At 41.9% G+C, this 144179-nt stretch overlaps 1 protein-coding gene and 1 non-coding gene across 3 annotated transcripts; one reads left to right on the top strand and one right to left on the bottom strand.

The window, feature by feature from the left end:
- Positions 1-77538: 77538 nt before the first annotated feature.
- On the top strand, positions 77539-139555 carry LOC115151094 (matrilin-4). Of its 2 annotated transcripts, none has more exons than XM_029695075.1 (13): positions 77539-77793; positions 82248-82389; positions 82636-82811; positions 83135-83525; positions 83952-84074; positions 84458-84580; positions 101063-101185; positions 106615-106737; positions 132790-132912; positions 134029-134433; positions 134719-134871; positions 135247-135351; positions 138403-139555. In XM_029695075.1, exons 2-13 carry the CDS (start codon positions 82317-82319, stop codon positions 138459-138461), a joined length of 1977 nt encoding a protein of 658 aa, XP_029550935.1. In that variant the 5' UTR covers positions 77539-77793; positions 82248-82316; the 3' UTR covers positions 138462-139555. The 2 variants fall into 2 exon arrangements, with proteins under 2 accessions (XP_029550935.1, XP_029550934.1); XM_029695074.1 differs by having other exon boundaries at positions 82609-82811.
- Positions 79335-79389, bottom strand: LOC115151219 (U7 small nuclear RNA). The gene has a single exon (XR_003867236.1). It is a non-coding gene; the product is annotated as a U7 small nuclear RNA (small nuclear RNA).
- Positions 139556-144179: the final 4624 nt, after the last annotated feature.

Genomic DNA, 144179 nt, shown 5'->3' with positions numbered 1-144179 from the left:
ACCTAAACAAGCCTAAATCCTGGGGAAAGTGTTCTGTGGACCATGGAAACAGAATTAGAGCTAAAATCGGTGCTGTGTTTACAGACGACCAAATTAAGCATTCAATAAAAATAACACCCTCCCTACAATCAAAGATGGGGAAGGTTTGATAATGCTGTGGGGTTACTTTTCTGCCTCTGGTACTGGGAGCCTTGAATGTGTGAAAGGCATCATGAAATCAGCTTGTAGTCAGGTGTTTTGGAGTCCAATCTTCAACCCAGTGTCCAAAAACTTCTAGGCTCCATTGACAGATTTGGGACAACAACCCCAAAAACACATCAAAAATCACCCAGGAATGGTTCAAGAAGAGATGCTGTACTGTTCTGACCATCGAAGTCCAAATCTGAATCACACCCAAAACCTATGGCGAGATATGAAAACAGCAGTTAGTGGAGGGCACCCTTCAAGTATTAGAGCATTTTGTTGCTAAAAAGTGGGCCAAATTGCCAATAGAAGGCACAGAATAATTGTCTTATTCTGTCTTCTTTTTAGCGCCACACATATAAAATGCCTTCAAATGGAAGCAGTTGAGTGTGTGTGTGTGTCTGTGTGGTGACAATCAAGTGTTCAGTTGTGGGCCTCAACCTGATTTTGATATGACCGGACAACCCTATAGCGGGCAGAACCAAGTGAATCAGCATTTTAAATACATAGTAGGTGAAGACTCCGAATCTAACTACTCAGACGAGCTTCAGCTAGCTGTTTTTACAACTTTCAAACATTACTGTGCATTGTTGGGATTCACATTGGCTGTGGCAATGTTTGTTTGGACATGATTCTGTAATAATGTAACTGATGTTGAACGCTATTGTGTTGAATGTGCTCTGAGGAAGGCATAGTGATGCCGAAACGTCGGTCTTTCACCCAATAAATTACTGGGAATTTATATATATATATATATATATATATATATATATATATATATATATGAGTGTGTGACTATTTTTATATCTTGAATGAGCTCTGGGATCCATTATGTGTGTCTGCTTGCATCCAGTCAACGAGCTAATTGAGCACACGTGTGCCCCTCACTATTAATGAGGAGCACATGGTGTGCTTTGCATGCAGGTTGAACAAGTGGTTGGAAGATGGTGGAAACTGAGGTTTTGGTTGAAACTGCTAGTGAGTCGGGTGAAGCTAATAGTACAGAAAGTGAGAATGACTGGGTTACAGTGACGGAGAAAAAGGGAAACAAAAGAAGTAAAGCAGTGGCGGAAAATAGGAAACCACTAAACTTGTTTTTAGTCGGAGTGAGGGATTTGGATCAATACTACTTGGGAAATCCGTTTAACATCTCAAGTTAAATCTGGAATGTGTTGGAATCGGAATGTGTGGAATGTGTTGGAGTGTTTTAAGATGCAAAAAGATATCGGAGTAGAATGTTTCCTGTATGGATTTTTGTTCCAGGGCGCTGTCATGACTGTCCTGATCAGGTCAGGGTACAGGAGACCACCACCCTACAGATTATCTCCCAAACCCCCAACAGAGGAGGAGAGATCTAGGGGTCTGAAGATGTGGGGGTTTTATGACACCTCACGCCCATAATAAACCTTAGGCCACAGAGAAATTCCTTTGTCCTAACAATGGAGAACTGGCCTCAGAACATTAAACATGCAATAAAGGGACTTTGGAATAATGGTTTCCGTCAGCCACAATGGTGGTCATGACGAGAGGTGGAATATTAAAATGTATGTAACTTTTGTATTGTTTTTAAAGGTTAAGAGATGACGTTATTATGAAAACATTGTACCTTTAAGAGTTTTCCCAGTATATGCCTGATGTTTATACATTGTACGTTGTGGGGAAAATATCCAAATCAAACAGAATGTTTTGGTAAAGATGAAATGTGAAGTTAGTGTCTAAAAATGGATTTTAGTCAAAATCTAGGCCTTGCCCCTTTACTTGGTCCGCCCAGAGAATTGCCCTAAAGGCGGTTACACCCACTTCTGACCCGAGGGTATAAGACAGGAGAGTGAAGAATTAACATAGGAGACTAATTGACCCCAAGCTGCAGCGAAGGTCTAACAAAGTCGACGAACCCCAAAACGAAACACAAGGTTGAAGACAAAGAAATCTTTTTCTACACGAGCTACGGACGAGTAGCTGTGTCTAAGCGGGTGAATTCAAGCCGAACCACCCAGTCTCCACTCTCCATCAAATCGTGGTATCATCACCGTTCGAGTCCGACGCTGTGAGCTCTGAGCTACAGAGCTGTCTGTCCTCAGAAGACCCCTTTCAGATCAAGGGCGAGGGATCCGACCACTAAGCCAAGAAGGACACGGACATCGTGAGGACAACCAGAGAGTTGCGCCGGAGAAGTGCGTCATTGAGAAGCCTAAGCGACCCACGCGGAGCTTCCCACCTGAGACCTCCAACACGTAATTACATCATTATATTCTGACCCATAAGAGCGGCAGTTCGGGGCAAGGCTAAGTTTTAAATAAGCATAACTGACAAATGAACCCAAATGTATATTTCTCTGGTGTACTCCCTTTGTTTCTCTCTCTTTTAAATCCCCATTTTGGGTAACACGCGCCATAGTGTGTTGGCCCGTTATACTAAGTCCTAATCAATAGCTAGACTGTGTTTTGTGTATGTGTATTTTTATCATCATTTTAGCTTGCTAGTAAATAAATAATCAACTAAGATTGGTGTGGTAAATTCATTAGTAAAGCCCGGGTCCGTGCAGATTCCCGGATTATGCGACGTTCAGATTATGAGACTGTAGAGGAAATTGATTAATTTAGCGACTGTTGTAAAATCGATATTCTGATATCCTTTGAGTTAATTTGGGAAATAGAAACTCAATCAAAACAATGTTCCCATGGTGCCCCAGGTTAATGAGTTAATAATTGCTTGATTCATAGCTTAATTCATTTAATCACGCAATTATAAACCGTTAATCATTCGATGAGCAACAGTCGTCACATTAACTAATACAACGTCACGACAGCGCCTATCAAAGGGGTGTGGTGGAATACTCTATTCAAGTGAGAGACTGTCATTTCTTCAAACAATCATCTTTATTCAATATTGATTCATTATTGCAATAATGAAACCGTTGACTCAACAGTCTTGTCTGTTGGGCTGAGAGCCTACCCTTTACAGACAATGCACAGTTTTATATATACTCAGAATGCTTGGATCCAACCCTCCCATATAGACTGGGGGGCACCATAAGCCACTTTGGGTACATCCTCTGGTCATCTGCCTCTGGTGCTGTTTCTCAAATGCCAGGATAATTAGGAATACTGAGGCCTTTGTTCTGGTCCTCCAGGCTCTCTCTATCTCGGTGACACCCACCACATCTGATCTATGGAATGCCAGCTGTAGGTTTTTCATCACCAAGCCATCACTTAATCAGTTGCCAGCCCAAGCTCCATAAAGACTCCTCTCAGTTAACTCAAAGGAGAGAGACGGTCCTAAGAACCTTACTCTATTATATAAAACAACCATTTGGTGCCTAAATAACAATCTTGTAATCCTGCTACCACAGGGGTTATTTCTGGGTGGTGCAAGAAATAAAGGCAGAGGATTTTACTGAAGACATTGATGGAGTGATTGTTCCATGTCGGCTGACTTGTATGGTGGATGGAGAAAATGAATTCACTTCATCCTTGCTACTGTTCTTTGATGAAGTCTCTCCCTTCTCATATAAAGCCTCTTCAGTGTCATAAATGTAAAAGATTTGGTCATGTGTCAAGTGTGTGCAGAAGGGAAGAGTATCATATGCCAAATGATGTGAAATGCTGCAACTGTGGAGGTGAACATGCACCTGAATTCCTGGAGTGTCCTGTTAGGGTGACGGTGAATGAGGTGGCAAGGGTAAAGCGTGTCCTGCATCTCTCCTATCTGGAAGCGGTGAGAAGATTGGTAGGACCGAGTGGAGGGGAAGAAACAATAGTAGTAGAGCCACCACGACCAGTGATGGTTTCTCATCAACTGAAGGATAGTGAAATGCTACATGTTAAAGGTGGGCATTGTATTATTTATTGCAATGGTCATAACTGTACAGCACAAGCGGAGAAGTCTAAGAAAATTGGAATTATTGTGAATGCTGCTGAATGTTTTTTGGGGTCTCGTGATTTCACAGATTTCATGTTCTGCCATCACAGGCTCCTGAGCCTATGTAGGGATGTAATTTTGGGTGGACTGTCATTGAAGAAGTGGGATGTGTTTTCTTAGTTGACATGTTTCATTTTGTATGATGTCGTTTTCCCCTTTTCCAGCAATGTTTTTTTGTTTCCTATTCAATATCCCGTCCAGCTGGTGGACGGGATATTGAATGCACCATTAACATTGGTTGCCAACCGCCGTTAAACCCCATCGAAGAAAAAGATGCTCTGGGTGCAAGCCAAATCAGGGAGAGGTAGCGGACCCCATGATGCCCATGTTGCGCCTTGTGTAAGTGATTTTTATACTTGAACTTGTGAATTTGTTGGTGAACTATTAAAGTAAAAATGGTTTGTTCCTTTGTGTGAAACCTTGGAGCCCAGCCAGGTATTGCACAACTTTTCATTGTATGTATTTTAAATGTTTATTTAAGAGGAGGGCTCCAATGTAATAGTTAACTTGAGCCTGTAATTTGGTACCCCTACTTATTGCATTTAAAAGATAGTTGTCAAAACGTTGCACTAAGCCTTTGTTCAACCTAACCAGAGTCCGATGAACTCTTGGATATCATTTTGTATATCTCTGTTTGCAGTTTGAAGGTAGTTTCTGGAGCCATTGCTAACTAGTGTTGGCACAATGACGAAGTCTATAGGAGCAGCTATCATGCTTGTTCATCTTTATACTTACAACTCGTGTTAATAAGATATTATATCAACCAGACTCAGAGAAACTTAATGTCCGTACTCCATCACTATCCGTGTAATCCGTCACATTTCTTTACTGACGTGGGGACGTCCTATCTCAGTACGTCACATCAATACACGACATCCCCTTTACTTGGATATGAACTTCAATGTCAACCTGACATACACAACAGCACTTATTCTTTATCTGAATAGCAACCTTTATGTTATCAATAATCTGTTCAATGTCTTATTTCTGTTTTCCTAATGGACTTTATTTTTTTTTACAAAACATTCTGCACTTTTTTTCACAACATACCTCAAACATTCAGCCTTCGCATGAGTCCTTTTATATTTCTCATTTTTTCAGTTTATACTGGTTTTCTTTAGCCCTTTCAGTACAGGATAATTATTTAAATGAGTCTGTTAACGTCTGTGCCAGTTTAATTTGTCTGAGTCCTGACTGGCTCCGGTGTCTGGTCCTTGATGGTCTCTGGTTTGGATTCTATGGACTGTCTCAAATTAGGACTTTTTTCCAGTCTCTTTCAGTTGTGTGTGTGGTCCTTTGATTGTGGATCCGGCTCCTCAATTATATACCTCTTCACAAATGTTGTATTCCTTAATACCTGGCTCCATTTGGAGATTGAACAACCACATTGTTTCTCTCTTTATTAATCAGTGTGGGGTATCTTGTTGAAAGTTGTTGTGAACTTCTCTGTTTTGTCCTGTTTTAGGAGAACCTGATCTCCGACGTCCCTGTCAGTGTTTGGCTCTGCAACGATTGTCTGCATAGATCTTGGATTTCCTTTTCTGCTCGGCATCATAGTCCTGTGTCTCCAGGTCACTCTGTGGTGTAGCTATATCTGGAAGCTTTCCCTTTAGGACTAATTGTCAGATTACACAGTTAATTTTCTATGGGTGCATATGCCTGGCATGTCTCATAACACCCATTCTGAATAGTATTTCTCACTTCTCTTAGCTCTTCATCTGTAGCTGATGCTTCCTCCACTACCCTTGTGGTCATTGCATTTCGAGTTGCATTCACAGCTGCAAATCTTACATACTCCTCTGCTGTGTGTGTGTTTCACTGCAGTCTTTCCAATGAGATGAAACAGAGGGTCTGCAATGTTTATCCCTGGTATGTGGACAACTCAAGTCATATGGTTGAAGTCTCAGCACCCACCATTCGATGGGAGCGCATGGCTTTGAGCGAAGACTGTAAATGTCCTCTAACGCCTTATGGTCAGTCACTAGATCAAATTCCCTGCCATATACATACAGGTAAAGCCTTTCACAAGCCCAAACCAATGTAAGGGCCTTACGCTCAGTTTGTGAATATCTAAAGTTGAAGTTGAAAGTTTACATACACCTTAGCCAAATACATTTCAACTCAGTTTTTCACAATTGCTGACATTTTAATCCGAGTAAAAAATGTCCCTGTCTTAGGTCATTTAGGATCACCACTGTATTTTAAGAATGTGAAATGTGAAAATAATAGTAGAGATTTATTTAAGCTTTTATTTCTTTCATCACATTCCCAGTGGGTCAGAAGTTTACATACACTCAATTAGTATTTGGTTGCATTGCCTTTAAATTGTTTAACTTGAGTCAAATGTTTTGGGTAGCCTTCCACAAGCTTACCACAATAAGTTGGGTGACTTTTGGCCCATTCCTCCTGACAGCGCTGGTGTAAAGGAGTCAGGTTTCGAGGCATCCTTGTTGCACACGCTTTTTCAGTTCTGCCCACAAATTTTCTATAGGATTGAGGTCAGGGCTTTGTGATGGCCACTCCAATACCTTGACTTTTGTCCTTAAGCCATTTTGCCACAACTTTGGAAGTATGCTTGGGGTCATTGTCCATTTGGAAGACCCATTTGCGACCAAGCTTTATCTTCCTGACTGATGTCTTGAGATGTTGCTTCAATATATTCACATAATTTTCCTACCTCATGATGCCATCTATTTTGTGAAGTGCACCAGTCCCTCCTGCAACAAACGACCCCCACAACATGATGCTGCCCAGTGCTTCACAGTTGGGATGGTGTTCTTCGGCTTGCAGGCCTCCCCCTTTTTCCTCCAAACATAACGATGGTCATTATGGCCAAACAGTTCTATTTTTGTTTCATTTCTCCTAAAAGTATGATCTTTGTCCCCATGTGCAGTTGCAAACCGTAGTCTGGCTTTTTATGGCAGTTTTGGAGCCGTGGCTTCCTCCTTGCTGAGCGGCCTTTGAGGTTATGTCGATTTATAGGACTCGTTTTACTGTGGATATAGATACTTTTGTACCTGTTTCCTCCAGCATCTTCACAGGGTGCTTTGCTGTTGTTCTGGGATTGATTTGCACTTTTCGGCCACCAAAGTACGTGCATCTCTAGGAGACAGAACGCGTCTCCTTCCTGAGCGGTATGATGGCTGCGTGGTCCCATGGTGTTTATACTTGCCTACTATTGTTTGTACAGATGAACGTGGTACCTTCAGACGTTTGGAAATTGCTCCCAAGGATGAACCAGACTTGTGGAGGTCTTGGCGGATTTCTTTTGGTTTTCCCATGATGTCAAGCAAAGAGTCACTGAGTTTGAAGGTAGGCCTTGAAATACATCCACAGGTACAACTCCAATTAACTCAAATTATGTCAATTATCCTATCAGAAGCTTCTAAAGCCATGACATAATTTTCTGGAACTTTTCAAGCGGTTTAAAGGCAGTCAACTTAGTGTATTTAAACTTCTGACCCACTGGAATTGTGGTACAGTGAATAAGTGAAATAATCTCTGTAAACAATTGTTGGGAAAATGACTTGTCATGCACAAAGTAGATGTCCTAACCGACTTACCAAAACAAACTATAGTTAACAATAAATTTGTGGAGCGGTTGAAAAACGAGTTTTAATGACTCCAACCTAAGTGTATTTAAACTTCTGACTTTAGCTGTATGTTTACACTCTGACAGACTCCTGCTCACATAACAGACTGGAACCATTTATCCTTGTTCTTGCACAAGCACAGCTCCTAGGCCCACTGGTCCTGCATCTGCTATTACTTTTGTGGTTGCGTCTTTGTCAAAGTACCTAAGTGTCGCGGCTTCAGCCAGTTTCTCTTTTAATGTCTGAAATGCCTTCTGTTCCGGTCCGAAGTGGAATGTTTCCTTGGTCAACTTCCGCAGAGGCTCTGAGAGTGTAGAAAACTGGGGAATGAACCTACTGCTATAGCCCACTAAACCTAGAAAGCTACGAACCTCTGATGCCGTCTCGGGCTCCCTGGCCTCGACCACAGCTCTCACTTTCAGCTGTGAGCCCTATGTCTTTCTGTGAGTACCATGCCCATAAACACACATTTGTGCATGTTGAACTAACATTTCTCTGAGTTGAGTCAGCCCACAGTTCTCCAGCCTATTGAAGTCAGCATGTAACCGCTGGTCATGGGTCTCCTTGTCTGGGGCATGGACGATGATGAAATCTGATATGTTTTCCACCCTCTCGATGCCTGCCAGTGCTGTTGCGATTTCATGTTGATACTGCTCGCTCACTGATGAAACTCCAAATATTAGTATTTTCTGTATATCCCAATATGCACTGCAAACGTCGTAATGCCTCTCGACTCTGGTGTTAGTTACAATTGATGATAGCCCCATTTCAGATCCAGTTTACTGAACATGACAGGCCCATTCATTCCTTGCAAAAGTTAATCTACTGTGGGGATTGGGTATGGGTACCTGCCACATGATTACTGTGTTCACTTGTCTCATGTCTAGACAGTCTTATGTCGCCATCCGGTTTTGGCACTACCACTACAGGATTCACCCATGGTGTGGCACCATCCACTCTCTAAGTCCATGTTTTGTAGTTACTCTATCTTTTTCCCCACAGCTTCTCTCAGGTGGAATGGTACACGCTTAAGGGCCTGTGCTACTGGTGTCACGTTTAGCTTACCCACCCCTTAAAACAGCAATACCCCAGGTTGTTTGATCTGAGTTTTTACATCTGTCACTGCTGCTATGTCAACACCCACTTTTAGCACACCCAATTTAATGGCAGTCTCTTTACCTAGCAACGGTACTCCATGTCCACATATCACAGTGAACTCAGCCTGTGTGCTGCACTTGCCTATCTTTATTTGGCATGTGAAAACCCCCTTATACTGGTAATGGCTCGCTTGATGAGTACGCATATAGCTTTTAATCAGTCAGTGATGAACGGCACCTTACTTCTTGGCTTTCAACATTTCCCATGTGCCCTCATCTACTATATTACTCGTGGCCCCAGAGTCAATTAACTAACCCCACCCACTGAGAACGTGATCCTGTCTGAGTTACAGTTCTCATTTACCACAAATGTATAGTCTCTGTTTTTGTTCCTCTAAATTTACATATTTCAGTCTGTTTCGAGTAACCTTTGCTCTTGCACATTTTTGCAAAATGGTCCTTCCCATTGCAGGTCTGCCTACATGCTGGACAAGCAGCGTGGACCTAGTGTAGCAGGCTCACTGTAGCAGTCAAACTTTGACACAGGGTTTTCCATCTCGACGACACTAACTCACTTTTCAGATTTGACTATAGTTTTGAAACGTTATCCTCGTCGCCATTGTTCAATTTTATACTTAGCACGAGTTAAAAGTTAAGACATTATATCGAATGAAATCAACCAGACTCAAACTTCATGTCTTTACGCCATCACTATCCGTGTAATCCCTCACATTCCTTTAATGATGTGGTGACATCCTATCTCAGTAAGTCACATCAATACACGACAATGCTGACTCTGGGTAGGTAAAAAAATAAACGTAATTACTGAAATCTCGCACTCTGTAGCTTGTGTGGCTTCTCACGGTTTGTGCTTTTGCTGTGCCTTCACTAGTAATCTCACTTCTTGCTGTGCCTTTTTACTTGACCTGAACTGAGTACTGTGATATTTGTAAACTAACAACCTACAAAATACAGTAAGTACTTTAAGTGGTCTACTGTTCACTCAAGTGTTTTATATAACCTTTCATGCTTGAATTATTGCAATGTGTAATAACCTTGTATAAATAATCGATTTTTGTTCTGTTTCCTTACCATGTACCCAGTTGCAGTCTTTATTGACTCTGCCTTATCACAAAGATTCTGTGCGTGTTACACTAAAATAGCTAGCTTTTTATTGTTTGGGGTGCCGAGTTATTTTCCAGTTTCTGTATCGAAATTCCCCTTTTGACTAAGGATTGTCTCAAAGGCATGTAATGTCTGGAATATACATGCACATTACAGGTCATTCAACCGATTGTTTGATCTGTGCCATATTTGAAAGCACTTATACAATGCTAATTTGAGAAACCCATAGCCAGGATTCATTCCGTTTGCACATTGTAGTGCGATTAAGCCAACCTATGCAGCATTTACCGTGAAAGCGGTTCAACTTGTTTCCAACCTTCCCACATGTAATTCTGACTTAGCGGATTGTTCAAATTGTTGGAATCACGTTTTTCTGACAGCAGCCAAAGGAATCAGTATTTTCGTTTTTTGTCATGTTATTTGTACGTCATATGTACTGCAGCAGTAGGAAAAACAGTTCTCGTTCTTATATTGAGAATAGTGGGGAACTTTATTACCAGTGCTGGGAATAACATGACATCAAAGCGCTTACTTCCTTGGCCCACTGACTCTCTGACCCCTAAAAGCTCTCAAGATCATGAGTCCTTTGTCCTGTGGTGGCGGATTCCTTATGTCAGTCACCAGAGCAATGAGCTGAGACGAGCTCCTCAATTAGCCCAATTAGCCCTATGTTTAGTGGTCCTCACAGCACTATCATTTGATTGAGGGTGAAAGCGTAAGGTGTTGTCTACGAAATCAGACAAAGACAATGTTTTGTTCTTTATGGAACACCAGAGAATAATAGCATGCTGAGATTTTTTGGGAGTGTGGCTAAAACTGAAAGGCTAACATTGTAGCATCTGGGCTTGCTGATTACAACGTGACAGGTGAGCATTTCTTCTTGTTGAATACCCTGGGGTTTTCACACTTGCTTTACCTGAATCATTTGCCCCTTCAGATCAGGACCCATCAAAGTGGTAATGTGATTGAAGTCAACTCCTGGCGCTATAGTTTTGGCCAAACAGCACAAGCTAGGGTTAGCATTAGCCTCACACCACCAGGCTTTAATTTCAAAGGATGGGATTGGCTCGTCTCGCAGTAGCACACGTCAAGGCTAATCACACATTACGCATTCTGAGTACAGGCAACAGGACCTCAGTGCTCGGACCCAGTCATTTGTCTAATGAGATTAAAAAGGTTGTCTAAAGGTAAGGGAGCACATTAAGTGCTCAAAACGTGCCTGAAACATCCTGACCCCAGCCACTTGTACAGGATTAGATCCAAAGAGGTGGTCTGACTTTAGTAAGTGCACAACAGCCTTTATTAACCTTTTTGTTAGCTCAAATTATTAAACAAAGACATTTTGTAGTTTTGTGTGTCAGTGAATTTTTACATTTCTGCACTTCTACCCTCCTTTCTTGGAAGCAATGCTACTGTATAATATTTAACATGATTTATCTCATACCACAGGCACAGGTATTACCAATGAGTCACCAGCGAAAGATAGTTACAAAGACAACTTTGCTGCAGAATGATAAATTATACATTTACACTATGTAATATACACTACTGGTCAAAGTTTTAAAACACCTACTCATTCAATGCTAATTTTAATTTCATGATGTTCTACATTGTAGAATAATAGTGAAGATATTCAAACTATGACATAACACATATGGAATCATGTAGTAACCAAAAAAAGTGTTAAACAAATCAGAATATATTTGAGATTCTTCAAATTGCCACCCTTTGCCTTGATGACAGCTTTGCACACTCTTAGCATTCTCTTAACCAGTTTCAACTGGAATGCTTTTCCAACAGTCTTGAAGGAGTTCCCACATATGCTGAGCACTTGTTGGCTGCATTTCCTTCACTCTGTGGTCCGACTCATCCCAAACCATCTCAATTTGGTTGAGGTCGAGGGATTGTGGAGGCCAGGTCATCTAATGCAGCACTCCATCATTCTCCTGCTTGGTCAAATATCCCTTACACAGCCTGGAGGTGTGTTGGGTCATTGTCCTGTTGAAAAACAAATGATAGTCCCACTAAACCCAAACCAGATTGGATGGAGTATCGCTGCAGAATGCTGTGGTAGACATGCTGGTTAAGTGTGCCTTGAATTCTAAATAAATCACAGACCGTGTCACCAGCAAAGCACCATCACACCGCCTCCATGCTTTACGGTGGGAAATACACATGCGGAGATCATCCGTTCACCTACACCGCGTCTCACAAAGACATGGCGGTTGGAACCAAAAATCTCCAATTTGGAGACCAAAGGACATTGCTTGTGTTTCTTGCTTGTGTTTCTTGGCCCAAGCAACTCTCCTTCATGTTGGTGTCCTTTAGTGGTGGTTTCTTTGCAGCAATTCGACCATGGCCTGATTCACAGTCTCCTCTGAACAGTTGATGTGTCTGTTACTTGAACTCCATAAAGAATTTATTTGGGCTGCAATTTCTGAGGCTGGTAACTCTAATGAACTTATCCTCTGCAGCAGAAGTAACTCTGGGTCTGCCTTTCCTGTGGTGGTCCTCATGAGACCCAGTTTCATCATAGCGCTTGATGGTTTTTGTGAGTGCACTTGAAGAAACTTCAAAGTTCCGCATTGACTGACCTTCATGTCTTAAAGGGCTAGGGGCCCCGCTAGTGGGACAACTTCTGGTGAAGCTGGAGGGCGCGAAGTTCAAATAAATAATCATAATATGGATTACATTTATGTACATACAAGTGTCTATCGGCTGAAGGCTTAAATTCTTGTTAATCCAACTGCACTTTCTGATTTACAGTAGCTATTACAGAAAACATGCCATGCGATTGTTTGAGGACGGCGCCCCACATCAAAATATTTTTCCACCGGCACAGGTTTCATACATTCACAAATAACGATTAAATATTCACTTACTTTTTGAAAATCTTCCCCTGATTTGTCATCCAAATGGTCCCAGCTATAACATGTATTGTCGTTTTGTTAAATAAAATCCTATTATATATCCCAAAAAGTATGTTTAGTTGGCGCCATCGATTTGCATAATCCACTCGTTCAAAGTGCAGAGAAAGGAATCCGAAATCTACCCCTAAACTTTTTTTTCAACAAGTCAAATACGTTTCTATTTTGTATTTACTCCTCAGATATATTATATTTCTTACGGAAAGAAGTATGTTCAACAGGAAACAGATTTTTAGCAGGTGCGTAATGTCTTCATAACGCGCGCATACCAAATTCCGGTTGGTTTTTATTTGGATTTTCTCCTACCATATCTATTGTTATATTCTCCTACATGATTTTTACATTTTTACAAACTTCAGTGTTTTCTTTCCAATGGTACCAATTATATGCATATCCTGGCTTCAGGGCCTGAGCTACAGGCAGTTTACTTTGGGCACGTCATTTAGACAAGAAGTGGAGAAAAAAGAGGCCTAGCCCTAAGAAGTTAAAGTAATGATGGCCTGTTGCTCTTTTGAGCTGTTCTTGCCATAAAATGGACTTGGTATTTTACCTAATAGGGCTATCTACCTTGTCACAACACAACTGATTGGCTCAAACACATGAAGAAAGAAATTCAACAAATTCATTTAACAAGGCACACCTTTTAATTGAAATGCATTCCAGGTGACTACCTCATGAAGCTGGTTGAGAGTGTGCAAAGCTGTCATCAAGGCAAAGGGTGGCTATTTGAAGAATCTCAAATACATTCTGATTTGTTAAACACTTTTGGTTAATACACGATTCCATGTGTGTTAGTTTTGATGTCTTCACAAGTATTCTATTATGTAGAAAATAGTAAAAACAAAAAAAACCCTCTAATGAGTAGGTATTCTAATAGTTTTGACCAGTAGTGTATACTGAACAAAAAAATAGACTACATTTCTTCATTTTTACCGAGTTACAGTTCATATAAGGAAATCTGTCAATTGAAATTCATTAGGCCGTAATCTATGGATTTTCCATCTCGGGAATACAGATATGCATCTGTTGTTCACAGTAACCTTTTAAAGGTAGGGGTGTCGACAAGAAAACCAGCCATTATCTGGTGTGATCACAATTTGCCTCATGCAGCGTGACACATCTCCTTCAGATAGAGTTGGTCAGGCTGTTAAAGTGTGGCCTATGGAATGTTGTCCCACTCTTCTTCAATGACTGTGCGAAGTTGCTGGATATTGGCGGGAACTGGAACATGCTGTCGTACACATCGACCCAGAGCATCCCAAACATGCTCAATGGGTGACGTCTGCGTATTCAGGCCATGGAAGAACTGGGACATTTTCAGCTTCCAGGAATTGTGTACAGATCCTTGCGACATGGTGCCATACTACATCATGCTGAAAAATTAGGCGATGACGGCGGATGAATGGCATGACAATGAGCCTTAGGATCTTGTCATGGTATCTCTGTGCATTCAAATTGCCATTGTATTTGTTGTCTGTAGCTTATGCCTCCCATATCAATATCCCCACCATGTGTGAGGACAGACTCTGGGAGATGAAGCAAGTACAGGGAGTGAAGATTTTAATGGATAAACGGACATTTAACAAAACAAGAGCAGAACAGCGTCTGGACAGGGGGAACAAAACTATATTAAAACCTCTTTGGGCTAGGCCAACATCCTGTGAAATTGCAGAGCGTGAAATACAAAATTCGTAATATTAAACATTCATGAAAATACAAGTGTCTTAAATAATTTAAAATATTAACTTCTTGTTAATCCAGCCGCTTTGTCAGATTTCAAAAAGGATTTACGGTGACAGCATACCATGCGATTATCTGAGGACAGCGCCCCGCATACAAAAGCATTAAACATTTTCCAAACAAGCAGAGGCGTCACGAAAGTCAGAAATAGCGATAAAATAAATCACTTACCTTTGAAGATCTTCCTCTGTTTGCATTCACAAGGGTCCCAACTACATAACAAATGGTATTTCTGTTCAATAAAGTCCGTCTTTATATCCCAACAAAGTCAATTTAGTTGGCGCGCTTGACTCAGCAATCCACCGGTTTCCCTCGTTCAAAATGCACTCAAATGAATCCCAAAGGTTACCAATAAACTTCGTCCAAACAAGTCAAACAACGTTTTTAGTCAATCCTCAGGTACCCTAATATGTAAATAAACGATACATTTAAGTATATAGTATGTTCATATATAGTATGTTCATTACCGGAGATAAATAACGAAGTGCGCGCCCTCATCCACGAACGCCACAATACTACAGCCAAAATGGGAGCCAACTAGAAACTACAAATTCTAGCTAATTTTTCAAAAAACAAGCCTGAAACTCTTTCTAAAGACTGACATCTACTGGAAGCCCTAGGAACTGCAATCTGGGAGGTATTCCATTGATTTTCCCATAGACAGGCATTTTAAATGTTGTCACCTCCCAAAAAAATCTGGATGGATTCTCCTCGGGTTTTTGCCTGCTATATCAGTTCTGTTATACTCACAGACATTATCTTAACAGTTTTGGAACCTTCAGAGTGTTTTCTATCCAATACTGCCAATTATATGCATATCCTAGCTTCTGGGCCTGAGTAACAGGCAGTTTACTTTGGGCACCTCATTCATCCCAACTTCCGAATACTGCCCCCTATCCCTAAGAAGTTTTTAATGCAGACACGGGGAACAAACTGAGGAACAGACAGAGTGGGCAATCAACAAAGTGAAGGAGTCCAGGTGTGTCCAATGAAGCGCTGATGTGCGTAATGATGGGCCGCCTGGCGCCCTCGAGGCCAGAGAGGGGGCGCAGGCATGACACCATGGGGCACTCTGTTCACAATGTTGACATCAGCAAACCGCTTGCCCACACAACGCCATACACTTGGTCTGTGGTTGTGAAGCCAGTTGGAGGCGGCTTATGACAGAGAAATTAACATTGAAATATCTGGCAACAGCTCTGGTGCACATTCCTGCAGTCACTGTGCCAATTGCACTCTCCCTCAACTTGAGACATCTGTGGAATTGTTGTGTGACAACTGCACATTTTACAGTGGCCTCTTATAGTCCCCAGCAGAAGGTGCACCTGTGTAATGATCATGCCCTTTAATCAGCTTCTTGATATGCCAAAACTGTCAGGTGGATGGATTATCTTGGCAAAGGAGAAATGCTCACTAACAGTGATGTAAACAAATGTTTGCACAACATTTTAGAGAAGATTTTTGTGCATCTGGAAAAAGATCCCAGAAATGTATTTCAGCTCATGGAACATGGGACGAAGATTTTACATGGTGAGTTTTACATTTTTGTTCAGTGTGTAAAATGGCAGTTTGGATACAAAAATGTTTCCTAAAGTAATGAGATTGGCAGCTGTCACGCCTACTCTTGCTCCTTCCCTCCGGCACTTGACGACGCCGGTCCACTGTCCACCAGTCCTGGAACCCACATTGAGCACACCTGGCAACCATCATTGCACACATCGCTCCCCATTGTTACACACACCTGGACATGACAAGCTGGCTCATCTGGGTACGGGAATGGATGAGGTCGTCCACGTTTTCCACCACCTCGACAACACCTGAGAGGATTCATCTCCAACTAGCGGAGGACCCTCTACCACGATTCGTCCCAGTCCCTCAGCCCATCCAGCAGTCCACCCAGGTCAGCAATACCCTATTTTCCCTCTCATACAAATGTGACGGGACTCCATTGAAATGCCGTGGCTTCGTACTCCAGTGCTCTTTATTTTGCCCATCAGACAGACACCCCCACCCCCGAGAGGTCCAATGTTGTCACGGTCACTTCCCTGATGACCGGGCGAGCTTTGGAGTGGGCTACGGCTGTCTGGGAGAGGAGGAGCTGGGTTCCTAATAGAGGTTCAGGGCGGTCTTCAATCATCCACCTGAGGGCAGAGCAGGAGGTGAGTGACTACTCCAACTCCCGCATGGGGCCCAGACCACTGCAGAGTACACCCTCACCTTCAGGACTGTGGCAGCCTCCAGAGGATGGAATGAGCCGGCGCTCCGCATCTTATTCCAAAGAGGACTACGAGAAGAGGTCCAGATGAAGTTGGCGTGTTGGGATAATAACCTTTCCTTGGACACTCTCATAGTGATGGCCATTCGTCTGGATAACCTTCTTCGAGAGCGCTGTCATTGTAAATAAGAATTTGTTCTTAACCGACTTGCCTTGTTAAATAGAATAAATACTGGCTGGCTGTCCCTCCTGTATTATCTCCACAGCTCTAGTGGACTCCGGTGCCGTGGGGAATTTCATCGACCAGGCCCTTGCCTCCTTCCTGAACATCACCTTGTACCTGCTCTTCTTTTCCGGCCCAAACATTGTTTAATGGACCATTGGGATCTGGCACTATCACGCACATCACAGCACCACTCACCATCACCGTGGGACCCCTGCACCAAGCCTTCCATTCCTCATCACCGAGGCACCCGTACATAGTCATCCTCAGCCTCTCATGGCTCCAATGTTATGACCCAATCTCCTTGTCGAGGATGGAGATCACTGCCTGGGCACCAGGATGTCAGAAGATCTGCTTCCCCTTAAACCTATGGTTTCACGTTTGAGAGTCCTGTGGTTGCTCTCCAGCCCAATATCCAGGAGAACCTTAATGGAGAAGCTGGGGGTCATGGTCAGCCTCACTTCCTGGTAACCGCCTCAGTCCAGTGGGCAGGTGGAGAGAATGAACCAAGAGCTGGGGAGGTTCCTTAGGACTCACTGCCAGGACCAGCAGGAGGAATGGGCCTGGTTCCACCCCTGGGAGGAGTACGCCCAGAATTGACTCCGTCACTCCTCCAACAGGCTGACACCCTTCCAGTGTGTTCTGGGATTTCAGCCACCCCTGGCTTCGCAGCCCCCGAGCCAGACCGAAGCTCAGAGGTGGTTTGGAATGATGCCCACGTGAGGCCGCAGGACAACCCCGGCCTGGAGGACAGCCCTGAGGTCGAGGAGCAGGCTGGTCCAGTTGGTGGAGATGCTGTCATGCATACTCCTGGTTCCTCCCTTGAGCGCTCGCCGTTGCCAGTCTACTAACCACCAGTCCTGGCAACCGATATTGCCCACACCTGCTCCCCATCGTTACGCACACCTGGACTTCACCGTCCTGATTACTCTCCCTTCATATAGCCTTCAGTAGCTTGTCATCAAGCAGTATTGACTTTGGTTACAATCAAATTGTATTTGTCACGTGCTGAATACAACAGGTGTAGACCTCACTGTGAAATGCGTACTTACAAGCCCTTAACCAACAATGCAGTTCAAGAATGAGTTAAAAAAATATTTACTAAATAAACTTAATTAAAAAAATAACACCATTAAATAACAATAACGAGGCTATATACAGGGGGTTACAGTCAATGTGCGGCTTAGTCGAGAATTTGTACACTATGGTTATGGGTAAAGTGACTATGCATAGATAATAGCGCGTAGCAGCAGGGTAAAACCCATGGGGGGGTGTTAATGTAAATAGCATGGGTGCCCATTTGATTAATTGGTCAACAGTCTTATGGCTTGGGGATAGAAGCTGTTAAGGAGACTTAGCCCTCCATAACTGGCTACGAGATTATTGCAGCTCTGTGGGAGTAACAGTTGACTATTTTATTTACCTTCTGGAAACAAATCTATTTTTAAAAGGAGGATGGGATCCAGCCAAATCATTTTGGTACCTGGAACCGTTCACAGCATTTTAAGGCTGCATTGAGACAATGACTTATTAATGACCCAAGCCCAGCTCAGTTAATCCCTACCATTGTGTCGCTGAGTTGTTACCATGCTTCAGCAAATATACATTATCCCAGCGTTGGAAGACAATGTAAGTAACCTAATTTATGTCCCTCTTACTGCCCTAAATTCCTCTGCTGATCCCACAGTTATTGTATGCAGTAATCATGTGCCTATGAACCAGAGTTGTACTGTTAGCACTGAGGCGTTGTGCCCTAGTAGGAAGTACACCGTGTGCAGCTCACCCTGCACTAACATAAATAACATGCTAAGCTTCGCAGTAAAGCAATGAAAACAATCAAGCATCTCAGAAAAGTACAAAAAATAGCCCAAGTTAACATATGTAGCTTATTAAGAAACAAGGTTATTTAAATAGAATTTGCTAGTAACAGATGAAATTCATATTCTGACAATCTCTGAAACTCACTTAGTTAATACCTTTGATACAGTGGTAGCAATACATGGTTATAACATCTACAGAAAAGACAAATGCCGAAGGTAGTGTTGCCATTGTATTTTCAGAACCACATTCCTGTAAAGCTTAGAGGATCTCATGTTAAATACTGTTGAAGTAATATGGCTACAGGTTCATCTGCCTCACCTAAAGCCCATTCTGGTGGGAAGCTGCTATAGACCACCAAGTGCTAACAGTCAACATCTGGATAATGCATGTGACATTAACAGAGGTATATTTTCTGGGTGATTTTAAATATTGACTGGCTTTCATCAGGCTGCCCACTCAAGAGCACTTCAAACTAACTAGTGCCTTCAACCTGGTTCAGGTCATCAGTTAAACTACCAGGGTAGTTATATGCACAGGGAGGAAATCATCAACATGTATTGATCACATCTGTATCCAAATCTATTGCATGTAGTTATCACAATCTAGTAGCCATATCTAGGAAAACCAACGTTCCAAAGGCTGGGCCTAATATGTGACCCATTTCAGGAAACTAGGCGTATGTCGCGGGTCACTACTTCACAGGAGAGCCATTTGAACAAACCATTTGTTATTCATCAAAATACGTTTTTTGGGCAGAAATGCCTTCTCGAACATGTGAACTTTCATGTGCCTTTCATGTACAAATAAAATGGTTAAATTACAAGCCTAGTTGGTTTAGCCACAGAAAGACATCAACCTTCCCGCTAGCCATGATTGGCTGAGATAATGAGTGGGCAGGACATGCCGAGAGATGCGTTTTGGATTGGTTTGCCATATAGCACGCTCCTGTCTATTTGAGCTGGTCAGTACTCTATGTGTAGGTAATCCTGTCTAACGCAGCTTTAAAAAAAAAAATGTATTGCGTAGTAAAACTGTAAGTGTTGCTCTCCACTTTCTGGAGGACCGAGATTTGAAATCAGTGGAATTCAAGTACGATAAGTAAGGAGATGGAGAAAACAACACCTGCCTCTGGATTACATATTCAATCTAAGGGCAACCATGGGTAGCCCTTAAGGTAGCTAGCTACGTTTTCCGATATTACATGTTTCTCATTTTGATAAAGTGGTTTCATTTCAAGTTAGTGTACTGTTAGCTACCTAACATTAGCTGGCTGGCTAGCTCGTTACGTGTATGACCTTTTATTATTTGTATCTCAGAGCCATTTGCTTGGCTAGTTATACCCTAATGTTAGCTAGCTAACATTGAACCTGGTTGGTTAGCTACCTGCAGATTCATGCAGGGTAGTAATGTCATGATTTGGGATTATGGTTTATTGTTTAGCTAGCTAGCTACATGTCTTAACAAAAGACTCCACTATGCAAGTAACCATTTTGGGTGCGTTTTGTAAATTCAGTGTCACGCGGAATGACGCTGGAGGGAAGAAGCAGGTACGGGGAGTAAACATTTAATAAACAACTGACATAGACGAGACAGGAACCGTGTCAGAAACAAATTCAAAAGACAAATACAATACAATACAGCAGCGGGGAACAGAGCTGGGGAACTGACAAATATAGGGGAGGAAATAAACAAGAAATAAGTGAGTCCAATAACGCTGATGCGAGTGACGAGGGAAGTCAGGTGTGCATGATGGATGGCAGGAGTGCGTGATGCAGGGTAATCTGGCGCCCTCAAGCACCAGGGGAAGGGAAGAGCGGGAGCAGACGTGACATTCAGTCTGTCCATCTACTCCAATTTCAGAGCACTCTCGTCTGAGCGTGCCAGAGAGCAGAATAACTGATGAATTTACGAACGCTCAACACCAGTTGAATATGGCCATGGTCAGGAAAAAAACAAAATTAAATTGTTGCTAGAAGCACAGTCACCAATGCTCTGGATATCTTGAAAACAGCCTAACCAGCTCTGCTAGGGCGAGTAAAACGGTCAGTGTTTGCGTGAGGGCTAAGGCTTAAGAGGGTGTGAATGATGCTGAATGGGTGTAGACAAAGAAGAGCTCTCCAGTAGGTACCAAAACATTCAAAGGCCATTTTCTAAAAAGTGAGGTTACAATTTTATCAACTTTCCAAGCAGAATTACTTTCCCATTGTTCCTCAAATGCATGTGTATGATATACCATTTTGTGTCTCTGTTTTTATCCAATGTAAAAAACACAATTTCAAATGTAGCTACATAAGACAAAATCTAGGCGGTCGGCCACAGTGTATAAGAAATCATACAAGAAGTCTTGTAGTGATTCCTATGTTGTTGACGTAAATAATATTTGTTGTTGTGTACTGAGGAGCAACCAGACACTGCACTTTACCTATTTATGAAATTGCTTATCCCAGTTACTAATAAGCATGCACCCATTAAGAAAATGACTGTAAAAACTGTTAAATCCCCTTTGGAGTGATGAGGATTGAAACAATTTACGGTTGAGAGGGATGAGGCAAAAGGAACGGCAAATAAGTCTGGCCGCACAACCGACAGTGGTGGAAAAAGTACCCAACCGTCATACTTGAGTAAACGTATAGATACACTAATATTAAGCAAAGCAGACGCCGGCATTTTCTTGTATGGATGGATAGCCAGGGGCACACGCCAACATTACTTACAAAATATGCATTTGTGTTTCGTGAGTCCACCAGACCATAGGCGGTAGGGATGACCACGTGTTCTCTTGATAAGTGCGTGAACTTCACAATTTTCCTGTCCTGCTAAGCATTCAAAATGTAATAAGTACTTTGGGTTGTCATGGAAAATGTATGGAGTAAAAAGTACAATATTTTCTTTAGAAAATGAAGTTGGAAAAAAAGAATTCCAAAAAACTAAGCAAAAATACTTTAAAGTACTACTTAAATACTTTACACCACTGACAACCGATTGGCAAACATTTAGAAATCAAGTGAATAAAATGAATAAAAAGAAACTACACTATGAAACAAGATGAATGACAAAGAATAATAGTAAAAGATCTGGAGCACCTTTAAATTACATTTTGGGCAAAAAGGCAAACTCAGGTCCATCATTCATTGACTCAGATGGGTCATTCATCACAGAACGCAATGATATTGCCAACCACTTTAATGATTTCTTTCATTGTGTCACAACGTCCACAGAAGGTGGCGCCACTCCCCGGTCGGGCGGCGCTCGGCGGTCGTCGTCACCGGCCTACTAGCTGCCACCGATCCATGTTTCATGTGTTTGTTAGTTATGTCTGTTTTGTGCGCACCTGTTTTGTGTTTGTAATTAGTGGGTGGGTATTTAGTTTGTCAGTTTCTTGTTTGGGGTTGTGCTGGATTGTTTCGTGTCTGCTGTTGTAGGTTGGGGAATTTATTTTCCTGTCATTTTTATATCTTAACGTTTAGGCGTTAGGGTTGCTGGGCTGCGTCCCATATATTTTAGAAGACTGTGTTAGTCTTCTGTTATTGGAATTTTCTCTGCCTTTTCGGCTTTATATTTTGGACTGGATTTTCCCTTTATTAAAATACTACGTGTTTCACGTACCTGGGTCTCCTGCGCCTGACTTCACCCCTTCCTGCAGAACTATCTCATGACACATTGGCAAGTTTAGAAAACTTAGGCATGACATGCCAGCAACAAACGCTGACACTACACATCCAAGTATAACTGATCAAATTATGAAAGAAAAGCATTGTCATTTTAAATTCCGTAAAGTGAGTGTGGAAAACGTATTGTTGTCTATCAACAACGACAGGCCACCGGGGTCTGACAACTTGGATGGAAAATTACTGAGAATAATAGCAGACGAAATTGCCACTTCTATTCGCAATCTCTTCAATCTAAGCCTACTAGACAGTGTGTGTCCTCAGGCCTGAAGGGAAGCAAAAATCATTCCGCTTCCTAAGAATAGTAAAGCCCCCCTTTACTGGCTCAAACTGCCGACCAATCAGCCCGTTACCAACCCTTAGTGAACTTTTGGAAAAAAATTGTATATGACCAGATACAATGCTATTTTACTTTAAACAATTTGACAATACCTTCAGCATGATTATAGGGAAGGACATTCAGTAAGCACAGCACTTACACAAATTACTGATTATTCGCTGAGAGAAATTGATAAAAAGATTCGGAGCTGTTTTGTTGGACATCAGTGCGTCTTTTGACATTATCAATCATAGTCCGCTGATTGAAAAATGTATGTGTTATGGCTTTACACCCCCTGCTATATTGTAGATAAAGAGTTACCTGTCTAACATAGCAGAGTGTGTTCTTTAATGGAAGCCTCCAACAGAATCCCGGTAGAATCAGGAATTACCCAGGGAAGCTGTCTAGGCCCTTTTTCAATATGCCACTGGCCTTGAGTAAAGCCTGTGTGGCTATATTTGCAGATGACAAAACTATATAATATGTCAGCTAGTACAGCGAGGGAAATCACTGCAAGACCTAACAAAGAGCTGCAGTTAGTTTCAGAATGGGTGGCAAGGAATAAGTTAGTCCTAAATATTTCATAAACGAAAAGCATCGTATTTGGGACAAATCATTCATTAAACCATAAACCTCAACTTAATATTTTAATAAATAATGCGGAAGTTGAGGTGACTAAACTGCTTGGAGTAACCCTGGATTGTAAACTGTCATGGTCAAAACATGTTGACACAACAGTAGCTGCTTTGCCTTTTTAACAACAATATCAAAAAGGCAGGTTCTACATGCTCGTTTAGTTGCACATGGACTACTGTTCAGTCGTGTGGCCAGGTGCCACAGGGACTTTGGGAAATTACATTGGCTCAGAACAGGGCAGCACGGCTGGCCCTTAAATGTACACGGAGAGCTAACATTAATAATATGCAAGTACATCTCTTATGGCTCAAAGTGGAGGAGAGATTAACGTCATCATTACTTGTTTTTGTAAGAAGTGTTGACATGCTGGTGTCTGTTTTAAACTACTAGCACACAGCTCTGACACCCATGCATATACCCCACAAGACATGCCACCAAAGGTCTTTTCACAATCCCCAAATAATACACGTACACAGATTTTGTATTGTAGATATGTGGTAGTGGCCTGAGGGAACATACTGAATGTGTTGGGTAAGGTGTTTATGAAATGTAATGTCATGTATTTTAAACTGTAGGTAACTGTCTTATGTTGCAGGAGCCCAGGAAGATTGAGATCCATAATAAATACAAATACTGAGGTCTAATTGTGCCAGATTTAACTAACACAGCTGAATATTCCCTGAATGAAAATGACTTAGTTGTTTAAATGTTACCTTTGAACTGATAACTTACAGAGCGAGGAAATACTTGTGAAAAACAGTTCTGTGACGAAAAGCAATATCAGACCGTCTGTTTTTCCAGTAAAAAGTGCCCCCTCTTCCTTCCATAAAAGCCCACCATGAGGCCATCCACATCCAAACAGAGCACAAAGGTACCCTTTCAATTCGTCACATCAAACGCATAGAAACACACTACGGTAAACTAAATCAATGAGCTCACTTAATAAAGGAAAATAGGACATTTGCATGCATTTGATCTCCAGATTCTGGTAATTGACAACTACTACTAAAGTAACTGATCTTTTTGTTTTATTACCATTGTCAATATTGCGCTGAGACCATAAAGTAAAAAAAATTAAAGTTACATTAGAACATCATGGTCATCATAAACAAGTTAATCCATCAAAACAATTGCATACCTTGAAGTTATTTATCATCAGGGTTTTAAAATGTCGTAGTGGCACCAGGCAATCCAGATGTAATTAATTTTGTAAGTGATTCCAAAAATGTGGAGAGGGTTTAGCTAATTCCGTGGAGACCCGAGGAATATGAAGGGTTAACCAACCCTGGTTTTTGTATCTCATTCTTTTATACGCTAGCAACAAAGTTAGGTAAGTTATAAGCTTGTGTGGTAGGGCTTGTGACTATTAGTCAAACGTCAGTAATTAGTATCATTTACTCAATGCATATTATTTCTTCTCTCAATTGTCAAACATGTCTTTATGACTCCAAAATATCTTCAGGGTGAGTGCACTTTTTATATATTCAGTGCTCTTAAAATACTCACATCCGAGACTGAGCAAATACAATTATAATGACATTGCAGTGGTTCTGCGAGAATCTCCATTTCACTGTTGACCTAATCTCCGCTAGAACAGGAAGGACTTTGTTGCGATGAGTCACTCTGTCTATTCAGCCTTGTGTCTGCGGGGAGAGATAATGCCTTCTCTACAACCGCTCCTCTCACCAAAAACTCTCACTGTGTAGCTTTACCACATGGTAAAGGACTGGCTAGCAGCATTCACTCATGGATCTTGCCAGATGAATGGCTCCTTTTATACAGTTGCATCAACTTTTTAAAGCTAAAAGTAATCAAATACATTTTAACAATTTGTACTCTTGCGATAAGTGTATTTTAGTTACTTCCATCTCATTTTGTACATTCAGAGAATATTTGTGTTAAGCCATGCTATTTGATTAACAAATATTTTTAAAGTAATGAGCAAATTGATGAATTAATACAGATCGTCTTAGTTAATACCACAAAGCTGTGGTATGTCCAATGACATACAAAGGGTCTACGAGAGACTCCCCTACCCTTCATACAAGTGCCTCCTAAGAGCCCCCTGCCTTTACTTCTCCGCCACAGATCAGACTAGCATGTGGGAGCATATGTGGAGTGTGTGTTTAGCCTATGTATGAGTAAATGTTAATCTCTTTATTTTATTGTTTGTATGTAGGACCGTGTAAAGTTGTAATGAATGTCGAGGCATATTGACACTGAAAAGGGACCTAGTTTCTGTCAGGAAAACGTTACCTGCAGGAATACCGCCAAGTGTAAGTGGGATTACTGTGGAGCTCCTGTGAGGACAGACTTTGGTGCTATTATGTGGTACATTTTCTCTAAGCACAAAACATCAAAAACGTTGTTTCAAAACTCTAAGGAATTTTTGCTTTGACTGAGTACAACAAACAAATTAACTGTAACTTCACTGCACCAAATCACTCTATTTGTATACAAATTCAGTCCAAGTATTTGTTATTCACATTGCAATATACACATTACGTTTTATATGATTGTCTTGTCATTTGGTAACAATATATGTAACTATCACCAGTGTTGTAGTACTTTTGTCAGTGTCAGATACATTTGTACTATCTTTACTCAGTCTCAGACAGTGAGGACTGGTCATTTCTTCCCGAGACCAGCGCATAATTGGCAGCTTCCATTCAATAAACCCATAAAATCGCTTCGCCAGGCCAAATATATACATATACACATACATACACACATGTGTGTGTGTGTATATGTATATATATATAAATATAAATATATATATATATATATATATATATATATATATATATATATATATATTGTATATACACATACACTCCTTTCTTGAAACATTAATACCTTTAGTCTTTATATCTATTATAGACATGTTTGTGCAGTGGTGAACCTATTGGACTTTGGCCTTCAGTGTGTGTGTGACAGGTTTGTGACGCTGAAAGGACAGCACTCCTGTAGGAGAGTGCACTTTTTGTAAAACACAAAGGGCCAGTGGTGTAGTGGAGGCTATATGCAGTAATATGCAATATACCCACTTTTTTTCAGTGGGCATTGCTTATACTCACTTCTTAATCCCCACTGATGCGTATCAAAGTAGTGAAGTGGAGGAATACGACTTATCGATTATGTAGTACAACAGTGAAATCCTGCACAAAAGTAGCCTACACAATCGCAAAGCAAGTGAAATATATTCACATGCACGCCACACACAGCCTAGTTTCAGTGGAATATCATCTGCAGGCAGCAAGAGTGCAGCGCTTTGGCATGGAGCAGCTCACAGAAGAATGGCATCGGTAGTCGTAGGTAGGAAAGACGTTTCAACTTTTGATATCTACCAGTACAGGCCCACCCACTGGGGAGCTAGGCCCTGCCAGGCCTACCAAATCAGATTGAGCAAAAAAACAAATAATTTTATTATTACTACTACTACAAAAAGCACAGTTCCACTCACATGATGATAATTTGAAACAACCCTTTCCTGCAGTCAATGACAGAAAGTGCCCTCTTTGGCTTCATGGGTGGAATGTAATTAATATTTGTCATAATTTCATAATTAATATAGATAGATTTTTTTTAATCGACAGAAAACTTGTTCTCAACTGGCCAACCTGGATAGATAAAGGTGAAATAAATAAAAATAAATAAAATCATTAGGGCCTAATCTATGGATTTCACATGACTGGGAATACAGATGCGCCTCTGTTGGTCACAGATACCTTTAAAGGTAGGGGCGTGGATCAGAACTAGTCAGTATCTGGTGTGACCACCATTGCCTCATGCGGTGTGACATCTCCTTCGCATAGAGTTGATCAGGCTTTTGATTGTGGCCTGTGGAACATTGTCCCACTCTTTAATGACTGTGCGAAGTTGCTGGAACGCAGTCGTAGACATTGATCCAGTTGGTAGAGCATGGTGTTTGCAACGCCAGGGTTGTGGGTTCGATTCCCACGGGGGGCCAGTACAAAAAAAATGCATGAATTTAAATGTATGAAATGTATGCATTCAATACTGTAAGTTGCTCTGGATAACAGCATCTGCTAAATGACTAAAATGTAAAATGTACATGTGTGTATATGCATATGCCCGAGTGTATCTCCTCACAGTCCCCGCTGTTCCATACGGTGTATTTATCTTTTTTATTTGTTGGTGGTTGGAGATATCCCTCCAGTGGTGTGGAGGCTGTGCTTTGGCAAAGTGGGTGGGGTTATATCCTACCTGTTTGGCCCTGTCCAGGGGTTTCATCGGATGGGGCCACAGTGTCTCCTGACCCCTCCTGTCTTAGCCTCCAGTATTTATGCTGCAGTAGTTTATGTGTCGGGGGGCTAGGGTCAGTCTGTCACATCTGGAGTATTTCTCTTGTCTTTTCCGGTGTCCTGTGTGAATTTAAATATGCTCTCTCTAATTCTCTCTTTCTTTCTCTTTCTTTCTCTCTCTCTCGGAGGACCTGAGCCCTAGGACCATGCCTCAGAACTACCTGGCTTGATGACTCCTTGCTGTCCCCAGTTCACCTGGCCGTGCTGCTGCTCCAGTTCCAACTGTTCTGCCCGCAGCTATGGAACCCTGACCTGTTCACCGGACGTGCTACCTGTCCCAGACCTGTGGTCCCAGACTTGCTGGAACCCTGACCTGTTCACCGGACGTGCTACCTGTCCCAGACCTGCTGTTTTCAACTCTCTAGAGACAGCAGGAGCAGTAGAGATACTCTCAAAGATCGGCTATGAAAAAGCCAACTGACACTTACTCGTGTTACTGACTTGTTGCACCCTCGACAACTACTATGATTATTATTATTTGACAATGCTGGTCTTTTATGAACATTTGAACATCTAGCCCATGTGCTGTTATAATCTCCACCCGGCACAGCCAGAAGAGGACTGGCCACCCCTCATAGCCTGGTTCCTCTCTAGGTTTCTTCCTAGGTTTTGGCCTTTCTAGGGAGTTTTTCCTAGCCACCGTGCTTCTACACCTGCATTGTTTGCTGTTTGGGGTTTTAGGCTGGGTTTCTGTACAGCACTTTGTGATATCAGCTGATGTAAGAAGGGCTATATAAATAAATTTGATTTGATTTGACCTAATTTTACTGCTTGCATGAGTTACTTTGTGCAATAGAGTTATGTGTAGTAATGGCTCTATGTAGTAATGTTTATTTAATTTCACCTTTATTTAACCAGGTAGACTTGTTGAGAACAAGTTCTCATTTGCAACTGTGACCTGGCCAAGATAAAGCAAAGCAGTTCGACACATACAACAACACAGAGTTACACATGGAATAAACAAACATAAAATCAATAATACAGTAGAAAAATCTATATACAGCATGTGCAAATGAGGTAGGATAAGAGAGGTAAAGGCAATAAATAGGCCATGGTGGCAAAGTGATTACAATATAGCAATTAAACACTGGAATGGTAGGATGTGCAGAAGATGAATGTGCAAGTTGAGATACTGGGGTGCAAAGGAGCAAGACAAATAAATAGAGTATGGGGATGCGGTAGTTTGGATGGGCAATTTTATTTTACCTTTATTTAACTAGGCAAGTCAGTTAAGAACAAATTCTTATTTTCAATGACGGCCTAGGGTTAACTGCCTTGTTCAGGGGCAGAACGACAGATTTCGTACCTTGTCAGCTCAGGGATTCAATCTTGCAACCTTTCAGTTACTAGTCCAAAGCTCTATCCACTAGGCTACGCTGCCACCCCATTTACAGATGAGCTATGTACAGGTGCAGTGATCTGTGAGCTGCTCTGACAGCTGGTGCTTAAAGCTATTGAGGGAGGTAAGAGTCTCCAGCTTCAGAGATTTTTGCAGTTCGTTCCAGTCATTGGCAGCAGAGAACTGGAAGGAGAGGCGGCCAAAGGAAGAATTGGCTTTGGGGGTGACCAGTGAGATATACCTGCTGGAGCGCGTGCTACGGGTGGGTGCTGCTATGGTGACCAGTGAGCTGAGATAAGGCGGGGCTTTACCTAGCAGAGACTTGTAGATGACCTGGAGCCAGTGGGTTTGGCGACGAGTATGAAGCGAGGGCCAGCCAACGAGATCATACAGGTCACAGCAGTGTGTAGTATATGGGGCTTTGGTGACAAAACGGATGGCACTGATAGACTGCATCCAATTTGTTGAGTAGAGTGTTGGAGGCTATTTTGTAAATGACATCGCCGAAGTCGAGGATCGGTAGGATAGTCCGTTTTACGAGGGTACGTTTGGCAGCATGAGTGAAGGATGCTTTGTTGCGAAACAGGAAGGCGCTTCTAGATTTAATTTTGGATTGGAGATGTTTAATGTGAGTCTGGAAGAAGAGTTTACAGTCTAACCAGACACCGAGGTATTTGTAGTTGTCCACATATTCTAAGTCAGAACCGTCCAGAGGAGTGATGCTGGATGGGCGTGCAGGTGTGGTCAGCGATCGGTTGAAGAGCATGCATTTAGTTTTACTTGCATTTAAGAGCAGTTGGAGGCCACGTGTGCCTCCCATAGTCTATTCTGAACTTTGGGATTGTGAAGAGTCCTCTGGTGGCATGCATTGTAGGTATGCATGGGTGTCTGAGCTGTGTGCTAGTAGTTTAACCCTTGTGTAGTCTTAACATTTTGTATACTCCCCTTGTCCTAAGGGTAAAAAATTACACACATTCACTAAACCCCTAAAATAAAGCAGCTTAATTGAATTTTAAAACCCAAATCTATTTTGCATGAAGAAACAACCTGTCATTCATCAAACTTTGTGAATATCTGGGTTTTCCCTCTTCACAATGTAGAAAGACTGCATCACTTGTTTTTATTACAACACACCTGTAATAATTGTTTTATTTACTAAAGTAGAGGTTTATTATTTATTATTATTGCTAAAGGTACTGAATAGGTGTAAAAAAATGTTTAGCAAGAGAGCACTTATATAGCCTAAGAAAGTAGCAGAAATGTGCAGAAAGTAGTTTTGAATGGATTTTATTGAAGGGAAGCAATAGTCTTGAACTTTTTTGCAACATAGTGAGATACTCTTAAACTGTACAAATGAGGAATTCAACTACGAAATACTAGTCTTCTCCCATTTTTTTAACCATTGCCCCCACCCACAAGGTGTATAAATAACAACAATAAATATGAATAAAATAAGATAGATTTAAAACAAAAATGTGAAGAACATAAATCAATCAACTCTAATCAGCACATGTAGGACAATATGCAAGTGTGTGTGCATAGACTTTGCAGATGTATATTTCACATGTGCAGCACATGGTATTTGTTTTACAGTCCTTCTTTGGAGGGCAGAATTGGCATCTCCTCCTCTTGCCTGCCCCAGCTGCAGCCTCAGGTGGATCAGGACAAGATTCAGCCTCCTGAACAGCTTTCACAAGCGCTGCAGAGGCTGCTGTGTGGGGGAAGTGCTCCCTTCTTTGGAAGTGTGGGGTTACAAGTGCCTTTCCCAGCTGCTCCAGGAACACCCTCCTCTTGTTCCGCTTATCAGGCATCCAGGTGGGGTTGATCTTATTCCATATCACCAAGGCATTGTATGAGGACACATGGAAGATGACCAGCGGCCAGTCATCCTCCTGCACCTGTAAGTTCCAATCACCTTGTCCAGGTTGTCCACGCCTCCTTTGTTGTAGTCCAGGATGATGGCTGGCTTCCTGTCCTCGCGATCACTTATCTCAGCCGGGTTGTGCTGTGTGCCCAGGACCACATTCTTGTTCCTCTTTGGGAGGTAAGAAACTAGAGTGGTGGTGGGGGTGAAGGCAAACTTGGATGAGAAGACCTCTTTCCCCCTTGTTGTGACGAGTGCAGGGGGGGAGCTCAGGCTTGTTCTTTCTAATTGTGCCAACCATAGTAATCTTCCTCTTCAAGAGCTGCTGGCTGAGTTCAATCAGTAGCACACAATCTCAATTTCTTGTGTGTGTGTGGTGTGTAAATTAATTTATAACTGCCGGGTCAATCTTTGTACCCTGGTGGTGTACAGCTTTCATGGAAATATGAACAAAGGCGATGTTTCACTTTTTCTAATGTTGGAGTCACTCTAGGAAAAGTCCAATTTCAAATATCATTTAGGGGGTTTTCTCTGCTGTTAAACATAGTGGCGGGACATTTTTGACCCGTAAGACAACACAAGAGTAAAACAGCTTTGTGCATTCGTGTCAATACCTCTCACAAATACTAATGGTGATGAAGTCAATCTCTCCTCCATTTAAACCAAGAGAGATTGACTGTTGACTGAGATTGACTATTGTTAGCGCTCAGTGTACATTTAAGGGCCAGCTGTGCTGCCCTGTTCTGGTCCAATTGTAATTTTCCTAAGTCCCTCTTGTGGCACCTGACCACACGACTGGGTAGTAGCCCAGGTGCAATAAAACGAGGGCATGTAGACCTGGGTTGTTGATAGCTTTAAGGTAGAGCAGTGCTTTACTATGGACAGACCTCTCCCTTAGCTACTGTTGCATCAATATGTTTTGACAATGACCGTTTAAAATCCACGGTTACTCCAAACAGTTCAGTCTCCTCAACTTGCGAAATTTCCACAGTATTCATTACAAGATTTCGTTGAGGATAAATGAATGATTTGTCCCAAATACAATGCTTTTGGCTATTGAAATATTTAGGACTAACTTGTTTCTTGCCACACATTCTGAAACGAACTGCACCTCTTTGTTAAGTGATTTCACTTGCTGTGGTAGCTCACATGTATAGTGTTGAGTCATCACCATACATAGACACACAGGCTTTACTCAGAGCCAGTGGCATGTCATTAGTAAAGATTGAACAAGGTAAGGGGCCTATACAGCTGCCCTAGGTAATGAATTAATCTACCTAGATTATGTTGGAGAGGCTTCCATTAAAGAACACCCTCTGTGTTCTGTGAGACGGGTAACTTTCGATCCACAATATAACAGGGGATGTAAATCCATAACACAAGCTTTTCCAGCAGCAGATTATGATCGATAATATCAAAAGCTGCACAGAAGTGTAACAAAACAGCTCCCACATTATTTTTATACATTTCTCTCAACCAATCAACAGTCATTTGTGTAAGTGCCGTGCATGTTGAAATCCCTTCCCTATAAGCGTGCAAAAAATCTGTTAATTTGTTTACTGTAAAATAGCATTGTATCTGGTCATACACAATTTTTTTCCAAAAGTTTACTAAGGTTTGGTAACAGGCTGATTGGTCGGCTGTTTGAGCCAGTAAAGGGTGCTTTGCTATTCTTGGCTAACGGAATTACATTTGCTTCCCTCCAGGCCTGAGGGCACACTTTTCTGTAGGCTTAGGTTGAAGAGATGGCAAATAGGAGTGGCAATATTGTCTGCTATTATCCTCAGTAATTTCCATCCAAGTTGTCAGACCCAGCTTGCTTGTCATTGTTGATAGACAACAATAATTTTCACCTCTTCCAAACTCACTGTACGGAATTCAAAATGATGATGCTTGTCTTTCATAATTTGGTCAGTTATCCGTGGTTGTTGACATTCAGAATTTGTTGTTGGCATGTCGTGCCTAAATTTGCTATTCTTGCCAATGAAAAAAATAATTAAAGTAGTTTTGTGATGAATGAGCCATCTGATTCAATTAATGATGGAGCCTAGTTTGCTATTTTGCTCAACAGCTTTTTACTATCATTCTGTCATGCCTAACCACCGGTCCTGGCAACCCATCATCATGCACACCTGGACTTCATCACCACCTTGATTACTTCCTTTATCTAGCACTCTGCAACCTCATTCATCAGGCAGGAGTGGTTCTGTTTTCATGTCCAGACACTTATCTTGTTTTGTATCGCGCCATGTTCGTTATTATTAAACTCACCAACTGCACCTGCTTCCTGACTGACTATTCCTGACAGTTTATAGCTTTTTCTTGAGTGGGCAGCTTGATGAAAGCCAGTCAATAATTAGGTCACCCAGAAAATATACCTCTGTTTATCACATACATTATCAAGCATTTCACACATTATCCAGATACTGACTATTAGCACTTGGTCTAGTGCATCTTCCCACAAGAATGGGCTTTTAAGTGAGGCATGTGAAAATGTAGCCATATTACTTGAAGATCATTAGAGAAATATGAGAAATATGACTCTGAACATGCACAACAGCACAATTGGCATTCCTGTCTCTTTTGAAGATGTTGAAACCATGTATTGCTATCATTGAATTATCTGAGTTTCAGAGATGGTCAGTATGTGAATGTTATCTGTTACTAGCAAGTTATCAATTTGATGAACCTTGTTTCTTAGACTACAAATGTTAATGGAGGCTATTTTTAGCACTAGTCTAGAATTCTTGATTGTTTTTATTGCTTATCAAAGATAGACAAGACCGTGATATTTATGTTTTAGCTGATGGTGCAGAGTGAGCTACCTCAGTGCTAACAGTATAACTTATGGGAGCATGATAACTGTATACAATTATTGGATTGACATAGACATTCAGGGGAGTTAGAGGGACATAAATTAGGTTACTTCATTTGCAGCAGCACTATGACAACTCAGTGACAGAATGGTAGGGATTATCTGAGCAGCGCTTGGGTCAGATATCTCAGTCTCAACGCAGCCTTGAAATGTGAGGACAATGTGTGCCTCTGTCCAAGTCTTTCTGATCTCCACGGAAGTGAGGGATTCTCGGCAGGCTGGCGGAAGGATGTGAAGGTCAGTGCCTCATCTCAGGTCAGCTATCATTAAAGACACCCTAACAGAGCCAGGGAGTTCCCTCTGCCCAAAACGCCTTCTACCCAGTGGTGTAAAGTACAGTACTTAAGAATAAATAGTCCAAAGAACTACTTAAGTAGTATTTTGGGGTATCTGTACTTTACTATTTATATTTTTGACTACTTTTACTTCACTACATTCCTAAAGAAAATATTGTACTTTTTACTCCATCCCTGACAACCCAAAGTAATCAATACATTGTGAATGCTTAGCAGAACAGGAAAATTGGGATATTCATGCACTTATCAAGAGAAAATGTGGTCATTCCTACTGCTTAAGGTCTGGCAGACTCACTAAACGCATGCATATTTAGTAAATGTTGGAGTGTGCCCCTGGCTATCCGTACATTTTTTAAACAAGGGTGCCGTCTGCTTTGCTTAATATAAGGAATTAGAAATTATTCATACATTTACATTTTAGTATATTTTAGCAATTACATGTACTTTTGATACTTAAGTTTGATCCTTTTAGACTTTTACTAAGGTAGTATTTTACTGGGTGATTTTCACTTTTACGTGAGTAACTTTCTATTAAGGTATCTATACTTTTACTCAAGCAAGACAATTGGGTACTTTTTCCACCACTGTAACTCCAAACTGCACGTGTGCTCCAAGCACCACAGAATACATCTACATTGCATTCGGAAAGTACTCAGATCCCTTGACCTTTTCCATATTTTGTTATGTATTCTAAAATGGATTAAATTGTTTTTTCCCCCCTCATCAATATATACACACAATACCCCATAATGACAAAGCAATAACAGGTTTCTAGAAATTTTTACAAATGTATAAAAAAAAATTATATTAAATTTAGATAAGTATTCAGACCCTCTACTCAGTACTTTGTTGAAGCACCTTTGGCAGCAATTACAGCCTCAAGTCTTCTTGGGTATGATGCAACAAGCTTGGCACACCTGTATTTGGAGAGTTTCTCCTATTCTTCTCTGCAGATCCTCTCAAGCTCTGTCAGGTTGGATTGGGAGTGTCGGTGTAACAGCTATTTTCAGGTCTCTCTAGAGATGTTCGATTGGGTTCAAGTCCGGGCTCTGGCTGGGCCACTCAAGGACATTCAGAGACTTGTCCCGAAGCCACTCCTGTGTTGGCTTGGCTGTGTGCTTATTGTAATTGTCCTGTTGGAAGTTGAAACTTCGCCCCAGTCTGAGGTCCTGAGAGCTCTAGAGCACGTTTTCATCAAGGATTTCTGTACTTTGCTCCATTCATCTTTCCCTCATCCTGACTAGTCTCCCAGTCCCTGCTGCTGAAAATCATCCCCACAGTATGATGCTGCCACCACCATGCTTCACTGAAGGGTGCCAGGTTTCTTCCAGACGTGACGCTTGGCGTTCAGGCCAAAGAGTTAAATCTTGGTTTCGTCAGACCAGAGGATCTTATTTCTCATGGTCTGAGAGTCCTATAGGTGTTTTTTTGGCAAACTCCAAGCAGGCTGTCATGTACATTTTACTGAGAGGCTTCCATCTGGACACTCTACCATAAAGTTCTTACTGGTAGAGTGCTGCAGAGATGATTGTCCTTCTGGAAGGTTATCCCATCTCCACAGAGGAGCTCTGGAGCTCTGTCAGAGTGACAATCGTGTTCTTGGTCACCTCCCTAACCAAGGCCTTTCTCCCCCGATTGCGGCCAGCTCTAGGAAGAGTCTTGGCAGTTCCGAAATTCTTCCACTTAAAACCTGTGGTGGATAGGGGGCAGTATTTTCACGGCCGGATGAAAAACGTACCCAAATTAAACGGCCTACTACTCGGGCCCAGGAACTAGGATATGCATATTATTAGTAGATTTGGATAGAAAACACTCTGAAGTTTCTAAAACTGTTATGGAAGATTTATGATAAAAACATCCTAAAGATTGATTCTATACATCGTTTGACATGTTTCTACGAACTGTAATATAACTGTAATATAACTAATTAATTATGTTTTTGTGCTGGTCAAGGGCAGTCAAGTCTGGAGTGAACCAAAGGCTATATCTGTTCTTAGTTCAATTTTTTTTTTTGAATGGGACATGCTTATTTAAGATGGTGAGGAAAGCACTTTTAAAGGATAACCAGGCATCCTCTGACGGGATGAGGTCAATATCCTTCCAGGATGCCAGGTCGATTAGAAAGGCCTGCTCGCTGAAGTGTTTTAGGGAGCGTTTGACAGTAATGAGGGGTGGTCGTTTGACTGCGGACCCATTATGGACGCAGGCAATGAGGCAGCGATCGCTGAGATCCTGGTTGAAGACAGCAGACGTGTTTTTAGAGAGCAGGTTGGTCAGGATGATATCTATGAGGGAGCCCATGTTTACGGATTTGGGTTTGTACCTGGTAGGTTCATTGATATTTTGTGTGAGATTGAAGGCATCTAGCTTAGATTGTAGGATGGCCGGGGTGTTAAGCATATCCAAGTTTAGGTCGCCTAACAGTACGAACTCTGAAGATAAATGGGGGGCAATCAATTCTCAAATGGAGTCCAGGGCACAACTGGGGGCTGAGGGGTGTCTATAGCAAGCGGCAACAGTGAGAAATGTATTTCTGGAAAGGTGGATTTTTAGAAGTAGAACCTCGAACTGTTTGGGCACAGACCTGGATAGCATGACAGAACTCTGCAGTACATTGCGACCCCGCCCCCTTTGGCAGTTCTATCTTAGCGGAAAATGTTGTAGTTTGGGATGGAAATTTCAGAATTTCTGGTGACCTTTCTAAACCAGGATTCAGACACGGCTAGGGCATCAGGAGTGTCCTAGTCATCAGGTGGAGTTTGCTAAAGCAGTGAATAAAACAAACTTAGGGAGGAGGCTTCTGATGTTAACATGCATTAAACCAAGGCTTTTACAGTTACAGAAGTCAACAAATGATAGCGCCTGGGGAATAGGTGTGGTACTGGGGTCTACAGGGCCTGGGTTAACCTCTACATTACCAGAGGAGGAGTAGGATAAGGGTACGGCTAAAGCCTATAAGAACTGGTCGCCTAGTGCGTTGGGAACAGAGAATAAAAGGAGCAGATTTCTGGGCGTAGTAGAAGAGATTCAGGGCATAATGTACAGACAAGGGTATGGTAGGATGTGAGTACAGTGGAGGTGAACCTAGGCGTTGAGTGACGAGAGGTTTCGTCTCTGGTGGGACCAGTTAAGCCAGGTGAGGTCTCTGCATGTGTGGGGCGTGGGACAAAAGAGCTCTCTCAGGCAAGGTGAGGGGGACGGAGGGCTCTACAGTAAAATAAAACAATAAGGACTAGCCAAGACAGCAGTAGACAAGGCATATTGATATTAGAGAGGCATATTGACATTCGAGAGAGTCATAAAGCAGTCACAGGTGTTGATCAGGAGAGCTAAGACAACAACAGGTAAATGGCGATGAATGGGCAGAGCGGGTCAGTTACATATAGTCCTGCAGAATTTTTTTGGTACCCTTCCCCAGATCTGTGCCTCGACACAATCCTGTTTTGAAGCTCTACGGACAATTCCTTAAACCTCATGGCATGGTTTTTGCTCTGACATGCACTGTCAACAGTGTGATCTTATATAGACAGGTGTGTGCCTTTCCAAACCATGTCCAATCAATTAAATGTACCACCAGTGGACTCCAATAAAATTGTAGAAACATCTCAAGGATGATCAATGGAAACAGCATGCACCTGAGCTCAATTTCGAGTCTCTTAGCAAAGGGTCTGAATACTTACGTAAATAAGGTATTTCTGTTTTTTTATGCCGAATGTCTGAAAACCAGTTTTCGCTTTGTCATTATGGGGTATTGTGTGTAGATTGAGGTTTTATTTAATCCATTTTAGAATAAGGCTGTAACTTACAATGTAGAAAAAGTCAAGGGGTCTGAATACTTTCTTAATGCACTGTATATATAATAGGACTAGGGCTGTTACGGAGACCATATTACCGCCGCACCTGCGGTCATGAGTAATGACCACAATCAAATTCCATGTGACGGTAATTAGGCTTCTCTAAACTCTGATGCTGCTGATGGTCATTAGTAGCCTACCAAACGTGCTAACTGCCTGATACTCAGCACTCTATTGTCCCTCTAATCACTCTGACATCAATGAAAATGTTAAAAACAAAATCAAATCAAACACTTCATGAGAGCCCATGAGCTCATGTTGCCCAACATTTCTACAGGCTATGCAATAGCGTGAGAACAGAGTTTTGATGGCCTCTATTAAAAATAGTTGTATCTCATCAGCTTTAGGCTAAGCTTACTAAATTTATTTATGAACTTTCGTAGTATTAAGCACATTGTTTCGCTTTACAACAGGAGTATAGCCTACCTGGCTGGCATGAAAATTAACATGGGAAGCGTCCTCTGTTTAAGTGCATAGATTACTTTTTTTCCCCATGCCTCTGTTCTGAGATTGGACCATATCATGAACCTTTGTAAATCAAATCTAATTTGCTGTCACATTCGCGCTCATAGTCTACTGCCATGAGCGCATTGCTGCACTTATGTGAATAAATAGCCTAATAGTTTATCAACATTTTAAGCTAAACGTTCTGATCTGTTGCATGAGCCTCATTGCTTTTAAACATTTTTTGGATGTGTGTGGTTGTATTAATTTGGGATCTATTGCATCCCACAACTGTCCCAGAATATCTTTGGAATATGTCTTTTTTGCACAGAAGGACAAGTTGACCAATAGAATAGGTTTACTGTTGTACTATGGGGGATAGTAGATTGGCATAGGCTTTTGCTGTTCGTTAGGTCTACTTATCTTGTTGGCTGATGAAAAGTAGGCTAATTGTGGACAGTTCTAACATCTTCAATATGAGCCTCGGAAATCGGATAAGAGGGATGTGTATGTCTTCATTCACTTGTAGCCTACTTCTTAGCTGAAATGCATGTGAGAAGGGCCTGATCACATGATGGGCATTGCCATGTGAGTGAGAGGTGCTTCGGTGCACAGCAGCTGGGAGAAGGGAATTATAATTATACACTTTGGCCGCAAAAGGCATGGATTTTTTTGGTGGGCATTACGGCCACACAAGGGGGATAGTGCTGGGAAATTCGAGGCCTCGTGAGAAAATTATCAAGTGCTTGTCAAATTGTGAATGAGAGACTGATGACATGAGTGCAGCTTGAACAAGAAACTAATCAGAGCTCATGGCTTTTCATGGAACTTTTTTCAAATCATTAGAGTCCTATCATGCAGCCTTAGAATGTATTAAAAATCAAAAACGCATAGCCCAATGTTTGTTTCACAACTAAAGTTGCATAAATAACTCTAAATGAAGCATATAGGAGAACCAGTTTCTTTGTTAACCGCTCAACACAGATTAGCCACATGTGTGCACTTCCTTTGAAATCTTATGTAGAAAATATCCTTTCTATTCTATTAAGCTATGTTCAATTGTATTCTTCATACTATAAAATAATGCCACGGAATTCTAAGCAAATCTGCTCTGCTAAATGAACTAGTATAGCCCACAGCCATATGGCATAGGGGGGTCTAACATATCAGGGTCTAACATAAGGACAACTTAGAGTATGATATTCTGTTCTTCTGAAATAGACTAAATGTTCTTCCTATGTTTCTTTAGACCTGTCTAAAATAATGGATTTATTGTGATGGTGTAGACTATATTAAATGGATTTATTAGACTTTTTAGAATGTAGATGTTCCAAAGGTCTGCATCAGTGGCTTGTAGGCTGTGTGTGGAAGCCAGAAGATGCTAAATGTGTCTATGTTAATTCATGGTCAATTCTAGTATTGAAATGAATTTTATAATATCTGTACATTACAATTCTGCCTGTGATTACAAAAGTACAATGATGAATGTTTTGCTTCAGTTTGAGATTAAGAATCTGTGGTAGACTTTGTAAGTGCATGAAGAGGTCAACTGTACAAAAGTCATATGCCTGTTTGTTGAAACTATACTTTCAGTTACTGTTGATACTATGTTCCAGTCTTACTTCTGCTAGCACATGTTAGCAATAGGAGGAAGAAGGATTGGGAAACTAACTCCAAATAGCAATAAGCTGAACTCCGCCTAGCAGAGACATCTTTGTATTAGCAACTTAATTATGAGCTTATATGGTATTAAAGTTAAGGGACGTCACCCTGGGCGAGGTGATCCTCAGTACTTGCAAATTACTGTAAGTGTATACTCCGGGTTGCAATCCATCTTGCAATCCTTATTAAACAAACTAACCTCTGATCAAAGAGGTATCCTGTGGTCTCTTGTATAAAGATAGGGCAGAATTCCCTTACAATTCTTGGCGATGAGGATTGGATAGATAGCGGCAGTCTTCAACTGATTCCAGAGTGACAACAGGTCAACCATACACGGGGGTCACCAGTGACCCAGGGAATTCTCACTTCACATAGAGGTTGGAGCAGACGAAACCCGCCTGAAATCACTGGAGCAGGGGAGACGGTCTACTCTATCCCGAACAAATTTAGATAAGACCCGGATTCTTTGATCATGGGTTGGCGAGTTTAGTTAAGAAAATAGCGTTTAGTTTTAAGAAAATAGAATTAGTCGAGATCGAGCCAGAGTCCTCTTGAAGTCTAATTCTGGTCCTTTCTCAAAAAGGGGGTTGAGTCCTCTTAGAGAAGGCCAAAAATATTTAGAAGTTTGAATGGTTTATAGGGGTGAGAGTCCCCTTGAGAAGAAGGGTCCTTTTTCTATTAAAGGGGTTGGAAGGGTCCTTTCTCAAAAAGGGGTTTGAGTGCACTGAGAGAAGGCTGAATGAGAGAGGGGCAGTCCTCTTGAAAGAAGGGTATTTTCTCTATTATAGGGGTTGGCTGAATAGGAGATGGTGGTTTGAAAGTAATGGTTTGGAAGATTGTGACAGCATCATGATGTAAAAGGGGCTGTTATAGTACTCATCAGACACATACTGGGAAAGTGAGAGAAGTGCATTTGGGAGAAGATATACTTGTGTTCTTTCCCATTTGGGGGAAAAAGAGCTTGGGAATATTATTATAAAGATCAGGCTTAAGATTTTATTTTTTTCTCCATTTGTGAGCATATGTAAAAAGATAGCTTGTTTGTACTGTAACTTGTTATATTGTAAAGAATTATCTGTTAAACTGATCAATATTGTTGTCTGTTTTTTACAGAGGAAAATGGAAAAGAAAGGAAAACCGGTCGTTCCTGAGGACACTGGACCGAACCGATCAATGACGAGACTATGGGGAGAGTGGGCAACAAGTGAGATCCCACTGTGGCACAAGGAAGTGGTTTTCCACAAGGAGGGACATTGAGGATGAAGAAATTGGAAGAAATATGACGGAGACTTGAGGACAATGAAAGACTAAAGAAAAGGGGAAAGCCAGGAGGAAACTGGGGGTTATTTAGAAAATGGGAAGTGCATGGAGCTGTGTGTATGAACTGTGCGGGATGGGAGTACAAAGAGCTAGATGAGGTCTGGGAACACATAAAACATGCCAAAAGACAATTCTCAGATATAGAAGAAAAAGGAGAAGATGCCAAACTACAGATGGCTCAGCTGGTTTTCTACTAAGGGAAATCCCCACATCCACAACCATATGCTCCGCAAACAGAGGGCTGCCAAGAGAAAAATGAGCAGGTCACCCACGGAGTGGTGGTGGAGAACAAGCCCAGGGAAGAGGCCATGCAAGAGGAAACTCAAAGACTTTCATCTGCTGTACCTGCAATCAACCTGGCCACACTTCCCGCTTCTGTCCCCAGAAAGGATGCTTTGTATGCAGCCAACCTGGTCATTTTCAGAGAGATTGCCCAAACGCTCAAGGCAACCCAGAACCAACAGATCGTGGACCCTGGCTGAGTGCCCCTCCACACACAGCGGCGCACAACCCAGGGTTCTGACGAGACGAAGGAGAAGAGGAAGTTGAGACAAAGACAAGATGATTGTGCTAATCTTGTGCCACAGTTGGTGAAACTGTTCTCCTCATCAGTCACCCATGGTGCAAGTTTAGATAGAAATTCAATCCACTTACCTTCTATGCAATACGGGGGCAACCATAACGGTTATTAATGCGAAATCATACCCAGACCCACCTCTGTCTGAAGCTACTGTCATTTTGGTTGGGGTGTCGGAGTGCCCATGACTGACCACTTAACTAAACCACTCATGGTGAAGTTGTGAGACATGACTTTAGCGCACACTTTACTGGCCTCTCCACATTGTCCTAAAAATGTGTTGGCCAGAGAACTACTATGCACATTTGGGATTGAGGTTCACTGTGATACTAATGGAGTAGACATTTCTACTCCTCCGAGTTGTGAACAATTGGTACATGTCCATTTTGATTCTTTAGACAGATTATACTCTGACAACTTAGTTGATGGGGAGATGACCAAAGATATTGCGAATTTAGCTAAACATTGGTGGGTAACTGGCAGGGAAGTGAAAGAACCCGATTTGCATTGTACCGCATACTATTCAAAACACTGCCGAGATGAGGGGTTTGAAATAGACTGGGGTGTTGATAAGCCTGGTGTTTTACAACCCTTAATATGTACGTACATAAAGATTTGGTGGGGATTACTGTGACAGTGCGATTCAGAAAGGGTTTTTCAGAGGAAATGGGGCTGTTCCGCATTTATCTGTAGCTAAAATTGACACTTTGGAATGGAAGGACATAGGACTTGCTTTTGTCGCTTTGAGCAGGATGATGATTGGGGATTGGATCATGATGGGAACAGAGTGTAGCCATCATTGAAAATTGTTGAAATAAAGTGTTTATTTGATGTAACCCTTGTAGTGAGAACCGCAACTCCAATAGAGCCACTATTGGAAATAGAGGACGTTTTTCTCTTGGATACTGATGAGCACTTACTATCACAAGTGCCAGATTGTCTGTGAGCAGTTGATAAGTATGACATTGGTAAAAATGAAGGGGGCGGTTCCTCTTGTGGTTGCACCAAAAACTACATTTAGACCATCGCGGGCACAGTATCCCTTGAGCAAACAAGCCCAAGAGGGTATTGCTCCAGTCCATGCGGCTTTGGTTAGGAGGGGAGCAATTGTTCCATGTCCTGATACACCCTGTAACATACCCATTCTTCTTGTAAGAAAAGAGAATGGAGATTAGAGATTTGTACAAGACCTACGGGTTGGTAATCCCTCAAGGTTTTGTTTCACCACCCGCCACATTTTCGGCAGCTTTATCTGAAAATGTAGAGGGTAGCACTCTGATTCGGATGTTCTGTTGCTCTGCATCAAAGGCTGCATGTGAGGTCAATATTGTCACGTTATTGAACTTCCTGGCTGAAAATGGTCACAAGGTGTCTAAATCAAAATTGCAGTGTGTTAGACAATCCGTAAAGTATTTGGGTCACAATGTCACTCCTGAAGGGAGAAAATTGGGTACTGAGAGAGTGGAGGCTATATTGGCAGTGCCTAAATCTCTTACCAAACAACACATGATGTTATTACTGGGGATGGCTGGCTACTGCAGAGCCTGGCTGTCTGACTATGCTGAAATAGTCGCTCCCCTTCGAGCTTGTATTTATAGTCCCCAAATGACCGCACAGGATCCTGTTATTTGGAATGAGGATGCAGAAACAGCCATGGTTGCTCTGATTAACCATGTCTGGGTTTGCCAGACCATTCCAAACTTTTTAATTTGATTGTGGGTGAGAAAGGGGTTGTATGTCTGCTGTTCTTACACAAGAACATGGAGCTCAACAAAGACCAGTAGGATACTATTCTAAGCATTTGGATCCAGTAGATGGGGATGGTTTGTTGTCTTAGAGCGGTTGCTACGGCAACTGAGGTTGTGTTGGCTTGTGCTGATATTGTTGCAATGAGGGAAACTTGTAGATAAAATTTGCAGAGCTCGCCCTGAGTTGTCTGATGTCCCTTTGTCTAATTGGGACTTGATATTCTTTGTTGATGGCTCTGCTTAATGACACTCAAAAATGGGAACCATTAGTGGCGTACTCAGTGGTTACTTCCTCTGTTGTTGAATCTGCTAGACTACCATCACATCTATCTGCCCAGGCGGTTGTATTGTTTGCATTAACTAGAGCATGCATGCTGGCTAAGGATAAATCAGTTCATATCTATACTGATAATTGTTCTGCATTCTGTGTCATGCATGATGTTGGCACGTTTTTTTTACAGCAACTGGGAAACACATTATTCACCAACACATGGGATGCAATCTTTTGCTGGCTATTTGTCTGCCCTCTGAACTGTATGTGATGAAATGTCCAGTTAACACTCATGACACTGATGATATTTCTTTAGGAAATGCTGGAGCTGATTCTGCAGCAAAAGCCGCTGCTGTGTCACCTTTTTCTCGATGCAGAAGGAGCTTAACCCTTTCTGTCAAACTGATATTTCTCTTTACAGGACTCATATTTTTGCAATTCGTTCCAGTCATTGGCAGCAGAGAACTGGAAGGAAAGGCGGCCAAAAGAGGAATTGTCTTTGGGGGTGACCAGTGAAATATACCTGCTGGAGCGCGTGCTATGGTTGGGTGCTGCTATGGTGACCAGTGAGCTGAGATAAGGCGGGGCTTTACCTATCAAAGACTTGTAGATGACCTGGAGCCAGTGGGTTTGGAGACGAATATGATGCGAGGGCCAGCCAACGAGAGCAAACAGGTCACAGTGGTGGGTAGTATATGGGGCTTTGGTGACAAAACGGATGGCACTGTGATAGACTACATCCAATTTGCTGAGTATAGTGTTGGAGGCTATTTTGTGAATGACATTGCCGAAGTCAAGGATCGGCAGGGTAGTCAGTTTTACGAGGGTATGTTTGGCAGCATGAGTGAAGGATGCTTTGTTGCGAAATAGGAAGCCGATTCTGGATTTCATTTTGGATTGGAGATGCTTAATGTGAGTCTGGAAGGAGAGTTTACAGTCTAACCAGACACCTAGGTATTTGTAGTTGTCCACATACCCCAAGTCGTAACCGTCCAGAGTAGTGATGCTAGACGGGCGTGCAGGTGCGGTCAGCGATCGGTTGAAGAGCATGCATTTAGTTTTACTTGCATTTAAGAGCAGTTGGAAGCCACGGAAGGAGAGTTGTATGGCATTGAAGCTCGTCTGGAGGTTAGTTAATAACACAGTGTCCAAAGAAGGGCCAGAAGTATACAGAATAGTGTTGTCTATGTGGAGGTGGATCAGAGAATCACCAGCAGCAAGAGCATTTGATGAATACAGAGAAAAAGAGTCTGCCTGAGAATTGAACCCTGTGGCACCCCCATAGAGACTGCCAGAGGTCCAAACCATGGGGATTGGGATTGGCATCCAAATTATTCTAAGACCATGGCTCCCACTTTGTGAATTTGGTAATATAAAGTTAGACAGAAGCATTGAGGGTGCATCAATCAATTAAGGGGAAGCTAAACGAATTAATGAAGGAAATGAACCTGTTATGGGTGCAATGCTTGCCTCTGATGTACATGAGACAAAGGACCTCTGACAGCATTGCCCACATGAGGTACTTATAGGTCAACGTATGAGAATGACACTCCTTTTCCGCAGAACAGAATAACAATGATGGGCTATGAGGAGAAATGTTAAGGTATTGTCAAGTTTTTAAGTCTATATTCCCTCAGGCACCCTACCTGTCCCGATGGAGAGACCTCTGCATGACGTGCAACCAGGTGACTGGGTGGTGAAAAAGGACCTGAAAAGGAAAAACATTGCACCAACCACGTTGGAACGGACCATTCCAGGTGTTGCTGGTGATATCCACCTCTCTCAAAGTAGCAGAAAGAGGAACCTTGACACACGCATCTCACTGCAGGAAGATCAACGACCCAACATAAACATGAAGTGGGTTACACTGACCTTGCTGCTATTATTAACTATCACCACAGCTAAGAATCAGAATCAAGGTTTCATAGACTCTGTTAAAGTACCTATCTTTAAAAGGCGAAGGGGGGAGACTGTTGGGGAATGGTCAACCTATTCCAGATAGAAATATCCCTACAGAACATCCTGGGGAATGTCATCAGATCTGCAAAAGCACAACGAACTCTGACTTTAGTGTTGTCTGACACACAGGCGACACGAATGAAAATGCCATCAACATTGTTGGAAGGATATACAGTGGAAGTCCGAAATTTACATACAACTTAGCCAAATACATTTAAACTCAGTTTTTCACAATTCCTGACATTTAATCATAGTAAAAATTCCCTGTCTTAGGTCAGTTAGGATCACCACTTTATTTTAAGACTGTGAAATGTCAGAATAATAGTAGAGAATTATTTATTTCAGGTTTTATTTCTTTCATATTCCCAGTGGGTCACAAGTTTACATACACTCAATTAGTATTTGGTAGCATTGCCTTTAAATTGTTTAATTTGGGTCAAACGTGTCGGGTAGCCTTCCACAAGCTTGCCAAAATAATTTGGGTGAATTTTGGCCCATTCCTCCTGACAGAGCTGGTGTGACTGAGACAGGTCTGTATGCCTCCTTACTCGCACACGCTTTTTCAGTTCTGCCCACACATTTTCTATAGGATTGAGGTCAGGGCTTTGTGATGGCCACTCCAATACCTTTTCTTTGTTGTCCTTAAGCCATTTTGCCACAACTTTGGAAGTATGCTTGGGGTCACTCTCCATTTGGAAGACTCATTTGCGACCAAGCTTTTACTTCCTGACTGAAGTCTTGAGATGTTGCTTCAATATATCTACATACATTTCCTACCTCATGATGCCATCTATTTTGTGAAGTGCACCAGTCACTCCTGCAGCAAAGGACCCCCACAACATGATGCTGCCACCCCCTTGCTTCACGGTTGGGATGGTGTTCTTCAGCTCGCAAACCTCCCCCTTTTTCCTCCAAATATAATGATGGTCATTATGGCCAAAACGCTCTATTTTTGTTTCATCAGACCAGAGGACATTTCACCAAAAAGTATGATCTTTGTCCCCATGTGCAATTGAAAATTGTAGCCTGGCTTTTTTATGGCGGTTTTGGAGCAGTGGCTTCTTCCTTGCTGAGCGGCCTTTCAGGTTATGTCGATATAGGACTCGTTTTACTGTGGATATAGATACTTTTGTACCCGTTTCCTCCAGCATCTTCACAAGGTCCTTTGCTGTTCTTGATTTGCACTTTTCGCACCAAAGTACGTTCATCTCTAGGAGACAGAACGCATCTCCTTCCTGAGCGATATGACGGCTGCGTGGTCCCATGGTGTTTATACTTGTGTACTATTGTTTGTATAGATGAATGTGGTACCGTCAGGCGTTTGGAAATTGCTCCCAAGGATGAACCAGACTTCTGAAGTTCAACCAATTTTTTTCTGAGATCTTAGCTGATTTATTTTGAGCAAAGAGGCACTGAGTTTGAAGGTAGGCCTTGAAATACATCCACAGGTACACCTCCAATTGACTCAAATGATGTCAATTAGCCTATCAGAAGCTTCAAAAGCCATGACATAATTTTCTGGAATTTTCCAAGCTGTTCAAAGGCACAGTCAACTTAGTCTATGTAAACTTCTGACCCACTGGAATTGTGATACAGTGAATTATAAGTGAAATAATCTGTCTGTAAACAATTGTTGGAAAAATTGTGTCATGCACAAAGTAGATGTCCTAACCGACTTGCCAAAACTATAGTTTGTTAACGAGACATTTGTGGAGTTGTTGAAAAATGAGTTTTAGTGACTCCAACCTAAGTCTATGTAAACTTCCAACTTCAACTGTATGACTATGGTTGAGTGCCATGCTGTTCAGCAACAATGGACTCCTAATGAACTCTATACAGATATGAGAGAAATATTGCTTTAATAATGCTGTGTGTTATGATTAAACTAATGTGTAAAATGTGTTTTTCTACCATTAAAACACCACCATGTTTCGACTACAGGATATTGATTGCCATTTGGGAAAAGTTTTGGATCAGGAAGTTACCCTTGAGAATAATGAGGAACGGATTCAGCTTAAGGTACAGGACAAGAAGAGGAGATGGTTACATATAGTTTATTACATAAGTTGCCATTATCAGGAGCATTAGACAATGGTCCACAGTTCGGCATGTACCAACACACCATGTTTCATTATCCATGTTCATTTATGGGATGTTGCAAGTGGTGCGATGCCCTTTGGATTTCACATGCTGATCCTACCATACCCAGACATGATCATCATATTGAACCATTTAATTGTGCTATGTGCCAAAGAGATGATTGTTGTATTTGTGCTACATTCCGTTGTGAACCAAAATAATTGTAATGTTTGGGTTGGAGGTTTACCTCCAAAGGGGGGAGTGAAAGGAATTTAATAATATCAGGAATTTAATAATACAGCAATAGGAGGAAGAAGGATTGGGAAACTATCTGCAAATAGCAATAAGCTTCACTCCGCCTAGCAGAGACATCTTTGTATTAGCAACTATTAATTATGAGCTTATATGGTATTAAAGTTAAGGGACGTCACCCAGGGCGTGGTGATCCTCAGTAAGGGATAAAAAGGGAAAACACCATCTTTTGTACTGAGTGTACTACTTGCAAATTACTGTAAGTGTATACTCCGGGTTGCAATCCTTAACCAAACTATCCTCTGATCAAAGAAGTTTCCTGTGGTCTCTTGTATAAACATTGGGCAGAATTCCCTTACAGTATTTGCTATTCTATTAGGTTCCCCATTAGCTGTTGCAAAAGCATCTCCTCTTTCTGGGTTCCACACAAAACATGAAATGATTCAGAACATCAATAGACAAGAACAGCTCAAGGACAGAACTACATACATTTTTTTTAAAGGCACACGTAGCCTATATATCAATACATACACACAAACTATCTAGGTCAAATAGGGGAGAGGCGTTGTGCCGTGAGGTGTTGCTTCATCTGTTTTTTGAAACCAGGTTTGCTGTTTATTTGAGCAATATGAGATGGAAGGAAGTTCCATGCAATGAGGGTTCTATATAATACTGTATGCTTTCTTGAATTTGTTCTGGATTTGGGGACTGTGAAAAGACCCCTGGTGGCATGTCTGGTGGGGTAAGTGTGTGTGTAAGTTGACTATGCAAACAATTTGGGATTTTTAACACAATGTTTCTTATAAAAAGAAGTGATGCAGTCAGTCTCTCCTCAACTCTTAGCCAAGAGAGACTTGCATGCATAGTATTTATATCAGCTCCCTGACTACAATGAAGAGTAAGACATGCCGCTTTATTCAGGGCCAACTGCGGTTTAACTAGGTCTTTCCTTGCAGCATTGGACCACAAGACTGGAAAATAATCAAGATTAGACAAAACTAGAGCCTGCAAAACTTGCTTTTTTGGAGTGTGGTCAAAAAAGCAGAGCACCCATATTTTCAACCATTGAATCTATATGTTTTGACCATGACAGTTTACAGTCTAAGGTAACGCCAAGTAACTTAGTCTCAACTTTTTCAACAGCCAAACCATTCATTACCAGATTCAGCTGAGGTCTACAACTTAGGAAATTATTTTTACCAAATACTAGGCTCTTAGTTTTAGAGATGTTCAGGACCAGTTTATTACTGGCCACCCATTCCAAAACAGACTGCAACTCTTTGTTAAGGGTTTCAGTGACTTCATTAGCTGTGGTTGCTGATGCATATGGTTGAATCATCAGCATAGATGGACACACATGCTTTGTTTAGTGCCAGTGGCAGGTCATTGGTAAAAAATAGAAAAGAGGGCTAGGCGAACTGCCCTGCGCTACACCACACTTTACATGTTTGACATTAGAGAAGCTTTCATTAAAGAAACCCCTTTGAGTTCTATTCGATAGCTAGCTCTGAATCCATGATATGGCAGAATTTGAAATGGAACCCTGACCTGTTCACCGGACGTGCTACCTGTCCCAGACCTGCTGTTTTCAACTCTCTAGAGACAGCAGGAGCAGTAGAGATACTCTGAATGATCGGCTATGAAAAGCCAACTGACATTTACTCCTGAGGTTCTGACCTGTTGCACCCTCGACAACCACTGTGATTATTATTATTTGACACTGCTGGTCATCTATGAACGTTTGAACATCTTGGCCATGTTCTTTTATAATCTCCACCCGGCACAGCCAGAAGAGGACTGGCTACCCCTCATAGCCTGGTTCCTCTCTAGGTTTCTTCCTAGGTTCTGGCCTTTCTAGGGAGTTTTTCCTAGCCACCGTGCTTCTACACCTGCATTGCTTGCCGTTTGGTGTTTTAGGCTGGGTTTCTGTACAGCACTTTGTGACATCAGCTGATGTAAGAAGGGCTTTATAAATACATTTGATAACATTTGTGAGACTGGCAGTTATTAGCTTGACAATCACCTGCTGACGAAATTTCATGACCACCACAGCCCTAAACAGGACCCAATATTAGATTTATGAATTACTGCTCACAAGTTAGGAGTGCGCTATTTGAACCATATGTTAGCACACCAATCTCCAGGCCACGTGGGGCAGCAGTGTAGCCTAGTGGTTAGAGCGTTGGACTAGTAACTGAAAGGTTGCAAGATCAAATCCCCGAGTTGTTAAGGTACAAATCTGTCGTTCTGAGCAAGGCAGTTAACCCGCTGTTCCTAAAGCTGTCATTGAAAATAAGAATTGTTCTTAACTGACTTGCCTAGTTAAATAAAAAATGTAGGTACAGTATTTAACTATGGCTCAGTCTTTTCTATCGTGTAGTTTTGCCTGAAGTGTTTGTGAATGAGTTCAAATCGCTGTAAAGCCATTAAAACAAGTATTTCATATGCTCATAAATTATTTCCGCTCTGAGCTTGCTCTACCATATAAACATTGTGCTCTCTTTGCCTCGAATTCTTCATGTACAATACATCAGTCTCTCACTCCTACTGTATGGCAGGAAGATCACAAGGAGCAATCACCATTAACATTGTTCTCATATTTCTACCTTTGGGATTCCTTTTAGACAGACAGTGTCTTTCAACATCACCCAGCTGTGAGCAGCTTCTCAATTGATCTGTTATTCCTCAGCCTCCAGACCAGAGGTACAGTTTGCTGTTTGATACGAAGGTGATGAGTTATTGGAAAATGCCTCTGCTGTGACAGCAGACTGGCTGGGCAGTAGCCCCTTTTATCCAGCTAGTGGAACACAGAGATCCAGGGGCCTCTGGACTAAACTGTAGGTAGCAGGCCTGTTGACACTGCCAGAAGAATGCTCCTGGGGGCACTACCACTGGCTCAACACTGCAGGACAGTACCCATACGCACAAACGCGTGCACACGCACTCAGTCTTACGCACGCAAGCACACGCAAGCACACACTCACTGGGATTGAGGACTTGTTCATGAGGATGAAATGGACTCCTCGGTTCCTTGGAGACCCCTTATATAAAACAGGAGGGGAAAAGATATGAATGGAAGTGCAAGAATGGGCCCTTTCATGTTGCGGGTTACTTTTCAGCATGTGAATCAGTTTGAGAGTTTCTTTATTCCTCAACACATGATACAGATTAGTGGGACTACAGAGATCTCCTGTGCCAGTCGGCCTCCTCTCACGCATGTTTGTCTTGTTAATGACGAAGGGAAGAGGGCCACATGCCTCTCCATTCCCTCCAGACGATCACATACGTGTAATCACATACATTCCTATAGAGCCTACACATTATTCTATCAGGCTTTTCGTCTTTGTCTGTGAATATCTATTTTGGTTTTAAATCAGACTGGGCTCTACTGGGTCCAGAAGCATGATTTCAGAAGGTCTGTGCCATTTTATGCTATGGCCATTTGAGTAAAGTAAATTACTAGCCAACAACTTAAAATGTTCTACTACCGAAAACATTTCTGGTAATATCAATATTAGTGAACACATTACGTCATAGATGATTTGCCCTGAAAGACACACCCTGCCTAGCTGGTGTATGACACAAGGCTGCGTTGTTCTTGTTCTCAGGCCTGCTGGTATTCCCAAGTAAAGTGACAACTATCTGTCTTTAGCTTTCAGGACAGCTCAGGACATCTGCTCCACAGCAGCAGAGGACAGCCAACCAATGAGGATCTAGTCTGAAATCTGGGATGGAGTTTTAGCCTGCCTGGTGACGTCAGGTGATACATTAGTTAATAGACCAACAAAGAGTTCAAAACCTCTCTGCCAATAACAGCTAGTTTTCAGTTTTCCGCTCCCCTCTCAGAACATTCTCAGACAGTCCAAGCCAAATTTGTGCTTGAGAAATTGCTCCAGCCAAGAAGATATTTGTTTCATTTTGACCATTTTAATTGAAAACGATCACATTAAGGTACTTAATTGTTACCCTGAAATTATTTGATATTATGATAAAAAAAACTACTTCATTGGGCCTTTAAAAACATGCTTTATAATATATGCCATTTAGAGGCTTTTATCCAAAATGACTTAGTCATGCGTGCATATATTTTTATATATGGGTGGCTCTGGGAATCAAACCCACAATTCTATAGTTACAAGTGCCAAGCTCTACTAACTGAGCCATACAGGACCGCTTATTATCTGAAGAGGTTTTAAATTAAGAAAAATTGCTATTAAAGTGACAGGGTTGACCGTAACAGGGTTTTTGATTTCATCTCTCCCCTTGTAACAAGGGGAATGGGAGCTTGTTGTGTGCAACAGGGAGAGGCAACAATGCAAGCGTAGCATTTTTTTGTTATCTATGGGTAATAGCATTGGCATGTTATGCTCAATGCCCTCAGTTTTGGCCAAAAAGACTAGAACCAGCTCATCTGAGGGAGACATGTAAACATCACATTTAAATAACTAAAAATCTTCAGAAATGACTTTCCCAAAGCAACAAAATAACTAGGCATTTACAATGATAGTAAAAACTCTGGTTAGGTGAAAATCTTGGTTAGGTGGTTTTAAAATTGTCCTAGAAATTGGATGTAAATAGTGGGATATGCCAAAATAGGGATTACAGAGAAGACTACTTATTTGAATGAAAACTCACTGCTCTTGAACTTTTTGACATGGTTTAGGTTATAGATTTATATTAACTGTTAAATTGAGTATTTTATCAAAATGTACACAGAATTCCTGAGGAATAAAAAAGCACTATTCATAAAATGACCTTACTGTGGGAGAAAAAAAATACTACTTAGAACAGTTTAATTTCGATCATATTTTTTGTGTCTACTTAATAAGTTATGACTGCACTAGATTGCTCCATTGCTAAATTAAAATAAATTGATAGATTTAAAAGTAAACGTGCTTTGTCTACTGGATTAGCAGAAAATAAAAGAGAAAATAAATAAAGTTAATTATTACAATGCCAGTGCTGTTCAGTTAAAGGGTAACACAACCTCAGTCCAATGCAGTCACAAATCAAGATTAAATTACATGCATCCCTCCATCTTTCCACATATATTTGCTTGAAAGGAGTTTCTTGGTGTAATGATATATGGAGCTGACAGTATTTTACTCTGCTTTCTCTCATAACATTCATGTTCCAGCGATGGCTGTCATTTCTCCTGAAATAACATCCCCAGTTCTGTCGCCACATGCGCTTTCCTTCTCTACTTACATTTTTCTTCGAATGCATTCAATTAATTTTCCACTCATGTTTTTTTCTTCACCAGTGCTATTGAACAGGCAGTATAATGGGTCTCTTTACTGGAAGAGCTGTGTCTGGGTCAAAAGCGCGTGACTCACTGTGTTTCTCTTCAGGTTAGCTTAGAGTCTGAAGCCTTCTGTCATAAAGCGTTAAGATTAGCCAGGGTGCCTAACTGTTTCTGCACTTAACAATGCTATGTCGTTGTCTTAGTAAGACAATGAACAAGTGGGAAACAGAACGACACCACCCAGGTTATGTCATTACTGTATATGTATTATGCCATCAGCACAACATAACAAGTGTGCTAGTTTTCTGCTAATGCTAGCAAAAATGCTGTACGATGGATCAGATGCTCTGGGATAGCACTAGCTATACTTAGCGCTAGCTGTATGGGCACCAGGGCTACATTCCAATTCTCTGCCATTCTCTCAAAGTGTGCACTTGTACACTCCCCCTAATAGATTTAAAAGGGATATGGTGAGGGATATGGTGGAAACTTACTCAAGCTATGTTTGCTCCAAACCAATGCTTTTAAATGCATGAGAGGGACTGAATGAGTGCACACTTCGGGAGAGGGGTAGAGAATCGGAATGCTAGCTAGCTCTGCATGAACAAGTGGAAGTTGTCTGAAGGTGTCAGAGTCTGGGGCATTTTTCAGCACCCCTCTTGCCTGTGGGGGTGTAGGTGAAGCTGACGGTACATCTAGCTAGTAGTGCCTAGCTCCACTCCTATTCCACAGACGCCTTGGTTTCATGCATGTTAACATTAGACGCCTCCTCCCAAAGTTAGTTTTTTTTCACTGCTTTAGCACACTCTGCCAACCCGGATGTGCTAGCCGTGTCTGAATCCTGGCTTAGGAAGTCCACCAAAAACTATGAAATCTTCATCCCTAACTACAACATTTTCAGACAAGATAGAACGGCCAAAGGGGGCGGTGTTGCAATCTACTGCAGAGATAGCCTGCAGAGTTCTGTCCTACTATCCAGGTCTGTACCCAAACAATTTGAACTTCTACTTTTAAAAATCCATCTCTAAAAACAAGTCTCTCACCGTTGCTGCCTGCTATAGACCACCCTCTGCCCCCAGCTGTGCTCTGGACACCATATGTGAACTGAACCCCATCTATCTTCAGAGCTCGTGCTGCTAGGTGACCTAAACTGGGACATGCTTAACACCCCAGCCATCCTACAATCTAAGCTTGATGCCCTCAATCTCACACAAATTATCAATGAACCTACCAGGTACAGCCCCAAAGCCGTAAACACGGGCACCCTCATAGATATCATCCTAACCAACTTGCCCTCTAAATACACCTCTGCTGTTTTCAACCAAGATCTCAGCGATCACTGCCTCATTGCCTGCATCCGTAATGGGTCCGCAGTCAAACGACCACCCCTCATTACTGTCAAACGCTCCCTGAAACATTTCAGCGAGCAAGCCTTTCTAATCGACCTGGCCCGGGTATCCTGGAAGGATATTGACCTCATCCCGTCAGTAGAGGATGCCTGGTTATTTTTAAATGCCTTCCTCACAATCTTAAATAAGCATGCCCCATTCAAGAAATGTAGAACCAGGAACAGATATAGCCCTTGGTTCTCTCCAGACCTGACTGCCCTTAACCAACACAAAAACATTCTGTGGCGTTCTGCATTAGCATCGAACAGCCCCCGTGATATGCAACTTGTCAGGGAAGTTAGAAACCAATATACACAGGCAGTTAGAAAAGCCAAGGCTAGCTTTTTCAAGCTGAAATTTGCTTCCTGCAACACAAACTCAAAAAAGTTCTGGGACACTAAAGTCCATGGAGAATAAGTACACCTCCTACCAGCTGCCCACTGCACTGAGGATAGGAAACTCTGTCACCTCCGATAAATCCACTATAATTGAGAATTTTAATAAGCATTTTTTTACGGCTGGCCATGTTTTCCAGCTGGCTACCCCTACCGCAGTCAACAGCACTGCACCGCCCATAGCTACTCGCCCAAGCCTTCCCCATTTCTCCTTCTCCCAAATCCAGTCAGCTGATGTTCTGAAAGAGCTGCAAAATCTAGACCCCTACAAATCAGCCAGGCTAGACAATCTGGACCCTTTCTTTCTAAAATTATCTGCCGAAATTGTTGCAACCCCTATTACTAGCCTGTTCAACCTCTTTCATGTCTTCTGATATTTCAAAAGATTTGAAAGCAGCTGCTGTCACCCCCCTCTTCAAAGGAGGGGGCAATCTTGACACAAACTGCTACAGACCTATATCTATCCTACCCTGCCTTTCTAAGGTCTTCGAAAGCCAAGTCAACAAACAGATTACCGACCATTTCGAATCACACCGCACCTTCTCCACTATGCAATCTGGTTTCAGAGCTGGTCATGGGTGCACCTCAGCCACGCTCAAGGTCCTAAACGATATCGTAACCGCCATCGATAAAAAACAATACTGTGCTGCCGTATTCATTGACCTGGCCAAGGCTTTCGACTCTGTCAATCACCACATCCTCACGGGCAGACTCAATAGCCTTGGTTTCTCAAATGATTGCCTCGCCTGGTTCACCAACTGATAGAGTTAAATGTGTCAAATCGGATGGCCTATTGTCCGGGCCTCTGGTAGTCTCTATGGGCGTGCCACAGGGTTCAATTCTTGGACCAACTCTTTTCTCTGAATACATCAATGATGTCGCTCTTGCTGCTGGTGAGTCTCTGATCCACCTCTACGCAGACGACACCATTCTGTATACTTCTGGCCCTTCTTTGGACACTGTGTTAACCTCTTATGACTAGGGGGCAGTATTTTCACGGCTGGATAAAAAACGTACCCGATTTAATCTGATTATTAGTCCTGCCCAGAAACTACAATATGCATATAATTATTAGCTTTGGAAGAAAACACTCCAAAGTTTCTAAAACTGTTTGAATGGTGTCTGTGAGTATAACAGAACTCCTATGGCAGGCAAAAACCTGAGAAGGTTCTGTTCAGGAAGTACCCTGTCTGAACATTTCCTGCCCTTGTTGATTCTCTCTATCTATTACAAAGGATCTCTGCTCTTACGTGACACTTCCCACGTCTCTAATGGGCTCTCAGAGCCCGGGAAAAACAGGAATGACGTAATTCAAAGCCCTGGCTGAAGCACACGAGAGCAAAAGCTAAGTGGTCAATCAGTGGAGAAATGCTTACGCTCGCGACCTGCCCCGCCCCCGTCTTTCCCCTCAGTTTACAGACATGCAGATTCCCGGTCGGAATATTATCGCTTTTCTACGAGATAAATTGCATAAAAAATGGTTTTAAACAGCGGTTGACATGCTTAGAAGTACGGTAATGGAATATTTAGACATTTTTTGTCACATTCTGCGCCATGCGCACGACCGTGATTTACCATTGGGATAGTGTCTAGAACTCACGAACAAAACGTCGCTGATGGAACATAACGATGGATTATTTGGGACCAAACCAACATTTGTTATTGAAGTAGAAGTCCTGGGAGTGCATTCTGACAAAGAACAGGAAAGGTAAGACCATTTTTCTTATAGGAAATGTGATTTTGGTGAAGGCTAAACTGTTTGAGTGTCTAAATAGCTAGCCCTGTGATGCCGGGCTATGTACTTAGAATATTGCAAAATGTGCTTCATCCAAAAAGCTATTTTAAAATCGGACATATCGAGTGCATAGAGGAGTTCTGTATCTATAATTCTTAAAATAATTGTTATGCTTTTTGTGAACGTTTATTGTGAGTAATTTAGTAAATTCACCGGAAGTGTTCGGTGGGAATGCTAGTTCTGAACGTCACATGCTAATGTAAAAAGCTGGTTTTTGATATAAATATGAACTTGATTGAACAGGCATGCATGTATTGTATAACATAATGTCCTAGGTGTGTCATCTGATGAAGATAATCAAAGGTTAGTGCTGCATTTAGCTGTGGTTTTGTTTTTTGTGACATTATATGCTAGCTTGAAAAATGGGTGTCTGATTATTTCTGGCTGGGTACTCTGCTGACATAATCTAATGTTTTGCTTTCGCTGTAAAGCCTTTTTGAAATCGGACAGTGTGGTTAGATTAACGAGAGTCTTGTCTTTAAATAGCTGTAAAATAGTCATATGTTTGAAAAATGGAAGTTTTCGGATTTTAGAGGAGTTTGTATTTCGCGCCCCGCCCATCATTGGATATTGGAGCAGACGTTCCGCTAGCGGAACATCTAGATGTAAGAGGTTAACAACCCTCCAGACGAGCTTCAATGCCATACAACTATCCTTCCGTGGCCTCCAACTGCTCTTAAATACAAATAAAACTAAATGCATGCTCTTCAACCGATCGCTGCCTGCACCTGCCCGCCCGTCCAGCATCACTACTCTGGACGGTTCTGACTTAGGTATTTGTAGTTGTCCACATATTCTAGGTGTCTGGTTAGACTGTAAGCTCTCCTTCCAGACTCACATCAAACATCTCCAATCCAAAGTTAAATCTACAATTGGCTTCCTATTTCACAACAAAGCATCCTTCGCTCATGCTGCCAAACATACCCTCGTAAAACTGACCATCCTACCTATCCTCGACTTCGGCGATGTAATTTACAAAATAGCCTCCAATACCCTACTTAATAAACTGGATGCAGTCTATCACAGTGCCATACGTTTTGTCACCAAAGCCCCATATACTACCCACCACTGCAACCTGTACAACGTACTTTGGTGCGAAAGGGGCAAATCAATCCCAGAACAACAGCAAAGGACTTTGTGAAGATGCTGGAGGAAACAGGTACAAAAGTAACTATTGCCAGAGTAAAACGAGTCCTATATCGACATAACCTGAAAGGCCGCTCAGCAAGGAAGAAACCACTGCTCCAAAACCGTCATAAAAAAAGCCAGACTACGATTTACAACTGAACATGGGGACAAATATCGTACATTTGCAGAAATGTCCTCTGGTCTGATGAAACAAAAATAGAACAGTTTGGCCATAATGACCATCGATATGCTCGGAGGAAAAAAAGGGGGAGGCTTGCAAGCTGAAGAACACGGTCCCAACCCTGAAGCACGGGGGTGGCAGCATCATGTTGTGGGGGTGCTTTGCTGCAGGAGGGACTGGTGCACTTCACCAAATACATGGCATCATGAGGAAGTAAAATTATGTGGATATGTTGAAGCAACATCTCAGGACAACAGTCAGGAAGTTAAAGCTTGGTCACAAATGGGTCTTCCAAATGGACAATCCCAAGCATACTTCCAAAGTTGTGGCAAAATGGCTTAAGGAAAACAAAGTCAAGGTATTGGAGTGGCCATCACAAAGGCCTGACCTTAATCCTATAGAAAATTTGTGGGCAGAACTGAAAGAGCGTGTGCGAGCAAGGAGGCCTAAAAACCTGACTCAGTTACACCAGCTCTGTCAGGAGGAATGGGCCAAAATTCAACCAACTTATTTTGGCAAGCTTGTGGAAGGCTACCCGAAACGTTTGACCCAAGTTAAACAATTTAAAGGCAATGCAACCAAATACTAATTGAGTGTATGTAAATGTCTGACCCACTAGGAATGTGATGAAAGAAATAAAAGCTGAAATAAATCTCTACTATTATTCTGACATTTCACTTTCTTAAAATAAAGCGGTGATCCTAACTGAGCTAAGACAGGGAATTTTTACTTGGATTAAATGTCAGGAATTGTGAAAAACTGAGTTTAAATGTATTTGGCTAAGGTGTATGTAAACCTCCGACTTCAACTGTACATATTACCTCAATTACCTCAACTAACCCATATCCCTGCACATTGACTCGGTACCGGTCCCCCTTTTATATAGCCTCGTTATTGTTCTTTTATGGTAAAAAATAAATAATATTTTGCTTTTTTTTACTTTTTAAAAACTCTTCATTGTTGGTTAAGGCCTCATAAGTAAGCATTTTATGGTTTTATTCGGTACATGTGACAAATAACATTTGATTTGAGTAAATATACTCTACTTCTGAGGTAGAGTATATCTCCTAGTTTGAGACACGATTCCAATCAGTGAAAGGTTGAAAATCTGACTTGGAATACTTTAATGGATTAGCAAATCTTTGAAACATTTTTGATGGAAAACAAATATTGTCCCAGCATTACAACCAGCTAGAAGATCTACTTCCTCCTTTCATGAGGGCTCTGCCAAGTCATTCTGCCCACAGCAGTAAAAAGAGAGTGTCTGTGGATGGAGGACAGAGACAACAGTTCAGACAGCGATTCATACCTAGAGTGAATAAACACAGTCCACTGTCTGGCACTGGCTAGAGGTAACGTGTGCTGACCATTTAGGACTGCAAGTGGTTGAACAGGGCCACCCTCGACCCCGCGGAAATACACACCGCAAATGGAAACACAATCAAAACATACAGACAGATGTAGTACAGATGACTGATGCAGCATGACAAATACATTTCACTGTCACACATTGTGCAAAACACATTTCCCCACCTCAAGTAAACTTAAAATACACCACATATATGCCCACAAATAAGCATAAACCCTTCTTACTAATGATTGACGAAGCACGACAAACAAAGGTTTGTTTTACTTTCACACACAGTGCGCCGTGGTGCATTCTCCCACGGCAACATGACAAATTCTAAATGACCCCACTTGTGATCTCAGCTGTCAAGCCTCTTTGGCGCCTCTCCTTTTTAACTTGCAAGGAACAGGAGCCTATGTCATTACAACCGGACTCATATTGTGTGCTCCTGGATCATAAGGTCAAATATCTGGACTAACTAGGAGTGGCAACTTGTAGCAGAGTGGTCATTTATTAACTGGCACAGCCACAAAGTCATAAAATCAGATTTTAAACCTAACCCTAACCTTAAACTAAGACCAAAAAGCCCCCCCCCCCCCCACCACCACACACATTTGACTCCCTCCACTGACTCCCTCCTCTGGGACGGCTGGAGATCACTTTCATCAGCTTACTGTGGAAGGAGCCGATCTCCTGCTCATGCAGAGAAGAGCTTCAGGACCAGGTGAAAGTGCTTCATTTTGTCCACGTCGGAGATGTAGAGGGACTTGGCACATGCAAAAATCTAAAAACATTTATTAAAATGGTCAGGAATGCCTCGGACGCTGTGTTCGCACCGTCAACAGTCTTCTGTAATAAAATATTTTGAGACGTTGTCTGGGTCAATAGAGCAGTCAGTGTTGTCGGGTTGGAAACCCAAAAGGCCATGTTGTCGTCATAAAATGGGAGACACTTTTCACCTTGATCTCTTTTTACTTAGATTCCAACTCTCACCTAGGCATCAGGTTGGTCCTTGAAGGCTAGTTTGACAATGTCTGTCTTAGCGTCTCTGGAGCTGTCCAGGCCCATATAACCAGAGTCTGTAGCAGTCCACCGCACCAGCGGCTGGGTAAGATTACAGAGCTTGTGTCAGATCATGTAGGACAGGACTTTAATTGAATACTAAAGAAAGAAATGGCAAATATGTGGGGGAACATGCATTCTAAGGCTCACCCTTCAAAAGGTCTTGTTTCAGTTTGCATCCTGAGCTACTGATGTAAACACGAGGGTCAAACAACCTATTGTATACACAACGTTCCTTCATACCATACTAAAAGCAACTGCAATTTGGCTAAGGTTAGTTTGCCGACAACATAACCCACTAAACTCCCCGTGTGTCATGATGACAGGACCGTGTGAAATCCTTTATCATACATTGATATGACTTATTACCCCATTTGTCATGTTTATTGGTTGAGTACACAGATTTGCAGACTCTATTGCAGGTGCTCCAACAGTGCAGTAATACCTAGCAATAGAAATAAAAATACACAAGCACTAAAAAAACAATTTTATAGGATGAGCCATGACTAGGATACAGTATATACACAAAGCATTCGGAAAGTATTCAACCCCTTGACTTTTTCCACATTTTGTTATGTTACAGCTTTATTCTAAAATTGATTAAAATATGTTTTTTCCCCTCATCGATCTACAAACAATACACCATAATGACAAAGCAAACCGTTTTTTTAGAATTTAAAAAATGAAATATCACATTTACATAAGTATTCAGACCCATTACTCAGTACTTTGTTGAAGCATCTTTGGCAGTGGTTATGACACTACACGCTTAGCACACCTGTATTTGGGGAGTTTCTCCCATTTTTTTCTGTAGATTCTTTGATGCTCATACAGATTGTGTCAAGGCTCAGGAGAAGACCCAGATGCAGACAGTTTCAAAGTAACAACATTTTTACAAAAACAGGGGGCAGGCAGAGGTCAGTAATCCTGGGTGGTGTGACAAGGTACAGAACGGCAGGCAGAATGGCCAAAACTGTGAAAACAGGAACTGAGAGAAAATCAAGAGCGCAGAAAGAACGCTGGTAGGCTTGATGAAACAAAACTAACTGGCAACAGACCGAGAACACAGGTATAAATATATTGGATATAATGGGGAAGATGGGTGACACCTGGAAGGGGGTGGAGTCAAGCACAAAGACGGATGAAACAGATCCAGGTATGACAGATTGGATGGGGTGTGTCACTGCACAGCTATTTTCAGGTCTCTCCAGAGATGTTCGATCGGGTTCGAGTCTCTGGCTGGGCCAATCAAGGACATTCAGCAATTTGTCCCGAAGCCACTCCTGCGTTGTCTTGGCTGTGTGCTGAGGGTCGTTGTCCTGTTTGAACGGGAACCTTTGCCCCAGTCTGAGGTCCTTATCGCTCTAGAGCAGGTTTTCATCAAGGATCTCTGTACTTTAATCCATTCATCTTTCCCTTAATCCTGACTAATCTCCCAGTCCCTGACACTGAAAAACATCCCCACAGCATGATGCTACCACCACCATGCTTCACTGTAGGGATACTGCCAGAGGAACTCTGGAGCTCTGTCAGAGTGACCATCGAGTTCTTGGTCACCTCCCTGACCAAGGCCCTTCTCCCCCGATTGCTTAGTTTGGCTGTGCGGCCAACTCCATGAAGAGTCTTGGTGGTTCCAAACGTCTTCCATTTGAGAATGATGGAGGCCACAGTGTTCTTGGGGACCTTCAATACTGCGGAAATTGTTTTGTACCCTTCCACAGATCTGTCCTCGACACAATTGTGTCTCGGAGCTCTACGGATAATTCCTTCAATCTCCTGGCTTGGTTTTTGCTCTGACATGCAATGTCAACTGTGGGACCTTATATAGACAGGTGTGTGCCTTTCCAAATCATGTCCAATCAATTGAATTTACCACAGGTGGACTCCAATCAAATGGATGCACCGGAGCTCACTTTCGAGTCTCATCGCAAAGGGACTGAATACTTATAATTATAAGTATATATAAGTATGAATACTTATATTATAAGGTATTTCTGTGTTTAAATGTTAATACATTTGCAAAATGTTCTAAAAACCTGTTTTCCCTTTTCATTATGGGGTATTTTGTGTAGATTGATGAGGGAATAGTTTTATTTTTTTTTACCCATTTTTGAATAAGGCTGTAAAGTAACAATGTGAAAAAAGTCAGGGGGTCTGAATGCTTTCATTCACATGTAAAGTGAATGAAAAAAGTATGTAAACATTATTAAGGTGAACAGTGTTCCATGACTCTGGTGCAGAACAGTGACTAAGGTTCAGTATAATGTAGACTATATGATGGAGGTTGGGTAAAGTTTTTCAACCAGGCAATGGGTCACAGACAGAGCTGGATGAGAAATGAGACATTTGGAGGATGTTTAACCGGTGGGGGCCTTGTAGACTGGATTTTTGGGCGACCTTTGCATGGAGTATTTGTACAGCCTGTTCAGGGTGAAACTGCAGATACTGTCTCACTGACTCCCTGCTGACTCTTGGCAGTGGAGAGAAACTTTGGTACGGTCTGCTGAATGAATGGAACTCAATTCAAAAAATAGACAAACTCTCCATTGTTGTTTTTAGAAGAGTGAAGTTATGAAAAATGGTTGACACTTCCAATGTAGGCTACTCCTCAGAATTCAAGATTCTAAGAATTTAAACAGCTTTACAATTCCATGATTGATTTAGGTGAACTTGTTTTTTTTCCATATCAAAATAAATCAACAAATTAGCCCACCATTAGGAAACCTTTTTCTTTCTTGTTCGACATTGAAGTGTGACTTTGGCATGCCTTCACTCTGAATAATTCTGAATCCACTATGATATAAGCATATTCCCAAAGGATGAGTGATCCATTAATACAGGTACTTTGCAAAGCAAGTAGGTTATAATACATACAACAAAAGATGCCTAAGATGGTTTACACTATGATTTTAGGTGTACAGACGGGTAGGAGAGTGTTTGTGTTTTAATTGTGTGTTTTAATTCCTGACTAATGCTGTGGCAGGAAACCACTTCTCCACTACGACAGCGTTTCCTAACTCCAGTCCTCGAGTGTCCCCAGACAAATAAACCTGATTCAACTTGACCTGGGCTTGATGATTAGTTGACAAGTAGAATCAGCTGTGCTTGCCCTGGGCCACAAAAAATATGTACTGTTAGGGGTACTCGAGGACTGGAGTTGGGAAACAGTCAAATCTTTCGCGCACACACTTTATCCTCTTCCTAGTAGACATAATTGCATTCTATTCGCTAAACAGTCCATAGAGTGAAGGTGCATTTTATAAACACTAACCCTCTGTCATTTCTTCCCTTCCTTTTCTGAGCAAATTACTGTATGCTGTCAGAATTGGATTTCCATTTGAGTTACTATAGTCTAATCTCATGGTCATTTATAAAATGGAAGTCTGGAATTGTATCAGGAAAGACATTCTAGATACATTTCCCGACAATACATCTGCAATATGGTGTTATGGTGGACAAGACACTGAATGAAATACACATTATGCTTGACTAATCTTGACCCATTACAATGGGTGCAATTGTTTTACAAATTGTAAAAAAAAAAAATTGCTTAAAAAAAATTATGAACAACATGTGGCCATTAGAACAAAGACCATAACCAGAGAGGAAGAGGTGAAGCGAGAGAGCTGACTACGCCTCCAAATCTGTGGTCAATGAGAGTGTCGACATTATTCAACATAAGCTTAAATTGCTAATTTGCTATGTTAGGCTTATTTGATTGAATAGAAGTTCCGTAATGGTTAGGTTGTTATGAATGTACTGATATAAATGGATATTGTGGCTGTTCACATGGTAGAATGTTTGCGCCTCCTCCCGCCTACATTCGCTGACATGCATTTCCATTGTTAGAGCGGTCAGTCGAGTATCTTGTCAGTATATAGATCATCTTTGCCGTAACTAAACGGCACCACTCAGCTCTCTGAACAAAGACAACCACATTCAAGGTAGAGCGAGAGAGAGAGCGAGAAATACTATTTTCTTATTACTCACAGGGCCATGGAATGTGCCTCAATTTGGTGTGTTGAAAAGGTTCTCCGATATGAGTGGAGAGGTGGACATAGAGACAGAGGAAAGAAGGAAAATAAACCAAACAGCAGGTTACTGTTCTGAAGATGGAGGACCCATAATTGGCACTGGCACACTCTTGCTGGGGCTGTTGTGCTTAGGGCCTGAGTAAAATAATTCCTGTAAAGGGCCTTGTAATTTTCAGAAGTCAAACTACACACAACCAAAGACATTGTGAGAAAATTCCAAGACAAGTGCTTGGATAGCAGATCAGTGCTTGGTTTCCCAAAAGCATCTTAAGGCTAAATTAATCGTTGGAACCTTCGTAAGAGCATCGTTAAATCTCCGAGCCGTTTCCCAAAACCATCATTTCTAAAGTTGCACTTGAAAATGCTTGTTTCCCCAACTGCCTCAGAACACTCGTAGAACACCTAGGTGCGTCGTTAAATGCGTTTTTTCCCCTACCACTTGATACACAGAAGATCTCGGGTAAATATGGTATCAAGATGTTTATCTGTCTCTCTGAGACCACTTATAACTTCACAACGAAGTCGACTACAAATACAAAGTTGCCATGTCTTTAAAATTGATGAGTTTCATTCCAAAACGGAAAACATCCTTTTTCAGAAATGTTGGTAAATTAACTTTTATTGTTTAAACAAATTATGAAAGACGTGTTTTTTCGCTATCTAATCATGGCATGTGGTTGTTCATAACAAATCTATTACTTTATGGTTTCATTTCAGAGATATAAAAAATTTTGCAAAAACATGATTATTTGTATCTGCCTCACTCTCATATAAATAAATAGTACTGCTAGGTTTTACAGCGTCAAATTTAACAACTTAATTTTTAATAAATAACTGGACAAATTATACATTTGTGACAAAACACACACACACACACACACACACACACACACACACACAACAGTTCAAAAGTTGAGTCAATTAGAAATGTCCTTGTTTTTGAAAGAAAGGCTATAAAATAACAATTGATCAGAAATAGTGTAGACATTGTTAATGTTGTAAATGACTATTGTAGCTGGAAACGGCAAAATATTTAATGGAATATCTACATAAGCGTACAGAGGCCCTTTATCAGCAACCATCACTCCTGTGTTCCAATGGCACGTTGTGTTAGCTAATCCAAATGTATCATTTTAAAAGGCTAATTGATCATTAGAAAACCCTTTTGCAATTATGTTAGCACAGCTGAAAACTGTTGTTCTAATTAAAGAAGCAATAAAACTAGCCTTCTTTAGACTAGTTGAGTATCTAGAGCACCAGCATTTGTTGGTTCGATTACAGGCTCAAAATGGTCAGAAACAAAGGACTTTCTTCTGAAACTCATCTATTGTTGTTCTGAGAAATGACGGCTATTCCATGCGAGAAATTGCCAAGAAACTGAAGATCTGGTACAACGCTGTGTACTACTCCCTTCACAGAACAGCGCAAACTGGCTTGAACCAGAATAGAAAGAGGAGTGGGAGGCCCTGGTGCACAACGGAGCAAGAGGACAAGTACATTAGAGTGTCTAGTTTGAGAAACAAACGCCTCACTAGTCCTCAACTGGCAGCTTCATGAAATAGTACCTGCACAACACCAGTCTCAACGTCAACAGTGAAGAGGCGACTCCGGAATGCTGGCCTTCTAGGCAGAGTTGCAAAGAAAAAAAAAAACAGACTTCTCGGCAGAAGAACTCTGCCTAGAAGGCCAGCATCCCAGAGTCACCTCTTCACTCATGTTCTATTTTGCAAATTGTAGGCTACTATCTGTCATTTTTCCCTCTCCCATATATATAATGTGTAACAACGTGTGCAAAGACATAAAACATTTGCAGCCATATGTGAAATGTTTCTAGAAGCTGATCTGTCGTCAGTAATGTGGAATAATTCTAACGCTAAGTTAAGAGAAAGCTGATCAGAGAGCAGTGCTGCCTTTCAGTCTTACAGATGTCAGATCTTAATATTACCCATTTTGTCACAGGAGGAAAATAATCCTACAGCAGGAGGATTTCAATAAATATTTAAATGTATAAAAATCGCTGCCAGGGGGCAGCTGGAAGCGGTGTTTGGAGGCTATACAATTCAATACCATACCTAGAGGGCTATAGTTTGGGGAAGACCGCAAACCAACCATACTAATATCATCAAGTATTACCAAGTATTCTCACGGCTTCCTACAGCATTGCTCTAGCGCAGTGGTCTGAGCAGCAAGCTTAAACTCTGAGCATCACAAGTTCACGCCCAGTGCTCTGCAATATTTTGACACTTTGTATGAACGGAAACAAAATGTTGGAGTAGTATACTGTTATTATATAACCAATCCAAAAACTGATGCCTTCCTGCCTCCAAAGACACCTACCTTTAGTATGTAGCACTTTTCCAGTAGGTTACTGCCATTTGGAACGGGATTCGAAGGCAGCATCATGTCACAGTGCATTCACATTCCACCAAGCGCAAGACGTTTGTAGCGACATTGTAGCCACTGTAGCAGCATGAGCAACTAGTGCTAGCAATTCAGGGAACAACTACCCCAAAATGGAAATATCTGACATCAATAACACGTAACAGAATCAATCTCCTCAGTACCGACCATAAAACAAATAGGCTCACATCAATAGCTTCATCCCAGATACCCTAGACCAGGTATTCCCAAACTGGGCAATGCCATCGGGGGTACGCCAAATAAAAATGTGATTCACATTTTATTTTTCTCGTCACATTTTCAAACAGTCCATTTATATTTTCCAATGGGGCTATACATTTGGGTGAGATTTGTTTCTCACCTGAGTAGCCAAAAATACAATCAAAACATCTAGTGTTCAGCGAAATAACAATACAATGTCAAATACAGGTAGCCTAGTCAAATAATTAACATCCAATCACATTAACTGTTACGGACCATTAGTGGAATTCCCACGAGAGAGTTTGTAGCTAAACGTAGCTGCTGCTCATGTTGGTATCTGTACTGATGGCGCAAAAGCCATAACAGGGAGACATAGTGGAGTGGTAACGCACGTACGCCACTTGGGTACACTGCAGCATCCACCGAGAAGCTCTTGCTGCCAAGGGAATGCCTGACAGCTTGAAATACGTTTTGGACACTACAGTGAAAATGGTTAACTTTGTTAAAGCAAGGCCCCTGAACTCGTGTATTTTCTGCACTATGCAATGATATCGGCAGCAACCATGTAACGCTTTTACAACATACAGAAGTGTGCTGGTTATCAAGGGGAAAATTATTGACAATTTTCACTTGTCTGACCGCTTGCATGATACTGAGTTTCTCACTCTTTCTGGGTGAGGTTTTTTCTCATCTTAATGATCTGAATCTAGGATTACAGGGACACTCCTCAACTATATTCAATGTGCGGGACAAAATTGATGCTGTGATTAAGAAGTTGGAGCTCTTCTCTCTCTGCATTAACATTGACAACACACAGGTCTTTCCATCATTGTATGATTTTTTTGTGTGCAAATGAATAAGCTTACGGACAATGTCAAATGTGATATAGCGAAGCACCCGAGTGAGTTGGGTGTGCAATTACGCAGGTACTTTCCCGAAACGGATGACAAACTGTCACGTCCTGACCATGGTAAGCTGTTATTTTCTATGGTAGACTGGTCAGGGCATGACAGGGGGTGTTTTTCTATGTTCAGATTCTAGTTTTCTATTTCTATGTTGAGTTTGTTTGGGATGATCTCCAATTAGAGGCAGCTGGTCCTCGTTGTCTCTAATTGGAGATCATCCTTAAGTTTTTTCCACCTGGGTTTGTTGGATCTTGTTTTTGCACAGCTCTGTAAAGCCTGCAGAACATGACGGTCGTTTTTTTGCTTTAGTGTTCTGAGTTAAAATAAATATTTATCATGAGCACTCAACACGCTGCACCTTGGTCTACTCCTTACGACGTTCATCACACAAACAACTTGATCCGTTATCCCTTTCATGCCCTGCCTCCAGTACACTTACCGATATCTGAAAGAGAGAGCCTCATCGAAATTGCAACAAGCGGTTCTGTGAAAATTGAATTTATATCAGAAGCCACTGCCAGATTTCTGGATTGGGCTGCGCTCAGTGTATCCTGTCCTGGCAAATCGCGCTGTTAAGACACGTATGCCCTTTGCAACCACATACCTATGTGAGAGTGGATTCTAAGCCCTCAATAGCACGAGAATAAATACAGGCATAGACTGTGTGGAAAATGATATAAGACTGAGACTCTCTCCAATACAACCCAACATTGCAGATTTATGTGCATCCTTTCAAGCACACCCTTCTCATTAACCTGTGGTGAGATATTCACAGTAGTCGATTAACAAATATTTTATATGTAAGATGGTTAAGTAAAAATTATTATTATTATTATTATTATTATTATTATTATTATTATTATTATTATTATTATTATTATTATTATTATTAGTGCCCCGAGCCGGGTTGTGATAACTCATACTCATTCTTATGTTTAATAAATGTATCGTATAGTGTGTGTGTGGCAGGCTTACAATGATGGCAAAAAAAACATTTGAGGGTGCGCTGACCTTGGTGCTAGTGCAGGTACACAGCTGGAGGTTGAATGTTTGAAGGGGTACGAGAGTATAAAAAGTTTGGGAACCACTGCCCTGGACCCACTACAATTCGCATACCGCCCCAACAGACGACGCAATCTTAAATCGCACTCCACACTGCCCTTTCCCAACTGGACAAAAGGAATACCTATGTGAGAATGCTGTTCATTGACTCCAGCTCAATGTTCAACACAATACTGCACACAAAGCTCGTCACTAAGCTAAGGACCCTGGGACTAAACACCTCCCTCTGTAATTGGATCCTGGACTTCCTGACGGGCTGTCCCCAGGTGGTAAGAGTAGGCAACAACATGTCTGCCACAGTGATCCTCAACACTGGGGCCCCTCATGGGTGCGTGCTTAGTTCCCTCCTGTACTCCCTGTTCACCCACAACTGCGTGGCCAAACACGACTCCAACACCATCATTAAGTTTGCTAACGACACAACAGTGGTAGGCCCGATTACCAACAACTATGAGACAGCCTATAGGGAGGAGATCAGAGACCTGGCAGTGTGGCGCCAGGACAACAACCCCTCCCTCAATGTGAGTAAGATAAAGGAGTTGATTGTAGAAAACAGGAAAAGGCAGGCCGAACAAGCCCCCATTAACATTGATGGGGCTGCAGTGCAGCAGGTCGAGAGTTAAGTTACTTGGTGACAACCTCAACAACAAACTATCATGGTCCAAACACACCAAGACAGTTGTGAAGAGGGTACGACAACACCTTTTCCCCCTCAGGAGACCAAAAAGATTTGGCATGGGTCCCCAGATCTTCAAAAAGTTCTACAGCTGTACCGTCGAGAGCATCCTGACCGGTTGCATCACCGCCTGGTATGGCAACTGCTCGGCATTTGACCGTAAGGCGCTAGAGGGTAGAGCGTATGGCCCAGTACATCACTAGCGCCAAGCTTCCTGCCATCCAGGACCTATATACTAAGCGTGTCAGAGGAAAGCCCAAAAAATTGTCAAAGACTCCAGTCACCCAAGTCATAGATTGTTCTCTCTGCTACTGTATGTCAAGCAGTACCAGAGTGCCAAGTCTAGGACCAAAAAGCTCCTTAACAGCTTTCACCCCCAAGCCATAAGGCTTCTGAACAATTAATCAAATGACCATCCTGTAATTTAAATAGATTTTTATTTGGATTTCATTTAATTGACATACACAAAATAGTCCAAATTGGTGAAGTGAAAAAAATGTATTGTTTAAAAAAAACAAAAAAAAACTGAAAAGTAGTGCAACCAATTACCATCAGAAGTCACATAATTAGTTCAATAAAGTCCTTGCACCTGTGTGCAATCTAAGTGTCACATGATCTTAGTATACATACACCTGTTCTGAAAGGCCCCAGAGTCTGCAACACCATTAAGCAAGGGGCACCGCTAAGCAAGCGGCCCTATGAAGACCAAGGAGCTCTCCAAACAGGTCAGGGACAAAGCTGTGGAGAAGTACAGATCAGCGTTGGGCTATAAAAAAGTCTGAAACTTTGAACATCCCACAGAGCACCATTAAATCCCTTATTAAAAAAATTTAAATAATATGGCACCACAACAAACCTGCCAAGAGAGGGCCACCCACCAGAAGTCAGGGAAGTCAGGCAAGGAGGGCATTAATCAGAAAGGCAACAAAGAGACCAAAGATAGCCCTGAAGGAGCTGCAAAGCTCCACAGCAGAGATTGGAGTATCTGTCCATAGGACCACATTAAGCCATACACTCCACAGAGATAGGCTTTACGGAAGAATGTCCAGAAAAAAAGCCATTGCTTAAAAAAAAAATACAAAAAAAATAAAGTGTTTGCCAAAAGGCATGTGGGAGACACCCCAAACATATGGAAGAAGGTACTCTGGTCAGATGAGACTAAAATTGAAGGAATGATGGATGGCACTAAATACAGGGAAATTCTTGAGGGAAACCTGTTTCAGTCTTCCAGAGATTTGAGACTGGGACGGACATTTACCTTCCAGCAGGACAATGACCCTAAGCATACTGCTAAAGTAACACTCAAATGGTTTAAGGGGAAACATTTAAATATCTTGGAATGGCCTAGTCAAAGACCAGACCTCAATCCAATTGAGAATCTGTGGTATGACTTAAAGATTGGGTTCCGCTAGTGTACAGCATTCAACTTGAAGGACCTGGAGCTGTTTTTTCTTGAAGAATGGGAAAAACATCCCAGTGGCTATATGTGCCAAGCTTAAAAAGACATACCCCAAGAGACTCGCAGCTGTAATTGCTGCTGCAAAAGGTGGCTCTACAAGGCAGTTGGCCTAAGAACAGTGGGTTGTCATTGAAAATAAGAATGTGTTCTTAACCGACTTACCTACTTAAATGAAGGTAAAATAAAAACAAGTAAAATAAAAGTTATGCACGCTAATGTTTTTTTTTTTGTCTATTTCTTGATTGTTTCACAATTAAAAATATGTTGCATCTTCAAAGTGGTAGGCATGTGGTGTAAATCAAATAATACAAACCCCCCCAAAAATCTAGTTTATTTCCAGGTTGTAAGGCAACAAAATAGGAAAAATGCCAAGGGGGTGAATACTTTCGCAAGCCACTGTACATGTACAAATTACCTTGACTAAACTGTACCCCAGTATATAGCCTCGTTATTGTTATTTTATTGTTTTACATGTTCCTTTTTTTACATTTATTTGGTACATATTTTCTTAACCAACAATGCAGTTCAAGAAGGAGTTAGGGATTTGTAAGTAAGCATTTCATGGTAAGGTAATACACCTACTGTATTCAGCACATGTGACAAATAATGTTTGATTTGATGTAAGCTTGAATGCATGATATCATACAGGCTACGATTTATTGAGATAGTAAAATATACTGCTCAAAAAAATAAAGGGAACACTAAAATAACACATCCTAGATCTGAATTAAATAATCTTATTAAATACTTTTTTATTCACATAGTTGAATGTGCTGACAACAAAATCACACAAAAATAATCAATGGAAATCCAATTTATCAATCCATGGAGGTCTGGATTTGGAGACACTCAAAATTAAAGTGGAAAACCACACTACAGGCTGATCCAACTTAGATGTAATGTCCTTAAAACAAGTCAAAATGAGGCTCAGTAGTGTGTGTGATCGGCTATGAAAAAGCCAACTGACACTTACTCATGTTACTGACTTGTTGCACCCTCGACAACTACTATGATTATTATTATTTGACAATGCTGGTCATTTATGAACATTTGAACATCTAGCCCATGTGCTGTTATAATCTCCACCCGGCACAGCCAGAAGAGGACTGGCCACCCCTCATAGCCTGGTTCCTCTCTAGGTTTCTTCCTAAGTTTTGGCCTTTCTAGGGAGTTTTTCCTAGCCACCGTGCTTCTACACCTGCATTGCTTGCTGTTTGGGGTTTTAGGCTGGGTTTCTGTACAGCACTTTGTGATATCAGCTGATGTAAGAAGGGCTATATAAATACATTTGATTTGATTTGATTTGTGTGGCCTCCATGTGCCTGTATGACCTCCCTACAACGCCTGGGCATGCTCCTGATGAGGTGGCGGATGGTCTCCTGAGGGATCTCCTCCCAGACCTGGACTAAAGCATCCGCCAACTCCTGGACAGTCTGTGGTGCAACATGGCGTTGGTGGATGGAGTGAGACATGATGTCCCAGATGTGCTCAATTGGATTCAGGTCTGGGGAACGGGCAGGCCAGTCCATAGCATCAATGCCTTCCTCTTGCAGGAACTGCTGACACACTCCAGCCACATGAGGTCTAGCATTGTCTTGCATTAGGAGGAACCCAGGGCCAACCGCACCAGCATATGGTCTCACAAGGGGTCTGAGGATCTCATCTCGGTACCTAATGGCAGTCAGGCTACCTCTGGCGAGCACATGGAGGGCTGTGTGGCCCCCCAAAGAAATGCCACCCCACACCATGACTGACCCACCACCAAACCGGTCATGCTGGAGGATGTTGCAGGCAGCAGAACGTTCTCCACGGCGTCTCCAGACTCTGTCACGTCTGTCACGTGCTCAGTGTGAACCTGCTTTCATCTGTGAAGAGCACAGGGCGCCAGTGGCGAATTTGCCAATCTTGGTGTTCTCTGGCAAATGCCAAACGTCCTGCACAGTGTTGGGCTGTAAGCACAACCCCCACCTGTGGACGTCGGGCCCTCATACCACCCTCATGGAGTCTGTTTCTGACCGTTTGAGCAGACATGCACATTTGTGGCCTGCTGGAGGTCATTTTGCAGGGCTCTGGCAGTGCTCCTCCTGCTCCTACTTGCACAAAGGCGGAGGTAGCGGTCCTGCTGCTGTGTTGTTGCCCTCCTACGGCCTCCTCCACGTCTCCTGATGTACTGGCCTGTCAACTGGTAGAGCCTCCATGCTCCGGACCTTACGCTGACAGACACAGCAAACCTTCTTGCCACAGCTCGCATTGATGTGCCATCCTGGATGAGCTGCACTACCTGAGCCACTTGTGTGGGTTGTAGACTCCGTCTCATGCTACCACTAGAGTGAAAGCACCGCCAGCATTCAAAAGTGACCAAAACATCAGCCAGGAAGCATAGGAACTGAACTTTTTTGAGCAGTGTAGCTTATTTTACTGACTTTTAAGGATGATTAATAGCCAGAATAGTGGCATTGCACTGTGAAGCGTATTGTTCCATTGGAGCTGCAGTTTGTCTAATGAGTAGGCTTGGATTGTGATTAACTCATACTATAATTCATAAACTATCACACCCGTGTATACAGTGCATTTGGAAAGTATTCAGACCCTTTGACTTTTTCCACATTTTGTTACGTACAGCATTATTCTGAAACGGATTAAATAAATAAAAAATCCTCATCAATCTACAGACAATACCCCATAATGACAAAGTGAAAACAGATTTTTAGAAATGTTTGCTAATGTATAAAAAAATTAAAATACCTTAAGTAAATAAGTATTCCCTTTGCTATGTGACTCGAATTTGAGCTCACGTGCATCCTGTTTCCATTGGTCATCATTAAGAGGTTTCTACAACTTGATTGGAGTCCACCTGTGGTAAATTCAATTGATTGGACATGATTTGGAATGTCACAGCAAAAACCAAGCTATGAGGTCGAAGGAATTGTCCGTATAGGTCTGAGACAGGATTGTGTCAAGGCACAGATCTGGGGAAGGCTACCAAAACATTTCTGCAGTGTTGAAGGGGCCCAAGAACACAGTGGCGTCCATCATTCTTAAATGGAAGAAGTTTGGAACCACCAAAGACACATCCTAGAGCTGGCTGCCCAGCCAAACTGAGCAATCGGGGGAGAAGGGCCTTGGTCAGGGAGGTGACCAACAACCTCTAGAGTTCTTCTGTGGAGATGGGAGAACCTTCCAGAAGGACAGCCATCATTGCAGCACTCCACCAATCAGGCCTTTATGGTAGAGTGGCCAGACGAAAGCCACTCAACAATAAAAGGCACATGACAGCCCGCTTGAAATTTACCAAAATGCACCAAAAGGACAAGATTCTATGGTCTGATGAAACCAAGATTGAAGTGTCTGGTCTGAATGCCAAGCGTCACGTCTCGAGGTAACCTGGCATCATCCGTACGTTGAAGCATGGTGGTGGCAGTATCATGTTGTGGGATGTTTTTCAGCGTCAGGGACTGCGAGACCAGTCAGAATTGAGGGAAAGATGAAAAGAGCAAAGTAAAGAGAGATTCTTGATGAAAACCTGCTCCAGAGCACTCAGGACCTCAGCCTGAGGTGTGGGTTCACCTTCCAACAGGACAACGACCCTAAGCACACAGCCAAGACAGCACAGGAGTGGCTTCGGGACAAGTCTCTGAGTCCAGTTCCCGCCTCTCGTGCTGACCCGGAAGTGCGAACCTCTAGTCTGGCACGTCCAGTACCAACACCACGTATCAAGCTTCCAGTGAGTCAGCCTAGTCCTACTCAGCCTGTTCCCGCTCCTCGCACTAGCCTTGAGGTGCATGTCCCCAGGCTGGTACCTCCACTACCAGCCCCTTGCATCAGGCTTACAGTGCTTCGTCCAGAGTGTCCGGCAACAGTGTCTCGTCTAGTGTCCGGCAACAGTGCCTCGTCCAGAGTGTCCGGCACCAGGGGAGACGGCCCACTGTCCGGAACCAGGGGAGACGGCCCACTGTCCGGAACTGGGTGAGTCTGCTACCAGTCCGGAGCTGCCAGAGCAGCCCGCCAGTCCAGAGCCGCCCGCCAGTCCAGAGCCGCCCGTCAGTCCAGAGCCACCTAAGTGGGTGAAGCCTAGGGTGGAGCGGAGTCCACATCCCGAACCTAAGCCACCTCCAGTATAGGTGGGTTGGGGGGGGGGTGTAGCACTAGTGCCGTCGTTGATGGCAGCCACCCTCCCTTCCCTCCCTTTTTGTTTAGGGGGTATTTGGGTTTTGTTTTGTTGTTGTTTTGGGGGGGATTTTGTTTTTTCTTTTTAGGTGCATTCCGGGGTCTGCACGTCCTGTACTGTACTGTCACGTCCTGACCAGCAGAGGGAGTAATTGTATTATATTTGGTCAGGACGTGGCAGAGGGGTATTTGTTTCATATGGTTCGGGTTGTGTGTGTTATTTAAGGGGTGTTTGATTTATGTAGTCTGGGGTTTAAGTTTTGTTCTAGTGTTGGTTTTCTATGGTTTATCTAGTTGTTCTGTTTCTTTGTTAGTCTGTGTGGCTCCCGATCAGGAACAGCTGTATGTCGTTGTTCCTGATTGGGAGTCATATTAGGAGTGTGTTTTTCACCTGGGGTTTGTGGGTTGTTGATTTCGCACTGCTGTATGTAAGTACATAGCCTGTAAAACTGTCGGTTTGTCGTTTTCTTGTTTTCCGTGTTCATTTTATTCTAATTAAATAGAAAGAGCAGCATTCATATCCCATCTGCGTTTTGGTCATCCATTCACCACGACAGCCGTTACAGGAAGATAACGGCTCTATAAACATTCTTCCGTTGTGCCCCGACCTTCTAGTTAATTACATTTACATGATTAGCTTAATCAGGTAATATTAATTGCAGAGAAAGGATTTTATAGAATAGCATATCACTTAATCCGGCATAGCCAAAGACACGACAACAGTTAAGAAAAAAATTATTTACAATGACGGCCTGCACCCGCCAAACCCGGACGACACTGGACCAATTGTGATACAGCCTTGATACATCAGGAAAATTCTCGTTAGCTAAATAGTGATCGAGTTAAGATCCAACATCTGTATCAGTATCGACACATGCCTCAACAACCCTCTTAGCAATCATTCTCTCTGCGTGGTGTTTTGGGAAACACCGTTGTGTTGGAAAGATGCATCGCTAAAACACTCAGAAGCCCAAGTTCCATTGCTAACATGAAACTGGGCACAGTATAATAAAATTAAACGCACAGGACAACAACTGTCCATCACTGGTAAATCCATAGTCCAAACACATTATTGCAAAACAATGAAAACATCCAAGCTTATGCACAGTAGTTTTCCCACTAACTTTCTGTACCAGTTCAGTTTTATATGCTTGTCTTGTTTCTGTAGACATAGCGATGTATGTTGAATTGTCTCACAATAACCTCACTCTTACAACTATGTTCCCCTTATATAGACTTTAAGAGGTGAGTGGGGCTCTATGTTCAGAGAATGTCTTGTCCAGATCACTGAGCTCTTATTTGACCCTGGGTTCAGAGTTGACTTGAGCTGTCTGCCTAAACACCAGGGTGCCAGGAGTTTAAATTAGACTTTCTCCTAGAGGTCACGGCGTCAGGAGCACAGACCTACTGGTTTTTCACACCATGCATGGCTACATAAGGCATGAAGTAAACAAAATGTACTCCAACAGTTACAAAACTAGGCCAAAATTACTGTTATTGTTGTCGTTGTTACAGTATTAGCATTGGTCATTTGGAAAAGCACCAACTGTGCCTAGAGTTAAATAGTTTTTTATCAAACTTTATTTAGTAATCTCAATAAGTTTGAATTTATTGTATTCAACACAAAAGGCACAAGATCATCCCAGTCCTGGCATGTGTCCCTCCTGTGCCTTCCCAGCGGTTCCTATTTCAAAGGGGGGTGGGGTCTACACTTGCACTGTCATTGCCTGTATTTTAATACCTGCATGAGCCTCCACTCCTTCATTCCATGACAGAATACCAGTTGAGACGAGGCTAAAACCTCACAGGAACACTCATTCCTCCCAGCTTGGTGATTTAGGAGAATCTTGGATACCTTTGCTTTTACTTGGACTTTTTGTGAGTCACAGCAGGCATTTTGTGTGTTTTAAAGTTGCATTTACAGCAGTAGCTTACCTGTTCCATTCAACGGCCAAGGTTCCGTCCTACCCAGCGTCATTCCCAGGAGAGTGAGCGAATCCCCGGGTTGGTACAGGTGAGTGGGGTCCATGGAATTCGTTATCTGCAGCGATGCTGAAAATGTAATGGAGAAAGCATGTTTTTTTTCAGTATTCACTGACTGCATATCTATAGACCAGTGTCAGTGTGTTTTGTTTTGCTACTCTATAGGCAAATAAATATTTTGGTCAACCAGGCAACATGACCCAGTAAGGAAATGCCTATCTGATCCTTCATTAGCGGCGCTATGGGATTGTTGTTTCTGATGTTACCATCATAGGGCATAATAAGAGTTGCCAATATGCAGTCTATCCCTGAGGTGTAACTAATTTATATACACCTATACTGCTCAGTCATATCAAAGCTATGTATGCACTACTGTGCAGTCACGGCAGTCTACACTTGAAAAGAAAAAAAATGCTTTTTAGTAAAACTATCACAAATATATTTACAACTTATATTCTTAGTATTAGTGTTAGGCTAGTACATTACTGTAGTATAAATTGCAGCAGCTGGTAGCCTATTGGTTTGTGCTGGACTAGATCATGATGATGGTTATCTTTAAAGAGTTCCTTGGGATAGGATGGAATTAGTCAAATCTATATTTGCCAATCTGTGCTTATTAGGCTAATGGTTTGATGAAATGCTATTATTAAATTGCAGTTTAAAAAGTATACCATAAACAACTTGGCTTACACTATCATTTAGTACAATTCATTATTTAGAAACTATCATCAAACAGGATAATAACCAACAAATCCACATCTCCCAATTAAATTGTGTATAATGAGAATTGTGGTTAGTTTAAAAAACAAAGAATGTTTCTATACAACCTGGTTATCAATGCAACATTGTGTATTGTAGAGTCAGTATGTTGAGGGTGCTAACTGCCGGTATGTGTGGGTGCACAGTGACTGCCTGGAGAAGAAGAGGCAGGAGAAACTGCTAACAGTAGCAAAGTCCACATCTGCTTCCAATCGAGATGGAACAAGAAGCTGCTGTGTCTTAATCTGAATATGTGCTCAAGCTGTCACTCAACTCCCTTCCAGCCACAGAGCCAGCCACAACTGTCTCTTCTCTTCACTCACTCTGAATGTGTAGCTCCCTCTCCCTCCCTCCCGCTCCCCCTTCCTCTCCCACCTCTTTCTACCCTCTTGTAGAATTTACTTAACTTGATGTGCACCAGATTCATTTATGTAGAAATGAATTGACCAAATTTTGTTTGCTCAAAGAGTTTGTCTTTTTTTTGGGGGGGGGGGGGGGGGGGTAGAACTCATTAGAATAATACCGAGCATATTTTGCAACCATACCTTAACAACTGCTGGCTTAGGAACTGGCAGAGAAGCTCATCGGTGAGAAAGAATCCCTACAGGAAAAATACTGTAGTTGCATTACTCTATTTATATACTATACACTGTGGTGTTTTTGCGCAAAAACACTACAGTGAATACTGTGGTATTTACTGTTGTGTTTTTGGTGATAACTGTAGTATTTACTGTAATGTTTTTGCAGACATTAGTGTTTAAAGTTTTTTATTTACATTTAATTTTTTTATCATCCTTTTTTTAATTATATTTTTTGGGCTTTCTCCTTGAACAAACCTACCGGATAAATAGTAAAAGAGCAAATTTTCCATAACCTGTAAGTAGGTAGGACTGGGGACTGAATGGCTATGTTCAGCTCCTTTCTTTAACCTGTAGGGAACAAAATATATAGTCACAAATTGGGATGTGAGGGAGGGGAATGGGCATATGCAAATTGTGTAGTATAGCATTCTACAGTATACTACAACATTCTATAGTTAGCACTACACAATCAAGGGATAATACAGTGTGTAGTATAGTATTCTACAGTATGCTACAAAATTATATAGTAAGCTCTGCACACGATCGAGGGATAGAACAGTGTGTAATATAGTATTCTACAGTATACTACAAAATTCTATAGTACGTACTAAACATGATCGAGAGATAAAGAGTATAGCCTACTACAGTTTACTACATAATACTATAGAATGCTATAGTAAGCACTATAGTATTTTTTTTGTAAACAGTGTTATGTGGGGCAGATGAAAGCATAAAGATCCCTACTGAAACCTTCACTATACCATCCATTGTTAACTGGAAATAAAACTTTTGAATAAAGAATTGTTTCATTTAGTAGCTAGGACAAACAACTCAGCGCTAGAACTGACACAATTAATTAATTTGGGGGTACTTGAGTTTAAACACGATTACCTGAATACATTTTGTCAATCTGACATAGTAATTTATAATTATTATTTCTCAATTTCAATAGGTGACTCCAGGATGATGGCCTTCTAGGCAGAGTTGCAAAGAAAAAGCCATCTCTCAGACTGGCCAATAAAAAGAAAAGATTAAGATGGGACACAGACACTGGACAGAGGAACTCTGCCTGAAGGCCAGCATCCCGGAGTCACCTCTTCATTGTTGACGTTGAGACTGGTGTTATGCGGGTACTATTTCATGAAGCTGCCAGTTGAGGACTTGTGAAGCATAAGCTTATCAAACTAGACACTCTAATGTACTTGTCTTCTTGGGCCTCCCACTCCTCTTTCTATTCTGGTAAGAGTCAGTTTGCGCTGTTCTGTGAAGGAAGTAGTACACAGCGTTGTACAAGATCTTCAGTTTCTTGGCAATTTCTCGCATGGAATTGCCGTCATTTCTCAGAACAAGAATGGACTGACGAGTTTCAGAAGAAAGTTCTCTGTTTCTGACCATTTTGAGCCTGTAATCGAACCCACAAATGCTGATGTTCCAGATACTCAACTAGTCTAAAGAAGGCCAGTTTTATTGCTTCTTTAATTAGCACAACAGTTTTCAGCTGTGCTAACATAATTGCAAAAGGGTTTTCTAATGATCAATTAGCCTTTTAAAATGATAAACTTGGATTAGCTAACACAACATGCCATTGGAACACAGGAGTGATGGTTGCTGATAATGGGCCTCTGTACGCTTATGTAGATATTCCATTAAAAAAATCTGCCATTTCCAGCTACAGTAGTAATTTACAACATTAACAATGTCTAGACTGTATTTCTGATAAATTATGTTATTTTAAATAGGCAAAAAATGTGCTTTTTTTTCAAAAACAAAGGCATTTCTAAGTGACCACAAACCTTTGAACGGTAGTATATATATATATATATATATTTTTTTTTATTTAAACGTGAACCACATTTTTATCAATAGGCCGTAATTGATTTTGGCCCAATAGGCCTGGCATATTGCCACGTTCAAGGAGCTTTACGTTTTGATTGGCTTATTTTGCCTAAAAACCTTTAGGCCTACCTATTAAAAAAAACTGCATTTCTGCCCAGCCTGGCAAGAGTGACCAAAGGGATGTTAAGCATCCCCAGTGGCTCTGCAAGTGTGGAGAGGATATTCTCCGTTGCTGGCCTGCTCTCCAGTCACCATAGCATGAGCCTGAAGCCACAGACTGGCCAAACTCGTGTCTTTAAAAATGAATTCAAAGGCACTAATAACTCATTTTTGTGTTGAATTTGTATTGAATTCTAAGTACGTCACAGCCTATATGTGCAATTTATAGACTATAATGATTTAATACAACGAAATGTTGTATAAATGCTGAGCACTTTCCAAAAGGATTTCCAACAGCAGAACTCCGCTCACATGCTCTGGTAGTGGGGCACACTGAAGCTTCTTTGTACCTGCACACAGACACATGCACAGGGTTACGGCAGGCGGCTTCTAAAACACACGTCTAGAGTTACTTCTGCACTGGGTCTGGGAGGAGAACAAGTGAGACTGATCAAGATCACAATGCATAAGGCTTTCTCTGAGCAGGATCTGGGCTCTTTGCGAGGTCCTGATCTATCTTTGTCATCACACTTAGTTCTGTCTGTATCCCTCTTTTCTGCTTTCCATCACTCTCTTGTTATCTATGAAATTAGTCTGTGGGATTTCACATATGTCTTCATATCAGAGGGATTCCTGGCTCATGTCAATTGGCATCCGTTTAATGGTTCACTAAAACTTTGCTGCCAAGTAGGCATAGCACACTCCACAGTTGTTTTTTGATGTGGTATCTGCTTACTCTCTCTGAGGAAGTTGCTTCCATTGGGCATTCACAAAATGAGGCCAATGAATGACAACAACCACTTTTTCAAGGTACAACTATCTAAGTGATAACAATAAACCTCACCAGGACCCCTCTCTCAGGACCCAAGAAAATGAGTGCTTTTTGTAATGTCCATTTCGCATAAACATGTCCCAGTAATTTGTTCTTTTCCAGCGATTACTCCTGTGCTGCGTTTGAACCCCTTGCATGCGGTGATGTGAAGGATTAGTCCTGTGTGCAGCTGTCTGTTAGGATAAGACTGACTCCTGTATACCTCCGCCATCTGTTTGGCGTCAAGAGTTGTTACGGCAGAGCTGGGCAGGAATGTGCTGGTGGTAAGGTACCCATGGATGTCTCTGACATGTTTTGTTCTGTATTCTGTCATTGCAGTGCAGTGTGAAGCCTGCCTAAACCCAGACCAGCTCTGACAGGTCCAGCTCCCAGCCCAGCACCCTGAACATGAGACAGCTGTGTGTCTGTGTGTCTGTCCTGCTAGTCTTGGCCACCCTGGCTGTGGCTAGGCCAAAAGCAGGTTAGCCAATTCCAACTGTGAATTAATAAAATTACCATGAATGCATTGCAATTCGGCACACATTCAATTGCTTCTTACCTCATAATTTTTGGTTAGATTCAATTAGAATGACATCCGGCATTGCAAGGAAGTTAATGCAATTCATACAAAATTACTGTTTACTTGTATGCTTATGCCGTAGATCATTTCACATTCATGCAGCTTGTGATGAATTTGCAGCTGATTTTCAACTCAATTCCAATCCAGCACTGGAGCAGAAGTGCAAGTCCGGCCCAGTGGACCTGGTGTTCATTATTGACAGCTCTCGCAGTGTGCGACCCCACGAGTTTGAGACCATGCGCAAGTTCATGATCGACATCATCCACACACTGGACGTGGGATCGAACGCTACCCGGGTGGGCCTGGTGCAGTACTCCAGCCAGGTCCACAACCTCTTATCATATTCTCAATTTATCTGTTTTTACACCTTAGCGAAGAACTACGCTTGGAAAGGGAAGATAGTTCTTGGCATGTATTTCTTATCTTGTTTTCCATTTCCAATCGTGGTTATTGTAGCTCCACAAAGTCTAGAGAACTATCACTAAAGGCTAAAAGCTTTTACGATGCACATGATTTTTTCCTAGGGTTTAACTAAACAGTTTTTTCCACTGTTAAAGACTCAGTTGTACCTAAATAGAGATAGTTATACATGCAAACCCTGCAGATGAAGAGGTGACTGATGCTTTGTATGCTTCTATGACTCTAGGTCCAGAACGAATTCTCTCTCAAGACCCACGCAAAGCTGCAGGGCATGGTGAAAGGCATCAACGAGATCATCCCCTTGGCACAGGGCACAATGACGGGCCTGGCCATCAAGTACGTCATGAACCATGCCTTCACGGCAGCTGAGGGTGACAGACCCAAGGTGCCCAACGTAGCTGTCATTGTAACGGACGGACGGCCCCAGGACCGTGTGGCGGAAGTGGCGGCCGAGGCTCGGGACAAGGGCATCGAGATCTACACAGTAGGCGTGGCCCGGGCGGATATGACCTCACTGCGCGCCATGGCATCGCCGCCCTTCGAGGATCATGTCTTCCTGGTGGAGTCCTTTGACCTGATCCACCAGTTTGGCCTGCAGTTCCAGGACAAGCTCTGCGGTGGGTTGAGTTGATATGTAATATTATTGAATTATCATCAAACGTGTGTTCAGCGATATGCGCGATGTAAGCAATTATCAAGATACCACTCAGTTTCAATCATATTGAGAAAATCACACTTTACAGTTGCTGAAGTGTCAAGGTCATCAGTGTTCAGAAAGGTAAGTATTTGTACCTGAGACTTTTAAAGCTTGTAAAACGTTTATCCGTTAATTTATCCTCAAACTCAACTAATTTTCAGCTCTCGCTATAAGTTACATCCTTGGCAGCACAATATCAAGCATTGAATTCTAATTAATTCTAATTCTAGCTTTTGAGAACTTGATCATCTTTCAAAACAGTATGAGCAAATCCTTGATATTTCCTAATGTCAATGATATGAGAGTGATTAAAGGTAGATTTTTTGCTCACCTGCTGGTGTTCCAGGGATGGATCTATGCCTGGAGTCTGACCATGGCTGCGAGCACCTCTGTGAGAGTTCCCCTGGCTCTTTCCACTGCCTGTGTCAGCCAGGATACACTCTCAACAAGGATGCCAAGACCTGCACAGGTAGGCTGTCCATTGGGCTAGACATGAGACAACTTAATACTTTTTTAAATGAATGAACGATATATAATGTCAGTCAAGTGCATGCATAACTGTAGTGTATTTCATTTCATCACATCACTTGAATTTAACTATAACTGGGCCTGGTTCTTGTGTATGCCAATGGGAAATTTGTAAGAAAGGTTTCATTGTGAGCATGTAGCCATGTATCTATTCAATATGCATTGTGGAAGTTCAGCTTTATGTCGTCTCAAATGGAAATTATCTTCACATTTCTATCACAGAATCTGTAACGATTCAGATTGAATAGAGCCCTAGGTCAAGTTATTATTCAGCAGTTACTGATTTACCATCAACAGTGATTTTTGTCTCTTTGTATGATACAGCCATAGACCTGTGTGCTGAAGGGAAGCATGACTGTGATCAGATCTGTATCCCCTCCCCTGGAGACTTCACCTGCGGCTGCAACATTGGCTACACCCTCAACAACGACAAGAAGACATGCACAAGTTAGTGAGGCCATCATCAGACCAAACAATACAATGCACTAAAAGCAACATAATCCATCCAAACCCATAGACCAGTGGTCACCAACCTTTTCTGAGTCAAGAACACTTTGATGGAACATTAACCAATTAAAAACAGTTATGTAGCAATGAGGTTGTGCAGTAGGCAATAGGCCCAATACATTATCACTGCATATTGGCTATGCTTGAATTTTGAATGTTGTTCTTCTCAGACCATTTAGAAATTATATTCAAACATTTTAGGTATATACCTAAATCATATGATCACACAGGTAATAGATCATTTGTTTTATTACTTCTGAGGCACAGCTGAGTGATCATAATAATTAATTTATAGGAACACATTGCTATACTCATTTATTGCAGCTGCAGTGCTGGTTTTAGCTATAGACAAAAATTCTGAAAAATCAGAATGTAATTATTTATTTTTAGATTTTTTATTATTATTACTCATTGTTTTTTCACAAAAGTAGTGCACTGGGCCTTTAATAGTCCTGTATTAGCGGACTGATATAGCATCTGCAGTACGGGCAAAAATATTTTCCCAGCATTGAGAAACACTGAATTTGGACTTACTGCTATTAGCCCGTAGAAACGCATTGAATAACAGCTTCTTACATGGATAAACAGACAGTCCCCCCAAAAGTCTAAAAGTAGTTTGTTCTGAAGTGTCATGAAACTTTTTTGTTGTTGTATATATTTAACCTCTTATTTTAGGCTCTAAACTATCTCCATATATATGCTTCCATATATTTTTTTAACTGGTACCCGGCTACCGGGGCTTGTGGGCATCCTAGAGCAAAACAACCAACATGTAAGTGTTCGTGAGAGACTCACCTTTCCACCATATTAGTGTGTAGCCCAAACGGTTCGGACGCTACAGACACTTTCGTGAGAAGACTGATTTTCGGGATGTCTCGTGGTCTGACAAACACTGCTCTAGCTCTGACACCTTTCACCGCGGATGCAGTGGATTGAGATGCAGCCCATGCAAAATATCAGATACTGTATCTCTAGCTAAAATGGACAGATTTTTATGATGCTAATTAGATTTCCACGGGGACATCGACTCTAGGGAATTTTAAACATTAACTTACTCATAAAAACAGCAGCTCTTTGCTGTTGTCGTTGTGACTCTCTCTAGTCAACTTCGTTCGATGCTACTTTTTACAGTCTATGGCTCAAGGAAACTGTGCAGACACAGTGATTTGAGCTTTGATTGGCCAGTGGTAGGCCTATAAGTGCACTTGATTTGCTCTCAGGGCCTGCCGGGTAGGCGGAGTTCTACCTTCAGATACATGAAATGGTTAAAAACGGGAACACTTTGCCATTCCCGTGCTAGGGCTGCTGAATCAAGTGCACCTTGCTATAAGACTCTAAATTGAGCTCAGATGCATCCTGTTTCCATTGATCATCTGTGAGATGCTTCTACAACTTGATTGGAGTCCACCTGTGGTAAATTCAATTGATTGTTCATGATTTGGAAAGTCACACATCTGTCTATATGTGACCAACGGGTTCAAATCTGCCTTTTGTAGAACAAATATTTATATATTTGATAAAATGGTAAACCACACAACAGTTGAGGAACAACGGGAAAGTGATTTTGCTTTGAAAATTGATAAACTTGTAAGCTCACTTTTGAGAAAAATTTACTTTGAATGTTTTGGTACTACTACTGGAGAACCCTCCTTTGTCAACACCCATTCAGCATCGTTGTCATGTCCTGACCAGCAGAGGGTGTTGTTGTGTAGTTTTGGTCAGGACGTGGCAAAGTATGTCTGTGTATGTGTGTTCTGGGTGTTGTATTTCTATGTGGGTCTGTGTGGCTCCCGATCAGGGACAGCTGGTGATCGTTGTTCCTGATTGGGAGTCATATATTTAGGAGTATGTTTGTCACTTGGGTTTGTGGGTGGTTGTGCTAACACTGCTAGTCTTTTTTGTTTGTAGTAAGCATGTTAGCCTGTTGTGAGTTTCGTGTTTATTGTTTTCCTGTGTATACTTTGCTTTAATTTATTGTTCTTTACATTAAAAGATGAGTATCCACATTCCGCCTGCAGTTTGGTCCATTCAACACGGCTTCAACAATTATGACAATCGTTCACACCCTCTTAAGCTTTAGCCACACCGATCTCTTTAAATCAAAACAAATTTTATTTGTCACATGCGCCGAATACAACAACTGTTGTGATCTTACAGTGAAATGCTTACTTACAAGCCCTTAACCAAAAGTAAAACATTTACTAATTAAATAAATATAAAATATAAGAAAAATACCAAATTGAGTAACAATAAAATAATAGTAGCGAGACTACATAAATAGTCAAGGTAATATGTACTTGAAGGTAGAGGTAAAGTGACTTGCAGGCTAAATACAGCAGTGCTAAGAACAACCTCCCACAATACCCATAGCAAATACACTCCTAATTATAGGACCTTCAATCAGAGGCAACAATAACCAGCTGCCTCCAATTGAAGGCCCCAATCTCAATACATTAAACATAGAAATAAACACCCTAGAACCGACATAGAAATATACAATATAGAACTTAACCAAAACCCCCGGAATACATAAATCAAACGCTCCTCTACATAAACACACACTCAAAACCATATAAAACAAATACCCCCTGACGTGACATCGGGAGTCTTATGGCTTGGGGGTAGAAGCTTTTAAGAAGCCTTTTGGACCTAGACTTGGCGCTCCGGTACCTCTTGCCGTGCGGTAGCAGAGAGAACAGTCTATGACTAGGGTGGCTGGAACCTTCGGCAAGTTTTTGGTATAGAGGTCCTGAATGGCAGGAAGTTTGGCCCCAGTGATGTACTGGGCCACATGCACTATCCTCTGTAGTGCTTCGCAGTTGTGGCAGAGTAGTTGCAATACCAGGCGGTGATGGAACCAGTCAGGATGCTCTTGCTGTTGCAGATGTAGAACTTTTTGAGGATCTGAGGACTGTTGTGGAATATTTAATCAAAGGGAAGAGAGACTGCAGATTCTTTCAAACAACACTTTATTATGAGATTTGTACAAATGGAAAATCAACTACCCACTCAGCAGTGCATAGTTGAAAAGATCAACGAACAGTGCCGGTTCAATGCTTTTATAGAGAAAATACATACAACCCTTTTCTGTATACGTTGCAGTCAGCAGATAGTGTGTAAAAGGTAATTCGTTGTCTGTCTAAACTTAAGATAGCACAAGTTTAATAGCCCGAGGGCTCAACCGTCTAACTGCATTCACAACAACAAACACTATATTGTACTCCTTTCTGCAAGGTTCCATACATGTGACTTTCTGTAGATAGTAAACTCATGGGATTTCACATGCTGCGGTTGCACCCAAATGTCTCTTAGCTGTAAACCCAGTCTTATGACTAAGTCACACCAATACAAGTTTGTATCAGGTTAGAAAAAACACTAGCATATAACAAGAGACTATTCTTTAAGCAGTAAAACACAGGATAGCATGACTAATTATGTAATTTTCCACGACAGGACCCATGCCAAATCTTTTCAGTCTCCTGAGGGGGAATAGGCATTGTCGTACCCTCTTCATGACTGTCTTGGTGTGTTTGGACCATGATAGTTTGTTGGTGATGTGGATACCAAGGAAATTAAAGCTATCAACCTGCTCCACTACAGCCCTGTGGATGAGAATGGGGACGGGCTCGGTCCTCCTTTTCCTGTAGTCCACAATCATCTCCTTTGTCTTGATCACATTGAGGGAGAGTATGTTATCCTGGAACCACACTGCCAGGTCTATGACCTCCTCCCTATAGGCTGTCTCATTGATGTCGGTGATCGGGCCTACCACTGTTGTGTCATCGGCAAACTTAATGATGGTGTTGGAGTCGTGCTTGGCCATGCAGTCATGTGTGAACAGGGAGTACAGGAGGGGATTGAGCACACACATCTGAGGGGCCCCAGTGTTGAGGATCAGCGTGGCAGATGTGTTGTTACCTACCCTTACCACCTGTGGGTGGCCCGTCAGGAAGTCCAGGATCCAGTTGTAGAGGGAGGTGTTTAGTCCCAGGGTCCTTAGCTTAGACATGAGCTTTGAGGGCTTTATGGTGTTGAACGCTGAGCTGTAGTCAATGAATAGCATTCTCGCGTAGTTGATCCTTTTGTCCAGATGGGAAAGTGTAGTGTGGCGTGCAATAGAGATTGCATCATCTGTGGATCTTTTGGGGAGGTATGCCAATTGGAGTGGGTCTAGGGTTTATGGAATAATGGTGTTGATGTGAACCATGACCAGCCTTTCATTGCACAACATGGCTTGAAACATGTTGGTATTACAGACTCAGTCAGGGACAGGTTGAAAATGTCAATGAAGACACTTGCCAGTTGGTCAGCGCATGCTTAGAGTACACGTCCTAGTAATCCATCTGGCCCTACAGCGTTTTGAATGTTTACCTGTTTAAAGGTCTTACTCACATCGGCTACGGAGAGATTGATCACACAGTCGTCCGGAACAGTTGATGCTCTCATGCATGCTTCAGTGTTGTTTGCCTCGAAGCGAGCGTATAAGTTATTTAGCTCGTCTGGTAGGCTCGTGTCACTGGGCAGTTCCCTTTGTGCTTCCTTTGTGTTCCCTCTGTGCTTCCCTTTGTAGTCTGTAATAGTTTGCAAGCCCTGCCACATCCGACGAGCTTCGTAGCTGGTGTAGCACTATTCAATCTTGGTCCTGTGTTGAAGCTTTACCTGTTTGATGGTTCGTCAGAGGGCATAGCGGGATTTCTTATAAGCGTCCGGGTTAGAGTCCCGCTCCTTGAAAGCAGCAGCTCTGCCCTTTAGTTCAGTGCGGATGTTGCCTGTCATCCATGGCTTCTGGTTGGGTATGTACTTATTGTCACTGTGGGGATGACGTCGTCAATGCATTTATTGATGAAGCCAGTGACTCATGTGGTGTACTCCTCAATGCCATCGGAAGAATCCCGGAACATATTCCAGTCTGTGCTAGCAAAACAGTCCTGTAGCTTAACATCTGTGTCATCTGACCACTTCCTTTTCAGCAAGTCACTGTTACTTCCTGCTTTAGTTTTTGCTTGTAAGCAGGAATCAGGAGGATAGAGTTATTGTCAGATTTTCCAAATGGAGGGTGAGGGAGAGCTTGTTCCACGTCTCTGTGTGTGGAGTAAAGGTGGTCTAGAGTTGTTTTTTTCTCTGGTTGCACATTTAACATGCTGGTAGAAATTAGGTAAAATGGATTTAAGTTTCCCTGCATTAACATCCCTGGCCACAAGGAGCTCCGCCTCTGGATGAGCATTTTCTTGTTTGCTTATGACCTTATACAGCTCATTGAGTGCTGTCTTAGTGCCAGCATCGGTTTGTGGTGGTAAATAGACAACTCTGAAAAACATAGATGAAAACTCTCTTAGTAAATAGTGTGGTCTACAGCTTATCATGCCACTGATCCCGAGGGGTGCAGTGGTCTAAGGCACTGCATCTCAGTGCTAGAGGTGTCACTACAGACACTGGTTCGATTCCAGGCTGTATCACAACCGGCCGTGATTGGGAGTCCCATAGATTGCAACACTATTGGCACAGCATCATCTGGGTTAGGGTCTGGCCAGGCCGTCATTGTAAATAAGAATTTGTTCTTCAATGACTTGCCTAGTTAAATAAAGGTTAAATAAATAAAATAAAAAATATAATGAGATACTCTACCTCAGACGAGCAAAACCTTAAGACTTCCTTAATATTAGATTTTATGCAGCAGCTGTTATTTACAAATAGACTCAGACCTCCACTTATTGTCTTACCGGAGGCAGCTGTTCTATCATGCCGATGGACCAAAAACTCAGCCAGCTGTATGTTATCCATGTCGGCTTCAGCCACAACTTTGTGAAACTTAAGATATTACAGTTTTTAATGTCCCATTTGTTGGATTGTCTTGATCAGAGCTCATCCATTTAGTTATCAATTGATTGCACGTTGGCTAATAGGACTGATGGTAGAGAGGGATTACTCACTCGCCGTCAGATCTTTACAAGGCACCCCAACCTATGTCCCCGATATCTCGGTCTCTTCTTCATGCGAATGACGGGGATTTGGGCCTTGTCCGGTGTCTGAAGTAAATCCTTCGCATCTGACTCGTTAAATAAAAAATATTTGTCTAGTACGAGGTGAGTAATCGCTGTCCAGAAGCTCTTTCGGTCATAAGAGACGGTGGCAAAAACATTATGTACAAAATAAGTTACAAATAACGTGAAAAAACACACCCAATAGCACCATTTTTTTAAACGGAATCCATCTCCTCCGGCGCCATCATCAAGGGTAGATGCAAGCGTTCTGTACAACAACAGCAGTCAAGCACCCAAACGACCTTGCTAGCTACTTTCAATCAAAAATGAGGGAACAGCTCACTGAACATTACTCGCCCTAGCAGAGCTGGTTAGGTTATTATGTTATCCAGAGTGTTGGTGATTGCAACTGTGCTGTCAGATTGTCCGCTGGCCTCACAACGGCAGTCAAGCACCCAAGCTAACTGGCTAACATTGGCTAGCTTGCTAGTTACTTCCAGACACAAATGAGAGAACACCCCACTCTGACCATTTTACTCTCCCTAGCAGAGCTGGTTAGGCTTTTTCATGTTATCTAGAATGTTGGTGACTGTAACTGTGCTGCTGGCAACAATGTAATTATGATTTTTTGCCAACGTTTACTGACACCGGCCATATTCAGCAGGTTTTGAGCATTCGTAAATTCATTAGTTATTCTTTTGTTAAGACGTGTAGCTAGCTAACAATGAGCCATAATCCCAACTCATGACGTTACTACCCTGCATGAATCTGCAGGTAGCTAACCAATGAGGTTCAATGTTAGCTAGCTAACATTAGGCTATTACTAGACAAGCAAATAGCTCTGAGATACAAATAATAAGATCATACACGTAACGTTAGCTAGCGAGCCAGCCAGCTAACGTTAGCTAGCTACCAGTACACTTTAACTTGAAATGAAACCACTTTCTGTCAAAATTAAAAACGTGTTATATCTGAAAATTTTGCTAGATAAACTATCTTATCCGTATACATCATGGATGGATGCATCTCCTGTAGGATACCATGGTTGCCCTTAGTTTGCAGATGTAATCCAGAGACAGTTGTTTTCTACATCTCCTTAGCTATCAAACTTGAATTCCAATGATTTCAAAACTCAGTCCTCCAGAAATTGTGGAGCATACACGTAACATTAGCTTGCGAGCCAGTCAGCTAACATTAGCTAGCTAACAGTAGACTTTAACTTGACATTAGGCTCATGCAGTTTTACTACGCAATACATTTAAAGAAAGCTGTGTTAGACAGGATTACCTAGACATACTGACCAGCTGAAATAGACAGAAGCGTGCTATATGGCAGACCAATCCAAATTCAAGTTTGTTATTAAGGCACATGAAAGTTAAAATATTCGAGAAGGCATTTCTGCCAAACAAAACGCATTTTTTTACGCCTAGTTTCCTGAAACGGGTCACATATAAGGTCCCACAGTTGACAGTGCATGTGAAAGCAAAAACCAAGGCATGAGGTCAAAGGAATTGTCCGTAGAGCTCCGAGACAGGATTGTGTCGAGGCACAGATCTGGGGAAGGGTACCAAAACATCTCTGCAGCATTAAAGGTGCCCAAGGACACAATGGCCTCCATCATTCTTAAATGGATGAAGTTTAGAGCCACCAAGACTCTTCCTAGAGCTAGCCCGGCCAAACTGATCAATCTGGGGAGAAGGGCCTTGGTCAGGTAGGTGACCAAGAACCCGATGGTCACTCTGTCAGAGATCTTCTGTGGCGATGGGAGAACCTTCCAGAAGGGCAACCATCAATCAATGAAATGTACTTATAAAGCCCTTTTTATATCAGCCGAGGTCACAAAGTGCTGTACAGAAACCCAGCCTAAAACCCCAAACAGCAAGCAATGCAGATGTAGAAGCACGGTGGATAGGAAAAAATCCCTAGAAAGGACGGAACCTAGGAAGAAACCTAGAGAGGAACCAGGCTCTGAGGGGTGGCCAGTCCTCTTCTGGCTGTGCCGGGTGGAGATTATAACAGAACATGGCCAAGATGTTCAAACGTTCATAGATGACCAGCAGGGTCAAATAATAATAATCACAGTGGTTGTAGAGGGTGCAACAGGTCAGCACCTCATGAGTAAATGTCAATTGTTTTTTCATAGCTGATAATTCAGAGTTAGAGACAGCAGGTGCGGTAGAGAGAGAGTCCAAAACAGCAGGTCCGGGACAAGGTAGTACATCCAGTGAACAGGTCAGGGTTCCATAGCCGCAGGCAGAACAGTTGAAACTGGAGCAGCAGCATGACTAGGTGGACTGGGGACAGCAAGGAGTCATCAGGCCAGGTAGTCCTGAGGCATGGTCCTGGGGCTCAGGTCCTTCGTGAGAAGAGGGAGAAAGAGAGAGAGAAGAAGAGAGAGAAGGAAAAAAAGAGAGAGAATTAGAGGGAGCATACTTAAATTCACACAGGACATCGGATAAGACAGGAGAAATACTCCAGATAACAGACTGACCCTAGCCCCCCAACACAAACTATTGCAGCATAAATACTGAAGGCTAAGACAGGAGGGGTCGCCAGACATTGTGACCCTGTCTGACAATACCCCGGACAGGGCCGAACAGGCAGTATATAACCCCACCCACTTTGCCAAAGCACAGCCCCCACACCACTAGTGGGATATCTTCAACCACCAACCTACTACCCTGAGACAAGGCCGAGTATAGCCCACAAAGATCTCCCCCATGGCGCGAACCCAGACGGGGGCACCAACCCGGACAAGAAGATCACGTCAGTGACGCATCCCTCCTAGGGCCAGCATGGAAGTGCACCAGTAAGCCAGTGACTCAATCTGCATCTCTCACATGGATAGCCAGACCATTCCATAGAAATTGAGCTCAAAAGGAGAAAGCCCTGCTTCCAGCTGTTTGCTTAGAAATTCTAGGGACAGTAAGGAGGCCTGCGTCTTGTGACCGTAGCGTATGTGTAGGTATGTACGGCAGGACCAAATCGGAAAAATAGATAGGAGCAAGCCCATGTAATGCTTTGTAGGTTAGCAGTAAAACCTTGAAATCAACCATCGTCTTAACAGGAAGCCAGTGTCGAGCGGCTAGCGCTGGAGTAATATGAAAACATTTTTGGGTTCTAGCCAAGATTCTATCAGCCGTGTTTAGCACTAACGGAAGTTTATTTAGTGCTTTATCCAGGTAGCCGGAAAGTAGAGCTTTGCAGTAGTCTAATCTAGAAGTGACAAAAGCATGGATACATTTTTCTGCATCATTTTTGGACAGAAAGTTTCAGAGTTTTGCAATGTTACAGAGTCGGAAAAAAGCTGTCCTTGAAATATTATTGATATGTTCGTCAAAAGAGATCAGGGTCCAGAGTAACGCCGAGGTCCCTCAGTTTTATTTGAGATGACTGTACAACCATCAACATTATTTGTCAGATCCAACAGAAGATCTCTTTGTTTCTTGGGACCTAGAACTAGTATCTCTGTTTTGTCCGAGTTTAAAAGTTAAAAATGTGCCGCCATCCACTTCCTTATGTCTGAAACATAGGCTTCCAGGGAGGGCAATTTTGGGGATTCACCATGTTTCATCGAAAGTTACAGCTGTGTATCGTCCGCATAGCAGTGAAAGTTAAAATTATGTTTCCGAATAACATCACCAACAGGTAAAATAGTGTAAACAAAAGTGGTCGTAAAACGGAACCTTGAGGAACACCGAAATGTACATTTGATTTGTCAGAAGACAAACCATCCACAGAGACAAACTGATATCTTTCCGACAGAACATCTAAACCAGGCCAGAACTTATCTGCGTAGACCAATTTGGGTTTCCAATCTCTCCAAAAGAATGTGGCCTCCAGAAGAAAGCAGCACTAAGGTCTAGGAGCACAAGGACAGATGCAGAGCCTTGGTCTGACTCCATTAAAAGGTAATTTACCACCTTCACGAGCGCAGTCTCAGTGCTATGATGGGCTCTAAAACCAGACTGAAGCGTTTCGTATACATTGTTTGTCTTCAGGAAGGCAGTGAGTTGCTGCGCAACAGCTTTTTCAAAAAAAAATTCTGAGGAATGGGAGATTCGATACAGGCCGACTAGTTTTTTATATTTTCTGGATCAAGGTTTGGCTTTTTCAAGAGAGGCTTTATTACTGCCACTTTTAGTGAGTTAGGTACACATCTGGTGGATAGAGAACTGTTCATTATATTCAACATAGGAGGGCCAAGCACAGGAAGCAGCTCTTTCAGTAGTTTAGCTGGAATAGGGTCCAGTATGCAGCTTGAAGATTTAGAGACCAAGACTATTTTCATCAATGTGTCAAGAGATGTAGTATTAAAAAACTTGAGTCTCTCCCTTGATCCTAGGTCCTGGCAGAGATGTGCAGACTCAGGACAACTGAGCTTTGGAGGAATACGCAGATTTAACCTCTCTGGCGCAACAGCCACTTGAATCCAGTGCCGCCGTTTTTTGAAACGTTTAAAATACTATTACTTCAATTTCTCAAACATATTACTATTTTACAGCTATTTAAAGACAAGACTCTCGTTAATCTAACCACACTGTCCGATTTCAAAAAGGCTTTACAACGAAAGCAAAACATTAGATTATGTCAGGAGAGTGCCCAGCCAGAAATAATCAGACACCCATTTTTCAAGCTAGCATATAATGTCACAAAAACCCAAACCACAGCTAAATGCAGCACTAACCTTTTATGATCTTCATCAGATGACACACCTAGGACATTATGTTATACAATACATGCATGTCTGTTCAATCAAGTTCATATTTATATCAAAAACCAGCTTTTTACATTAGCATGTGACGTTCAGAAAAAGCATACCCCCCCGCAAACTTCCGGGGAATTTACTAACAGTTTGCTAAATTACTCACAATAAACGTTCACAAAAAGCATAACAATTATTTTAAGAATTATAGATACATTACTCCTCTATGCACTCGATGTGTCCGATTTTAAAATAGCTTTTCGGATGAAGCACATTTTGCAATATTCTAAGTACATAGCCCAGCCATCACGGGCTAGCTATTTAGACACCCGGCAAGATTAGCCTTCACCAAAATCATATTTCCTATAAGAAAAATGGTCTTACCTTTCCTGTTCTTCGTCAGAATGCACTCCCAGGACTTCTACTTCAATAACAAATGTAGGTTTGGTCCCAAATAATCCATCGTTATGTTCCATCAGCGACGTTTTGTTCGTGCGTTCTAGACACTATCAGAATGCTAAATCACGGTCGTGCGCATGGCGCAGAACGTGACAAAAAATTTCTAAATATTCCATTACCGTACTTCGAAGCATGTCAACCGCTGTTTAAAATCAATTTTTATGCCATTTATCTCGTAGAAAAGCGATAATATTCCGACCGGGAATCTGCAATGAGCTAAACAGCCGAATGAAAATACTCCACGGGGGTGAATCGCGCACGCGCCTAATTCAATGGTCCTCTGATGCGACACTTGGAAAAGGAGATAATTTGTGCCAGCCTGAGGCTGCCTCGTCATCGTTCAGGTTTTTCCCGGGTTCTGAGAGCCTATTGGAGCCCTAGGAATTGTTACGTTACAGCTAAGATCCTTACTCTTCAATAAACAGAGACAAGAACGACTCCTTGTCAGACAGGCCACTTCCTGCATGAAACCTTGTCAGGTTTTTGCCTGCCTTAGGAGTTCTGTTATACTCACAGACACCATTCAAACAGTTTTAGAAACTTTAGGGTGTTTTCTATCCAAACCTGAACAATAATATGCATATTCTAGCTTCTGAGTTGGTGTAGGAGGCAGTTAAAAATGGGCACATATTTTTTCCAAAATTCTCAATGCTGCCCCCTAGCCCGTAGAGGTTAAAGAGCAGTCCGTAATTTTCTTTCTAATGATCATGATCTTTTCGTCAAAGAAGTTCAGGAATGTATCACTGCTGAAGTGAAAGCCATGCTCTCTTGGGGAATGCTGCTTTTTAGTTAGCTTTGCGACAGTATAAAAAAAATATATTTTGGATTGGTCTTATTCTCCTCAATGAAGTTGGAAAAATAGGATGATCAAGCAGCAGTGAGGGCTCTTCGATACTGCACGGTACTGTCTTTCCAAGCTAGTCGGAAGACTTCCAGTTTGGTGGAGCGCCATTGCTGTTCCAATTTTCTGGAAGCTTGCTTCAGGGCGCGGGTATTTTCGGTATACCAGGGAACAAGTTTCTTATGACAAATGTTTTTAGGGGTGCGACTGCATCTAGGGTATTGCGCAAGGTTAAATTGAGTTCCTCAGTTAGGTGGTTAACTTCTCTGGGATATGTGGGACGTGTCCCACCTCGACAACAGCCAGTGATATTGCAGGGCGCCAAATTCAAACAGAAATCTCATAATTAAAATTCCTCAAACATACAAGTATTATACACCATTTTAAAGATAAACTTCTTGTTAATCCAACCACAGTGTCCGATTTCAAAAAGACTTTACGGCAAAAGCAAACCATGCTATTATGGTTTGCGGACAGTGTGAGGACAGCACCCCATCAAACAAACACAGATAATCAGAATTCAACCCGCCAGGCACAACACAAAAGTCAGAAATAACATATAATGCATGCCTTACCTTTGAAGATCTTCTTCTGTTGGCACTCCAATATGTCCCATAAACATCACAAATGGTCCTTTTGTTTGATTAATTCCGTCGTTATATATCCAAAATGTCCATTTATTTGACGCGTTTGATCCAGAAAAACACCGGTTCCAACTCGCGCCACATGACTACAAAATATCTCATAATTTACCTGTAATCTTTGTCCAAACATTCCAAACAACTTTCCTAAAACATCTTTAGGTATTTTTTTTACGTAAATAATTGATAAAATTTAAGACGGGATAAACAGCGTTCAATACCGGAGGAAAACAATGTGGAGCGTGCTTTCTGGTCATGCGCCTCTATCAAACAGTACACTTCCCTCGAGCCTCATTCTGAACAGCCGTACTTCTTCATTACACAAAGGAAAAACATCAACCAATTTCTAAAGACTGTTGACATCCAGTGGAAGCGATAGGAACTGCAAGCAACTGCCTTAGAAATCTAGGTTTCCAAAGAAATCCATTGAAAAAAGAGTGACCTCCAAAAAAAAAACCCTGCTTGGTTTGTCCTCGGGGTTTCGCCTGCCAAATAAGTTATGTTATACTCACAGACATCATTCAAACAGTTTTAGAAATTTCAGAGTGTTTTCTATCCACATCTACCAATTATATGAATATCCTAGCTTCTGGGCCTGAGAAACAGGCAGTTTAATTTGGGCACGCTTTTCATCCGGATGTGAAAATACTGCCCCCTATCTCAAAGAAGTTTTAACTGATTTGTGTACTCTGATGTCCTTGGGTAGGTGGAGGGAGTCTGGAAGGGCATTTAGGAATCGTTGGCTTGTCCGAGAATTTATAGCAGGCTTTTCATGATCCTTGGTTGGGGTCTGAGCAGATTATTTGTTGCGATTGCAGACGTAATAAAATGGTGGTCCGATAGTCCAAGGATTATGAGGAAAAACATTAAGATCCACAATATGGACAAAACTGAGTCGATGATGGCTCTGAAAGCCTTTTGGAGTGGGTCTGTGGACTTTTTCATGTGAATATTAATGTCACTAAAATATTATCTGCCATGACTACAAGATCCGATAGGAATTCAGGGAACTCAGTGAGGAATGCTGTATTCGGCCCAGGAGGCCAGTAAACAGTAGCTATAAAAAGTGATTGAGTAGGCTGCATAGATTTCATGACTAGAAGCTCAAAAGACGGAAACGTAGTCATTTTGCTATTGTAAATGTTAGCAACACCTCCGCCTTTGTGTGATGCCCAGGGGATATGGTCACTAGCGTAACCAGGAGGAGAGGCCTCATCTAACACAGTAAATTCATCAGGTTTAAGCCATGTTTCAGTCAGGCCAATCACATCAAGATTATGATCAGTGATTAGTTAATTGACTATAACTGCCTTGGAAGTGAGGGATCTAACATTAAGTAGCCCTATTTTGAGATGTGAGATATCACAATCTTTTTCAATAATGACAAGAATGGAGGAGGTCTTTATTCCACTGAGATTGCTAAGGCAAACACCGCCATGTTTAGTTTTGCCCAACCTAGATCGAGGCACAGACACGGTCTCAATGGGGCCTGCACCCTATCTCATTGTGGAGATAAGGGAGTTTGAGCCCTGTCTATGTTCGTAGATAAGATGAGAGCACCCCTCCAGCTAGGATGGAGGCCGTCACTCCTCAGCAGGCCAAGTGTGGTCCTGTTTGTGGATGAGTCCCAGAAAGAGTGCCAATTATCTGCAAATTCTATCTTTTGGGAGGGGCAGAAACAGTTTTCAACCAGCGATTGAGTTGTGATACTTTGCTGTAGAGCTCATCACTCCCCCTAACTGGGAGGGGGCCAGAGACAATTACTCGATCCCCACACATCTTTCTAGCTTATTTACACGCTGAAGCTATGTTGCGCATGGTGACGTCTGACTGTTTTATCCTAACATCGTTGGTGCCGAATTGGATAACAGTATCCCTATACTCTCTACACTCGGCAGTTTTAGCCTTAGCCAGCACCATCTTCAGATTGGCCTTATCGTCGGTAGCCCTGCCCCCTGGTAAACAGTGTATGATCGCTGGATGATTCTTTTTAAGTCTAATACTACGGGTAATGGAGTCGCCAGTGACTAGGGTGTTCAATTTGTCAGAGCTAATGATGGGAGGCTTCGGCATCTCAGACCCCGTAACGGGTGGAGGAGAGACCAGAGAAGACCCAGACTCTGACTCCAACTCGTTGCTTAATGGGGAGAACCGGTTGAAAGTTTCTGTCGGCTGAATGAGTGACACCGGTTGAGCATTCCTACAGAATTTCCTTCCAGAAGCCATGAGAATATTTTCCGGCTGCGGGGACTGTGCGAGGGATTTATACTACTATCTGTACTTATTGGTGGCACAGACGCTGTTTCATCCTTTCCGACACTTAATAAATTACCCTTACGTCTGAAGCTGGGCTTGCAGCTCGGCAATCCTCGCCATAAGGCGATCGTTCTCCTGTATATTATGAGTACAGCGACTACAATTAGAAGGCTTAATGTTACTACTTAGCTTCGGCTGGTGGAGGTCGTGTACAACCATATCCAGATAAAGTGTCCAGGGTGAAAACGTTAGCAGGAACGTCAACATCAAACCTTACAGCAGCACGAAAACAAGTCTAAGTTGCGACTGGAAATTACGTTCAATGCTTACCAGCACTCCACCAATCAGGCCTTTATGATAGAGTGGCCAGAGGGAAGCCACTCCTCAGTAAAAGGCACATGACAGCCTGCCTGGAGTTTGCCAAAAGGCACCTAAAGGACTCTCAGACCATGAGAAACAAGATTCTCTGGTTTGATGAAACCAAGATTGAACTCTTTGGCCTGAATGCCAAGTATCACATCTGGAGGAAACCTGGCACCATCCCTACGGTGAAGCATGGTGGTGGCAGCATCATGCTGTGGGGATGTTTTTCAGCGCCAGGGACTAGTCAGGATCGACGAAAAGATGAACGGAGCAAAGTACAGAGAGATCCTTGATGAAAAGCTGCTCCAGAGCACTCAGGACCTCAGACTGGGCCGAAGGATCACCTTCCAACTACCAGCACACAGCCAAGGCAATGCAGGAGTGGCTTCGGGACATGTCTCTGAATGTCCTTTAATGGCCCAGCCAAAGCCCGGTCTTGAACCCGGAGAGACCTGAAAATAGCTGTGCAGTGACACACCCCATCCAACCTGACAGAGCTTTAGAGGATCTGCAGAGAATAATTGGACAGAACTACCCAAATACAGTGGTACCAAACTTGCAGCAAGAATATTTGAGGCTGTAATCGCTGCCAAAGATGTTTCAACAAAGTACTGAGTAAAGGGTTTGAATACTTATGTAAATGTAATATTTAAGTTTTTTATAGATTTGCAAGAAATGTAAAAGAATTACGCATATCTGTGATAAGCTGATTTGTTAGATTTGTCTTAATGACCCCTTTGAAATCTCATATTTCTGCATGAAAACAAGGGTGAGGAAATATTTTTTTTTAAACTGTAAAATCCACTGTAAGTATACTGTACTTTCACTCAAAAACATTATTCATTAATTTCCTCACCCTTGTTTTCATCCAGACATATGATAATTCAAAGGGATCATTAAGATAGAGCTTACAAAGCAGTCTAACATAGATATGGATATTTCTCATAAGCTTGCCAATCAAGTCCCATGATATATACCTTAAAGCAATATTTCCTATCGACTTAAGGGTCCCGCTTTAAATGACGTGCAGCTTATGAAGCCTTCATAAAGCCTTCATTAGCACTACATAAATGTGTGACAAATACAATCAAGAGCATTATTGAATTACTATTTAATATTATGCATTTTAACTTAATTTCTATAAGCATATAATTTTTTGCATTTTCCTTCCTTCAGTGATCGACTACTGTTCGTTTGGGAATCACAGCTGTCAGCATGAGTGTGTGGATGTACTCAATGGCTATTTCTGCCGCTGTGCTGAGGGATACATGCTCCAGAAGGATGGAAAGACCTGCCAGAGTAAGTTTTACACACTTTAAAGGGCCATTGCAGCTGTTTTTATCTCAATATCAAATCATTTCTGTGTAACAATTAAGTACAGTACCTTACTGTGATTGTTTTCAATTAAAATTGTTAAAAATAAACAGCAAAGAGCAATTTCTCAAGTAAGAATTTTGCTAGGACTGTCTGGGAGTCGTCTGATTGGGGAAAGGAAAACTGAAAACTAGCTGTTATTGGTAGAGGTTTGCAACTCTCTTATTTATCTATTAGCTAATTTATTGCCAGGTGACGTCAACAGGCAGGCCAAACCTCTATCCAACCAAAACAGGCTGAAATTTCAGGCGGTCTCACACTAAAAGGGCATTATCATTAATTTCACAGTATTATTCCAACCTCATATTGTGGAAATACATATAAATCACATTTTTGACTGCACAATTGAATCTTTATAAAGCCAGGAGCACGCTTCAGCTATTGAACCCAAATATTGAAGTCTATGTGAGATTAATTGACAATTTCTTATTTATTTTTTTTAAATGAGACTACACATAGGCATTTGGGTGTACAACTGTTTTATTTTACATGGGGGGGAAATACTTTAATTTGGATGTTCGTAAAAAAGTGGTGACCATTATCTGTGTGTACTGTTACAGGTAGTCCATACGTGCCATATCTTCTGAACCAACATTAGATTAATAAACACTAGCTTAATAAGTGGTATGACCTACAGTAGTTACTCCTCTCTACTTAAAAACAAACAAACAAAAAAAGCTATCCAACCAAACCTTTGTTATCCAATTCACTTTCAATGAGTTTTCTAACTTAATAAAATACACTGGACTCAACTGGATATGGTCACTTGCCTAGTAATACTCAAGAAAGTCTCAAGATCAAACTGCTCTTTGACAGATAGGTCCCATGAACTGAAACCTTATATTTTCCCCAGGCCACATGCATGGATGACTATACCACCGAATGTAATATCAAAGCATTTATTCATTTATTACGTCATCATACATCTGCCAAAAAAAGTATATCAGTTATTTCTCCAATTGATACATCACATGCACGCATGCATACGATTATCTCCTGGTAATGCCTACTTGCCATATCAATATTTTTGTACTGTTTTGTTATTTATATGTGCCAGACGTGTCTACAATTACAGTGGTTTACGAAAGTATGCACCACCCCTTGTCATTTTTCCTATTTTGTTGCCTTACAACCTGGAATTAAAATAGATTTTGGGGGGGTTGTATCATTTGATTTACACAACATGCAACCACTTTGAAAATGCGAAATATTTTTTATTGTGAAACAAACAAGAAATAAGACAAAAAAATTTAAAACTTGAGCGTGCAATACTTTGTATACCTTTTGCAGCAATTACAGCTGCAAGTCTCTTGGGGTATGTCTCAATAAGCTTGGCATATCAGGCCACTGGGATCATTGCCCATTCTTCAAGGCAAAACTGCTCCAGCTCCTTCAAGTTGAATGGGTTCCGCTGGTGTACAGCAATCTTTAAGTCATACCACAGATTCTCAATTGGATTGAGGTCTGGGCTTTGACTAGGCTATTCCCAGACATTTAAATGTTTCCCCTAAACCACTCAAGTGTTGCTTTAGCAGTATGCTTAGGGTCATTGTCCTGCTGGAAGGTTAACTTCCGTCCCAGTCTCAAATCTCTGGAAGACTGAAACAGGTTTCCCTCAAGAATATCCCTGTATTTAGCGCCATCCATCATGCCTTCAATTCTGACCAGTTTCCCAGTCCCTGCCGATGGTATTCTCGGGGTGATGAGAGGTGTTGGGTTTGTGCCAGACATAATGTTTTCCTTAATGGCCAAAAAGCTCAATTTTAGTCTCATCTGACCAGAGTACCTTCTTCCATATTTTTGGGGAGTCTCCCACATGCCTTTTGGCGAACACCAAACATGTTTGCTTATTTTGTTCTTTAACCTCTCTAGGGGAGGTGGGACGAAATCGTCCCACACTATTCAACAGCCAGTGAAAAATCAGAGCGGCAAATTTAAAACCACAAAATGTCATAATTCAAAGTTCTCAAACATAGGACTGACTATTTTACACCATTTTATAGATACACTTCTCCTGAATCGAACCACGTTGTCCGATTTCCAAAAGGCTTTACAGCGAAAGCAAAACATTAGATTATGTTAGGAGAGTACATAGACACAAATAATCACACAGCCATTTTCCAAGCAAGCATATATGCCACATAAACCCAAACCACAGCTAAATGCAGCACTAACCTTTGATGATCTTCATCAGATGACACTCCTAGGACATTATGTTATACAATACATGCATGTTTTGTTCAATCAAGTTCATATTTATATCAAAAAACAGCTTTTTACATTAGCATGTGATCTTCAGAACTAGCACACCCACCAAAAACTTCCGGTGAATTTACTAAATTACTCATGATAAACGTTGACAAAATACATAACAATTATTTTAAGAATTATAGATACAGAACTCCTTTATGCAATCGCTATGTCCGATTTTAAAATAGCTTTTCGGCGAAAGCACATTTTGCAATATTCTGAGTACATAGCTCGGCCATCACGGCTAGCTATTTTGACATCCGCCAACTTCGGGGTCACCTAAACTCAGAATTACTATTAGAAACATTGGATTACCTTTGCTGTTCCTCGTCAGAATGCACTCCCAGGACTTCTACTTCAACAACAAATGTTGTTTTGGTTCCAAATAATCCATAGTTATATCCAAATACCTCCGTTTTGTTCGTACGTTCAGGTCACTATCCGAAGGGTAACGCACGAGCGCATTTCGTGACAAAAAAATTCAAAATATTCCATTACCGTACTTAGAAGCATGTCAAACGCTGTTTAAAATAAATTTTTATGCTATTTTTCTCGTAAAATAGCGATAATATTCCAACCGGGCAACGTTGTATTCATTCAAAGACTGAAAGAAAAAAATTGAGAAGTCTCGTGAATGCGCATCTCCAGTCTCACTGTCCCCAGGCTGACCACTTACAAACTCTGCTCCTATACTTTGCCCAGAGACAGCAGACACCCCATTCCACTTTCTGGCGGCTTTAGAGAGCCAATGGAAGCCTTAGAAAGTGTCACGTTACAGCACAGATGCTGTAATTTTGATAGAGATGCAACAGAAGGACAACAAATTGTCAGACAGGGCACTTCCTGCATGGAATCTTCTCAGGTCATATGAGTTCTGTTATATATACTCACAGACACCATTCAAACAGTTTTAGAAACTTTAGAGTGTTTTCTATCCAAATCTACTAATTATATGCATATTCTAGTTTCTGGGCAGAAGAAGGAACGGCGTGCTCGCGTGACCGCGCATATCCAATCCCTTTGTTGCCAGGCAGACCACTCAGTAACTGAGCTCCTATTATCTGCCCCAGTGACAGGAAAATGCTCAAACCACTTTCTGAAGGCTTTAGACAGCCAATGGAAGCCTTAGGAAGTGCAACGTTACCCCACAGACACTGTAGCTTCGATAGAGAACCAAAAGAAGAACTATAATTCTCAGACTTTCCACTTCCTGCATGAATTTTTCTCAGGGTTTTGCCTGTCTTATGAGTTCTGTTATACTCACAGACACCATTCAAACAGTTTTAGAAACTTCAGAGTGTTTTCTATCCAAATCTACTAATAATATGCGTATTCTAGTTTCTGGGCCAGAGTAGTAACCAGATTAAATCGGGTACGTTTTTTATCCGGCCGTGAAAATACTGCCCCCTATCCCAAATAAGTTAAGCAATGGCTTTTTTAGCCACTCTTCTGTAAAACCCAGCTCTGTGGAGCGTATGGCTTAAAGTGGGCCTATAGACAGATACTCCAATCTCCGCTGTGCAGCTTTGCAGCTCCTTCAGGGTTATCTTTGGTCTCTTTTTTTGCCTCTATGATTAATGCCCTCCTTGCCTGGTCCCTGAGTTTTGGTGGGCGGCCCTCTTTGGCAGGTTTGTTGTGATGCAATATTCTTTCCATTTTTTAATAATGGATTTAATGGTGCTCCGTGGGATGTTCAAAGTTTCGGATATTTTTTTATTACCCAACCCTGATCTGTACTTCTCCACAACTTTGTCCCTGACCTGTTTGGAGAGCTCCTTGGTCTTCATGGTGCCCCTTGCATAGTGGTGTTGCAGACTCTGGAGGCTCTCAGAACAGGGGTATATATACTGAGATGGTGACAGATCATGTGACACTTAGATTGCACACAGGTGGACTTTATTTAACTAATTACATGACTTCTGAAGGTAATTCGTTTCACCAGATCTTATTTAGGGGCTTCATAGCAAAGGGATGAATACATTTTTACGCACCACTTTTCCGATTTGTTATTATTTAGAATTTTTTTAAACAAGTTATTTTTTTCATTTCACTTCACCAATTTGGACTATTTTGTGTATGTCAATTACATGAAATCCAAATCAAATTAATTTAAACTACAGGTTGTAATGCAACAAAATAGGAAAAACGCCAAGGGGGATGTCACGGATGTTGAATGGAAGAGCGGACCAAAGTGCAGCGTGTGTGTCGTTCCACATTTTATTTACTCTGTGAAACTATGCAATACGCAAATAAACTGAACTGACACAACAAACCGTGATAGTGGAGAAACATACACTGACTCAAAATTAATCTCCCACAAACCCAGGTTGAAAAAAAACCCTACTTAAGTATGATCTCCAATTAGAGACAACGAGGACCAGCTGCCTCTAATTAGAGATCATCCCAAACAAACCAACATAGAAATACCAAAACTAGAACCTAACAACATAGAAATACAAAACATAGAAAAACACCCCCTGTCACGCCCTGACCTACTCTACCATAGAAAATAACATCTTACTATGGTCAGGACGTGACAGGGGATGAATACTTTTGCATCATTGGTATTACCAGGTCGCAGTTGTAAATGAGAACTTGTGCTCAACTAGCCTACCTGGTTAAATAAAGGTGAAATAAAATAAAATACAAATAAAAACTACAATAACTAAAACGGAAAACAGTCAGAAAGTACATTAGACTGACTGCCGGAAGATTTTTCTCAGCTGACCCTCAAATCCGCATAACGTTCAAGATGGTTAGGATGATCTGCCATTAGTAGTAAGCTGGACTGCCAGTTTGAAGTAAATGGGTATCACTACACCTAAGGTGCACACGCGTAATAAATTAATATTAGTTATAAGCATGTATGAGTTCATACTGTTTTACAGTCAACACATGATATCTCCTGTCTTTGGCAATTTTTCAACATGACAAAAGATTTTACCTCAGGATCATTATGGAATGATAAGACATTTTAAGACTGTCATAACTCCTTAAATAACTGCATGATAATGCATAATGTGTGTGTACCTTAGTGAACTGTATTCTGTACATGAAACCACAGCCATGCAGTAATCAGTTTCTCTGTTTTTTATGAAACACAGTGATGGACCTGTGTGGTGAGGGGAAGCATGACTGTGAGCAGATCTGTATCGCCTCGCCAGGCGCCTTCACCTGCAACTGCAACGCTGGCTACACTCTCAACAATGACAAGAAGACCTGCACAAGTTAGTGAGGCCAAACCGTACAATGTATTTAGCTGAAAGCAGATTTATCCAACAGCATATTTAAGGTGGCTGCTTGTTAAGGTTTGCGGTGATCATTGCGAGCACAACAAATCTACATACTGTTCCATATTGATCAAGCCCGAGACCCGTCTTTAAAATATGAATAGTGGAAATCTGTGCTAAAATGTCAATCAATCAAAATGATTGGTAGCGATTAACTTTGACTATATATCCATAACACATTCATTACACATCTATAAGTGTTTAATGAACATGTTATAACATGTCCCAACCACATTATTAAAGATTAATGAAATAAATCCATAGCATATCTATAGCGCATTCATGTCATGCTATGCAAGAGTTCATATTTAGGCATCTTAATAGATGCATCATTACAATGATAGAGTAGTGTCATCTTTATGGCTGTTCTGAAAAGTGTGCTTCTGCCATACCATTGTTATCATATATGCCAAAAGGCTAAATCTCATTTTGAAAATGTTGAAAATTAAGCTTACTTATACAACGGGTGTTTTGGAATTCCCATTGTTAGACCTAATGTTATAGTCTAGGGCAGCAGGTAGCCTAGCGGTTAGAGTGTTGGGCCAGTAGCCAAAAGGTTGCTGGTTTGAATACTCGAGCCGTCAAGGTGAAAAATCTGTTGCGGTGTTGCCAATTTAGCAAGTTTGTCACTATATTTAGCGAGTTTTCAGACCCCTCCAGAGACTTTTATGGGTAAAAGATTCTAGCGACAAATTCAAAATGCCATCTAGTGACTTCTGGGACAAATCAAGGAGCCAATAGCAGATCTCACTGAAAAATAGTTGGCAACACTGATCTGTTGATGTGTCCTTGAGCAAGGCATTTAACCCTAATTTGCTCCAGTGGCACCGTACTACTATGGCTGACCATGTAAGACAACACATTTCACTAGACCCATCTGGTGTATGTGATAATAAAACATCTGTTTATCCTGCCCATGATACACTAAATGCCATCCACATGGCGAGTACATTCAGAAAAAGTGCCACCATTTACGTTGTTACCAAGCAACGCACTACTCCTACTACTACTACTTTTACAGACCCACTGCCCAGCCATGCAATTTATAAACTTAATCACCACTGTAAAAAGCATCTAGGCATTATAATTTGCAAGATCAATACTGAAATTCGATCTCCACTGTGTCCAATAATAATGAACGGAACGAGACCAATGATTTATAAACAATATACACTAGATGACTGATAGGGGGCACTGTGTCCCATAGTAGGGAGTCGGAACGAGACCAATGATTTATAAACTATATACACTATATGACTGGTAGGGGGCGCTGTGTTGAAGCCACAGTGTCTCCATCTTGGCATCCCCTTACCATTTTACATTTTTGGGGGGAAGCTTTAGAAATGCATTTATTAATGTCTACATTAGCTTTTGCCATATGAGGGCGATTCGTGCAAGTTGGTGGAAGAACACGGGGGAGTTCTTATAGAACACCAGCAAAAAAAGCCTCTACATGTTGCTTATGAGTGCATTGCACACTACTTTTGGATTATAATTTGATTTTAAGGCTCGTCTGATTGTCCTGTTTAATTATAAACTTCAACCAGTAAAATGGCTCTTTGGCTAGGTTTTTTGATATAGCCTATGTCAATGAGCGTTAGCATTCCAACTAACAACTGCTGCATCCCAGATAGTTATTTTGCAAAGAGCACAACCAAATATAATCTTAGAGACTGTTCAAGCAATTTATAAGTAATATGTAAAATGTAAATCTAGACTATGTTGAATGGGCGCAGATGGCGATGGTTTTCTTACTGCAGCCAAGAGTCGCGTGCATCTGTGTGTGACGTCAGTGTGTCGTGTACTGGAAAAGGTTCTATTAACTTCTATGGGCTAGGTGGGACGCTAGCTATTTTACACCATTTTAAAGATAAACTTCTCGTTAATCTAACCACATTGTCCGATTTCAAAAAGGCTTTACAGCGAAAGCAAAACATTAGATTATGTTACGAGAGTACATTGACAAAAATAATCACACAGCCATTTTCAAAGCAAGGATATCGGCTATGAAAAAGCCAACTGACACTTACTCTTGTGTTACTGACTTGTTGCACCCTCGACAAGTACTATGATTATTATTATTTGACCATGCTGGTCATTTATGAACATTTGAACATCTAGGCCATGTGCTGTTATAATCTCCACCCGGCACAGCCAGAAGAGGACTGACCACCCCTCATAGCCTGGTTCCTCTCTAGGTTTCTTCCTAGGTTTTGGCCTTTCTAGGGAGTTTTTCCTAGCCACCGTGCTTCTACACCTGCATTGCTTGCTGTTTGGGGTTTTAGGCTGGGTTTCTGTACAGCACTTTGAGATATCAGCTGATGTAAGAAGGGCTATATAAATAAATTTGATTGATTGATTGATTGATGTGTCAATAAAACCCAAAACACAGCTAAATGAAGCACTAACCTTTGACGATCTTCATCAGATGACACTTCTAGGACATTATGTTACACAATACATGTATGTTTTGTTCGATAAAGTTCATATTTATATCCAAAAACAGCATTGTACATTGGCGCGTGATGTTCAGGAAATGTATTCCCACCAAAACGGCCGGTGAATGTGCACATCAATTTACAAAAATAATCATCATAAACGTTGACAAAATATATAACAATTATTTTAAGAATTATAGATAGACTACCCCTGGATGCAACTGCTGTGTCAGATTTTAAAATAGCTTTACGGAGAAAGCACATTTTTCAATATTCTGAGTACATAGCTCAGCCATCACGGTGAGCTATTCAGACACCCGCCAAGTTCGGATCAACCTAAACTCAGAATTAGAATTACAAATATTCTCTTACCTTTGCTGATCTTTGTCAGAATGCACTCCCAGGACTGCTATTTCCACAAGAAATGTTGTTTTTGTTAGAAATAATCCATATTTATGTACAAATACCTCCGTTTTGTTCGTGCGTACAGATCACTTATCCAAAGGCATAACGCGCGAGCGCGGAACGAGAGACAAAAAGTCAATGTTCCATTACCGTACTTAGAAGCATGTCAAATGCTGTTTAAAATCAATTTTTATGGTATTTTTTACGTAAAACTGCGATAATATTCCAACCGGACAATAGCATATTCATTCAAGAAGAAAAAGAAGGAACGGCGTGCTCGCGTGACCGCGCATATCCAATCCCTTTGTTGCCAGGCAGAACACTCAGTAACTGAGCTCCTATTATCTGCCCCAGTGACAGGAAAATGCTCAAACCACTTTCTGAAGGCTTTAGACAGCCAATGGAAGCCTTAGGAAGTACAACGTCACCCCACAGACACTGTAGCTTCGATAGAGAACCAAAAGAAGAACTATAATTCTCAGACTTTCCACTTCCTGCATGAATTTTTCTCAGGGTTTTGCCTGCCATATGAGTTCTGTTATACTCACAGACACCATTCAAACAGTTTTAGAAACTTCAGAGTGTTTTCTATTCAAATCTACTAATAATATGCGTATTCTAGTTTCTGGGCCAGAGTAGTAACCTGTTTAAATTGTGTACGTTTTTCATCCGGCCGTGAAAATACTGCCCCCTAGACCAGACAGGTTAATATATTTCATTAACCTTTTAATAATGTGGTTGGGATCTGTTGTAACACGTACAGGAAATGCTTACAGTTGTGTAATGAATGTGTTATGGATATATAGTCAAAGTAAATCGCTAGGGAGATCAAAATGTGCACAATAGTTAACTGAAGGAAAATGTGGGAGGGTCATGCTTTTTCAATTTCAGTCAAGGGGAGGTTTTAGTATTTTTTTTATTTAGTCCAGGGGAGGGTTATGTAATTTGTAATCGATTAAATGTTATATTGCTCAGGGTTTGAGAATTAGTTGCTTATCATGGTATCTCATGGGTGTCCGATGATGGCCCTCATCCCTGATTTTCTGCTGGGTGTGCAATATCAAGTTCGCCTAGTGTGGTCTCAATAAAATGATCCATAACTTATACTATAGGCTATAGGCCTAGGCTATATGAAGAGCATGCTCGTAGAAGCACGGGGCAAAGTTATATTTTTAAGAAAATGTACTTCAGTCCCAAGCTTTTTGCGCTGCTGGGATGGTGTATATGAGTGGTGGTTGGTGCCGTTTAAAATGAGGGAAGACAATTATTTATTTTTTATGAGCATGGCCTTATTTCTATTACAGCATACTGGATGACTGTCATTCATATTCCATTCACCCAGCTCAATTTAACATCGATAGGTTTACTACATGATACTAAAATGTTCCTTATACCCAGCATGAGGTTACTACAACCTAGCCTATGAATGAAAATTTACAACATAGGTGCACAGGTCCAGCGAAATTTGAGTAATCAAGGTGACAGACATTGACACATTCAATACTGCCTTGCACAATCTTGTCTGCAGCTAGCTGATCTAGGGTCTAAGCATAAGTCTAACACTTGCAAACAAGAGTTTCTATTGTTTATCCCCGTTTCGTTCAGTTTGCTTCTGTTTAATACATTATTTTCAACAAAATTGACGGAATGAATACACCCTTGATCACACACAAACACAGTTCACTGTCATAACAGCCACATACAAACTGCATGATCACTTTGATCATTGTATACTTCCTTCTCGCATCTAGGCGCTCTTCTCTTTTCACCTTTTCCCCTCGCTTGTGGACTTCAGTGCACAACATATCAGCTGTCTGTGACCAGGCGAAAAAACCTTTCCAACAAACCTTCATATCGTAACCGCTAAACTGCTACACACAGCCTACATCATCACCATATTAACTAACGCCAAGTCAATATAGCTATTAGAACTAACGCGTTAGTAAACCCACTACAATCATGCAGTAAGTACAGTGCACAGTTAGCAAGCAGTTTAGCAGTTACACTGGTGGGTCCCAGTAGCAATAAATTAATAAAACTAAAAGCTTACCTTGACTTGGAAGAGTTCCAGTGTTGGATAGCCATAACCAGATAGGTAACATAGCGTACCTCTCTGTTTGAGCCGGGTGTTTGAGTAGGCTAAGCTAGCTAGCTGCATTCGCTAACTAAGTAAGTGAACGTGAAAAGATAATAGAAATATAGCTAGGTCTCTCTTGCTTTTCCTTCATTTTTTGTTAAAAACTGTTAAACTATTGTCTTTCTCTTTCTTTAAGTCAACTACTCACCACATTTTATGCACAACAGTGCTAGCTAGCTGTAGCTTATGCTTTCAGTACTAGATTCATTCTCTGACCCTTAAATTGGGTGGACAACATGTCAGCCTACATCATCACCGTATTAGCTAACGCCAAGTCAACATAGCTATTAGAACTTACGCATTAGTAAACCCACTACAATCATGCAGTAAGTACAGTGCACAGTTAGCAAGCAGTTTAGCAGTTACACTGGTGGGTCCCAGTAGCAATAAATTAATAAAACTAAAAGCTTATCTTAACTTGGAAGAGTTCCAGTGTTGGATAGCCATAACCAGATAGGTAACATAGCGTACCTCTCTGTTTGAGCCGGGTGTTTGAGTAGGCTAAGCTAGCAAGCTGCATTCACTAAGTGAACGTGAAAAAAAAATAGAAATATAGCTAGGTCTCTCTCTTGCTTTTCCTTCATTTTTTGTTCAAAACTGTTAAACTATTGTCTTTCTCTCTCTTTAAGTCAACTACTCACCACATTTTATGCACAGCAGTGCTAGCTAGCTGTAGCTTATGCTTTCAGTACTAGATTCATTTTCTGACCCTTACATTGGGTGGACAACATGTCAGCCTACATCATCACCATATTAGCTAACGCCAAGTCAACATAGCTATTAGAACTAACACGTTAGTAAACCCACTACAATCATGCAGTAAGTACAGTGCACAGTTAGCAAGCAGTTTAGCAGTTACACTGGTGGGTCCCAGTAGCAATAAATTAATAAAACTAAAAGCTTACCTTGACTTGGAAGAGTTCCAGTGTTGGATAGCCATAACCAGATAGGTAACATAGTGTACCTCTCTGTTTGAGCCGGGTGTTTGAGTAGGCTAAGCTAGCTAGCTGCATTCGCTAACTAAGTAAGTGAACGTGAAAAAAAATAGAAGTATAGCTAGGTCTCTCTCTTGCTTTTCCTTCATTTTTTGTTCAAAACTGTTAAACTATTGTCTTTCTCTCTCTTTAAGTCAACTACTCACCACATTTTATGCACAGCAGTGCTAGCTAGCTGTAGCTTATGCTTTCAGTACTAGATTCATTCTCTGACCCTTAAATTGGGTGGACAACATGTCAGTTCATGCTGCAGAAACTCTGATAGGTTGGAGGATGTCCTCCAGAAGTTGTCATAATTTATGTGCAAGTCTATGGAAGGGGGTGAGAATCATGAGCCTCCTAGGTTTTGTATTGAAGTCAATGTTTATTTATTTCACCTTTATTTAACCAGGTCGGCAAGTTGAGAACAAGTTCTCATTTACAATTGCATCTATATACAATGTGAGCAAATGAGGTGAGATAAGGGAGGTAAAGGCAGAAAAGGCCATGGTGGCAAAGTAAATACAATATAGCAAGTAAAACACTGGAATGGTAGATTTGCAGTGGAAGAAAGTGCAAAGTAGAAATAGAAATAATGAGGTGCAAAGGAGCAAAATAAATAAATAAAATGTACCCAGATGAGGATGGAAACTAGTTGTTCTCCGGCTACACTATGGTGCTACCCTACAGAGTGGTGTTCAGGCTACTGTAGACCATTGAAAAACAGTGTGTTTTTATCAATTATTTGGTGATGTGAATATATTTAGTATAGTTTTATCTAAAAAGGATAATATTTCACAAATGTTTTTCTTCTGAAATTCAGGATGGTCCTCCCCTTCCTCCTCTGAGGAGCCTCCACTTGTGTACAGTGCATTCGGAAAGTATTCAGACCTTTTTCCACATTTTGTTACGGTACAGCCTTATTCTAAAATTGATTAAATATATTTTTTTACTCATCAATCTACACACAATACCCCATAATGACGAAGCAAAAACTGTTTTTTATTGAGTTATTGAATATAAAAAACAAACATAACTTATTTACATAAGTATTCAGACCCTTTGCTATGAGACTCTAAATTGAGCTCAGATGTAACATGTTTACATTGATCTTCCTTGGTAAATTCAATTGATTGGACATGATTTGGAAAGGCACACACCTGTCTATATAAAGATCCCACAGTTGATAGTGCATGTTAGGGAAAAAAACCAAGCCATGAGGTCGAAGGAATTGTGTCGAGGCACAGATCTGGGGAAGGGTACCAAAAATATTCTGCAGCATTGAAGGTTACCAAGAACCCAGTGGCCTCCATCATTCTTAAATGGAAGAAGTTTGGAACCACCAAGACTCTTCCTAGAGTTGGCCACCCAGCCAAACTGAGCAATCAGGGTCACTCTAACAGAGCTCCAGAGTGCCTCTGTGGAGATAGGAGAACCTTCCAGATGGACAAGCATCTCTTTAGCACTCCACCAATCAGGCTATTATGGTAGAGTGGCCAGACGGAAGCCACTCCTTAGTGAAAGGCACATGACAGCCCGCTTGGAGTTTGCCAAAAGGCACCTAAAGGACTCTCAGGCCATGAGAAACAAGATTCTCGGGTCTGATGAAACCAAGATTGAACTCTTTGGCCTGAATGCCAAGCTTCACCTCTGGAGGAAACCTGGCACCATCCCTATGGTGAAGCATGGTGGTGGCAGCATCATGCTGTGGGGATGTTTTACAGCAACAGGGACTGGGAGACTAGTCAGTATCGAGAGAAAGATGAACGGAGTAAAGTACAGAGAGATCCTTGATGAAAACCTGCTCCAGAGCGCTCAGGACCTCAAACTGGGGTGGTTCACCTTCCAACAGGACAACAACCCTAAGCACACAGGCAAGACAATGCAGGAGTGGCTTCGGGACTAGTCTCTGAATGTCCTTGAGTGGCCCAGCCAGAGCCTGGACTTGAACCCGATCTAACATCTCTGGAGACCTGAAAATAGCTGTGCAGCAACACTCCCCATCCAACCTGACAGAGCTTGAGAGGATCTGCAGAGAATAATTTGAGAAACTAGCCAAATACAGGTGTGTCAAGCTTGTAGCGTCATACCCAAGAAGACTCGAGGCTGTAATCGTTGCCAAAGGTGCTTCAACAAAGTACTGAGTAAAAGGTCTGAATACTAATGTATATGTGATATTTCAGTTTATTGTATTTTTTTACAAATGTGCCAAAATTACTCAAAACCTGTTTTTGCTTTGTCATTATGGGGTATTGTGTGTAGATTCATGAGGAAAAAAACTATTCAATCCATTTTAGAATAAGGCTGTAATGTAACAAAATGTGGAAAAGGTCAATGGATCTGAATACTTTCCCGAATGCACTTTATAAAAAACAAGCCTACAATGCTTTAGGCCTACACACCGCAATGGATAGGTGTTCCAAATCATGAGCCCTACCTGTAGGTTTTCATTCCAACCCTAATCTAACACACCTGATTCTAATAATTAGCTATTTTCTAAGATGGATCGGGTTAGTTACAACTGGGGTTGGAATTAAACTTTACAGTACGGTAGCACTCCCTGAACAGGGTTGGTTGCCCTGTAATGATAGGCTATTCAATAGGCTACATCTGTCGATACAAATATTTATTGAGGAAATTATGACTTAATTTACGTATTTTTTTGCACTCCCTCGCCTAAAAATATAGCACACCACTGCATGTAAGATCTGTGGTATGTCTGTAGCAGTGGTGTCTGTATGCTGCATGTGTTCCCCGCTGACTTCATCCATCTGAACAGATGCCAAAATGCAACCATCCCGTGCTCATTACGAACACAATAAAAGCCCTTGAATGACAGCACCACTCTGTTCACCCGAAACCTTTGTGCTGCTATTTTGATCTGCCAATCTGCGCTGATCATGTTTTAGCCTTCTCCATTTACATTGTGTCATATGGGGCAGCCCAGGGGAGTCAGAGGTGAAACTCACAATAAAATAAGACAGCAGGAGATCGTTTTGCGGTGCTCAAACAAAAGTTGTTCTTTAATTAAGGTTGGAGGAACAGGGAGGGGAGAAATACAACTGAAAGGCCTCTTAGGTCATGGGTGGGTCACTCGGTGTCCGGCCTGGCGGCTCCTCGGACCGCCCAAGTGACTGCACCTCTACTTATACTCATTTGGGGTAACGAAGGACAGGTGGACCAATTCCAGGTGCCAATTGGTTGCAGCACCTGGACTGAGTAGTATTGGTGTTGAATCATCAGCCCTAGTTGGTGCCTGTAGAGCTGTCCATGGTGCTGACTCACCTTGGCCTCTCTAGCCCTCTGGAGCTGACCAAGGTCTTGCTCCTTCCTTTGTAGCTCCCTGCTGGCCCCCGGGTTGCCACACTTGGATTAGCCTACACTGTAATTAAACTGGACTGGATTATTTTATCGCACCAGCATTGCAATCCAATGTATGTACGATTTATGCAATAAACTGAGATATATTGCGGCGCTGTAAAAAAAAAAAAAATGTTTCCCCTGCGCTACAGACGGCTAATAAAGTAAAGGGCTAGTGCACTACTTTTGTGAGAAAAATAAAATAATTGAATGTTTTTTTTATTTTAAAAAAAAAATCCGATTTTCAGGGGGTGCTGCAGCACGTCCAGCACCCCTACTTTCCGCAGCTATGCCTACTGATGTCCTGAAAACATGAGGTATTTTTTTTGGTGGGGGGGGATCCCCGTTACCTGCTGCACTCTTCCTGGGATCCAAAGCTAGCTACTGATATAATTGATTTTAATACAAATGATATGGACCTGATTATATAAAACAATATATAACAACACTTTAGTCTGCAATGCTTTACGCTGGAAACAAGCTTTAAAATTCCGCGGAAAGATTCAAATTCAAAATTCATCCTCCTATTGCAACATCTGCCTATATGCCCACACATCTTGTCTCAAGAACATTTTCTATTTTTAATACCTCAAAAAACAAGCTAGGCATACCTAATTTCAAAGTAGGCCATTTTCAATGTCAGTTTCATTTGAATATGCATTTAGATCTTCTTGAATAACTGTTTTGCGAAATAATTAAAGCAGATGGTGTTAACAAATGATTAGAGTTTCTTGTAGGCCTATTTTTTTCAATCAAATGACTGAGGAGGTGTTTTTGGTGTAGCATATTATAGGCCAACTATGCTGCAGTATGCTGCAGTAGGCCTATATTCTAATGAGTGTACAAAATATTAAGAACACCTGCTCTTTCCATGGCAGACTGACCAGGTGAATGCTATGATTCCTTATTGATATCACTTGTTAAATCCACTTCAATCAGTGTAGATGAAGGGGAAGAGACAGATTAAAAAACGTTAACGCTGCTATGTGTTTCAAGAATGATCCATACAAAGGACATGCAGACAACTTGACACAACTGTATTTGTATTTTGTATGTATTGTAATGACCTGACTAGATCATAAAGGAACAATTGTCCAGACAGAGGTTTGAGTTTACGAATTTACGGTTTATTAACCCAACACCACACAGGCTACTGTTTGGCCGTAGCCCACCCCAAATAAATGAAGGATACCCTATAAAACAACCGTGACCTTCTCTTGTGAAGACCAGACGTAAGAGAGAGAACAATGGCTAAACCTTGTCTTAACTTCCAATGCTCCATCCCCCTGCCCAACCCCCTTTCACGCCACTCCGCCAACCACCAGGATGCCCAGCATCAGAACATTCCAGGCATTCCCGTGATTGGCAGATAGCAGGTTGATTGGCATGTCGGACCCCGCGAACACTGGGTTACTGGTAAGCACCACACAACCAACTAATAGCCTAACACATAACACACAGCTGTCTGTGCGGGTCGCTACACAGCCCCCCCCCCCCCCCCCCCACCACCACCACAAAGTCCCTCGTCGCCAAGGGAACAAACAAAGTCTCTGAAGCGACCCGGAGGTCTCCTTTGCCTGCGTGGCCATGATGGTCGCAGTGTCCAGATGTAAAACAGGGGGCTCCATCCGTGGCAGGGGGCTGCCCCTCTGGGGCAGGATGAAGGCAGGGATATGGGGGACAAGGATGCGGGAACGGGGAATACAGTCCGTGGCTCCGGGGAACCACGCGGTGACACAGGGAGGGAGACAGGGGGAGGGGGCTGTCTGGAGCCTTGTCTGCGGCACCTGGGGGTGGGTGCCTGTGGAATGTTATTGCCAGAGAGGGTAATTGTGGAGGTCCCTGGGGTTTGGGGAGAAAAGGCCCCTCTGTATGGGATGAACCTGTCCCGGTGCAGTGCCACCTTTCTCCCCCTGGAAGAAAGCTGCACCCGGTAAACAACCTCCCCTACCCTCTCCAGGGCGCTTCACTGTCCCACCCAGTGACTGTCCAACTTGGGGCATCTGCCTTTTTTTCTTAGGGGGCTGTAGACCCAGACCAGCTCCCCAGCCACAAAGTGCCTTCCCCGGGTGTGCACGTCATAGTTCCTCTTCTGTCTCACACCTGCATTCACCAGCTGCTCTCTGGCGAAGGTGTGGGTTGTCTCCAGGCGGTCCTGGAATCTCTGAGCATACTCCGGCCCCGGGGGAACATATCCAGGGGCCAACCAAACGCAATCCAGGGGCCAACCAAACGCAATCTCCGCAGGGGTGCGGATCTCTCTCCCCAGCATGAGGAGGGCAGTCGTGCAGGAGGTGGACTCTTGGACAGCGGAGCGGCATGCCATGAGGACCGTGCTTGTCCTAGTCACGCTGGTGTTTGGCAGAGACGATGGCCAGCTGCTGTCCAAGCATTTTGTTGAAGCGCTCCACAAGGCCATCATTTTGAGGATGGAGAGGAGTAGTGGGGGTCTTGTGCATTCCCAGCCTCTCAGTCCCCACCCCCCCATGAGTACTCTGGAGCACAGCCTCCCGCAGTGCTTTTGGGACCACCACCTGCCACCTCTACTCTCCTGTAACTGACTCCTTCCATGCCCACTGTAGCACGCCATCAGCCAGCCGCAGTCTCTCAAACTTTGACTACAACCCTTTGGTTGCGATTGAGAGCACTGTCACCTCTTCCCATGGTGGCCTCACCTGTGACTCAACCCACTGTATCACTGGCTGTAGGTCTGTGTCCTGTCCCTGCTGCTGCCCCCATTCAGCCACGTTGTCAGTCTGCAGCTCACAGCAGACAGGCCCGCTCACCCGACACACTGTGGCACAGACCCCCTCCTCTGCACACAGGTCTCTCTCACGTCCCTCTCTCCGCTCACAGTGGAGGCAGCAATCTGCAGTACAGGGCAGATGGGACATGGCGTCGGCGTTGGAGTGGCGTGCCCCTGCCCTGTGCACCACTGTGAAGTCATACGGCTGAAGTTCCTCCAACCAGCGTGCCACCTGCCCCTCTGGCTCTCTGAAAGACATGAGCCACTGGAGAGCAGAGTGGTCAGTCCTTACAGTAAAGGGCAGGCCACCCAGGTAGTACTTGAAGTTGATGGAAGCCACAACAGCCAGGAGCTCCTGCCGGGTGACACAGTAGCGGCGCTCATGTTTGTCAAATGTTTTGCTGAAGTACGCCCCACTCTCTCCCCCTCTGGCCCCACCTCTGCCAGCACCCCACCCATGCCCACATTGTTTGCGTCTGTGTCCAGGATAAAGGGCAAGGTGAGGTCAGGGGGGTCGACCACGGGGGCCTCGATCAGTGCACGTTTGAGGGTATTGAAGGCCTCCTCACACTCCACTGTCCAAGTGAAGGCCTTGTCCTTCGGCAGCAGGCAGTTCAGGGGAGAAGCAACGCTTGAGAAGCCCTGTATCAAACCTCGTCTAGTATGAGGCCAGGCCCAGGAAGCTCTTCAGCTGATGCTGGTCGGTGGGGGTGGGCCAGTCTCAGACAGCCCCCACCTTGTCCTCCATGGTGCTCATTCCCTCCTTCCCCACTCGTTGGCCCAAGAGGGACTCCTCTCTCCTCATGAAGTGGCACTTCTCGGGGTGGAGCTTCAGTCCTGCGGCAGCCAAGCGCTCCAGCACACGTCGTAGCGCCACCAGGGCTGACTGGAAAGAGCTGCCATGGGCCAGGATGTCATCGAGGTATACCAGACACTGCTGCCGGGGGAAGCCATCCAGCACCCTGTCCATCAAACGCTCAAAAGTAGCTGGACTGTTGCACAGGCCGATGCACAGGACCTTGAACTGCCAGTGTCCTCGGTTAGTGGAGAACGCAGTTTTGGCTCTGGCCTCTGGGGAGAGGCGCACCTGCCAGTAGCCACTGCAGAGGTCTAGTGAGGAGAACCAGGAGGACCCCCTAACCAGGTCCAGCGACTCATCGATACGTGGTATGGGGTATGAGTCCTTCCTGGTTATCTCATTCAGCCACCTGTAGTCTGCACAGAACCTCAGCTTGCCCACATTCTTAGGAACCATGGTGACTGGCGCCGCCCAGGGGCTGTCTGAGGGCTCGATGAAGTCTGACCGCTGCATCTCCAACACAGCCTTGTCTGCCACCTCCTGGCGTGCCAACGGGATACGGCGGGGACACATCTTGATGGGTCGAGCCTCACCCGTGTCGATCTCATGCTGCACCAGATGAGTCTGACCCACGTCTTCCTCACTCAGCGCAAAGCTGTCTCTGAATTCAAACAGCAACTGCTACAACCATTCCTGCTGCTCGAGGTCAAGACCAACACAGTTCCTCCCCCATATCTCCCTCACTGCAGACAGTGTCCTCTCCTCTCCCATCTGGGGTAGCTGGGCTGTGGGGGCGCGGCCCAGGCTCAAGGAGGGATGTGTCGTGGAGGTAGCGGGGGAATGTAACACAGCCGTAGGTGACAGAGGGGCTGGGGAAAAGTCAAAGACAGATGTGGGGGACGGGGGCAGCCATGAGTCTCTGCTGATTCAACTGTTGGAGTAAAGGGTAAATTGGGTTGAGTGAATGTGACATTAGGGGGGGCCATGGTGACTGCCGGCCCTCCCTGGAAGCTCAGTGTGCCCCCATTTAGGTCTAACTGGCCGCCTGTGCTCCTAAGAAAGTTCAACCCCAGGATACAAGGGTCCTGCACAGCTGCACCCACACAAGATGATGCACAGACCTGCCCCCTACTGTCAGAGTCATTATTCCCTTCCCTTTCATGGGTGCCAGCTCCCCTGTGACTGTGTGGAGCTGCACAGTTGTGGGCTCACACTGAGTCCAACCTGGCACAATATCCGGCCTCACCAGGGTTACTGTGGACTCAGTGTCCACCAGGGCAGAGCAGGGCACCCCCTCCACAGTGACAGGGACATGACAAAAGTCCCCAACACAGGTCCAGCCCACCCCAACAACAGGCTCCATCAGCTTGCCCTCGTCTGCTTCTGGGGTAAGTGGAGCCTTGCTTTCCCGTCTGTGCCGGTGGGCTCCTACTGAAGATGATAGTGGTTGGGCAAGAAAGCCAGGGGTCCGCACTACCCGGTCTATGCGGACCCCGAGCCGTTTCCCTGAGCTCTGGGGGACATGGGGCAATCCCGGCGCAGATGGCCTGACTGGCCACACCCCCAGCAGACCCTGGGACCAGGGCGTGTGTTTCGTGTCGCCTGTAGCAACACAGCACAAATGAGTTCAGTCATTTCAGCCACCCATGCAGGCTTTTCCGTCTCTGGGCTGCTCTGCCCCACAGCTCGCACAGTGGGTCTGTCTCCCTGCACCCCCACCAAAGCCCCAGCTGAAGCCCCAGCCCACACCAGCTCCCTCTCTAAAGCCGTCTCCAAGGCTATCTGCAATGACTCAGGATGAGCCAGCTGGGTCTGTATGCTCAGCTCCATAGGAGAGAGCGCCTGTATGAACTGGTCCCGTGCTAGCTCGCTCTGCACGGAGGGAGGCATGTGAGCATATGCCCGCCGAGAGAGGCTCTCAATGTCATTAGCTAGCATCCGTAGAGGCTCTCCAGGTTGCCTGCGTCTATTACTCAGTTCGGAGCGCAGCAGCCCGGGCTGTACACACTGTCCAAAGCGCCTCCTCAGTGTTCCCACTACAGCCCCATAATCACATCTGTCCTCGGGGCTAATCAATATCAAACAGGCCAGAGCATTATCTGTGAGGCACAAAGCCAACTGCAGTGCCCTATATTCATTCGACCACCCCCCGAAATGAGCTAACAGTTAAAACTGAGCATGAAAAGCTTTCCAATCCTGAAGCACAGTCGATGAAGCACTTCAGCCGCCATCATTCTAATATGCTCCCTCAAGCGGCCTCTGGGCACCGACGCCCTGGCGATCTCCTCAGCCAGATCCTCCGACATCCATGCACACGCACCTCCTTGGCCATAATCGTCCCCTACCTCCACCTTCACTTTTGGATTCCCTCGAAGCATTTCCAACCCCCGTTCTCAACTACGTTAGCTAGCCACAGAAGTCAGCTAGCTAGCTGGCTAACTTATATCAACGTTTTTACTTCTGACACCAATGCAATGACCTGACTAGATCATAATGGAACAATTGTCCAGAAAGAGGTTTGAGTTTACAAATTTACTGTTGATTAATCCAACACCACACAGGCTACTGTTTGGCCGTAGCCCACACCAAATAAATGAAGGATACCCTATAAAACAACCGTGACCTTCTCTTGTGAAGGCCATACGTAAGAGAGAGAACAATGGCTAAACCTGGTCTTAACTTCCAATGCTCCATCCCCCTGCCCAACCCCCCTTCACGCCACTCCGCCAACCACCAGGATGCCCAGCATCAGAAAATTCCAGGCATTCCCGTGATTGGCAGATAGCAGGTTGATTGGCATGTTGGACCCCGCGAACACTGGGTACTGGTAAGTACAACACAACCAACTAATAGCCTAATACATTACACACAGCTGTCTGTGCGGGTCGCTACAGTATTAAGGATCCCCCTTAGCACTCTTCCTGGGGTCCAACAACATTAAGGCAGTTATAAACAATAAAAAATATTACATGACATTACATTTCACAACACATTAAGTGTGTGCCCTCACGCCTTTACCACATATCTACAATACAAAATGCATGTGTATGTGTGTGTAGAGTAAATGTGTTAGTATGTGTATGCGTGTATCTGTGCCTGGGTGTGTCTCTTCACAGTCCCCGTTGTTCCATAAGGTGTATTTATATCAGTTTTTTTATCTGATTCTACTGCTTGCATAATTTACCTGATGTGGTATTGAGTTCCATGTAGTCATGGCTCTATGCAGTACTGTGTGACTCCCATAGTCTGTTATGGATTGGGGATTGTGAAGAGTCTTCTGGTGGCATGTCTTGTGGGGTATGCATGGGTGTCTGAGCTGTGTGCTAGTAAGGCTAGGCGTCCCACTAGCGGGACACCTGTCAACAACATCCGGTGAAATTGGAGGGCGCGCAGTTCAAATAAATAATCGTAATATTAAACATTTATGAACAAGTATCTTATATCATTTAACCTGTTGGGGCTAGGGGGCAGTATTTACACGGCCGGATAAAAAACGTACCCGATTTAATCTGGTTACTAATCCTACCCAGTAACTAGAATATGCATATACTTATTATATATGGATAGAAAACACCCTAAAGTTTCTAAAACTGTTTGAATGGTGTCTGTGAGTATAACAGAACTCATTTGGCAGGCAAAAACCTGAGAGATTCCTTTACAGGAAGTGGCCTGTCTGACCATTTATTTGCTTTCTTTGACATCTCTTCCAAAAACTAAGGATCTCTGCTGTTACGTGACACTTCCCACGGCTACAATGGGCTCTCAGAGCCCGGGAAAAACCTGAATGACGTAATTCAAAGCCCTGGCTGAAACACACGAGTGCTTTTGCTAAGTGGTCTATCAGAGGACATGCATAGAGGAGTTCTGTATCTATAATTCTTAAAATAATTGTTATGCTTTTTGTGAACGTTTATTGTGAGTAATTTAGTAAATTGTAAGTAAATTCTCCGAAAGTTTGCGGGGGTATGCTTTTTCTGAACGTCACATGCTAATGTAAAAACCTGTTTTTTGATATAAATATGAACTTGATTGAACAGACATGCATGTATTGTATAACATAATGTCCTAGGTGTGTCATCTGATGAAGATCATCAAAGGTTAGTGCTGCATTTAGCTGTCTTCTGGGTTTTTGTGACATTATATGCTAGCTTGAAAAATGGGTGTCTGATTATTTCTGGCTGGGTACCTACGTAACAGCCTACGTAACAGCCAGTGTAATCCTGTGGCGCGATTTTTAAAACGTTTGAAATGCTATTACTTCAATTTCTCAAACATATGACTATTTTACAGCTATTTAAAGACAAGACTCTCGTTAATCTAACCACACTGTCCGATTTCAAAAAGGCTTTACAACGAAAGCAAAACATTAGATTATGTCAGCAGAGTACCCAGCCAGAAATAATCAGACACCCATTTTTCAAGCTAGCATATAATGTCACAAAAACCTAAACCCCAGCTAAATGCAGCACTAACCTTTTATGATCTTCATCAGATGACACACCTAAGACATTATGTTATACAATACATGCATGTCTGTTCAATCAAGTTCATATTTATATCAAAAACCAGCTTTTTACATTAGCATGTGACGTTCAGAAAAAGCATACCCCCCTTAAACTTCCGGGGAATTTACTAACAATTTGCTAAATTACTCACGATAAACGTTCACAAAAAGCATAACAATTATTTTAAGAATTATAGATACATTACTCCTCTATGCACTCGATATGTCCGATTTTAAAATAGCTTTTCGGATGAAGCACATTTTGCAATATTCTAAGTACATAGCCCAGCCATCACGGGCTAGCTATTTAGACACCCGGCAAGTTTAGCCTTCACCAAAATCATATTTCCTATAAGAAAAATGGTCTTACCTTTCCTGTTCTTCGTCAGAATGCACTCCCAGGACTTCTACTTCAATAACAAATGTAGGTTTGGTCCCAAATAATCCATCGTTATATCCAAACAGCGTCGTTTTGTTCGTGCGTTCTAGACACTATCAGAATGCTAAATCACGGTCGTGCGCATGGCGCAGAACGTGACAAAAAAATTCTAAATATTCCATTACCGTACTTCGAAGCATGTCAACCGCTGTTTAAAATCTATTTTTATGCAATTTAGCTCGTAGAAAAGCGATAATATTCAGACCGGGAATCTGCAATTAGCTAAACAGCCGAATGAAAATACTCCATGGGGGCGAATCGCGCACGCGCCTAATTCTATTGTCCCCTGATGGGACACTTGGAAAAGGAGATCATGTGTTTCAGCCTGAGGCTGCCTCGTCATCGTTCAGGTTTTTCCCGGGTTCTGAGAGCCTATTGGAGCCCTAGGAATTGTCACGTTACAGCTAAGATCCTGACTCTTCAATAAACAGAAGCAAGAACAACAACACCTTGTCAGACAGGGTACTTCCTGCATGAAACCTTCTCAGGTTTTTGCCTGCCATAGGAGTTCTGTTATATTCACAGACACCATTCAAACAGTTTTAGAAACTTTAGGGTGTTTTCTATCCAAACCTGAACAATAATATGCATATTCTAGCTTCTGAGTTGGTGTAGGAGGCAGTTAAAAATGGGCACATGTTTTTTCCAAAATTCTCAATGCTGCCCCCTAGCCCGTAGAGGTTAAATCGGGTACGTTTTTTATCCGGCCGTGAAAATACTGCCCCCTAGCCATAACAGGTTAATCTAACTGCATTGTCCGATTTACAATAGGCTTTACAGCGAAAGCATACCATGCGATTGTTTGAGGATGGTGTCCCACATCAACCAATTTTTCAACCAGCACAGGCTTCATAAAATCCCAAATAGTGATTAAATAAATCACTTACTTTCGAAATTCTTCCTCTTTTTGCAATCCCAAGGGTCCCAGCTACAACATGAATGGTTGTTTTGTTAGGTAAAATTATTCTTTATATCCCAAAAAGTCTGTTTAGTTGGCGCCATCAATAGAAATGTAAAATTAGCTGATTTTCAACTGGGACTCTTTGTACAAAAACTCAAAATTCTTGCTTGTTTTTGAAGAAACAAACCTGAAACAATCAACAAAGACTGTTGACATCTAGTGGAAGCCATGGGAATTGCAATCTGGGAGCTGGAATTGCATAGAACCCATAGCTTTCCATTATAAGAGCCTGGGAGCTCAAAACAAAATAATTCTGGTTGTTTTTCCTTTGGATTCTTCCATGCCAAATCAATTGTGTTATAGTCTCATACATTATTTAAACATTTCTACAAACTTCAAAGTGTTTTCTATCCAATGCTACCAATTATATGCATATCCTGGCTTCTGGGCCTGAGTAACAGCCAGTTTCCTTTGGGCACGTCAGTCAGGCGGAAATTCAGGAAAATAGACCCTAGCCCTAAGAACAGACAGCTTGATGCATTTATGTAAATTCTTCTCACAAATGCAAGTAGAGATGAAGTTACTCTCTCCTCGAGCTTGAGCCAGGAGATATCATCATATATCATTGTTAACGCTCCGTGTACGTTTAAGGGACAGCTGTGCCCTCTTTTGTGCCACCTGACCACACGACTGGACAGTAGTCTAGGTGCAACAAAACTAGGGCCTGTAGGACCTGCCTTGTTAATAGTGTTGTTAAGTCAGAGCATCGCTTTATTATGGACAGACTTCTCCCCATCTTAGCTACTGTTGTATCAACATGTTTTGACCATGACAGTTTACAATCCAGGTTAACTCCAAGCAGTTTAGTCAACTTAACTTGCTCAATGTCCACAACATTTATTACAATATTTAGTTGAGGTTTAGGGTTTAGACTTTGTTAAGTTTTGCAGCGATTTCACTCGCTGTAGTGTAGGAAACATTGGAGTCAACATGGGCCAGCATCTCTGTGGAACCCTTTTGACATCTTGTAGAGTAAATGCCCCAACGAATTGAGGCTGTTCTGAAGGCAAAAGGGGTGCAACTCAATATTAGGAAGGTGTTCCTAATGTTTTGTACACTCAGTGTATATTCGGATCTGCGTATAAATGTATAATATGTTACGAATTTTCAAAACGTATGATATATTACGAATTCTAGCTAGGTGGCTAACGTTAGCTAGCTCTCTAACTTTAGCTAGGCTAGGGGTTATGGGTTAAGGTTAGAAGTTATTAAGGTTAGGGGTAAGGCTGTGGCGGTTACAAAATGTATTCCGAAAGTGACTGTCAAGCAAATAACTGCCGGTCTCACGGTAATCGACTGTAATTAACATAAACACATTTAGCATCTCCTGGCTTCCACACAGCCTACACGCCACTGATGCAGACCTTTGGAACTACATTTTAAAAAGTCTAACAAATCCATGTAATATAGTCTACACCATCACAATAAATCCATTATTTATTTTAGACAGGTCTAAAGAAACATGATATGAAGAAAATGTAGTCTATTTCAGAAGAACAGAACAGCATACTCTGAGTTGTCCTTATGTTAGGTCCGGATCTGGCTATGCCAAAAGGCTGTGGGCTACATTAGTTAATTTAGCAGACAAGATTTGCTTAGAATTCCGTGGAATTATTTTATATTATTTAAAATTATGAAGAATACAATTGAACAAATCTGAATAAAAGAGAAAGGATATTTTCTCCAAACGATTTGAGGGAGTGCGCACATGCGGTTATTCTGTGTTGACCGGTTAACAAAGAAGTAGTTACTCCTATATGCTTAATTTAGAGTTATTAATGTAATTTATGTTTTGATTTTTTATAAATTGTAAGGCTGCATTATGCGACTCTAATGATGATTTGAAAAAAGTGTCTTGAAAGTCCTGAGTTCCCGCTTAGTTTTTTGCGCAGGCTGTACACACTTCTTCAGTCACTCATTCACAAATTGACAAGCACTTGATAATGCCCTGAATTTCACGGCGGCATCCCCTTTGTGTGGCCATAATGCACCCTTTTGCGGTCAGTGGCCGTTGGGCCCTTGGCCCGGAGTGCTGCGTTCTGCTCTTCTCCCTGCATATGTACGAACTCCTTCAAGACTGTTGGAAAAGCCTTCCTCATGAAGCTGGTTGAGAGAATGCCAAGATTCTGCAAGATGTCATCAAGGCAAAGGGTGGCTACTTTGAAGAATATAAAACATAAAATATATTCTGATTTGGTTACTACATGATTCCATATGTGTTATTTCATATTTTTGATGTCTTCACTATTATTCTATAATGTAGAAAATAGTACAAATAAAGTAAAACCCTGGAATGAGTAGGTGTGTCCCAACTTTTGACTGGTACTGTATCTTAAGCCATCACTTTAAATAGGGTGTACCTTTTAGTTAGAATTTTGTCAACAAACTCACTAGAATATATCGAGAGAACGGGTTCAGAATATTAGGGATCAATGGAAGAAATCCATCTAAATATATGCATTCTCGTCTCCGTTTCAATTGGTAGATCTAAAAATACTCTGATCTTGTAAATGATTTAGAGTTAGACAAATATTTATAAAAATACAGTGGTTTGATCCATCCTGAAAGTTGCGATATTCAGTTCTACAACCAATGGTAATGTTGGAAGATTAGTGTACAAAAAGGCTTTACAACGAAAGCAAAACATTAGATTATGTCAGGAGAGTACCCAGCCAGAAATAATCAGAGACCCATTTTTCAAGCTAGCATATAATGTCACAAAAACCAAAACCACAGCTAAATGCAGCACTAACCTTTGATGATCTTCATCAGATGACACTCCTAGGACATTATGTTATACAATACATGCATGTTTTGTTCAATCAAGTTCATATTTATATAAAAAAAACAGCTTTTTACATTAGCATGTGACGTTCAGAACTAGCATTCCCACCGAACACTTCCGGTGAATTTACTAAATTACTCACGATAAACGTTCACAAAAAACATAACAATTATTTTAAGAATTATAGATACAGAACTCCTTTATGCAATCGCGGTGTCCGATTTTAAAATAGCTTTTCGGTGAAAGCACATTTTGCAATATTCTGAGTAGATAGCCCGGCCATCACAGGCTAGCTATTTTGACACCTACCAAGTTTGGTACTCACCAAACTCAGATTTACTATAAGAAAAATTGGATTACCTTTGCTGTTCCTCGTCAGAATGCACTCCCAGGACTTCAACAACAAATGTTGGTTTAGTTCCAAATAATCCATAGTTATATCCAAATAGCGGCGTTTTGTTTGTGCGTTCAAGACACTATCCGAAGGGTAACAAAGGGTGACGCGCCCGCGCGTATCGTGACAAAAAATTTCAAAATATTCCATTACCGTACTTCGAAGCATGTCAAACGCTGTTAAAAATCAATTTTTATGCGATTTTCCTCGTAAAATAGCGATAATATTCCGATCGGGAGTCGTTGTTTTCGTTCAAAGACTGAAAATGTAAAATGGACTCTTCACGTGCACGCGCGCCCCCGTCTCATTGTTCTCAGATCGACCACTATCCAAATGCGCTACTGTTTTTCAGCCAGGGACAGCAGAGTCACTCACAGACACCATTCAAACAGTTGTAGAAACTTTAGGGTGTTTTCTATCCAAATCAAACAATTATATGCATATTCTAGTTTCTGGGCAGGAGTAATAAACAGATTAAATCGGGTACGTTTTTTATCCGGCCGTGAAAATACTGCCCCCTATCCATAACAGGTTAAGCTCCAGACGGCATCTCAGGAACTCAGGATCTCGCTGACAAGAAGACCTGCACAAGTTTGTGAGGTCATCATCAGGCTAAACAATATAATGCATTTAGCTAGTGGCAGATTTACCCAACATCGTATTTGAGCCAGCTGCTGGGTGAGATTTTTGTTGTGATCATTACAAGTGGAACAAATCTCCATTTTGCTCTATATTAATCAATTTTGAGCTCCATCTTTGATATTGGAATACTGGAAATCCATGCTTCAAAACAACAACAACAACGTTTTTATGTAGAAATTTCTCTGCCATTTCCTGGTTGCTAAAATTTGAATATTTTGCCTAATTTCAGTTTGTGACAAAACAAGCAATGTATGTAGAGAATCATTGTACCATCTAAACCCCTGTGAAATATATTTTTAATATAACGCAAAATATTGTATTTTCAGCTGTTTGAGACTGGTGTACAAAACCGAATGTAAAAGATGTAAAAAACTAAACTTAAGAAGGGGAAGCATAGAAATAGCACACATAGAACATTTACCGGTTCTTAGACTTGCTTTCAATGAGAATGACAGAGCTATAACTCACATTTGCCCAAAAGTTATATATTGCAGCTTTAAAGGAAGATAAATATATTTTTTTACCCATCCTTATTACTTCTACACAACAGGATTTTGTTCAAATCTCTCAGCAGAACTGAGTTCAAATAGTATGATTTCTTTCAAATAGTTTTGATTGTCTGATTCAGCCTACCTGGATTGATGGATTGTACTTTTTGGACTATATCATTGCTTCCATTGCGCCGGCCAAGCTCAATCAAAAGCAACTCAATTTACCATTATAGATGATCACTGTAGGTTGAGAATGATTGTCCTCCTGTTGCTTCCTGTTTGTGGGTCTTCTGATAGCTGAAGAGGATAATCCAGGAGATGCAGATTCTGCTGCAGTGTGGCCAAGGGTATGTGATGGTGGTGGATGATTGTTAGGCTTTCTTGGAGGTAAACCTCTCCTTACATTGTCACTTGTCTTCTGCGGTGTGGCAGAGATCTTGTAAAGTGTAACTCACTTGTTGACTGTCTTCCTCCATGTGGTTCTGTCCTATGCATTGTCCTCCTAATTAGTGGTGTTGATGGGGCACTTTTTCAGGTTGGTACTTGTAGCGTTTCTTCTGTCCACCAAATTGCTTTGCGTTTAGCTGGGAGTACAGGACCTATACTGGTGAGCTGGTGATGGTAGTGGTGATGCTTTAAAAAAAACACTAGAGTCAATACTTCATGTCATTTTGAATATTGAATAGCTTCCTGTGTGTTTATGTTAGGCTAATCGTTTCTTTCAGTGGCTGCAGCTCAATACCCTTTTTCCATCGATATAAAGCTTGTGCCTATTCTATAACATGGAGCTTGTGAAAGCTGTGTTTTTCTACACATGACAGGATCTGAACAAGACAATCATCACGAAATTGTCTGTTAAACCCGAACCGTTTGAGCTAGCAACTCATCACTATCACGAACACGACAGTGTTGTTTGTTTTGCTCTACAACATCCACAAGCTTTACGGCAGTTGTCTGAACTTTCTGATTCCTACGACCTAATTTCAGAAAGTGACTGTCCAGACAGAACTGTTTGAGCAACAACAACATCGACAGGTAGGACTCTCAGGAACAATTAGCACTCACTTGTTTTGCTCTACGACGCACACAACCTTCAGGGGAGTCGTCATTAGGTAACCCAGTACCATATAAATGGCGCAATGTGAATAAGGTGTAAGAAGTTCCATAACCAAAGTGGGTCAATTTGGGTCTAAAAAATATATATATATAAAACATTCTGAGTTGCTTATACTGTATATATATCTCCTAGATATAAGACAGACACTTCAAAACCTTATTCCTCATTATTTATTTTTTACTGTCTGTTTTATAAATGTGTTATTCACATGTCTATGGGCTATAACAGTAAAGGCCAATATTTTATTAAATATATATTTTTTTATACCTACAGGGGTCCTAAAATTCCAAATCAAATAGCTAATTGATCCATCCTATGACCATCTTAAAACAATTCCATATGTTAGCTTAGTAGATTTTGCGAACCAAGGGCTTAGACTTACAAGGGTTTAATGTTTGCCTCCTTCAGGACACAGGCGTTGGTGCGCCTGTCTTCCCAGCTAATCCTCATGATTTGCAGAGGAATCTTTGGTGGTGCTTACTGTACGTGGCCTTGGTTTCTCCATACAGTAGGGTTGGAAGAACTACAGCTTTGTAGATGAGGACTTAAGTTGTGACCTGAATATCACCATAATCAAACACTAATTTCCCCAGTCTGGCAAATGCTCCACTGACACATCTTAGGCAGTGGTGTATTTCCACTTCTATTTTAGCTTTAGAGGAGAGAAAGCTGCCAAGGTATTGAAAGTGATCCACGTTTACGGGGGTGATATTGTCAATATATATTGTAGTGGCCTGTGTTGTCTTGTCTGGTATTGCCAACACATGTTGTCTTGTCAGGTCGGGCTTGGTGTCTTTTTTATGTTTAGTGCCAGACCTAGGACTGTGTACGCCTTTGCAAAGGCATCCAGGATTCCCAGTATGTGTTCTTCCAAGTGGGCTGTACATTGGTTAGGAGAATAACTCCATTTGAGTTTGTATTGCTGACACCTTCGTTTCTAATCATGCCTCTTCAAATGTTGTGGTCCTGGCTGACCCTGGCAATACAATCCCCAAGAAGAATGATCGTCCTTAGGAATACTTGAGAGTCCAAGTTGGTATAGAAGGTCTCAAACAATAGAAGTATTTGAGGCGGCTGCTGCGTGAGATTTGTGGTGAACATTGCGAACTCAACAAATCTACATACTATCCTGTATTTATCAAGCTTAAAATACATATTTTCTGGCCTTATTACTTGCACACAACAGGATTTTGTTGATGTTTTTTATCAAATAGTATGTGTTTTCTTTGTAATATTTGTAGCGTTTGATTGAGCCCGCCAGGAGTGCCAGTTTGCACATTTGGGACTATGTCATTGGTTGAAGTGCTCCAAGCAAGCTCAATCAAAAGCAACTAAAGTATTCCTAACAATACAAATTCTATTTGAACCCAGGTCTGTGCTGTTGGTCACAATCAAATAACATTAAGTTGCCTTTAAGACATGTAGTTAATCTTTAACTACCTTGGTAACCAGATGCAATTACTGGCTAGTTTTGCTACCAGCTTATCCGAACAATAGTTAGCATTTAGCAAATATTTTTCTACACCAGAAAAGGACAACTTCTAAATGTTATGTAGCAGAAACAGCCAAATATTTTTTTTTAAATCAGATTTTAGTGACCACAATGTAAGCCTCTTAGAAATTTGATAAATGTGCACTTTGTTAGTATCAGCTTTTTTGAATGGTTGCCAATAACAGTGTCATTGTGCTATCCCCCATCGTGTTCTATTGATCCCGGACATAACCTATGACACTACACACTTCTCATCCACAGCCCCTCAGTTTGTCAGTCTCTCCATGTGTGTTTGTCCTCCACAGATCTTGACCTGTGTAACACAGTGGTGCATGGCTGTGAGCACCAGTGTGTCAGCACACCAGGATCCTACTACTGCATCTGCCCTGAGGCACAGCTACTGGCGGAGGATGGCAAAGGCTGCGGAAGTAAGTATACTTCACACACCCACTGAATACAATAATGAATACCCTCTACAACTACTGTTGCTCACCAGGATGCAATGACTCTACAACTACTACTATTCAGTTGTCCCTCTGTAGTATCTAGAATATCATATCTAATGTGCTCTAGGACTAGGACTGGAATTACATAACCTACAAATAAAACCTCTTCCTAAATAAAATATTTAGCCATGTAAGTAATTGAGAAAGCTTTACAATAAGGACGTGTTAAAATGCATAATAACTGCACATTCCACAGTGTATTATTTTTGTTCGGTAGGTTACAGGTACATTATCCATTACCCATAGGCTACCACTCAAAAGTTTAAGTAATAATAGTTTCAGTATAAACAGGAAAATAAAATAAAGAAGTTGGCCTCTACCCCCAACCTTTCATCTCGTTCTCCCAACCCTGCCCAGCCAACATGTCACCATTCCAGATAATGTATTTAGAAATCCCATCATTGGGTGGTTGGTAGTTGGGTTTCCCAAGGGACTCCATAGTCCCGCATAGCTGACCTAAATTGTAAATACAGAAAAAATGATTTGATTGGATATTCTCAAACCATTGCTGTCCATGATATCAGCAAGGGTATGAATTCCACATTTGGACTATTGGGGGATGCAAAATACTGCTTTCCAGATCACAAGGCATTATTGTCAAATAGTGGAGCATAGCATTCCATTTTGCACCAATAGAAATTGTGTTAGCACTAATAGGACCAAAGCGCAGTTTACATTGTTAAAGGGATATATCAGTGACGACCACCTCTTCCATGTCTCTCTATACTCAGCTAGGGGGCAGAAGAATCATCTCTAAACCAAATTAGGATTGGGCGAAATGCTGCCTGGAAATACAATTTAAAGTTTGGTACGAATAGTCCTCCTACGTCTTTCCCTCTTTGTAAGTTTGTTAATTTTTACAAGGAAAAACATTAAAAAAAGCCTTTTCTTCATCAAGAGGTAACACTGCCAAAGGAGCTGTTGTTTCTAATGAATCCAACAGTGTTTTATGAAAGTCCAACAATCCATGCATGGTAAATGCAACAAGGGCATATTACTGTATGAAAAGTGTCCTGATTCGCCCCGTGTCCCACCCAGCCTGCAGATCAGCCAACATTGACCTGGTCCTCCTCATCGACGGCTCCAAGAGTGTGCGTCCCCAGAACTTTGAGCTGGTCAAGCAGTTTGTCAACCAGGTGGTGGACTCCCTGGACGTGTCGGCGCACGGGACACGAGTGGGCCTAGTGCAGTACTCCAGTCGCGTGCGAACCGAGTTCTCCCTCAACATGTACCAGACGGCGGTTGACATCAAGAAGGCGGTGATGAATGTGGAGTACATGGAGAAGGGCACCATGACGGGCCTGGCTCTCAAGCATATGGTAGAGAACAGCTTCTCAGAGGCCGAGGGTGCCCGCAAGAATGTCCCTCGTGTGGGCCTGGTCTTCACTGACGGCCGCTCTCAAGACGACATCACCGAGTGGGCCAAGAAAGCCAAAGAAGCAGGTACTGTAGGTGACACACGGGCTGTAATTTATTTGCCTAATGTATTATAAAGCTTCTGCAGTAATGTTTCCATAAGACCAAGAACATTAAGACCAAGAACATTAAGATATGAAATATGAAAGCCTACTACTTACTACTTAAAGACAACAAATCATGTCCAAATCGACTGCCATTCACTACTTTGGTGTGTGGCTAGATGTTTCAACAAAACAGTGCTTGCAATCAAATACAATTCAGGACTTCATCCACCACTTCAGTGAGATACTGCATTGTCCTGTGTGCCAGGTATCACTATGTATGCTGTTGGCGTTGGGAAGGCTGTGGAGGATGAGCTGCGCGAGATTGCCTCGGAGCCACACGACAAGCACTTCTTTTATACCACTGACTTCACTTTCATCAACCAGATAGCAGAGAACCTCAAGCTCAACATCTGTGCAGGTATTCTATTCTATGATCAAAACAAATCACAGTATAATCAGAACTTGTTATTTTAGAGCACCATCTAGAGTCAGGCAAAGATAAGAGAGGATGAGGTTAAATACTTTTTACACAATAGACACCTCCTTACATTTCTTAATTTGGAGAGCTGATGAAAGTGATAGAATAAAATATAAATATGTTTTTTTTCACAATGCGTGTGTATGTGGTCCCCTGTGGCTCAGTTGGTAGAGCATGGCGCTTGCAACGCCAGGTTTGTGGGTTCAATTCCCATTGGGTAGCAGGAAGGGGGAAAGAAGTATGAAAATGAATGCACTCATTGTAAGTCGCACTGGATAAGAGTGTCTGCTAAATGATGTAAATGTGTGTTTTCAGAGGAGAGCCAGGGAGAGATTGAGGTAAAAAACCCATGTGCCTGTGAGAGTCTGGTTGAGTTCCAGCAAGCCACAATGACCACTCTGGAGCAGCTGACAACAAAACATATCCTTTTATATACAGTTCCTGTTCATTTAAGGTGAACATTGTAGCTTGTCTTTTACCTGTTGTAGCATGATGATTTATATACACACTCGCAGCTGAGACAAAACTAACACACACCCAAATATTGTTCATTTATACAAGTCATGGTGCCTCTTCCTCTTGTCTATTTATTTTTATTTTGCACTTGCCACAATCTTCCCCCCACCGTGTGTGGTGTGGTCCACACATGTTTGTTTTTGTCTCCACAAAGCCAGAAAATTGGCTTGAACATAAAATCAACCAGTGTTTGCTGTCTCTGGTTAAAGTATTATTTAGCTCTCTGGACAATATTAAACATGATTGGACATCAAAGTACATAATGAATACTCAAAACAGTCATCAATATATACTTTAATGTCCAGTTTCCTGGACACAGATTAAGCTTAGTACTTGACTAAAATGTTCTTTCAATGGAGATTCTTCATTAAGCATGCTTTTTATTCCAGGACTAGGCTTAAACTGTGTCCGGGAATCCGGCCCAAAATGAAAAGAAAGATTTGGTTAAACTCATCTGCATACATTTGTGTTGGATTCTGATCACTTTCATAAACGGTAAAAGGTAACATTCATGAAAAAACATGTTGTATCAGTTCTGAGTCAGTAAAGCAGGACCATGTCTGTTCTGGTCTACATGGTAAACTATCACTTTTAACTTAAGCGTAACATACCTAATATTTCATTGGCCCCCAATTCATCACTGTGTAAAATGGATCATTGTTTACTCAAAGGCTCTAGAAACAGATTCGTCCAAAGGACAACGTTTCAAAGACCAATTGTTTATTTTTCTTGTAAATGCTTAGGGATTAGAGGTGATGAGGAGTTACAATGGCTCTTCTGTTGCAGTGGAATTCCACGTCAGTCTCCATCATGCTATTGCACTGGGTAGCACATAAGGATCTTTTGATTGACTGTGCACATGGCTACTTTTCATTGGGAGGACGTCTTTTTTGTGCAGCGCCCATTATGACATTTGTGCGAGTAGATTAGATTTACTGATGGCCATTGATCCAGATATTTCAGATACTGCCTTGTTATTTTGTCCTAATATTTTACTGTTTTGTGACAACAATTACTATATCAAAATACTTTATGTAGTTTATATAAATGTGTTTTTAAACCATACAGTTGATACAGTGCCTTCGGAAAGAATTCAGCCCCTTGACTTTTTCCACATTTTGTTACGTTACAGCTTTATTCTAAAATAGATTACATTTAAAAAAATCATCTACACACAATACCCCATAATGACAAAGCGAAAACAGGTTTTTAGAAAATGTTGTATCGTATTTACACAAGTACTCAGACCCTTTGCTATGAGATTCAAAATTGAGCTCAAGTGCATCCTGTTTCCACTGATCATCCTTGAGATGTTTCTACAACTTGATTGGAGTCCACTTGTGGTAAATTTGATTGATTGGACATGATTTGGAAAGGCACACACCTGTCTATATAAGGTCCCACAGTTGACATTGTATGTCAGAGCAAAAATCAAGCCATGAGGTTGAAGGAATTGTCCATAGAGCTTTGAGACAGTATTGTGTCCAGGCACAGATCTGGGGAAGGGTACGAAAACATTTCTGCAGCTTTGAATGTCCCCAAGATCACTGTGGCCTCCATCATTCTTAAATGGAATAAGTTTGGAACCACCACCACAAGAATCTTCCTAGAGTTGGCCGCATGGCCAAACGGAGCAATCGGGAGAGAAAGGTCTTGATCAGGGAGGTGACCAAGAACCCGATGGTCACTCTGACAGAGCTCTAGAGTTCCTCTGTGGAGATGGAAGAACCTTCCAGAAGGACAACCATCTCTGCAGCACTCCACCAATCAGGCCTTTATGGTAGAGCGACCAGGCGAAAGCCACTCCTCAGTAAAATGTACATGACAGCCCCCTTGGAGTTTTCCAAAAGGCACCTAAAGACTCTCAGACCATGAGAAATAAGATTCTCTGGTCTGATGAAATCAAGATTGAACTCTTTGGCCTGAATGCCAAGCGTCACGTCTGGAGGAAACTTGGCACCATCCCTACGGTGAAGCATGGTGGTGGCAGCATGATGCTGTGGGAATGTTTTTCAGTGGCAGGGACTGGGAGACTAGTCAGGATTGAGGAAAAGATGAACGGAGCAAAATACAGAGAGATCCTTGATGAAAACCTGCTCCAGAGCACTCAGGATCTCAGACAAGTGAGAGAAGGTTCCCCTTCCAACAGGACAACTACCCTAAGTACACAGCCAGGACAACGCAGGAGTGGCTTCGGGGCAAGTCTCTGAATGTCGTTGAGTGGCCCAGCCAGAGCCCGGACTTGAACCCGATCTAACATCTCTGGAGAGACCTGAAAATAGCTGTGCAGCAACACTCCCCATCCAAGCTGACAGAGCTGAGAGGATCTGCAGAGAAGAATGGGAGAAACTCCGCAAATACAGGTATTTCAAGCTTGTAACGTCATACCCAAGAAGACTCGAGGCTATAATCACTGCCAAAGGCGCTTCAACAAAGTACTGAGTAAAGGGTCTGAATACTTATGTATATGTGATATTTCAGATTTTTTCATATTTATAAATTAGCAAAAATGTATAAACTGTTTTTGCTTTGTCATTATGGGGTATTGTGTGTAGATTGAGTCGAAAAATCAACAACAATTGAATCAATTTTAGAATAAGTTTGTAACCTAACAAAATGTGGAAAAAGTCAAGTGGTCTGAATATTTTCCAAAGGCACTGTACCTTAGGTACTTAATATATATGCATTTAAGTGATATACTGTTGGCCCAAATACGTCAGTGTCTGTAACTCCAGTTTTTGCACAGATCTTCCCATCAACATCAATGCATGATTTATGCCAAAGTCCAAGTTTAGTGCACACATTTCAAGTTAGGATTTGGACCAAAATTAATCCCATGAAAAAAGCCATATGATTCTTCTACTACAATATCATTCAATTCAGCTCAACTTCATTCGTACAGCCCATTTGACCATAAAATGGAATGATGTGTTTATTTCCTTAACCCTTTTCTACTGGCGGGGATGACTGCTCGATTGGAGGACTTGGAGAACCAGCTGCTGTCACGGAAATGAGGGGTGTCAACCATGTAACCCAACAAGGATGTGGAGATGCATTGAGTATAGAGGACTCTTCCTGTCAATAATGTAACGGGAAAAACAAGTCCTGTCAATGTTGAATTTCCGTGATGTAAATTACCCAAAACAATATTTCATGTAGAGTATCTCGTATCAGAGCATGAATGTGCACATGCACTGGAATTAAGTCATGTCAAACACATCAATAGGAAAAGTTGGCACACTACTTACTGTAGACATAAGCACAGGCGACTAGAAAGTACAGCCGTTGTTTATAACTTAAACACAGTATTTTTCCATTCACACACCAGATACCAGTTTCTTTGTGCCCTATTTATTCTTGATCTGTTTTATATGGTTTGTTAAATGTGATGTATTTATAGCCATTTTTTATACCGGCAGTAGATATCTGAGAAAATAGAAATTAAGTGTTATTATTACCAGTCCTTATGATCTAGCCAAGGTCAATTCAAAGCACCAATCAGTGATTCGTAGAAAGTAATATAATACAATATTTGTAGAGGAATGAATGATAGCAGAGTCAAAAAGAGTACAAAGAATGGTTCCTGGATTTACAAAAGTGAAACCAAGCATCGCACAATTACCCAGATCAAACCAAAACATTACTGTCAAGAGGATGAGATCAAGTACTGTATTAACTTGATCACATGAATTGTCTTATTGGGTAACTATGTATGACATTGAATTAGGTAATGACTTTACTGGTATATTATGTGAAATCAAAATACCACCAAAAACAAAGCAAAGTTTATGCCCCACCTTTTGCTATGGTTTAATTTTAAATGGAGTGAGCTTTTTACAGTTTAATTAATTTGCCCTCTCTGTTATGCATTTTACTGCATTTTTGAGGGACAGAGAGAATGTCACTGAGATATGTAACTGAACAAGAGGGCCTTTTTAGTTTCTTGTTATTCTTTGTTTAGTCTTGTATTAAACGACCATGTGATGGAAAGATTTATACACCTATATTTGGTTACCTCTACTTTTTGTATATTTTCTAATAAACTTTTTTATAATGTTCAAAGTCTCTCTGTATTCTGGCACAGATGGCAATAAAGACTAAATTGTTCGCTGTATTGTTTCTTCATAACTCTGAACGGAATCGTAGGATCATTGCAACCTGAGAGCAGTCACCCTGTAATTGGTCAGAGATGTGTTATGGTGTGTACCCCCAAGGGACTAAATTTACGATTAATGTGTAATGGGATTTTGCTTAATTATTGTTTTCAAACAGGGACATACTTTATGATGATGAACTTCAGTTCCTATCTCCATAGAGGGTCTAATAAGTCCCTGGGATACCTTGTGTTCTTTTCACAACAAGTGTCCCACCATGGATGACCTTTGTAAGTACCTTCTAATTAAGGCTAATGGGGTGGAGCTCCTCTTTCCATTGCCGTGTTTGCTGACTTCCAGCCAAGACTCTGGAGAATGTGAAATGCCAGATGGTCCCCCAAGCCTTGGTGAAGACATGTTAATTGTCCCAAAAGGTAGCCTGGCCTTCGACTCTCACAAGGAGCTGTGGAAGAACATAAGCAAATGCTTTTCAACAACAAACTGCCTCTAAAGTTTTCAGACTGATGTAACATTGTCAAGTGAGCGCAGGAAACAGAGGAGCTCAGACAAGGATGTTTTGGCACACAGCATTGTAGCAACCTACTGGGCACACACTGGTTGAATCGACGTTGTTGCAGCGTAATTTGTCAACATATTGTGTCATGGAATCAATGTGGAAAATACATTGGATTAGAAAAAAGTAATCAACCAGTGCTGTTTTCATCTCATTTCAACCAGCAGTGTAAATATTAAAATGAGGGTAAAACTTCTACTTAAATACATTGACTTAACCTAACTGTTACATCAATGTAATATCAACATAATCATCAGATCTATGTACAGTACACATTGAAATTCTGTAGAAAATTCCACAAAGAAACAAAGAAAATCTTTTTCATCCTATATTCAATATACAGTTGAAGTCGGATGTTTACATACACCTTAGGCAAATACATTTAAACTCAGTTTCACAATTCCTGACATCTAATCCTAGTAAACATTCTATGTTTTAGGTCAGTTAGGATCACCACTTTATTTTAAGAATGTGAAATGTCAGAATAAAGGTAGCGAGAATGATTTATTTCAGCTTTCATCACATTCCCAGTGGGTCAGAAGTTTACATACACTCAATTAGTATTTAGTAGCATTGCCTTTAAATTGTTTACCTTGGGTCAAACGTGTCAGGTAGCCTTCCACAAGCTTCCCAAAATAACCTGGGTGAATTTTGGCCCATTCCTCCTGACAGAGCTGGTGTAGCTGAGTCAGGTGTGTAGGCCTCCTTGCTCGCACACGCATTTTCAGTTCTGCCCACAAATTTTCTATGGGATTGAGGTCAGGGCTTGGTGATGGCCACTCCAATACCTTGACTTTGTTGTCCTTAAGCCATTTTGCAACAACATTGGAAGTTTGCTTGGGGTCATTGTCCATTTGGAAGACCTATTTGCGACCCAGCTTTAACTTCCTGACTGATGTCTTGAGATGTTGCTTAATATATCCACATAATTTTCCATCCACATAATTTCCCTCCCTCATGATGCCATCTATTTTGTGAAGTGCACCAGTCCCTCCTGCAGCAAAGCACCCTCACAACATGATGCTGACACCCCCGTGCTTCACGGTTTGGTTGGTGTTCTTCGGCTTGTAAGCCTCCCCTTTTCTCCTCCAAACATAACTATGGTCATTATGGCCAAACAGTTCTATTTTTGTTTCATCAGACCAGTGGACAAAAAGTACCATCTTTGTCCTCATGTGCAGTTACAAACTGTAGTCTGGCATTTTATGGCAGTTTTGGAGCAGTGGCTTCTTCCTTGCTGAACCACCTTTCAGGTTATGTCAATATAGGACTCGTTTTACTGTGGATATAGATACTTTTGACCTGTCTCCTCCAGCATCTTCACAAGGTCCTTTGTTCTGGGATTGATTTGCACTTTTCGCACCAAAGTACGTTCATCTCTAGGAGACAGAACGCATCTCCTTCCTGAGCGGAATGACGGCTGCGTGGTCCCATGGTGTTTATACTTGCGTAGTATTGTTTGTACAGATGAACGTTATACCTTCCGGCGTTTGGAAATTGCTCCCAAGGATGAACTAGACTTGTGGAGGTCTATAATTGTTTCTGAGGTCTTGGCTGATTTCTTTTGATTTCCCCATGTATAGAGGCACTGAGTTTGAAGGCAGGCCTTGAAATACATCCACAGCCACACCTCCAATTGACTCAAATGACGTCAATTAGCCTATCAGAAGCTTCTAAAGCCATGACATCATTTTATGGAATTTTCCAAGCTGTTTAAAGGCACATTCAACTTAGTGTATGTAAACTTCTGACAAGGTGGGAATTGTGATACAGTGAATTATAAGTGAAATAATCTGTCTGCTGTAAACAATTGTTGGAAAAATTACTTGTGTCATGCACAAAGTAGATGTAGACGAACTGTAGTTTGTTAACCTCTTATAACAAGAAATTTGTGGAGTGATTGAAAAACTAGTTTTAATGACTCCAACCTAAGTGTATGTAAACTTCCGACTTCAACTGTATATATTTGGTGGTTGAAATGTTGAATTTCGTGTTTGATTAGACATATTTTATTTCACCTTGTTTAAATGTTGATAGTAAAATGGTATGTTTAAATCAAATTCATTGTTTCAATTTCATGCTATCAACCTAAATAAAGATGTATATTGTAATAAAATGTGAAGCAACAGTCCAACGATTCCTGCCCAAACATTGACTCCTACTGGTATATGAGGGGTATTGCACTTCAGTGAGAACAAGTCTACCACCCAGGGGCCTCATTTATAACCGTTGCATACATTGTACACTAAGTATCTGCTGCGCTGTTTCTGAAAAGACTGCACAAGCACAAAAATATTGAGATTTATAAACTTGGCGCCTGCCGTACATACGCATGTTTCCTTGAACAAAACTATAAACACAGCATGTTGGTTCAATGTTTCATCAGCTGAAATAAAAGATCCCACTCTCAAATGTTGTTCACAAATTTGTTTACATCCCTGTTAGTGAGCATTTATCCTTTGCCAAGATAATCCATCCACGTGACAGATGTGGCCTATCAAGAAGCTGATTAAACAGCATGATCATTACACAGGTGGACCTTGTGCTGGGGACCACAATGCCACAGATGTCTCAAGTTTTGACGGAGCGTGCAATTGGCATGCTGACTGTAGGAATGTCCACCAAAGCTGTTGCCAGAGAATTGAATGTTTATCTTTCTACTATAAGCCGCTTCCAATGTTGTTTTAGAGAATTTGGCAGTACGTCCAACCGCCCTCACAACCGCAGACCACGTTTAACCACACCAGACCATCCACATCTGGCTTCTTCACATGCGGGATCATCTGAGACCAGTCACCTGGACAGCTGATGAAACTGTGGGTTTACACAACCGAAGAATTTCTGCACAAACTGTCAGAAACCATCTCAGGGAAGCTCATCTGCATGCTCATCATCCTCACCAAGGTCTTGACCTGAATGCAGTTCGGTGTCGTAACCGACTTCAGTGGGCAAATGCTCACCTTTGATGGCCACTGGCACGCTGGAGAAGTGTGCTCTTCATGGATGAATCCCGGTTTCAACAGTACTGGGCAGATGGCACACAGCTTGTATGGCGTCGTGTGGGCGAACGGTTTGCTGATGTCAACGTGCCCCCTGGTGGCCGTGGGGTTATGGTATGGGCAGGCATAAGCTACGGACAACGCGAACAATTGCATTTTATCGATGGCAATTTGAATGCACAGAGATACCATGACCAGATCCTGAGACCCATTGTCGTGCCATTCATCCACCGCCATCACCTCATGTTTCAACATGATAATGCATGGGCCCATGTCCCAAGGATCTGCACGCAATTCCTGGAAGCTGAAAATATCCCAGTTCTTCCATGGCCAGCATACTCACCAGACATGTCACCCATTGAGCATGTTTACGACAGCGTTGTCCAGTTCTCACCAATATCCAGCAACATTGCACAGCCATTGAAGAGGAGTGTGACAACTTTCCACAGGCCACAAGCAACAGCCTGATCAACTCTATGCGAAGGAGATGTGTTGCGCTGCATGAAGCAAATGGTGGTCACACCAGATACTGACTGGTTTTCTGATCCACACCCCTACTTTTTTTTATATATATCTTCTGACCAACAGATGCATATCTGTACTCCCAGTCATGTGAAATCCATAGACTAGGGCCTAATGAATTTATTTCAATTGACTGATTTCCTTATATGAACTGTAACTCAGTAAAATCTTTGAAATTGTTGCGTGTTGCGTTTATGTTTTTGTTCAGTGTAAATCAGACCTGCTGTATAACTGTGTGCATGTGAACGAGCATTATGACTACAAACGTTCTGCAATGATCATGGAAATAAAATAAATAATAAGAAATAAATTCCTAATTATTTTAGGATGCAAAGATAAAATTTATATATTTTCACTCTTCTCACTAACAGCAAATTATTGCATATTGTTATTATATTTAGCTACCTGTTTATTTGTTATGAATAAATCATCATATATTCCTCATTTGCACAAGGCTACTAGGCAACTTTTTCCTTGTTGCAATGCAAAACAATACTTCAACCACTAGAAGTTTGTGGGAGGTTAAGCACATTTTCACATCAA

The sequence above is a fragment of the Salmo trutta genome, chromosome 16, assembly GCF_901001165.1.
Source record: "Salmo trutta chromosome 16, fSalTru1.1, whole genome shotgun sequence".
Classification (NCBI taxonomy): Eukaryota; Metazoa; Chordata; class Actinopteri; order Salmoniformes; family Salmonidae; genus Salmo; species Salmo trutta.
This window is presented reverse-complemented; position numbering and strand designations above follow the sequence as displayed.

Bases quoted from the DNA above. Each gene is read 5' to 3' on its own strand.
- LOC115151094 (XM_029695074.1), top strand. From the start codon at position 82,317: ATGAGACAGCTGTGTGTCTGTGTGTCTGTCCTGCTAGTCTTGGCCACC. The intron at 84,075-84,457 runs GTAGGCTGTCCA...TGTATGATACAG, and splicing joins GGATGCCAAGACCTGCACAG to CCATAGACCTGTGTGCTGAA. The intron at 132,913-134,028 runs GTAAGTATACTT...TGTCCCACCCAG, and splicing joins GGATGGCAAAGGCTGCGGAA to CCTGCAGATCAGCCAACATT.